The sequence below is a fragment of the Dufourea novaeangliae genome, unplaced genomic scaffold (assembly GCF_001272555.1).
Source record: "Dufourea novaeangliae isolate 0120121106 unplaced genomic scaffold, ASM127255v1 scaffold23, whole genome shotgun sequence".
NCBI lineage: Eukaryota > Metazoa > Arthropoda > Insecta > Hymenoptera > Halictidae > Dufourea > Dufourea novaeangliae.
In genome coordinates this window covers 1-120,208 of record NW_015373894.1, presented here as the reverse complement: position 1 = coordinate 120,208, position 120,208 = coordinate 1, and the positions used below count along the sequence as shown (strand labels likewise).

Below are 120,208 nucleotides of genomic sequence, written 5' to 3'. Positions count from 1 at the left end.
CTTATACTTTTATATTCTTATATTTTTATAATTTATATTATTATATGTTTGCGGAGTTATTGACTTTGGGAAATGACAGATTCAGTTGATCCTTCAACTCCTAGTGGACCCGATTTGAAAACCCCGCCAATTTCTTCACTGACGCTTACTCTGTGAAACTACCCGTATTTATTAGACGCGTAGCTATTGTTATTTAACACGTTCACCGCAAATTCTTTTCTAGCGGACTTTTCGTTCACACCGATTGTATTAATTTGATATTTGAATTTATATATAAGATCAATAATTTCAATACTCATTTCGTTGTTTGAGTAAATAGTGTTTCGTAGATAACAGAATGGACGTTTTAATTTCGATATCCAATTCAGTGACTCTTACTGATAATTTACCATTTCTGATAGAATAGTCAAATACACGAATCAGTGGAATCCTCCGTTGTGTATACGGTGTCTGAAAAGATTCCGAATTGAAATTCAGATAATAACTTTGTTATAAAAGATTATTGGTGACATTTAAATAGTGACCCTGGGTGATAATTTTGATTCGTGAAAAAATAGTCCAGTACAACAATCAATGGAATCTGCCATTTTTTAAACGATTTCCTTAATTGAAACAATAATTCTGTTATAAAATATATATTGACGCTTTTTATTATCGATTGTTTAGAATAGTTTCTGTCTAAATAAACGTATTGCTTACGATACATTATTTAATTATATAAATTGCACAAATTCAGGAACAACCGTGATATTCTGTTTCCAAGATGGCGGCGAGACCAGCCACCAAAAATCCTTTTAAATACAATATCTTTCCGTATCTTCGTTTTGATATTCACGAAAAATAAATAGTAAATTTAGTAATATTTGCCACTTGTATTTATAAATAATTAACCAATGTCGATTTCACTTATTTTTCACGTTTTTAGAAAGTGAACATTATATGTATTTCTTCCATTTTATTCAATTGACAAAAAAAAGATCCGATAATTGCTTCTTTTCTCATCTTCTGTTTGTGATTATTTTTTCTATTAAACCAAGTTGTGAATTGTAAGTTCAAAAACTGTATTCAAATCAAGTTCGGTTACAGTTTATATAAAATGGACACGGTCACAATGCCTCCCCGATAAGATTGGATCTTATGCTCTTCGGCAAGTCATCGATAATAATATTTATGTAATGGTTAGATCACGATTCTCGATTAATACTTCAATTTTCACATCGTTTATCGTGTTCGTCTTTGTTTTTTTTTCATTACGCAATTATTTAAATTCGAGAGATCCAATTTCGTTCCGTTTCGCGTGTAAAGGAGCTCGGTTACACCTGATTCGAAACAGTTTTTTGGCGTGCATTGTACAGATTTTTCGTCGACTATGGGATGAAGAAAAGAGGATGCACGCGGAGCCGCCTCGAGGACACTTGAAGCCATTTAAATGGCTTTGAGGTTGGGAACCAAAATGGCTTCCCATTTGTCACGTCGACGTCTAAGAGGTGTCTTCATCGGGCTGTTGCTTCCGGTTGTTTTCCATAGAAACTAAATACTCTTTTTCATTTAGAAATATGAATATTCTCTTGAGAATTTATGGTAAATCGTATTCTTGTTCGAGGTAAACGTTTCCACCAGCCGCCATCTTGAATCTACGGATTACTTTTTATTGTATTGTATATTCTCCTGTTGGTGAGAAATAAATAAATTTGATTGATTTTAGTTTAATACAAACTATGTAATATTTATTGTAAAGGCAAATTCATATTCAAGTGTAATATAATAATTTTTGTTTATACCAAATTGTATTTTTGTATAAGGTGAATGCCTCCTTTAATAATCATTGCCATCTTGCTTATTTATTTAGTTGGCGGGTGTTATTGCAATATTGCAAAAGAGTAGAGTTTTAAAATAAATAGAGTAACGTGTAGTAAAATAAACAAGAAAAAAGAACGATTAATAAACAGAAATATAAAAGGAAAGCAAAGTAATAAACGCAGAAGAATGTTGTTTTTTTTTAAACAAGGCGATAAGAAACAGTTGAAACAAAAGGCTTGAAGTATTTTTTGCTAATATATTAATTAAGTATATTGCAGATTATGTACTATTTCTTTGTCATTCACTTTACGACCAGTATCTGTAACGATTACTATTGGATTAAGTCGTAAGTCGTAAATAACTGGTTGCACAACAGTGATAAAAAACTACTTTTAGTTGAAGAAACAATTATAGAATCTAATAACGATGCAAGATGTTTAATACATGATGTGTCTTATTGTTAGAATCAGACAGAGGCACATTTGAAAAGAAAAATGTCGAAGTTGTCGATAACATAACATAAAATATTTTTAAGTTTAAAATTTTATAAGAATCTAATAATCTAATACATTTTATATTTTTTTAGACTGTTGAAATAATTGCAAATGAAACAATTGAAATGCTTTATTACGGAAATATGTATCAAGGAACACGAATTTTCGTTTCAGATAAAGAAAAAGATTACGAAGATGGTGGATGCTTTTGCTTGAAATTGATTAGGAGTTTATCGACACTAATCCTTCTTATCGAGCCTTATCAGCGACTTCGAAACTGAAGCCTTGCAAGTGACATTGTTAATTTCATGAATTGATCGGAATTCGTATAAAAGCTGTACATATGTGGTAATAGATGATGCAACAATATCGATTGATAATTTTTTTATCACTCAAATTAATATTCGAAAATTCAAAACTAATAGTCTGGAATCTTAAAATTTTTTAAATCTAAAACCAATATATAATTCGGAATCTTGAAATTCAGAAAACTTAAAGTTTCGAAATGTATTTCACAAGTGACTATCACTTAAACCAATATTTAAAAATTCAAAAATGTTAAAGTTGCAAAGTTAAAAAATTCCAAAATTTTAATCTTCAAGTCTTCAAATATTCAAATATTCAACAATTTAGATCTTCAAATCATCAAATATTCAAAATTTCACAAATTAAAAAATTCAAATATTTAAAAGTTCAAGAATAAAAACCCTAAAATCCAAAACCAATGATTCGGAGACTTAAGCGACTGAAAACCGTTACACACGTAATCCATGATTCTCAGTTAACAGAATTGTAATAATCGCGACTAGAGCACGTTTACAAGTTAATTAACAGTGACAGATGCTCGCTTTCCATGTTACGTTATCCAAGCAGGGCTTCACCCTGAATTCTTATGAGCGCCTATTGAGCAGGCATTGGAAGACGAATACTAAATAATACCGACTTCTCCACACCGATTTGTCATCTTATTCCGCAACTGGACAGCTTCTTTCATGCTTCCGCAGATTCTACGTTTACGAATAAATTCACTAGACCTTTTCAGGCGTCGAACATTGAATAACGTTTAGGGGTTTCGTAACTTTCGCGTGGCTCTTAGTACAAGCCTGATTTTATGTTAATATTTTTCAAGTTAAAACAGATATTTTACAGTTACGATTGTGAAAAAAAATTCAATTGTTAGACAGTTAGTTAGACTCAGATACACTACACAAGTGTTAGGACATCTGGTCTGCATGAAGAGAATATATTTCGTAAAAATGATATATTTCAAACCATTTTTTTTATTTCATAATAGTATGCATGTATCCATCAAGCTTTAATATCTCCTTATTGGACAATATTTATGACAGACTTCCAGCCTTGTAACATTTATTGCATGTTCGATAAGTCTCCTAACTCTTACGAGCCGTAGTGTACTTTCGAAACGACGGTTAAGTACGAATTTTTATGCAATTCTTATTTATCTAGCATCGTTATCGTCACTTCGACCATCCTGTGATAAATTCTTCTCAAACTTGAAATACAAGTCACAGTTATTTAGATACGTAATTTGTTACAATTCTTGTATAATAATAATTTTCATAATTTTGCACTGTGTACTCGAAAGAGCACCGTTTGGAACGTGAATTTACTCTGAAAATTCGTACTTCCTTCGTAACTGCAGTGTTTTCAACACTTACAATAGACGAATGAAAATATATTACAACAAATAGATAAAATATTACACAAATAGATAACATATTGCATTACAAAATTAACGTGATGCAAAAAAATCGACAAGCATTCCAGTACGTTTGGTCCAATGTCGGCCATATTGGATTCTCACTACGAAATTACACTGCTTTAACCAAAAACTATCCCTGAACAAAAAACACTATTTCTACTCCAATATTAGAATCTCTGTCGTTAGTTTTGAGATAAAATTTGTATCTACGAACTCCTTAACATTATTATCGAATTAGAAATACACAAATGTTATGTTTGTTTGATGCAACCATGAATGTTTTCCGTGTATGAATACAAAACTCGATTTTTGGCGTTAAAATATAGAACGAATGGCAATAAATGGTATGTATGACTAATCTTTAAGTGTCTGCTCGTCGATGATGCCTTGATAGCTCGGAAACACTGACGAATTTTAGAAATCGCTGTCGAGATTAGCGTTGCATCGCCAAAGTAGGGGAGGGTTGTATGGGACAACAGCACGGTAAACAATGGTTTTATTGCTTGTTTACCGGGTCTGGCGTCGGTTTCCGGTAGAAAAGCAACGTATTTTCGGTGAAGACCGATTGTGAGTCAAGGTTGACTCTATTTCTAAATGCTGCTTATCTCGAAAATTGATGACACATACCGGCTGCGATAACGAGATTATGTAAATGATAATCCACGGAGAAAAACACTGCATTACGAATATATGTATATATCTTTTCCGGTCGTGGCAATTTCATTTGCTTTCGAAATGTTGTTTGCTGAACGCGATTTGTCGTTGCTTAGGAAAGCATTTCTGTCCTTGTTACGCTTTTCGATGATTCGACGACAGTTATCTGTTATTGGTGTTTTACGGATTATTATGGCACTTACATCGTCCTGTAATTATTCTTGTTATTGGCTGTGATGCGTATATTCTATAGAAATTAGAATATTTATTGTATGACACTGTCGTCGAAATATTGATTGAAGATGATTTTTCGATTGGTGTTTATTAATGTTTCTTTAGTAGTTTTGGAACTGTTATTGTTATTGTGAATAGTTTATGAATTATTTTGTATAAAAATATAATCGTAGGTTTACTTTATTAATTGTGTAAATTACAATATAGTAAGGTAGTCTAAAAAAAATATTATAAATGTTATGAATAATTTATTGCGGATATTATAAATGCATATCTGTATGGTATACGCATTACAAACATTAAAATATTTATAGTTCAAATTGTATCGTAATTAAATATAATTGTTTGTGTAGTTATTTAAATTTTAATCGTGTTAAAATTATATTTAGTGTTATTTTCAGCATTTTTTATAATGGATATAAGAATGTTTGTATGAACAGCATCTTTGTCTAATGAAAAATACAATAGTTTTTCAAACTATAAATTATGAAGAATTTCTGAGATGGGAATATGCTATTTACGGCAGTATCATGATAGAAATTTGAAAAAATACAATTCCCAAAAGCACTCGATGCCGTAACGTTAATCAGTTTCTCGCCTCGATACGAATTCCGTTTCGATTGTTTTAATTTGTGTAGGTACAGACTGACGATACTGATCGAACGGAAGAATTATTGATTACCTCAGCAACTGATAAAAAAAAGACGGAAATTATTAATAGAACAAACATCGATATAATAAATAATGTTTTCCTCTTTTTAAAATTTATCTCCATGAATTAACATTTTTAATAAATTACAATCCACAAGACGACGAAGAATGAAAAAAGTGATAAATATTTGAATATGTATTAGATGTACCAATAGGCAATCTATTATATTTTGTCAAATTCAACATTTTTTTTCCGAAAAATGCGAAACCTATGCAGTTTCATCAATAATTCGTCCTCGAGATTGGCCGCCATTTTGAAAAAAAGGGCGGGAAGATGCGTTGAATTTAAAAGAATATCAGAAATTCAAAGAAATATAAGAAATTAAAATAAATTAAAAAGAATATAAGAAATCCTAAAGAAATAGTGGAGCACTCGTTAATGCACCTAATAATTGATATAATTGTTGAACAGATATTACGACAAGCAAATTAATCATACAATTTGAAGAGGAAAACGTGACTCGTCTGGTCCGCATTTATGTTTCCGAAGGACGGTACAATGATTTTTTTTTCTGTTTAGACGTTAACAATGATTACGCGTTTGGAACACGATTAATTATTTGTAATCTAGACAGATATGTATCGGCTAATTATCGATAAAACGTTATCGGCACGTGTTATCGTCCTGCCTCGAGAAATTGAAGAACAAATAATGATACAGCCCCACGGTAGGTATATTAATTAAGCCTTCCGTGAGAAGGAGTTAATCACTGACGGATACTTTTCAAACGTTCTGTGTTTGTGATAAAGATTTGCGAACAAATACGATTGTTTAAAATATGTCAAAAACATTAACGCTGGTGTTTAACGTAACATGCAAATATGAGCCGTCCGTTTGTCAAAGTGATTGATTCCGCAAAAAATACAAAAATATAAAATATAAAAATGGCATGTACGAATATAAGAATATAAAAATACCAAAATAGGAAGATAAAAAAATTGAAAAATACGAAAATACGAAAATAGAAATATATTAATATGTTAAGATGTTAAAATATGAAATATAAACTATAAAAATGTAAAATTTATTGAATTTCGAGTTTCATTTATGGGTATTTATCTACTATAACGTAAAATAATATAATATCTTGTCATGGACCTACAACACAAAATATAATAGTTTATATTAGGAAATAAGAGTTGAAAAAATAGTCTGAGAATATCTAATTTGGCAGAAATATTTGCAATTTACATAGATACCACCACAATGGCAAAATGGTAATCTGATAATTTAATAATGGCCACATTATAATACTGCCATATTATTTATAAGAGTTTAATGTAACGCGGCATAATCTAATAATTTCTATCGAGATTTAACACAGAAATAAACTGTAAATATTTAAATTTTCATAAACATTTACCATCTCAATATCACGATAAATTAGGATTAAATCCAGCAGAAATGAAACTTTCCGTGCCATTGAGATCGCCATTTTGCATGCTAAAATCAAATTACAGTGTGATGTAATATAATAATTTCCATTAAGCAGCGGAAGATGGTAAAAATGTCCACGTATATGTGTTATATAGATTAAGAAAAAATGTGCAAAGCGAGTCTAATTGGGCGTGATGTTGAAAAACGTTCGGACAATCGATAGGATGGGCATTCTTCGGGGTTATCAAACTGACCTCTTCGTTTATAAACTTTATTACAAGGAACCTTCCGTTCGCCATGCGCTTGAAACGTGTCACGATTTGTCAATTCGAAGCTTTCCTTGATCTTTTTCTGAGTTTATTTTATTCCTTTCCTTCGCTTTCAAGTATTCTACAGTCTAATGAACGACGCTGAAAATATCGTGAGTTAAAGCTTCATATTTTTATTCACTGTAAATTGTACGATGTGCAAATTTGAAACTAAAGAAGCCATTTTGATAGAAAAGTTTGCTAGAACCTTAGCCAATTGGGTATTGAATAAATTATGTACAGTAAATATTTACACTGATTCAAATTTTTGTATCAGTGATTCAAATAAATTGTATTAGCGAGAAGAAACATTATTACAGAGGATAAACAATTGCTCTAAATATTAAATGAATTAATTATAGCTAGTTATTAACATTACAATGTTTATAACATTTTTTAAAACTTTGAGTTAATTTTATGATTTTTTATAATAGTAATAATTGTTATCATAAAGAACTACAGGTTATATATTTCTTATAATTTACATGCTTAAAATTTGTTTAATTGATCCCATAAGTTGGACCACTTTTAACAGTGATCTTTATTTCAAAATTCGTTCTGTAAACAATCATTTTCTACACAAATATTTTAAGCACAATTACACAAAAAAAAAGAACGGAAGAGAAAAAACCCGTTAAAGAATATAGAAAATTTCACTGAAATCGAATTTCACGGCATTTATCCTTCACCAAATTAAAATGTTATACATATACATGCGTAACATTACAATAATGCGAAATATTCATTACGACTATCAAATGAACAATTCTTCCCATACGTTAAAATGCTATATAATTTCTTAACCACAATAACGGTCCCCATTTCTTGAACCACAAATCTCCCGCCATTTGGTCCTAAACATTCTCCCTTGATTCCTCCCAACCACTGCATCTCAAAAAGCACAAATTTCAATATTAAAACTGAATTCACAATTTTCCAATCCATTGACTTGTTACTACACACATACACATGTCCTGTAGTGATCGATCGACACATAAGCAAATGCAAACCACCGTCCTGACCCTCGTCTGTTCTCCATTATTCATGCGTGCTACAATTTTCCCGGCTGATTACATCTGGAATTCCACGATGGAAAATGTCGTGTTTGTAACAAACCACCGCGGCACATTTCTACGGAATAATGTATTCTTTGTATAAATTTGTTGCAGTGAAAAATGCCTGTGCAAATCGCGCTTTTTTCCCCGTTCGACCTCCGCGCCGAGCCGAAGGGTGGTGATTAGTCGCTCGCGAGTTCAGTCGTTCAGCGACCTCCGTGCGCGATGGTCCTCGCGATCAGTCGGTTTTATCGTCTCGAACACGGACGGCCGTACAGTGTGACAGAAGCATGACAGCCACGTGAAGGGTATACTTGCTTGTGTACGTGTTGCTCCTGTGCAAGATCGAGCGTGTTGTGACGAGAGAGAGAGAGATAGATACATACATACACCGTACGGGTATCGAGCGTACGAGCTGCACGACGACGAGATGCGGTTCGACGATCAGCTTTTCGAGGTTCTTGGTGAGCAAAATTATTTATATATATATGTAGTTTTTTAATTTGTTTATTTATCGTCGAATCGACTGAGGGTTTATTGCGACTAGAATTGGTAATTATTTAAATGAGTTGTTCAGTAATTACGAGTATGTAATGGGATACATAATGTGTCTTATCTATCTGTATATTTATATTTTAGTGATGATTGTTTTGGCTGGTATTGTACAATTGTATTTACATTTAGTGATTGTGTGGGGGTTGATTGTGTTTATTTGATATTGTTCTGGGTGGATTTGGAAAATTTTGTATTGTAGCTTGAAGGTTTATTTCTTTGGATGTTTAATGATTTGGATGTAGAAATATGGATGTTGAATTTTTTAGATTGACGAGGCTTTAGATGTGATGGTTTTTTTATAGTTTAGTGTTTTTTGTGTGGGTAATGTTTGTGTATTGAAGTTGTTGGAGGGTCAATTGTTTGAATGTTCAATTCTTTGGGTGGTCGGTCAGTTGGATATTCAGTTCATAGAATGATCAATTATTTGTATATTCAATTGTTTGAATGGTGAATTATTCAAATTTTCAGTTCATTGAACAATCAATTATTTGGATATTTAATTTTGTGGAAGGCCAATAATTTGTATATTCAATTATTTGAATAATCGTTTCTTTGGATGGTCATTCATTTGGATATTCAATTCTTTCAACGATCAATCATTTTGATAGTCAATTCAATGAATTTTCTGTTATCTGAATGTTCAAGTCTGAATACTCAATTAAAAAAACTACTTGTTTGGTTATTCAATTTTTTGGACAATTTTGGACAACACCAGAACACTCTATCATCTAAATGTTTAATTCTTTGTTTGTTCATTCATCTGAATACTCAATTTTGTGAATGCTTGATGGTTTTAATGTAAAATTCATTAGAAAATCAATTATACATGTAGATACAAAGTATTTGGGTATTCATGAATCTGGAATATTTGCTCTCGTTATATTTTTCAGTAAATACAATTATTAATAGAGAACAACAACCCTGCATTTGATCCTCGTCTCCGTGAATCATTCTATTAAAATTTTGAATCACTGCAAACATATACAGTCCAGTTATTCGCAACTTTTATGTATATTTATAAATGTCAGGGCGTATATATTGCGAACGAGTAATATATTATGTCTGTGTCCTATGAAAGAAAAAAAAATGACTCTAAAAGCAACAAGTTTATCGTTATGCTGAAAAAGAGGCCATACTCTCGATAACGAGAATATTAATACACCTAAATGTTAAGCGCAAGCATGATGCAAATTTCGCTGACACAAATTGTAATCTTTAAAACCGCTTAATGGCAAATGTTAATCGCAGGGAACAATTTTTATTATAATAATTGTATACTGTTTTCGATACTGTTTTCGATTTTGACGTTACTTTTCCAATACATTGCCTATGTAAAAACTCCAGAATCAGTACTTTATCAATTAAATAAAAAATAAAACGGTTCGATCGAATGATCTGAATATTTACCATCGAAAGTGTCGTTGTAATAAACGGCATTAATGGTCTTTCGGAAGTAATTGATTGTCTACGATTTGACGTGAACACCGTTACGACGATACAATGAAAAATTTGATAATTTATTAATAATTTCCAGTTTTTCAATCTGTCTATCTAAAATTATAATCGTATTACTCAATACCATGACGAGTTTCGCTTTAATTAATTTCTTTCTAAGTAATTTTAACATTTAATTACATAGCTAATTCCCAGCCGCTATCGTCGCGTATTTTGTAAGAGTTGTGATTAAGCACGTTCGTTCTGTGATGAATAAAATATCGTTTTTCCTAGAAACTCATCGTGAAATTGTTTAGTCTGAAAATTAATGTTTCATGGAAACTTCGTCAGAGGGGGAAGAATTTCTGATTATTTTTGCATTTTAATCGGTGTCGCGTGTCTCCGCGTAATATTTTCCTTTTTCACGAATTTCTTCGTAATACATCGAAGAAAATACTCCAAATTTTTTATGAAGATTAAAAATAAATATTGACAATATTTAGATTTGTCTTTTAGGTGGGATCCTTTAATTTTCTTGTTATGAGAACAATCAGACGATCGTGGTCTTTTAAAAATAATAATAACAGTAATAATATTATATTTATTTCAGTCTCATGGCTATGAAATGGGCTTGGTTTACAAGCTTTTGTCTACTGCATTAATATCTTAACCATTCATACTTCACTTTTGCTCGTCACAGTGTTCTTGTAAAAATTTATTTGGATTCATTAGATTCGAGTATATTATCCGATGTTAAATAAAATACAAATGTGTTGAATATGGTTCGAGTCGACGAGTGACCGAGTTTAAACTCGAGAAGAGGAATCATGGGAACGTTGTGTGTGATCTGCGTAGTGATTCAGAGAAAATATGTATTTAACAAGTTGCAACATCTTTCTACATGTGGGGCGCAGAAAGTCCATAACAAAAGAATATAAAGATGACATCGAATTTTACATGAATTTTTAGCTGTAGTAATAATTGTTACACTATTTTCTTTTAGTTTCACTATTTATTTTTAAGAAAGTAAAGAAATATGCATCGTCACTGTTCCCGAATACTTTGTGCTATTTTCGAAAAGAAAAGACGCGAAAATGTGTTGAATTTAAAGAAGATTACGATATTCTTAAGGAAAGAATGGATTACTTATTACTAGATTACTATTTATTGTTTAATTTACAGAAATCAGAATCGACTATGAATTTATTTACCCTATTAAGGCTTCTATTAGACTGCAAATACAATAAATATCTCATTAATAGACTATGGATCGTAATGCAAATATCAAGCTTCAAAGATTCATTCTTGCAAATTAGAAACAAAAATTTCTTTACTCCATCAAAGATTCTGTCAGCACCTACATAAAATAAAATCGTGTTTAAACGTATTAAACTTTTTAATATACTGAATCTCAGACAACTGACAATGAATACACTATAAATGCATAAAATCTGCACTCTACTCATTAAAATTTGTTAAATTATGTAATTTCCCGTACTCTGTAGGTAACTACTGTTGTTTTCTTTTTTCTACATTTTGTAATTTTATAATTTTATAATTTTTACAATTTCTACAACTTTTATAATTTTTACCATTTTTATCACTTTTACCATTTTTACCGTTTTTACAATTTTTCTAATTTTATGATTTTCTATCTAATTTCAAGTTCTGTACACGTATACCAAAGATCTTATTACCCGTCAAATAAATTGACAATATTAAATTCACTGACAGTTACGTGGTGCCGTTCTCTCCCTTTGCTAAAAATAAACATATACCATATCTGCAATAGTAAAAATAACATCGTTTCGATTGTGAAATATCCCCGCAATACTTGTAATCTGTTTTCATAAAATCGATCGAAATCGAGGAAAACCGATCTCTCGTTCGGTTACACAGGGAAATTCTGATTCGAGGTTATAATTATCGTCCTGCCAGTAAGTAGCAGATAGTCCACCGGCAACACAAAGTGATTCATTTACGGCTGCCTCATTGTCTCTCCCGCTCGTTAAAAATCGCCTCGCTCCTTTCCGTTTATCGCCGCGAACTGACTCATTTGCCATCCACTGGCTTTGTTACATATTTCCCCTCCCTTCTACCGCCTCACTCACCCTTACATGGAAATATACCTTGTCCCGCGTGTCTTGCGACGCGAAATTAATCGAAATCCTTTGTCGCTGCCTGACCAATCCGGATGGAATGCATGCGAGGACGGATTTTTATCCCCCTTTTCCGACGAATCTCGCGTCTAATTACCGCAGAAAACTCGAATCGAGCTTTTCCGATTCGAACGGAAAGTTTCTGGCTTAGGTTCGGCTAGACCGACGGCGGCCATATTGGATTTCGACTGTCAGACCAAGGGAACCTAGATGTTATTTTTATGGAAAAAGTAGAGATCTAATGTACTGTTTTTTTGGACAATCTTGTATTTTACGGTGAAATGTGTAGGTGTAAGTTTGTGCTACTGACGTAGGGATGGTGGACTGTTAAGGTCGGCGATGGCCATCTTGGATTTTTATTTGGGATGAAGTGAATGTTGATGTCATTTATAAGGGAAGAGTGGATCTAATGTAGGTGTTTCTGGGAGAATCCTGTATTTTGTAATGAAATGTCTCGTTATTTTTGTTATTGATCTGGGGAGGGACCATCAAGGCCGACGGCGGCCATATTGGATTTTACTTTGACCCCAAGTGAACCTAAATGTCATTTACATGGAAAAGATGGACCCAATATATACTTTTTTAGGGGGACAAACCTCTGTTTGGTGATGAAATGTTTCGTTATTTTTGTTATTCATCTGGGGAGGGACCATCAAGGCCGACGGCGGCCATATTGGATTTTACTTTGACCCCAAGTGAACCTAAATGTCATTTACATGGAAAAGATGGACCCAATATATACTTTTTTAGGGGGACAAACCTCTGTTTGGTGATGAAATGTTTCGTTATTTTTGTTATTCATCTGGGGAGGGACCATCAAGGCCGACGGCGGCCATATTGGATTTTACTTTGACCCCAAGTGAACCTGAGTATCATTTAATATGGAAAAAGTGGATTTAATGTACTGTTTCCTGAGACAATCCTCTATTTTCTGATGAAATGTATCTGTATGAGTTCCTACTATTGGTCCAGGGAGAGTGAACCAACAAGACATACGGCTGGGTCAGTCGTGACCCGTGGTCATATACATAGTCATGTATAATAAGTCATATATCATCATAAGAGGTAGTGGTTTCGTCATTATATAAATAGTCATGGTGATTGTGTTTGTTGACGGATCATCGGTGACCCGGTCATAGGAGCCCGAGGGTTAATAACGATTATTAAAACACAAAATGTGCAATTCCAAGAAAACTGTTCATTTTTAAAAAACTTAAAGTCTGAAATGGGAATCAATGTTATTAATTATGTCTCACGGTTTCGCGATCACAGAACCGTGTAGCGTTAGCAATTTCTAGCATCGTTCCCGATTTTCTCGTTCACGACGGGTGTAGGTACACGTGAATCACGGTACGGTGTTTCACGTTCGATATCGAGTTCCGTTGCTCCTGACGCAAATCGTTCGTGGCGAAGATGCGATCGTACGGCTCGAAATGTCGTCCGACAAGCCTTGTGACGTAAGATCCTACTGATTTCCGTTTCACGTAATCCAGTTGTAACGAGGTTTTGGTTGACATTACGATCGCGAATTAGCAAATTGTGTATCAAATTCTTGACGTGTTGATAACGTTTCAACCGTGTAGGAACGGTTATATACGCGGATGTACAGTAGAATTTCTGGTATCCGAACTTATAGGAGACATAAGTGTTCGGATAATAGAACAATCACGTTTTCTGATACTAAACTATATTTATTGAAATAGAGTTCAGTCGAATTCGACAGTTTGTTTAAATATTTATCTGATTGGATAAGAGAACGTTCGGATAGTAGAACGTTCGAATAATAGAACAATCACATTTTCTGATACTAAACTTCATTTATTTAAATACAGATCAATTGGATTGCCTCTTTGCTTAAATATGTATTTGTTCGGGTACTAGAACGTTCAATATTAAGGTATTCGATTAATGGGTGTTCGGATACGGGAGGTTCCACTGTAATGTGGAATGTTCCTTTTTACACATTCCTGGTTTTTTTATCTTCTCAACACGGAAGACCTTAATTAGGCCGAGCTAGATTCACTATCGTAAAATAACCTATTTATCATAACTAACCTTCATTTATTTAAGTAGAAATCAATCGAGCTCAATAGTCTGTTTAAATATTTATCTCGATAATAGAACGAATAGAAATAACTTTCTTAAGTTCCAAGGTTCCAACGTTTCGAGGAAACTCGTCCCTAGAAACAATACATACAACTAATATTCTCCCGCGAGGACTCGACTCATCCCCCCCCCCCTCCTTCACTCACGAGCCGAGCGCAAAACGCGTCAGCTGCTCCGCCAGTCGTCTCCGCGACGTCGTCGAGGAGATATTAATTCTCATTGTGTCTTCGTTCCCCTCCTTCCCCAATTTTTCTTTTTTTACTTTTTTATTGTCCCCTCTTGTATTCGGTGTTTACAACCGCAATTCCAGTGTGTCTTTTTCCCCAAGACTTTTATTTATTTTCACGATTTTAACAAAAAAAAAACGGACACACAGACAGTGGAGTTTTTTTCGTGTGGATTGTGTGCGCGCGCGAACGGGAACGAGTAATTACGCAATTAACAATATCACGACGCGGCGCAACGTAATTCGTTCGGGTGATAAGAACGACGATGGAGGCGACCTGCGTGGACCAGTTCGGGAGAGCGAATCGGAGGAACGGCGAACGGAAGACGGAGGATGCGGAGGCCTGATCCCCGAGTGGCTTCCGGTTCCGCTTCCGAAATGGGTCTGGCAGGTAAAGAACGCAGTGGAGGTAACCTGTAAATTGAACACGCACCAGTGAACGTTATATATCAGACACGAGTAAATTAACCCCTTCAGACCTGAATTTTCTTTTAAGAATAAAAAGAAAGAATATTTGATTATACATTTTAACTGACAAGGAAACACGTTGATTTTTGCGATTTGGAATGACACTTTGTGGGTTTATAGAGTGGTTTGAAAGAAATTTAGGAGTAAGAGATCTTTAAGGATATTGAAAACTAACCTAAAAATTAAATTCTTTCACTGTTTCGCGTATAACTCTTAAAGTACAAGCGATACACAAAAATGTTTCAGATAAAAGTTTAATGGTACAATAAGCACTATAATCTTGAGTTAACGAAATTTTAAAAGCAATGTTTTAAAATTTTCTTTTTAAGAAAAAATGGTTTTTTCAACATTTTGTTTACGCTGGTTTGTAGAGTTTATTGTACCATTCGACATTTGTTTGAGGCATTTTTTAATATCTCTTGTACTTTTAGAATTATACGCGAAAATGTGGGAAGGCCTATTTGACTTTGAGGTTAGTTTTCACACCCTTAAAATGAAACATATAGATAATGTTTGTTGAATAAATATTGAGGGCACAGGAAAAATGAAAATTAACTTACATAGATTTCTTAAAATATGAGATAAATGAAAATATTTATAGAGGTAATTGAAAATATCATAAAATTCATAAATATCATAAAAAGTTTATTGAGTGAGTATTGAGGGTACAGAGAAAATGAAGGTTAATTTACATCAATTTCTTGAGATATTGTTTACATAGGTAAATGTCTAAATGTAATTAAAAATAATCTGGTGTTTGTAGAATTTTCGTTTCCGAAACGGTATCTGGCGTATAAAAAGAAAGTAGACAAAGTTTATTCGATTTAAACCCTTGCCTTGCGATCTATCTGACGACTAGAAGTCTCCAGGACGATTGCATTGTCGATAAGTTTAAGCAGGTTTACATTTACTCTTAAAGTATATACAAATATAAATATTTCTAAATATTTATGAACCGTAAATTAATGCCTGCGAAACAGTATTTAACTTCGTCATAAAAAAAAAAAAACGAATAATATATTCATATTTATTAAATCCCATTTTGAAATCGTCATCACGAGTCTGAATGAACAAACATATTCGTAAAGGTGATCTAATTTCGACAGAATTAAAATACAAACAAAAATCATGTAAAACGTAATGTGATTTTGTAATATTAATTTCGGGGAATAAATAAGTTTTAGGATGTCTGATGAATCGATTCGACTCGTGCTCCATTGGACGAAACGTAGGCTCGGTTTTTTTCTCGACCCGTGTTTGTTTCCGTTTGGAGATTTTATTGTTATGAAAGTTTTGTTATTCCCCTTGGCGCGGTTGGAGCAGATTTTGCGTCGGTTTCGAGAACGCGACAGACGTATTATAGTTTGTTTATCCGAACAGATGGGAGTTTTTAGATTCTTTCGCGGCGTTCCCCGAGTGGATTCTCTTATTATCTTCCCCCACTGGCTCAGCACCGCCACAGGTGTCCTCTGTGCGTTAATCACGTTGTCGAGGTCCGTTTTACATATATGGAATTTTAAGCAGGCACCGATTTAGAAAATTAATTTTCAGCAACAGTTATGGAGCTGACTTTTGAGATATAATTGTTTTATACTGAATTATGAATAATTATTTTGGAGTTGGATCTTGAGAAATAATTTTTTTTGTAGTGAATTATGAACAATAAGTTTGGAGCTGAATTTTGAGAATTTGATTTTTGTGTAATTATTTTATTTGAGTAATTTTGAGACTGCATCAGAAATTATATTTTAAGTAATAGTTTTGGAGCTAGATATTGAGATATGATTTTTGGAACTGAATTTTTGTGTAACAATTTTGGAGCGAAATTTTGAGTTTCTGAATTACGTAGCAATTTTGAGACTGCATTTTAAATTACTTATTAGATTTTGAGTAACAATTTTGAGACAGACCATTAGTAGAAATCGTTTCAAGTAGATCATTATTTTGTAATTAGGTTTGAGATTTGAAGTTCGAATTTTAAGCAATTATTTGAAAATAGAGTTTTATGAATTTCAAATTATGAAAATTTTCCGAGGATAGAATTAGGTACAGAGAAAATATAAAATACACATAAACACGCAGAATGAAATGAATTAATGAAATTTTGTCATGTAATCCAAAAATAAAATACATATCTTCTTATAGATAATAAAACACTTTACAGTACCGTTTATTAACAACAATTGTTATAAAGTAATCAAGGTAAAAATTGAGAACAAGGTACTTTTTTAAATCAGCGAAGTTTTTTCAAATAATATTTACTCGATAAGTAACAAATTTTCGGAAACATTCATACTTTTATGTCACCTTGTGCATGGTCACATAAATTATCATTCAGATTTTTTTTTAAACAGCTAGTTATTGTCACGTAATACTGATTGCTTCTAAAAATGAAAGGTTCTTTCGGTGTTAATTGCTACGTTCAACGCGATATCATTTACCAACGAACTAACAATTATTCCCCGCAGAAATATTTTCGCACATAAAAATTTTTAAAAAAAGAAATAGAAGAATGGTTTCTTTCAAACTCTTCTCTTACGTAGCACGTTCAATTGGAGAAAGAAAAAACAAAATGACGGCTGACAACGAGTAAAATGACAATTATTGAAGAATCGATGACAAATTTTATGGAAATCACTTTGTCATCAAATTACAGCTTCAGTTGATTCCTATTTTTATTATTCTTTTTATACTCAACAAGCAAAACCATAAAAAAGCTCGAAATTTTATTTCTGTAGATCTTGATCTTCATTTATCATTCTTCTTGTAATAAATCTTTTTTCTAATTTTAGATTAGACCTGTTCAAATGACCTTAACTTCGTCGTTTATTGTAAAATATTTGTCAGAAAATATGTATACAGTGTGTTTATAGATTCTTCTTGATTATTGTCAAAGTCACTATGAGTCGGAAACTGACGGCTGCTTTATTTCACAAAACTTTTTCAACGACAATTTATACACACACGCCCAGTGTTTATAAACATGGTCTGTCTTGCATAATGTATCGGGCAAAGAAAAACATGGTGAATTTTTATCGTTATCTCAAATAATTTTTCACAGATTGAGAATTGTAAATTTGTCGCGTTGACCGCCATTTTGCATTTGTCAGTTCTGCCTAAATACATATGTATTTTTTTTTATCATTATTATCTTTTTATTCGCAAATACATTTAAGTTGCATAAAATAAGACGATAATTATTAGGTTGAGTTATCAATAAATTGCGTTTTCCTACTTTAAATTTACGTTAGTTGAAGATATTTTATAATTACTATCAATCGAGATGATACATTGTTCGTTGCTGTTGTAGTTAATAATCGATTTCTAGTTTACCCATTAGTAGTCACTATTTGTTATTTTATAATTTCTCTAGTGACCACGACATAAGTTGTTTATGACTGTAGGCAATAATGTCGCAAATTGCGTGCATTTATGATGCACGTGAACGAGCAAAACATACTAAAAAATGAATGCTCGGACAATATTTAATGAAGTCGTAAGTTTCTTTTTGAGTTAATGGGACTTTTATGAATCAGCGTATACTGATTCGAGTTCGCATAAACCTCTACCGTTTCATAATTATGGATAACTTGGAACAGAAACGAAACGTGAGCAAAAAGTAAAATGGCGGCTGACGTAGTGATTTTAAAGTACCCGATGCCTTAAGACTGATTCGCAATTAATCAACTATCATTAAGTCTACGGGAAAATAACGACTGTCTTGTTGTCAAATATTTTTACTAATATTAATAATTACTTTTACAATTTTTCGCCATTATGTTTGCAAAAGTTGAATTCTTATCAACTATTTTATATGATTCTAAATAACATGAAAACCCCATTTTAATTCCAGAGTTAAGGTACTATCAGATTCCAGTGTAAAATGAAAACCTAATTTTCACAAAATTATTAATTTCGGTTATTCTTTACTGAGATCCTTTAAGGCTGTTCTCCACTCGGTCCTGATAAAAGTTAATGTTCCCTTAAATCGCATCAGATTTATATTAAATAAAAATCTCAAATTTATCAAACATTTTACTATACCTACTGAATTTTAGACAATCATAAATGACAACAAACCACAAAAACGTTCCAAATTCCACAGTCTATATTGACCACTAATGGACCTTTGACAATAATAGAAAAATACCTGAACGAAATTCCGTTCGCCAACGGAACAGTAATGGATCTTTGACAATAATAGAAAAATACCTGAACGAAATTCCTTTAGCCAACGGATAGTGCACTCGATGCGTGAGTCCGCGATCGAAATAATTTTTCCAAACCGACGGAATCACCGTGTTACGTGGCGAATCGAGATTACGTTTCGTGACTATTTTCGAGCGCTGTGTTTGCTTATGTTAATGCTCAGGTTTCCATAGAACAAACGGAACGTCGGCGGGGTGGGAGAGCCACGAATTAACAAGTAAAAGAAGCTTTTAGCTAGAAACGGCTCGCATTAATTATTAATACTGTTAGTCCGGCGTGTAAACGTAGCCTCTGAAAAACACGAGCCCGTCTTCGGGCTCATTACGGCAGAATTTCAATGAATTCAGCGTCAGAGACGCTTCAGGGTCGCGTATCAAGTAGCGATTTCGAGTGGCATATTTGCAAATTTTAGGATAATTGCACTTCTTTCAATAATTGATAATTGAAGGTTTAGCGAAGACGATTGAAACTTGGCAGATATTTTCACCTATCCGTATACTAAAAAAAAATTTGAAAACATTAGTACTTTTTCTTCAACATTTTTCAGCTATTTTATCTGTCAAGATAGTTTCTTCCTATAAGAGTAGGTTCGTGTAAAATCAGTGAACATTAAAATCGTTACAACTCAGCACCGTGTTTAGTGGATTCGTGTAAAAATGTTTGCAAGACAATGTAAAATATTTGAATTAACCATTAATTGATTATTAAGTTCAACAAAATTGGTATAATTTCGTAAGTTTGTATAAAAATTCACATAACATTTTAAACAGTGCACGTGGTTTGAAAGGGACAGTTTCGCAGATTATACGGTTGTTCTACTTCGCCCGCGAAACAAGTGGTCAGTTCAGTTCTCTTCCACCGAATCAATAGGGGATTCAAGAAACGGGTCAACAGAATATTGGTCCACCATTCCGTGACGATTATTTGACTACAAATAACTTGGACCAAAATGATCACCATGAGCTGAGAACCAAAGAAAAATTTCGGATGATTTGTATCTAGATGTACCCAGACAACACTGACCAGTTTTAATCAACCCATCATAGAGGATTCTGAAAAAAAGGGTTAATAGGTTAAGAGGATCCACGATTTTCCGCATTGGCTACAAATATCTTGAACTAAATTAATCACTATGACACCTAAGAAACAAGATGAAGCTTTCGAATATTTAGGTCGAGATAGACTCAGCCACCACTGACCATTTCTAATCAACCCAACACTGAAGACTCCACAAACAGGTTAACAGGTGATTGGTGTCCACGATTTCCTAGATTGGATAAAATCGATGGCTTTAACTACAAATATCTTTGACTAAATTGATTACCTAAGAAACAAGATGAAGCTTTGGAACATTTGGGTCGAGATAGACCCGGGCATCTCTGACCAGTTCTAATCAGTCTACCAAAGAAGATTCTACAATAGGGGAATTCGGAAGATTTGGGTCCAGAATAAATAGCCTAATCAGCCGAGAATAAAAATCCTAATCAGCCCACCAAACAAGATTCTAGAATATGGATAAGGGGATCCACGGTTTTCCTGATTAATTGCAAATATCTTTGACTAAATTAATCACCATGACACCTAAGAAACAAGATGAAGCTTTCGAATATTTAGGTCGAGATAGACTCAGCCACCACTGACCACTTCTAATCAACCCAACACTGAAGACTCCACAAACAGGTTAACAGTTGATTGGTGTCCACGGTTTCCCAGATTGGATCGAATCGCAGTGGCTTTCGATAATTGACCCAGGAACGCCTCGGTTGCAAAATCCTCCACGATTAATTGCCCCCCCCCCCCTCCCTCGATCCGTTTCTCAACCGTCGTTTCCTATTTGGCAATTTCTACACACTTTCCACTTCTCGATTCTCCATCTTGCCCGGTCCCCCGTCTCGCGGCGCTGTCTCTACCCGGCGCTAGGGCTCAGGTGACCAATTGATTCATCTACGAAGTTAATATGAATTACGAAAGGCCCGGCCGCCTCTGCGAGAGAGAAAGACACACACACAGACGGGAAGGCCGCGGTGAATGATAGAAAAGGAGGGGAACTCTTTCAGGAGAAACCGAGAAAGACGGAGACAGATGTCGTGTGCGTGTCCCATTATGTTACGTAACCGAACCTGATGGATTCCAGCCCACTACGACTGGACACTGTTTCCGATCGAATTCGCTTTGAATTTTTATCTATAGTCGAATTTACAAGTTTATCTTGTTCCTTTCGATTGTAATCGAGATAACAGATGACCCCTTGAAGACGGCTTAAAGACGCCTTGGACCTTAAGTAGCCGTAAAATGGGCGTCTTCAAGACGTCATCGTCCTATTTGGGAAGGTAAACGTCCCAGTTTCTACTCATTTAACAATAGAACTACCGACGATAAACGCATGTCTATTTCGATCGGTCGATAAACAATGATAAACTTTTGAAAATTTATAAATTTATGAATTCATTAATTTCTTCACTTTCGTATCGTAATAAAAGTTGCAAAAGTTCTAAGAAAATGTAATGTTATAACATTTTAATCATCGTTGTAAGAGTGTACTGACAAGTCATTTTGACTTGTTTGGTAGTTCTAGTGTTAAGGGGAGATTTTTGTGTTACAGCACTAAAAGCAAGTGATTCTGCGAAGTGTTTTTTTTTTTTAGAAAAATTGATCAGATGAGAGAAAACGATTTTGACATGTAAGAAGCCATGTTTGAATTATGAAAAAAATTTTGATAATTCAATTCTTATTGTTTATTGGATTTTGTGCAATTCTTGTCATCCTCTTCGACGATGTAACCATTTCCGGCGTGCAGTGTAACTTTGTTATAGTTATCAGTATATAAAAGTTAAAAAACTTTCTGAAAGTTCGATAGTTTACGCTATGTTTGCGCTTATTTTGCAAAAAAATATGAGGAATTAGAAAAGTTAGAGTGTTTTGAAGAAGAATTTTCTCAAAATGGCGTCTGTTATCAGGAAATATAGTCCTATTTAATTACTGAATTTACAGTATTATTCGAATTCGTAGCTGTGCTGTTTAACAAATTTATTAGAATATATATTGCGTGACATAACCATAAAACCACCCTTAAATTTTCAATCCTTATATATTGTTCTTAAAATAAAAGCAAACCAGTTTTTGTTTCTATGGAATATAATCCATCCTTTTCTGGGGAAAGATCATTTCTCAGCACGATTTTAGTCATGGCATAGTTTGTTCGTTTTTGTTTTAACAACAATACATGAGAATTGAAAATTTTAATATATTATTGATTAACAGCCTTTTAGTACAAGTTTTTTAAAATTATTTTAATTTATTTTTTTATTAATTATTTTATGTTATTTTAAAAAAGTTTTTACCATTGATTGTCCAATGTTTCCCACTTAATGGATTCCAAGATCTTCCTAGCGGTTTCGAGACCCGTGAATTCCGACGGGTCGTTTAGAACTCCGATAGAAAGAAAGCGCGAGGAATATGTGTATTTCGTGGCTCGAAAATGAAAGTGAAGAAACCTCATTTAACTTGGAAATATTAAGCGTGTTATGATCTCGGGAGTGGAAAGTTGTATACAGCGCGGGACAAAATCATAGCACGCGTTCTATTATCCTGTGTCCCGCGAGATCGTGGGAAATTTTGCTCGTATCAGGCGTTGGGTCGTCAGAAAACTCGGTTATAGTAATGCAAACATTCTAGATTACAGAAGTGAATTTGCTTCACAAAAATTTTAAGTTACTTTGGAGATTTTATTCCATAAAAATCTCAAGTTAGTGAAGTTTTTGTTTAACAAAATTGTTAAGTTATTGAAGTTTGTGCTTCACAAAAGACTTATCTTCTTCTTTTAAAAAAAAATAATGTTATTAATTATGTTCCCCCCCCCCCCTCCCTCGATCCGTTTCTCAACCGTCGTTTCCTATTTGGCAATTTCTACACACTTTCCACTTCTCGATTCTCCATCTTGCCCGGTCCCCCGTCTCGCGGCGCTGTCTCTACCCGGCGCTAGGGCTCAGGTGACCAATTGATTCATCTACGAAGTTAATATGAATTACGAAAGGCCCGGCCGCCTCTGCGAGAGAGAAAGACACACACACAGACGGGAAGGCCGCGGTGAATGATAGAAAAGGAGGGGAACTCTTTCAGGAGAAACCGAGAAAGACGGAGACAGATGTCGTGTGCGTGTCCCATTATGTTACGTAACCGAACCTGATGGATTCCAGCCCACTACGACTGGACACTGTTTCCGATCGAATTCGCTTTGAATTTTTATCTATAGTCGAATTTACAAGTTTATCTTGTTCCTTTCGATTGTAATCGAGATAACAGATGACCCCTTGAAGACGGCTTAAAGACGCCTTGGACCTTAAGTAGCCGTAAAATGGGCGTCTTCAAGACGTCATCGTCCTATTTGGGAAGGTAAACGTCCCAGTTTCTACTCATTTAACAATAGAACTACCGACGATAAACGCATGTCTATTTCGATCGGTCGATAAACAATGATAAACTTTTGAAAATTTATAAATTTATGAATTCATTAATTTCTTCACTTTCGTATCGTAATAAAAGTTGCAAAAGTTCTAAGAAAATGTAATGTTATAACATTTTAATCATCGTTGTAAGAGTGTACTGACAAGTCATTTTGACTTGTTTGGTAGTTCTAGTGTTAAGGGGAGATTTTTGTGTTACAGCACTAAAAGCAAGTGATTCTGCGAAGTGTTTTTTTTTTTTAGAAAAATTGATCAGATGAGAGAAAACGATTTTGACATGTAAGAAGCCATGTTTGAATTATGAAAAAAATTTTGATAATTCAATTCTTATTGTTTATTGGATTTTGTGCAATTCTTGTCATCCTCTTCGACGATGTAACCATTTCCGGCGTGCAGTGTAACTTTGTTATAGTTATCAGTATATAAAAGTTAAAAAACTTTCTGAAAGTTCGATAGTTTACGCTATGTTTGCGCTTATTTTGCAAAAAAATATGAGGAATTAGAAAAGTTAGAGTGTTTTGAAGAAGAATTTTCTCAAAATGGCGTCTGTTATCAGGAAATATAGTCCTATTTAATTACTGAATTTACAGTATTATTCGAATTCGTAGCTGTGCTGTTTAACAAATTTATTAGAATATATATTGCGTGACATAACCATAAAACCACCCTTAAATTTTCAATCCTTATATATTGTTCTTAAAATAAAAGCAAACCAGTTTTTGTTTCTATGGAATATAATCCATCCTTTTCTGGGGAAAGATCATTTCTCAGCACGATTTTAGTCATGGCATAGTTTGTTCGTTTTTGTTTTAACAACAATACATGAGAATTGAAAATTTTAATATATTATTGATTAACAGCCTTTTAGTACAAGTTTTTTAAAATTATTTTAATTTATTTTTTTATTAATTATTTTATGTTATTTTAAAAAAGTTTTTACCATTGATTGTCCAATGTTTCCCACTTAATGGATTCCAAGATCTTCCTAGCGGTTTCGAGACCCGTGAATTCCGACGGGTCGTTTAGAACTCCGATAGAAAGAAAGCGCGAGGAATATGTGTATTTCGTGGCTCGAAAATGAAAGTGAAGAAACCTCATTTAACTTGGAAATATTAAGCGTGTTATGATCTCGGGAGTGGAAAGTTGTATACAGCGCGGGACAAAATCATAGCACGCGTTCTATTATCCTGTGTCCCGCGAGATCGTGGGAAATTTTGCTCGTATCAGGCGTTGGGTCGTCAGAAAACTCGGTTATAGTAATGCAAACATTCTAGATTACAGAAGTGAATTTGCTTCACAAAAATTTTAAGTTACTTTGGAGATTTTATTCCATAAAAATCTCAAGTTAGTGAAGTTTTTGTTTAACAAAATTGTTAAGTTATTGAAGTTTGTGCTTCACAAAAGACTTATCTTCTTCTTTTAAAAAAAAATAATGTTATTAATTATGTTTTCCAGTCATTAACTGTGTAACACTATAGTGTAAACAATAAATAATTTGTTATATACACAATTGTTAAAAGTAATTACTAATAAAATAAATAATTGTTATGTAAACATAAATAATTAATAATAATAATAATCGAAGGAATATTTGCACAGATTCATTACTTACAATCGAACCGATACGAGCATTAAATCTGTATTAACATACTTCCGCTGGAGATCAGAAGTGGATCAAGGTTAGGGAATTAATATTCACAAACATCTGTGTTGAGTCTAATTAATCTACCATCACCAACATATTTTTCTCTTACATAAGACGCGTCTTAATTTAACACACTAAAATAATGTAATATTTACACGCTCTCGTGGTTCTTGTAATGGATCGATTAAACGAAACGAAAAACGATACAATAGCGAGGAATACATTTTCCGTAAAATTTACTGCAATTGACATCACAGTAATCTAATAGACATGTCGAATTGCTTCAAGAAGACAGAATTAGATAGACAACAAAATTAATGTAACATGGAGTCGATAATGAATATTCTAATGTATTACTCGATCCCATTTTCATACTTCTACCAATGACAGTATTTGATCCGACAGTCTAAACGTCCTTAGTAAAAAACCTCGCATATTCGACCAGAAAAAGTATTTTCGCTAAAAATGAAACAGTAATAATAATAATTAATACTCATGACAAGTTGCACCTTTTTCATACCCAATCTACAAAAATATGAAAAATTCGAAGCATAAATATTGAAGGAATAAGTGGAACGGGTAGGTCGCCATCTTTGACTCTTTAAATTACCATTAATTTCTACGGTAGAACATGTTTGGTGTACTATTTTTACTAATAATGAAATATATAGTAATAATAATAATAGTAATCACTATTTTCGTCTATAAAGTACAAAAATCTGACAAATTCCAGTTGTAAGCATCAAGAACGAATGGGTTGGCCGCCATCTTGAATTCTTTAATTTCCCATTAATTTTTTTAAAACAAGATGTATGATTCATTATTTTTACTAAAAAATTAAATATGTAGTAATAATAAAGATTATGTTCATAGTAGCTGGACGATTTTCGTACACAAAGTAAAAAATAGGAAAAATTTCGATTATAAGTATCGAAGAAGAAGGGGGGAGCGGGTTAGCCGCCATCTTGGATTCTTTAATTTCCTATTTATGTAATTCCTCAGGTAGAAGATGTATGATTTATTATTCCTGCGAGAAATTGTTTTCTTGCGGTATGAAAACTTCATTTGTATCCGAATTTCTCTGCTCGGAGCTATTTCCTTGCGTCATCCTTTGCCAAGCGATTCGTTTCACTCATCATTTCAGCCGAATATCTAGAAATATCGCCGCCATTGCGGTACCTTTCGTAACCAAAATATCCGTGAGTCTTATAAACGGAAACCAGAACGAACAGTGTAAAACGCATCATACAAAATACCGTATTGTCACAAAGTGTACAAAAAAATAATTCAACCGCATAGTATGTAAAAAGGGCACCTGTCCAAAAAATAACCAAACCCCAATCTGTAATTACATAGTATCAAAATACCTAACCCAAAACAACGTAATCCAAACTGTTGACATGTAGGGTCAAAATAGATTCTCTTTTTCTTACTAACAAATTCTAAAGTTTATGTAAATTCATAATTTCAAATACTAATGTTTAAAAATTAATATGAAGTAAAATTTTGAATTTTGTATTACAGACTTTACTACGCTAATAATAACACAAGAATAGTGTTGAACTTTATTAAAATTTTTAGTTTATTGAATTTTCCAAGTTGAAAGATGTTATAAGTGCATAAACATCAACAGATCACTGATCCCAGACTTTTGAGCAGTGATGCTAAAATAGATTGTGTTGCTTCAAATAGCGTCAAAGTAGACTATGTTATCTTTTCCGTAATTGTTGTTAATATTAAATTGAACGTTCGGTTGCGCTGTACCATGCCAGCCTATCGCGACGAAGCAAATGACGACGGTCGTTTAATAAACAATTAATCAGAAACGGATAGAAAAACATGCTCTCGACTTCATCCTTCAAGCGTGGAAAACTTTCCACGTTTCTTTACTCGCCGAGCAGCGATGTCTATGCCTTTTATCGCCCCACTAAAGATTTCTTTCGTCGCGAACAAAAAAAAAAAAGAGAAAAAAAGAACGCGTGTTCCTTTTTCCTTTTTTCTTTTTCTTTTTGCTTTCTTTCTTTCGTCTTTATTCCCAACGACGACAGAACTGATTTTCATAATTACCCTCCCGGGAGTGGTTGCGTTTGAAGCGTTTGCGTAATTTCACTTCTCTGTCTCCCGTTCGGTTTTTCGTCGTTTGTTCTTTTTTTTCTCTCGGTCAAATTGGTGTCTTTAACGAGTGCTATTTATAGCACGGGGCACGTTCATTATAATTTATAAATTCCCAGATGATAGAAACTGTTAGAGGCACCTCGTTATGGAAAGTTGCACGAGCTGAAGGCTGTTTCTAGTGTTTCTACTAGGATTCCGTTTGAAATTCCCGCCACTTTTACGGATATACATTCCTAGACACTGATTCGATAGTGAATAATTTGGAAATTTGAAAATTCGCATCAATTTTAAGGGCTTCGGATTCGTAGACTTTGATTCGGTAGCAGTCAAATTCGAAATTTTTAAATTCCCGCCAATTTTACTGATTAACGTTTCTAGACCCTGATTCGGTAGTAATGAATTTTGAAATTTTGAAATTCGTGCCAATTGTAAGGGCTTCGCCTTCCCACCAATGTTATTGATCTACGTTTACAGTTTCTAATTCAGTAGTGGTGAATTTAAAAAATGTGATATTCCCGCCAATTTTAAAGGGACTTCAGATTCGTGGGTTTTAAAATTTAAAAGAATTCCGTTAATTACCAATTCATTTGAACAGTACGTGAATGTTAAAGGAGTGACATTGTAATGCAAATTTGACGTCATTGCATGGAGTGATTTATGAACACTTAAAACCGACATTTGCAGACTTCCACATAAAATAAATCGGATAACATTGAATTTATTATTGCATGGATAATGTTTTATTGAAATATTAAGAAAGCTACAATAAATATTAAATTAAGAAAGCCAATGTTATTCCAGTTTCCCGCCGTCGCGGAGAAATCTTCGAGCACACACATTGTCGTCGTCGAAGGATCATTATTTAGCCGATTCCCTTCCCCGTCGGTGAAATCCAACGTAATCCCACTCGAGGAATATTTACATATCCAGAAACACTAGACAAATTTTACGTAATTCCGCCGCGAGGCGATGCGCAGCGGTTCGACAATGTTTCCGTAGCGCCATATTTATATTTCTTCTGTATCTTGCACAGCCTCGTAGATAATATTAATGACGAAATATCCTCGCGATGTCTTCAGCTGAGCATACGTGACAGTAATCTTGTATTCAGATTCTCCTCTTATTGTTCTTAAATGTAAGCTTTTTTTTTCTTCTACGCAGCGCGCACATCGAACATATTAAATTAATGACTATAGACTGGCGGATGTTTATGCAGGCTCTTATAGGTTAGGTCACGGAAACTGTGATCAAACAGATATCTACTCGGCTGAAGGTTCCATAAAGCTTGAAATTAAAATAAAATCGTGACAAACTGTATTATAAATACATCAAATTTTCGCAGTCTATTAATCACTGACTGAGAATTCTTCGTGGTGTTTTCGTTAAATTGGACGCCATTATGTTGAGATTTCCCAAAATCTGAATGTTCTCGAAATAAACTTTTCAATTTAAGAATATCCAATAAATCTATTCTTAACCTAACCTAAATTTAATTAATCTTTAATTCAGAGTTTGTCAAGTTTCTTTCGTTGAATTAGGCGCTATATTGTTCAAAATATTTTTCATTTCAATACTGGTCATTTTCATTGAATTGGAAACCATTTTTTGTTCGGATTCCTGGTGAAAATCATTTTCTCACGAACTTACGGACATTTTTACGAAGAAATCCTAAATCTTTTTCCTGTACTTACTTGTTTGTTAAAAATTAATTATTGGTACGTAAAATGTTAGAATGAACATTGTTGATTTATTCATGATTTGCAAAAGATTCTATACAAAGTTACTGATTTTAGTGTTTTTGTAAGAGCCAAACAGAAGATTCTTTCGTTTTTCGTGGATTTCCGTGTACGTTCCGAAGCGCACCTGCATCAAACGCAATTTCTCGGCGCGAACTGTCTAACACTAAACTCAAACATGAGTCCTCAAACATGAATGTCAATGCGAATCCTCTTTAATAGGCCCCAGCTGAAGATTTACCTTGTATCACGCAAAGATTCCCCCAAGGTCGAATCCATAGAGCCTAATATAGACTGTCGAGCGGTTAGTCATTAGAACATTGTACCAATATCGCGTTAATTTTAATTATGATAAGTATAAACATTAAAAATAATTCTTATTATTTTTCTAATTAAGAAATAATAATAAAGAATAATAATATATGAAAATAAAAAGAATAACGTGAAAATTGTCTATCGAAGTATCTATCGAAGTAACTGTCGACATATCTATCGAAGTACCTATCGAAGTATCTATCGAAGTATCTATCTAAGTAACTATCGAAATATCTATGGAAGTACCTATCCAAATATCTATCGAAGTATCTGTCGAAGTATCTATCGAAATATCTATCGAAGTATCGATCGAAGTATCTATCAAAATATGTATTGAAATATTTATTCAATTTATCCGCTGAAGTTTTTATCGAAGTATATATCTGAATCCACTAACCTAACCATCAGCCATCCAGCATCCGCCGTGTCCGCGAAGAATGTCATCCTCAACAAAGACGTCTGAAAGCAAATACACGTTTCTAGTGTGTAAATAGTTACTTAGGGCCACGGCCACGATCTTCGCGGAAAAATTGCACCTAGAAAATCTTCATCTTCGCCGTCATCCCGAGAAGCCAACTCGCCATTACATAGTGTCCATCAGGAAGATTGATTTACATCTCTAGGTCGCAAGAAGGTCTAAACATGTAGTTTCTTCAGAAATTAATCTTTCATAAAACAAAGTACAATTTTTTTCTTCTTTGACTTAACTCCATTTTGTAGGTTAGGAATCCTATTAAGACCTAACCTAGGTCTTCAGTATGATCCCTACATGTTTGGTCAAACCTTGATCATATTTTAGACTCGTCCTGGTCAAATTTTGGTCACATTTTGGACTGGTCTTGGTCAAATCATGGTCACATTTTGGACTGGCGTTGGTCACATCTTACAATTCGTCACATTTTCAAAATTTGCACAGCTCTTAATTAGGTCTTAATTAGGTCTTAATCATGCCTTGGACTGATTTCAGTCAACTTTTGGTAATGTTTTAGTTTTGTCTTGGTAAAATCTTGGTTATGCTTTGGATTGGTCCATGTTTAAATCTCGATTAAGGTTCATAAATGACTTCTAACTTAGATAAACTAAGCAATTTTTTCGTCATTTAGCCCTTTAATAAAAATGGGTTCTTGAGCACCCTCATCATCACAAGTTTTCCTCTCTCCCTATTCTTTTTTTTTTAAATAATCACTATAGACATTATTACGACTCTAAGTTCGTTCCACTACTTTCGACTCGTTCAGGCTCATTAGAAACAGGCAACCATTACAGGTAGTTAGAACCGAAAAACGTTTTAAGATGCGTGCGACAAGCATCTCAAGCCTCGGAGATCAAGGCCCGGTCAGCGCTCAGTCACTACTTCTTTTTTTCCTTCGCTACCGTCAACACGGCGTTACAAAATCGTCGGTTTGCCAGCACGGTGTCAAGGTGTTGCTCAATAGTCCCCATCGGTGGAAGGATAGATTAAAAAAAACGAGACTGTACTAGTCGATCGGTTGTTTTTGTTGCGCTGGTGCCACCATTCTCCGATTAAACAGCATTTCATTGATTAATAATAAGTCAAAGACTTATCGCAAGAATAGACAATGTCGTTTTCTATTTACAATCACTTTCTACTTTTGAGTCTGTTAATTTGTCTTCTTTTGCTGGAAAAATATAGCTTGTTTTTCTAAACCTAATAATAAAGGTTAACTCTAAATCTGGACACTAAGGTTAGGTTGGAAAATAGTTTTAAACATGAACATAATTAGGTTTAAAAATATGTACAAACCTAAATCTTAAAATTAGGTTTAAAAACAGTTCCAAACCCAGACACTAAAATTAAGTTTAAAAGCACTTTAAGCCTAACACCCAAGGTTAGGTTGGAAACGGTTTTAAACCTAAACTAGGTAACTTAAATTCACAGGGTTGATAACACTTATCATCATGTAAAATCGAAACTTTAGATACCGTGACGGGTCACAATTGACCCCCCAACGAATATAATAATCCTAAATTCTATTTAAAATTGAAATCTGAAAAATTGTCTTTAAGAAATTGTTTATATCCACAGTGTCCACACAAATATCGTATAAGTGTACATTTCTGAAATATTTTTACGGGTCCCTACTGACCCACCCATCGGCGTTCATGATCCATACACACAGATGATCGATGGAAATTCGAGGCGAACGTGACACTTCACACGAGATGCACCGATTCTATTTTGCGGCGCATACCGAAGTGGACAAGACCTGCCTTAACAGAAGCCAAAGTCTAGTTCCTGACCCTATTCGCTCTTGTATCTTTTGACGATTATACGCGGCTCTGATTATTCCTCCCGATAACAGAAACACGTCACGAGAGTGCAGAAATTCTCGGGGGAACAGAGAAAATCGTCCGTTTAGTAATTCTCGATTATTCCCGTTGACCGTCCTATTTCTTATTCGGGTCGCTAATTATAGGTTAGGTCTGAAATTACGTCTTGAGTACCGTTCCTTGACTTTCATCGAATAATCGAAATTTGTGGCAATTACTTTGAGCAGTAAATAATTGCGATATTATTAGATAATAAACGCTTTATTTATAATAATAGTAATTGGTTGAAGACTGGTGCAGGATGGACAGCAGTGGATCATTTAATTGTTTATTCGTATTTAATGTACCTCTGAAATTAATTCAGACTTTTAAACAATTATTTATTGAATACTTCCATTTTTTTAAACTAAAAATTGATAGAGACAATTTAATTTTAATAAAGTCACGGTCAACTATGTACCGTGTGATCTAAAAATAGATGGACAATTTCTGGTCTGTTTCCACTTTCAGACATTAAGTCCTCCGTCTTATCTTAATAGTTAATGTCGTTTGTACAAACGTCGAAGACTCAATGAACGTTAAAAAAAATTTCAAACAGTCTTTTAATCTAGCAAAATCAGGCCAAATGTGACGTAATAATATTACAACGATTATATGAATATAAGATTGTACTATGCATGAATTGCAGAATTATCGTTAATTTTACAATATGTGATTTCTGTGAATAGTATACCGTGATTTTCAAGATTTTCATAAAGTAGACTTTTCTTGGATCATTTTGTGTAAATATAGAAACATAATTTATTTTATATAATATTGTTACTCGACAAGTTTATTGCACTGATACGTTTCCGAGAGAATCCTCTGGCTCCGCTCGATTCCGCTGACGCGCGATGACATGCAGAACTGACCCTCGTGACGTAATCGTCGCAATTCACTACCAGCTCGTTTCTATCTCCTCTCCCAGTGTGTTTTCTACAATGCACGCATACGACTGTTATATCACGCTGAATTTACGACCGTACGAATAGTTTTTGGGACAGTTTCAATTCCTCATTATCGCTGTTTCGCTCAATACACGCCAACGCAGTTTGAATTTATCACGTTTTCCCGCCCGTTTGCTGTAACGAAAATGGCGCACGATTTTTGAGAAAACTTGCAATTATTGAAACTGCATCTATTTCTGATTTCTCTGGAAGTAAACCTTGAATTTCGTAAACAATTATAAATTTGTCGGTGCTGCACTTGATATTATAATTAATAATATTTCACAGGATTGTTTGTTTTTAGAAATTTAAATAATAGTAGACCTTGGGGATATTGGTTTGAGAATATATTAATATAATGACATTAAATAAAGAATTTATTTAATAAAATGGCAATATTAAGTAAATTTTTTTTTGAACGTGATATTTTTATGCATTAATGAGCCAGAATGTGACCGAAAATATGGCGTCAGTCCAACATAATTTGAAGAAACTCTCGCTTTCCCCTCTTCCTCTTTTTTTACGCATTTGCATCAGTAAATACCACGTTCCCGCGGAAATGTCACTCTTTGACGTGATAAAAAGAAAGCTTCTTCGGAGAAATATTGATGGGAATTAATCGCGAGACGTTTAATGTGTATATGATGGCCTAGAAAAGCAAACAAAGTGTGACTTGTAAAAACGGTTTATGATTCCAAGTCGAGGCAAATAATTATTTTTAATATTTTTAATATAGTTATCTCATGGATAGAACAAATTCCTATGAGACATCAGTATTAACATTAAACAAATAAAGACTGATAGTTACAATATTCTAAATTTTGCACTTTATTTTGAGAGACCCTGTATAATTGGAGCTTCCACCGAAACATGTATAAGACCCAGAAAAGTGGAAACTATTGAAATTTTAGTAATTGAAAGTAAGCCCCCTTAATGTCTGTAATTCTGGAACACCCTATACACATGAAGCCTTTTTTCTCTTCGACATATATTTAAATAATTTAATTTAATTTCTCGTATTCACGGTTTAATTAATTCCAGTTTTCTTATTTATAGATGAAACTTTCGTCACACCCGGTATACGTTAGATCTGCTCGACTTCAAGTCACTGCTTAAACCAGACGAAAAAACAAGTATAACATGTTTTCTACTCGATAAATCTCGCAATTTACTCTTTTTTGTTAACAATCTCCTCATAATAATAATTATTTCTTTTGCAACACAAAATTAGGTTATTTTTACAAGAAAGTAAACAAATTTCGAAAGTTTCGGTCCTTCGACTTTCGGGCCTCAGATTCGTGTCTGTTACACGATTTCTCCTGTAAATAAATAATATTCACGTTTGCAAATAATAATTATACGATACCGATCACCTCATAGAAATTAACATTTATTGTCCGCACGTTATCTCCGTGTTTCCCAATTGATTTTCCCGCTTGAATTTATGACACATAGTACGAGACGTATTTTTACGAGTATTTAATGAAAAAAAACGAAATCCCGGCGAATCAATGCTTGTCACCGGCCAATATTTATCAGCAGCACGTGTACATCGTGTGTGAGACGAATTTATAGAATCACCTCGCAGCCATTTTGGTCCACAAATTTCCATCTAAACTCTACAATTACTATCAATAATTTCTTAAATTCGCCGACATTATTTGTTACAGTAGTTATAATATTGGGAAAAAAATAATCTAGACGCTTAAAAAAAATTGCAAATCACCTCTTTTAAAAGAAGTAAAGACGACAAGATAATAATATAACAAGAACGGATAAAACCTCGTCTAAAGATGGCGACTGAAGGCAGTGTCCTTCCAGGCCATTATTCGCAGATTTTAATCATTCAAAATGAAGTATACCGAGATAGCACATGACTTAAGACGCCCATTAAAGACGCCCATTTTACGGCTATTTTCGGTCGAAGGCGTCTTTAAGCCGTCTTGAAGGCGTCATGTGCTATCTGGGTAGTTATATTTGTTTTTAAACTACAATCATCTTTATTCAAAGAATCTTCTATTTGTCCATTTGGAAAATTACCTTCCATTTGTCATTCGGAACTTTTTTAAAGGACAATGTAAACTCCCTAAGAAAATGGCGGGAAAATGGTCTGAAAAATGGGGAATTCCCTGTATTTAAAATTCAAATCCATATTATACGGTATATGTCTGAGTTGACGGGATTAAAAATAAACCGTTTGATAAAATATCAATTCTTCTAATTTTTTCAATGAAAAAGATTAATTTACTTTTAAAATCCTGGTCTTCGTGAATCCATAGAAAGGTGTGATTCCCAGTCTGTTAATTTCGAGTCGTTGAAATCCCCCCCTCCCCCCAATTAATCGGTCACGTGGTACAGTAATCGTCACCGAATATCATATCCGCTGGAGAAAGAAACATGAATGGACAGCGGTTTCCTTTTTATCACCAAGGCCGAGCATTATTCCATCAGTTTATTTTCAGGCACAACCACCGACACTCATCGCTGCTGTTTTTTTTTCTTTCTCCATTTTCTCTCTCACTACGAAGATTAGGTCCACTGCGCTTCGAAACTCTCTGGCTGTAGCGGTTCGACAGAAAGTTTTATTCGGTTTTCGACACTCTTCAAAGATTTTTCAATTTAATCTCTTCAAAGATTTTTCAATTTAATGAACGAAAATCACTTGATTATCGAAGTATCGGTGAGTATTTTACTCGTGACACTTTCACAAAATAGTGGAATCAACGATTTTAAAAATTTTCAAAAATCCTTTGATATACGTTTATACAGGGTGTCCCACTTAACGTGAGCACCTTTGGTATATCACTTGATTTTGATTTGCAGAAAATTAACTTTAATAAATGTTCAAAGTGATTTCCATTAACTTCGATACATTTTTCGTACTGAGCCCTCTATCGTAGTAATTTTATTATTTTAAATGTACTCGCATATATTTGTGGATTTTTCGTACTCAAGGTCACACCAAGGTCACACTATTATAGGTCATTGGATTGGTTTTGATCTCAACTATTAAGTCACAATGATAAAAGTTTGTAGTCTCATTTAAAAAAAACACCAATGACCTAGAAAATTTTAAAAACATAACTTTCAGAAAAATTTGTTGTTTATTACAATATTTATCCCTTCCAATCAAATAAGAATATCCCCTCAACTGGTTAATGTTCATTTACTGGTTAACCCTTTCATTCCAAAATTATTTAAAAATTACCAAAGAAATATTTTGTTGTATTTGTATGTATATTACATGACATGTAATATACATACAAATACATTTTAACATTTTGGAACTGTTTAATACAATTTTTCAATCGTTGCCTATTGACAACTGTTTTAGTTTTATCATAGTCATATGTAACAATTCCCATTATAATGTTATAATACACCCAATTTTTCATAGCTTTAATCAATAAACACACTTGAAATATTTGAAAACAATTGGAGCTCTTAAGTATCTATACTGATTATAACTGGATTGTATACTAAAGGGTTATAAACCCGTATATCAATAAATAAAAAAAAAAAGAATAATATATCTACGTCATCTATATCGTCTGCAGTCACGTGCAACCTAACCTGTTTTAGTGTAGGTTATATACGTTTGCATATTTATGCCGCCCATGAACGTCCAGTGTGATTTCTTAAAGTGTTAATAATTGGGTCTTTTACCCCAGTTACAAAAATCTCTTAAGTGTTCATTCCTTGGTGCGTTTGCCCCGCATACATTTCGAAGAATTCCTATATCGATCCCGTAACGGGGTAACAGGACAAGTAGGGGGGGGGGCGAAAAAAAGTTGAGATGATTGTAAAACCGTTTCGTAACGCGGTGCAAGATAGGAAAAAGGATGAATATTGAACGACGAAGGAAAATAGTATGGCAATAAAGCGCGATGAATTGCTCGTTATAAATTATTCCAAGGCCCGGTGTGCATGTGCATGTGTGTGTGTATGTGTGTGTGTGTGTGTGTGCGCTTTTTTTTTTATCCTTTTTGCGTTGCCCGGCGATATCTGTCGTTGCATGCATGATATTATCTTCCGCCGGCACATTGTCGGCTAGAAAAAGAAATATTTGACTTTTTTGCACCGCGACCGACTGACCTCTTCCATCCATGTTTTATCTCAGGGATTTTGCATAGTTTCTGGCAAACCGTGACTTGATAAAAGGAGTCCTTTGAATAGCGAATCGCGGTTTCTCTGAATGACAGCAACTGTGAATAGACGATGGAAATGGTCTTCTTGCGCTGATACTAATCTTGTTATTACCTAATTTCTGGAAGAATATAGTTAATTAACCAATTCAGGGACGAATTCATGAGGAGAAGAAAGCAATGTTTTATCATTTTTCAGCTGTACAGCAAATCTTTTTTACGACCACACGATCAATGGAATTATTTTGGTGGGAATAAACACAGATAGCACATGACGCCTTGAAGACGGCTTAAAGGCGCCTTAGACCTAAAATAGCCGTAAAATAGACGTCTTTAAGGCGCCTTAGACCTAAAATAGGCGTCTTTAACGCGTCATTGGGCTATGACCTTTTGATAATAATAGGTGCCAACTCTCATTGGTTTTTTTTAAATAATCGATATTAAAGTTTTATTAAGTTTCATCTCAAAATTACTTCGATACCGCGTAACCAGTGACTTCAATGAAAAATGATTCAGATAAAAGTTATATGGTTTCGAGGGGGGCATAATTTGACGTGATCAGTTTCTTTATAAGAGGATCAGTAGAGGATACACGAAGGTCATGTTTATTTTCTTAATCGAAATCGTATATTTTTTATTACACTAGTCGATCCAGTTTGTAAGTCTGTGTAAAAAAGTATTAACTTGTTCATATGAAAAAAACATTAGTTTAGGAGATATTTTAACTCCAAGTGTACGAAGTGACACATATGGAACCACTGTCCACCAAGGTGAACCTTGTTTATTTTTATTTTTCTATGCACTAATTCACCATAAGTGAGCCATCAATAACATCAAGTAGTGCATTAACAAATATACGATTCCATTTAAAAAAAAACAATGCTAACCTTCATATGACCTCTACGCGTCCACCTAGAAAAAAGTTACACCAGAATGAGCCCCTGATACTATTTAACCTTTGTCTGAAACGTTTTTTAATATCGTCATCAATTTCGGATATATTTGAGTGGGTCGATTTAACGGGACACCCTGTATAGGTTGCTAGACGAATTCTGACCCTTTGACAATTGAATGTTTGATACTTCCTAAATGACATTTAGTAGGGTCAGTTTCTCAGGACTTTATGCGAAGGCTTCTAGTTTTTATTAATGTTTTTACCAAGGTATTAAGCTTTCGAAGTGAATTTGTATATTAAAAATTTTTTATTGAAAGCATCTTTTCTTGTACAGTATTCATATTTATTTTTCTACTCAATGGAATTACACGAAAATAACAAGTTCGCTTCTTCAAGATCAACGATGACGAACTCAGCATTTTTCAATTCGTTCGATGTTTCCTCGGTGTACACAAAATTTCGAGTACACGTAACGGGAATTGAATGTGAGCGATTCTTTTCGAGAAAACGGATCGAAAACATAGAACGGAATTTTTTCATAGGAGGCAGCGTTCCGTAAATAATCGACTTGAAAAATTCCGCGGGGCTACACACGGCCGCCATTTTGTCCGGCCACGCGCGCGTTTGGCGCGCTTTTTGAATTCGAACAAACCGAAAACCTTAACCTCTCAAAGAAAAAAAGGCCTGTAATGTTAATTTTTCATTTATTTATCCGCGGAAACTTGGTCGATCACGATTACGATCGGATAATTACCATTTTACATTTAACAGGAGTCAGTTCTAGAGCTGTGAATAGTGGTTTTTACGGTCCTTTCTTGCGTCCACGGTCTTCTTGTGCAACCGACAAGGAATAAATTAGCGCGTGTGCGCACACGGGCTAATAAAGTAATCACAAAATTACGTTCAAACCGTGCACAGTTGTCTAATAAATATTGAAAATTCAAAGATTTAATTTTATCGGGGCTTCGTCGCGAGCACGTGGCCTTTTTGCAATAGTTTATCAGGAATATTCAAATATTATCTCAAGGACCTCGAGTATAGTACTTTGCATACTTAACCCCGACGGCGACCCAACTCGATATTTTCACCTCGTCGAAAACGAAACGGCGAGCCGAGCGTTTCGAAGCTTCCATGATCGAACGATAAAGTCACGAACTGCAATATATTTTAGGTTAGAAATTAATTTAGGTTATTTTCGTTTATTTTTTTTAGGTTAACAATTGATGTAACATCATTGTATATTTAAATTTTTCGTTTGTCCTCTAGACTTCATTATATTTGTATATTGTACCAAAGAGTTCATAACCCGTTTATAAATAAATATTGTCATTATTATTAACATTTGAAATTCATTAAATATTGGGGTGTGATCGGTGAATTCGGGCTAGAACATACCTATTTGTAACTGCAGGCATAAATATGCGGATATTTATGTGAGTGGGGAATCTTTAGAATTAATTTTCAAAACCTGGAATTCAATGAACTTTTTACACTAACCAACAAATTTAAATCTGGGTATTAAAAATTGACTTTTCCAAGGAGATCTGACTGAAAACAATTACTTTTTGTACATGTTATAATTATGCATTGCGTATTAATATTTTTGAGATTTCATGCAGGAGACTTGCAGGTACAGTAGAGCCTCTCATATCCGAACTAATAGGAAGACATACGTGTTCGGATAACAGAACGTTCGAATATTAGGGTATTCGACCTGTTCGAATGACATTTAAGAGAATATATTAGACTAAGTCATACATAACCTCAATTTTCATTTTTTAAATTTAAGTTATATTATATTTAGATTATTCACAATTACTATCTATGACGCGTTCCCCATTCCCATTGAACCTACCAATTGGCATTCAGTTTAAATATTCTTATTATCATCGTCGTTCAATTATTATTTAGTAATTTTTTCGTATCCATAACGAATGTTATTTACGACTCGATCTTCCTTTACATATTTAACGTTTACTTCCTCGGGACAATTCGTGCCAGGGCTCGTAAAAATGAGCATGAAAACAAGCTAATGTTATTTTTTTCACAATTAAATAACTATTCGAGGCAATGATAGAGGATCACCGAGAATTCAAAGTTATTCGAAGTGGTCGAGTTTGATTGTAAATATATCGACGGAGTAGAACAAAAAAATCGGCCAGATTCCGAAGTGGAGAGCCAAACGTTGTTGTTTCAAGTGCTATAATACCATCTCGACGATCACTCGAAAACTGGACCGGCCGTGCAAACATTTGTTCGCAATATTTATGCGTTATTTTGTTAGTGATATAACGGTTGAGAACTTGCGTATACAACTATCGTGAGAAAATAGAACAAATAATACAATTGGCGTTTAAACCACACACCGTGTAGAACGTAAATATTAGGTTACGTCATAAACAAATCTGATTTTCCTCTTTTTAGGTTTATATAAAAAATGTTATGAATTATTCAGAAGAGTCACTACTTGCAATAATTATTCACTTGAGAATAATTAACTTTTAGAATATTAAGCGATTAAGGTTGAATTTTCTACTAATACTCCAATTCCAAGATGGCGGCACAAATGGCAGTAGAAACGTTTAAAATACCCAAAGTGATATCAAACTGCCCTTTTTCACCTATGTTTTCAAGTTGGCGAACAGTAAACAGACAATTTATTTATTTGTATGATCACTGTTATTATTATTTAATTATCTTTATATTACATTTGTTTGTGGTTGTAACAAAGACGTTACTATTATTAAATTGATGAGAATATTAAAAACTTATGTGTTTCCTTCTAAAATTTTACAAAAGTCATCATTTTGAAACTAAATCACTGATATTTAAACACAATGATTATGAAATATGAATTAAAATAATAAATTAAAAATATATAAATATTAAATAAATAGCAAACAATTTGGAATATTAAAGAATCGAGTCTTTGTTTTGAAAATTTTCCAAAATAAACAATTAATGACACGAATGATTTAAATTATTTGGACAAAATCTGAATCAGTTTTTCGACGGTCCGACATACCATTCGGACGGACAAGCGACCAATGTTAATCTTGGTCGTACTGAAACTGCGTGTACACGGGACTTCTTGTCTAAAAATAAACTAATAGATTAGTTTTATCAGGTCCGCGGGGAGATTTTTGATGTAACTATACGATAACCCAAATTTGACGAGAATGTACCTCAAAAACGACGACAGATAATGGGTCTGTCGATTCGTACCCAATAACGGAAATAACATGGTATTATCCCGGCGTACGAGCAGACATCCGAAATCACATGTTACGAGCGCGGCGACTCCCTTATCGGGCCGAGACGAATAAATAATGACACTTGAACGATAAAGAACGCATGTCAGTCTATTTTCTAACACTTACAGTGTACAAGTATACATTGCGCTCTGTACATGCATGTATTTAGTATATTTTATACACTTTATAGAAGATCTCAGTATTCGCAATAGAATACTTTTAATTCTTCAGGTGAAAACACGCCTTAAAGGCTAATGACTGTCTTCCTATTTCCCTGTATATCTTGAAAACTATAGTACATATAACGAAATCATTGGAATAAAAATTTAACCACTTTCTATACTCTATAAAACTGTCTAATAAAATTGTTAACAATTTATAGTTTAAATAAATAAATCAATAAATAAACAAAATTTTAACAATTTCATTGCACAGTCCTACAAAGTATATAAATCCATTAAGCTTTCGTTTTAACCATTTTTTTTATCTCTGCTATAATTTTCAAGATATCTAGCTTTTCCATTCATTTACTTTTAGGGCTGTTTCCATGAACACATACATGCCTAATATTTTCAGCTTCTCCATTCGTCGGCAAATTTTGGTGAAAATCTGTATGTTAGTCGATTATTCGATGGAGATTTGTCTAATCGAGTGAAATTGCTTTTCGTTACAGACGCCGATCTGAGCATGGGCGCAGGTGCAGCGGGCGGCTCGGTCCTCGGGCTTCCGGGATCGGGCGTGGGCGGTGTGCTGTCGCAGCACTGCGCGATCTGCGGCGACCGAGCCACCGGAAAACACTACGGGGCCGCTTCCTGCGACGGTTGCAAAGGATTCTTCCGGCGATCGGTCAGAAAAAATCACCTTTACACCTGCAGGTTCGTGTACGACCGCCATTTTTCTTTCAAACCCTTAACAATCCTTAACCTTCGAACTGCCAATCAATAACAGGCTGATCTGGGTCACTTTTGACCCATATTCAAAGTTTAGATACTAAATATTATCAAAAGTGACCCAACCGGGCTGAACAAGGATTAATATTATTCAGAACTACAGGACCCGTTAAAATGACGGATTGCAGATTTTTTATTTCACGATCACTGGAAATTTTAATAATGCTTTCGGTGGAATTTATGTCGACTTTCAATTTATTATACATTTTATATTATACTATATAAATTTTTTGTTTATAACTTTGGAAATATTAACTTTTTGACCCATGTTTATTAGGGGTTTTTGTCATCATTTGGCCAGTACTAGTTACCCTAAAAGTTGTGAACCATTTTTTTAATCACCTTATATATTTTATTATACAAGGTGTTAAAAAAAAGGTGTAAGACTGAAGGTGCTTATAGTATCTACTCTTAACTTCCCCCTAAACGTCTTAATTTTTTTTTTAATGATAATATATTTAATTATAAAGTAATAATTGTACATAATTGTTTTTTGCAGATTTAGTAGGAACTGTATAGTAGACAAGGACAAGAGAAACCAGTGCAGGTATTGCAGGCTCCGAAAATGTTTCAAGGCCGGTATGAAGAAAGAAGGTGAGCACAGGAATTTTCTTTTCTTAAAAAACAAAATAGATCGTTGGGAATTTAAAGCATAAATAAAGTGATTCAATCGTGCTGTAGATATTTTATTTTCATCTGAAATACAAATGAATAGTAATACATTTATCCTGAAATTAACAATATTAATATTAAAATTTGAATTTTGCTTTCAACCATCATTTTTTGATCTGAAATCGATACTCGCTAAAACTGTTGGAGGTGAAAAGGCTTTTGAATAATTAATTAGTATCGAAGGATATTACATAGATACATTCAATGATTACCGATTTGTTTAACGATATTTCATCTTTCTGGCAATTTCTTCATGTCTTCTGGCTGCTGCAGCTGTTAAATTTTCATTCCAATAATTCTGTTATATCTACTATAGTTTTCGAAATACACAGAGATGTCCGTGTTCATGGAAACAGTCCTGAAACTGGAAGATGGAAAAGTCATTTTGTTTGATATCTTGAAAACTATAGCAGACATGATGAAACTGTTAAAATAAAAGTTCCTAGATTTTTATACTCTATAAAATTGTGTAATAACATTGTGAAAAATTTGTTTATTTATCGACTTATTTGTTTAAACAATAAACTTTTAACAATTTCATTGGACAGTTTTGTAGAGTGTAGAAAGCTATAAAATTTTAATTTCAATAATTTTGTTATATCTGCTATTGTTTTCCTCCATTTTATCGTCAGAGCACAAGCAGAAAGGCGACGAAAGATTTCAAAAAACTTAATATTAAGGACGACCATAATTACAATTATCGTAGTGGGATTTTTGTCTAACGATGTTTTCTATCTGATTTCGTTTCGAATGAAGCCGTGCAGAACGAGAGAGACCGGATAAGCTGCAGAAGGCCTAGTTACGAGGAGCAGAGCAGCAACGGAAGCGGGCTTTCCGTGGTTTCTCTACTTCAGGCCGAGATGCTCAGCAGACAGGTCGGCGCTGCCCTCGAGGTCAGTGACTGTGATAACGATCAAGAAATCTTAAACTTTTCGAAACACGATAGAAATCGCTTAATTTCACCCAAACAAAAATTAATTGACAATCCTCGTGAGCCATAAATTAGAAACATTTCATTCGTCAAGGTCAACGTTGGACACCAACAGTTTTCACTCGCCCTGTACAGTCCCGTTTATGAATATTCATCGAATACGAAGTAAACGTAATGAGGCGTTATGAAATTATTAATGGTCTGGGTTCAGTGAAGATTTTAGTGAAGATAAAGTTAGACGACACACTTTTACCTAGTGACCAGTTTACTGGTCATAGTTTCGCGAAACCAAGATGGCCGACTTGACCCTCTATCACTTACAGGGGGTCGTCTTCTTCGCTTATTCGCTTGTAGCTCGAAAACTACAGAGAATATCGAACAAAAATTTAGATAAATTTTATATCATTTTTAGTTGTCCATACATCGGTACGAAGAAATATAAAAACAAGATTATTTTTTAAAAAACGTTTCTATTGAAAATTTGTCCGTATACTTTTCCACTCTCTGTGTTGTTCACATATCAGTAGGAAGAAATTTAAAAAAAATTATTTTGTTGAAAATAATTATTCGAAACTTTTTTCCTACATCGTTTCAACGATAATTTTCAAACATCTTTCATTTACTTTTCCACTCTCTGTGTTGTCCATATATCGGTAGAAAAAAATTAAAAAAAAAATCTTTTATTGACAATTTTTCTTAAATCGTTTCAAAGTTTGTTTTCAAATATTTTGTACTATAGTGTTCCACCCTTTGGTAAACTGATAGTACAATCAAACAGTGACAACTGGTGGTAATCGGTCGATTGAGCGAAGTCACGTATCCGTGACACCGATCGTCCACGTAATGACGAATTTCTAAAAATCACGAATATGCTGTGAAATAGGAAATCAACGTTTGACAGGTGTCCTAACGGTTCGTTGGACGGAAAATACGTGCGTGTGATCGACGCACGACATGCAAATCCTCCCTCCGTGGTCTTGTGTCGGTTCGCTAGCACGTTTAATGAAACGAATTTAATGACTGGCTTCTTTGTTTACCGGGACTTAACCAGACGAATTTAATGGACGGTCTTAATAATTATGAGAAGGCTGAGAGACTTAATGAGGCCCCGTGTGAATATCGGGGCTCACCAATGTATGGTAATGTCGTGACGGACGGGACATCCGGCTGTTTTCACGACGGTTCGGTTTTTAAAGTATAAATATAATCGAACGATGCCGTTGTATTGATCGAAATACACAAACTGTACTGTATTTTTCTTATTTTCGATACTATCAGGGCCCGATCTAGAGGGGCCCAGACAGGGCAACTCCCCAGAGCAGGAAATTTGGAGACATTCTAAAATTTATCAATAATTAAATTTTTTGGACCAAACATAAATATTGTTCTCAGAATCCTGTTGAATCTGCTTGTGACAGTTGATAGTGGCGAAAAACGTTTTTACAAATTAAAAATAAGTAAAAATTACCTAAGATCCACCGTGATACAAAATAGATTGCGGTAAATTCTCGATGAGTGTTCGAAAGGTCCTCGGAGAAGTACCTAGATGAAACGCTGATTTTTTAATGAGATTCAGCACAGTGATAGAGTTTAGAATTCTGAAGCCAATTATATTTGTTTCAATCGCATATGGCCATTAGTTTATAAAATATTTAATGTTCAGTGTCTAGGAGCCTTCAAACACTCATCGTGGATTTACTGTATGTTGATTGGCTGTGATTGGTATAGAAGATGAGTTATATAGTAAAATATGTTTTAAGGAAATTATGAAATAGTTTACCGAGAAAAAAGTTGGAAAATTTTTTTAAAATTGAAAATGTTTTTTAAACTTTTTCAATGTCTTTCATGTTTACGTCGTCTTTTTATTGATTTTTTAAAACATTTTGTGAGAGTTGTTTTTTTGAAATTTTTTGTTTTGTTACTGATTTTGATGAATATTAATTTCTTGTATAAAACAAAAGGCTTCTGTTATAAAAAAAACATTTCCCTCACTGTGAAAAATTATATTTTAAAATACTCATTTATAATTAAATATAAAGGGCAGCAAACGTCATTTTTACCCAGAACGGCGGAAAAACTAGATCAGGCCCTGGATACTATTCGAATAAATAATAGCTATCGTAAGTGTAAAGTATAGCAAGTGTACGATAACAGTCGTTTATGGTGAAATATGTCTATAGGGCAGTAAACTCTCACCTAAATCCAGAAATCGCAGTAGTTTGAACTGTCCAAAACGTGGAATACCGTAACTCACCAATGAGTGTTCGAATTATTCACAAACTAATGGCCATATACTGCTGAAACAAACATCATTGGCTTCAGAATTCCAAGCTCTATCGATGTGCTAAGCCTCATTAAAAAGCCAACGTTACGCCTAAGGACCTCTCCGAGGAGCCTCCAAGCACTTATCGATGATTTACTGTATAAAGTGTATTTTCGATCTAGCTTATCGTACAAAATGGCGGCGGTCATCGCAAAGATTTGTGGGAATACCTGTTGGTTAACGACGACGATTTAAACGAAATTATTACCAAAGAATCATGGTTAATCTGGTCAAAATTTTCATTAGGTAATTTATAATAATTCCGTATAATTTTAATGTAATTTCATCTTAGGTATTTGTTACTTTAGTTTCCTTAAAATCAAAGGGAATTACCATTTTACCAGTGTTAGTCTTTCAATTTCTGGAGTAAACGTACAGTTTATTCACCATAAAACAACTCCAATGATGATGTGGTCGTAAAAAAGATCGTGAGGTCAATGCCACAGCAGCTCGATAGTCAATCTTGGATGCTAATGTTTAGGACACTTCCAGTTTCGATGGAGACCCTTCTGGAAACATTTCGAATGGTTCTTTCTTCTTCCCGCTTAATTAATTCGAACCTTATTACCAGTAGAGGAAATCTATGCTAATACTCCAGACGGAAGATTACCGATGCACATAGATACGACGTATTGGAGCCATGGCCCCTAAATATTCATGAACTACCTGAAAATGCAGAAACCTAACGATTCCGTCTAAGACTCGAACATCTAGAACACATCGATAACAAATGTGTTATATTGGGTCAATCGTATATATATAGTGATCAAATTTAGAGGTTATTTTAAAGTCAGTTCGATTTTTTAAAAATAGGAACCCCTATTTTTAGCTCCAGAAATGGAAGAAACGATCATTTCGATTCAAGGATGTGACAACTATTAGTTGTGGATCTCCCAGATTAACTACCCAAAAAACCATCTGTCAGAATGGATTTGTCTCCCTATTAGTTATGGATCTCCTAAACCCACTACCCAAAAATTATCTATTAGAATGGATTTGTCTCCCTGATAGTTGTGGATGTCCCAGATTAACTACCCAAAAAACTATCTATTAGAATGAATTTGTCTCCCTATTAGTTGTGGATCTCCCAGACCAACTACCCAAAAAACTATCAGAATGGAACTGTGTCCCTAATTAGTTCAGCCAATTGAGGATCTACTGTACCCTATATTAGGTTCGAATAGCCCTACAGTCATCTGTACCCCTAAACATATTATAGATTCTAGATTTCCAGTGATTCATAAAGGGTAACTAGAGCGTTCTTTCAACAGCTAGGTAGTCCGAGTAACGACATCGACCTAAGCACGAAGCAAATCGCCAACATAAACGACGTCTGCGACAGTATGAAGCAGCAGCTGTTGATCCTGGTCGAATGGGCGAAGTATATACCGGCATTTAGCGAGCTGACCCTAGACGACCAGGTTGCTCTATTGAGGGCACACGCGGGCGAGCATCTTCTCTTGGGCGTTGCCAGGCGCAGCATGCAACTGAAGGATGTTCTCCTGTTGGGCAACAACTGCATCATCACGAAAAACTGTCCTGGTACGTGTCCTTCCTTTGGATTGCTTGTTACGGGTCGGGGTTTCGATGTATGTTGATCACGGGCAAATGGTACACTTATCGAGGTGTAAATTACAAAACAGGCCAATTAATTAGGAACTTTCTGATATTTCGCACTTTCTATTATTATTTTTTTGTACGTAATTGTTCGAGTAGAGTGAAAGGGCCGTATACAGAGTGTCCCACCTGAATATAAACACGTTTAATATCTCACCTGTTTTTGGAGATAGAAACAAATGTGAGAGGAAAATATTATTTGGCTAGGAGGGGCAAGTACTGTAGTAAGTAAACAATTTTTTCTGATGGTCATATTTTTCGATTCTTCAAGGTCATCGATGGTTTTTTAAACGGGACTACGTATGTTTATTACCGTGGGGTAATAGCTGAGGTCTAGACCGATACAATGACCTATAATAGGATGACCTTCATGTGACCTTGATTTTTCATACTCAAGGTCATATATGAAGGTCATACTTTTATAGGTCATTGGATTGGTCTTGACCTCAACTACTACAATACGATGATAGAAATACATAGTCCGATTTAAAAAAACATCGATTACCTTGAAATTTCGAAAAGTTTGACCTTCAGAAAAATGTTTTATTTACCACAGTATTTGTCTCTTCCAATCAAATAATTTTTTCCTCTCACATCTGTTTTTATTGTAAAAAAACAAGTGAAATATTTATTTTTTGCTCACGTTAAGTGGGACACTCTGGACTGTTCACTCTACAGAAACGTAAAAAAAATAGCATAAGTTTGAGTACCTTTGACTCAGTTAGGGGTAACTTTGTCCCAAAATCAGAAAATTATCATTTTCGATTTTGCAGGTATTTTTACGTGAAATACCCTCTTAATTTGACAATATACAAAACTGCAAAATCGAGAATGATCATTTTCTGACTTGGAAGAAAGTTACCCTGACTCAGTCAAAGTTAGCCCAACTTGAAATCAACGTTTTATAAATAGATGTGACGGTCGTAAGACGTATTTTGTTTTCAAATTTATATCGATAAGTGTATTCAATGGTATTTTGTTAAGGACTTTAGTGAATGATGTGGATACTAAACCTGCATCAGGGATGAGACTAACTTTACTGCTTGGACGTAGAGATCGTGCTGCATTGGAATGAATTAGTTGCTCAAGATCACTGGTGGATTATGTTATTTTGTAAATAAAATCATCTTGTAAATGGTATCGATTACTTTTGTGTAAAAATGAAAGAAGGAAACCATATATTTCAGAGAACTTGGAGGATTAACTATTAAAGTCTTCGAAAGATTGCATAGATCTTATATTCAATAAAAATATTATTGTATAAATTACAGTGTATTCTTTTGTTCTTAATTTTTTAAAGTTTTAAAAGATATTCAATAGAATATATTATATTCTTAAGTTACATGTATATTTTTGATCATCTTTTTACAACACTATCATTTTAATTTTAAATTTTCCTGCGTAAAACGCGCGTTATTTACGAGAATGCCCAACACAACCCATCAACATAATGTGCCGCCATATTTGTAACATAATCAGAGTGCATTTAAAAAAAAAGTAACTCTAATTGACAATTCACTAATTTGAAAATAGTTTACATTATTTTTTACTGTTCATTAGTAGTTAATATTTTATTTTAATACAGTTTGAATTAAGGAAGATTGTCTCTCAGGGATCTTAAGTGACAAATTGATTTTTATCCTACTTAGGAATTATTTAATTAAATATAAGAATAATTCTTTATTATAGAAAGGTGGATATGTCGAACTTTTTTTCGAAAACAAAATTAATTATTTCTGTGAAAAGATATTTTAATAATGACTATATCTCACTTAATTATTTAATAATATTAGGAACACATATACTAATAAATAATATCCCAGATAGCACACAGACGGCTTAAGACAGAAAATAGCCATAAAATGGATGTCTTTAAGGTGTCATGTACTATCTGGGATTAATGTTAATACTTTAACAATACTAATGATATTACTTGAATATATTTATTATGAATACTTTGTTTTGAAATTGCAATTGGTTGTTCATTGAATTTTTTAGAATTTCATTACTGACCTGTGTTATCAGCCACGATTATCGCAACAAAATATTTGTCTCAGAAATTTTCGATAGGAACGGCTGAAAATACCCGTAACACGTAATAAAAATTACCAATTGGTATTATTTCATCTTTTGATAACATCGATAGATAAGATGTCCAATGATTACAGATCTTCAAAAAAATGAAATCTAGATAAAGCACGTAATTACGAACAATCTTCAAGTTCTCAAAGATATTCAAGTACCTTGAAAAACAGAAAAAGCTTTTGTAATTTCAAACTTGTCTAAAAACTGCCCACTTACCTGAACAGGTATCGCGTAATTATTAGGAAGAACATGGGTGAGTAATTAACATCATGCATGATACAGATATCTTCTAAAATTTGACTAACATCTTTTTTAACATGACACCACAGAAATTCAATCATATTATTCTGATCGAATTTTCGTGGAAAACAATTGGACCAAGTTGTGCAGAAACTTACCAACCCTCAAAACAACAAAAAATTAATTAAACACGGTACAGATCTCATAATTTTGTGATCTTTATTTTTCAAAAAATTACCAACCCATAGATCAACTTTTACATTATACAATTATTAAAAATACCAAGCCATAAATAATTAAAAACAAAATTAAAATTAACTATGGAAAATTTAAAATAATATTAATTACGCTACTCGTTATTAAATAAGCCACTAAAAAACATTGCAAAACAACAACAACAAAAAATACCCGATCAAAATAGAACTACTTTTTTTTAATTAAAATCTTCAAACTAAACTTACTTAATTTCAGGTCACCGAGGGTTGGTAGCTTTCTGCATAATTTCGCCCAATTATATGTGTGTGTATGTGTGTAATAATTGCACCTGAGTAAAATTGAATGACGCAAAGCGAGACAGTCGATTAAAAGATCGTTAATTTAAATTACTTTTCAATGTTAAGTAAATATTTCATTAATTTAAATCACTCTCCAATACTGATCTATAAAATTCGGTATAAATTAACTAATTTTCAGTATTGTCTAAAAATTTCATTAACATGGGCATAACCAGGGGACAGGGAAGGACACTTGCTTCCCCCTTCAAAGGGAAAAAAGTGGCCATTGTCTTCTAGAGGAAAATAAATTGGATTCTACCCCCCCCCTCCCAGAAGAGAAAAATATTACATTAACTAAATTATAAATATTACATTATTACTCTAAAATCCATTTAGAGTAATATTATGAAATTTACCTTGAGATAAATTTTGCCCCCCACCCCCGACTGATAACCTGGCTACGCCCATGGTCATTAACATATTTCATTCACAATCGAATTTTTTAAATTAAAAAAAATTATTTTTCAAGTCGACAGTCCCGACCAGCGAGTTGCACGAACATGTCACTTGGGGTAGTAGCTAGTAGACTGAGTCCGGCCTTCACGTTTGCGGTTGCAGTAGCATGCGTGCAGTTCTCTGGGTAGTCTCTGTATTCCAAAAAAAAAAAAAAAAATGGTTGTCGGGCATTCCGCCAGCTTACTCTTGTACACACACACGTATCTCATCCGGACTCAGTCGAGTGGTAGCCGAGCACAGATAGGGACGGCTTAACCGTCGTTATCAGTCATATCTTTGTCCGCAGAGGGTCGCAATCAGGATCTGGATATCAGCAAGGTCGGTGTCCGAGTGATGGACGAGCTGGTGAAACCGCTGAACGAGGTGCAGATCGATGACACCGAATTCGCTTGTCTGAAGGCCATCGTCTTTTTTGATCCCAGTAAGTCCCAGCCGTCATATTATTCAGTCATGATGATACAGTGAAAAACAATTCAAACTCACTTCCGATCCTCCCAAGTGATGTCGAACATAACCTTCTTTGCAAGCATGGTTGCCAAGGAGTAGGGCCTTTGAGGCCCATATGACGTATAGGGTCTAGTGGAGGGGGAACACAATATTTATTAAGGTACGTTGTCACGTGACGGTAAAAGTCATGGGTTTTTTTGTGGTGACACTGTATAACAATGTAAACCAATGTCACGATAACGCAACATCTAATTTTCACAACGACAAAACTCATGACTTTTACTGTCACGTGTAAACGTACATATCTTCAGTATCACAACCGTAAAAGTCACGATTTATTGTCACATGAAAACATACCTTTAGTACATGTATTAGTATATATGTATAGCTCTAAAAGCGCACTGTGACGTCACATGGCCCTTACTTTGATGCTTTCATCTGTTAACCTTTTTTATAAGACACCATGTAGTTTTGTCATTTGACAGAGGCCAAGGATACTTGTGCCTGCAATTTAAATAAAATTAGAAATGATTCAAGTTATTGAACAATAAATCAGATTAGGTATAAACTGTCAAAATTTTTGTGAATTGCAATTTTTAAACGGCCTAACTAGCTTGACAAGCAATCAAATTGAACGTAATGAACGTATTAATTTCCTTGGTGTCTTCTCACCACTTATTGCCAAAGGCCAAGAGTCCTTCGTGACCCCCGGGGGTTTATCAGCGAAGGGACAATTAAACGATCGGATCTGTAATTAAATCAAGCCCCCATTAGCGAATGTATCCGTATTCGGGTGATCTTCTAGTGGTCCTTTCTCGCGATCTGCAGCCGAAGCGGGACCGAAGAATTTGCGTGTCATTCGTCGAAGATTTGCCGGGCACGCGAGAACGATTGTCTCAATGAGATTTAATTGATCATCGGCGTTGTCACCGCCGCCGCCATTCCGCGATAAATTACAGAAGATCGTAGACTCCCTGTCGGGAGCCTAACAGCGTGATCCTCTTTAAGCTGAAGATCATGTGGGGGCTGCTGGCAACCTACCACAGTTACTTTTCAGCCTGGTTTAAAAGACTTAGAACCTCTAAAGGGAACATTAACCATGAGTAGAATCACCCTCATTTAGATTCCAATTTCCTAGTTCAGACATACTCAAGTGGCTGCTAAATACATTTCTTTGGCTTTCGTTCTCTTAAAGTAGCCTAGTTTTACTACGGGTATCATAGACATTGGTTACAGTTCCCCAGTTTGGTTTTCTAAGAAGAAGACTAGTTGTGGTAAAGATGAACCTATTTGTCCCTTTTGCCTTCATATGTTGTACAAATGTATTGTCTACAAGTATAGTCCCTATACACCTCTACATTCATCATTTGATGGGATTGATAGAACTAAAGCATAGCAATGGAATAAGAAGGAGTTATGCAAATACCAGATATAGAATAGAACTTACAGAACTATAATGGAGTAACTGACACAGGTATACACTTGATGGAGCTGATGAGTAAAACTCTTAGATTTATCCCATTTATAACCTTACATTTGGGTATACCTAGTTAACAGGCAGTAAAGAAACATTATTGAAGTATTTCACTCCAAGGTCAATAGGCATTGAATCAGTTTTCAATAGCAGAAACCACTTTTGGCGACTAGTACCTTATAAAGGTATTACAACATGCCACTTGAATGAGTCTGACGAAAGTATTTGTTGTACCCATTATAGTGTTATTGGCTCAATAGAGGTAGTGACAAATTCTACAAGTATGGACAACATTGCTACAGGCTATAGCTTGTCTTCTAATGATAATTCTCTTCCTATATGGATTAGTTCTTGTTTAGGTAAACATAGGAGACAGTTGAAAGTAAGGTGTTTATGCCATTTCTAAATATAGATGTAATATTACCTTTCACTAGTAGCTTAACCATTCAAAGTTGTCTCCTATTCCGATTTCCCAAGTTCAAAACCAGCATTCCTGTGTCTTTATAAGCCTTACACATTGAATCCAGACCTGTCCACATTAAGAATAACAACATAAACCAAAAATTATTTGTATTACTTCTGCCAACAGATGCAAAAGGCCTAAGTGAACCGCAGCGAATCAAGCAATTGCGTTACCAGATCCAGATCAACCTAGAGGACTACATCAGTGATAGACAGTACGACAGCCGTGGTCGATTCGGCGATATCCTCCTGACGCTGCCAGCTCTGCAGTCGATTTCCTGGCAAATGATCGAGCAGATCCAGTTTGTTCGACTCTTCGGGGTCGCGCACATCGACAACCTGCTGCAGGAGATGCTTCTAGGCGGTGCCACGGCTGAAGGGAACGGTGCTCTGACGCCGATCGCGATCTCAAATGCTCCTGGCAGTTACGTGAGCAGCAACGAAAGTCCCAGCAGTCCCCTGACACCTGCCAATGCGCCTCCATTAAGTCCTCAGGATCATATGCTGGCTGGAGGAAGTCCTGTCATGATTCTGAGGGACCTAACACCCATTCAGACCCAAGAGGACGTGACCAGTGTGTCTGGATTCAGGATGTTCAAACAGGAGCCCAGTCTCGAGAGTGAATCAACCTTTTAAGGATTCCTGGCGAACCAAAAAAAGGCAATCGGAAGATCCTGATGGGATGAAAGTGTCCTGTTCTCGACTGTTACTGGTCTGACTTGACTGTGTTGTACCGATTCAGAGTACTTACGACAGAGATTTAGGATTGTTCAAGGAATAGTTGGCATGGGACGAAGAGTCTGCAATGTTGGTGCCTGCATTTGTTAAAAGTGCTTAGTTTTTCTTCGCAGTTTTAAAGTTTTGTAAATGAGGAACTCTGTGATGTCTGGAGAAATATCTGGTCTACTTTAAAAGACTTATGTTTCTACTTTGATGGAAATACCTGTATTGTTGTAAAACTTGTGATCTTAGACAATTGTTGAAGAGACTTTTTTGGACGAAATTGTTTTCTAAGGATGGATACAATCTTACAACAACACTCTACATGTCATCATCGAGGATCTCTTCATAGCCCTGGCCTTTGTAACTTGTTTGTATATTTAATGTTCAAGTGTTCAACTAAATATTGTGATACATAGAATCACATTTGTACATGCACAGGGAACTGTTGGAAAAGATTGGATTGTTGTGGAAAGTGAGAAATGTTTGAAAATACTTGGTACAATATTGAAACAATATAAAATTCACGGACATTAAAAATATTTTACAATGCCTCAAAGATACTAAAAATGTCAGGATAACATTGTACATAATGTTGAAAAACTGACAAGGAGGTTGACATGAAAGTTATGTTTTTTTTTACAAATTAAAAAAAATCTTGCAGATATATCAAGAAGATATAAAATTTTAAGACTTCTTTTGAATATTTTTGGGCGCATAGTTGGATCTAATATGATTTCCAAAGCTCAAATTAAGTTTTCTGAAGATCCCAAATTAAGCATCAATACGTTGAACTCTTTTTTATAATATAGCAAAAGAAAGAATGTGGTGATCTTTAGTGAACTTTTCGTACACTTCATCAACGTCAAGAAAAATCACATTTGATTATACGTTAATCGAACTTTTCTAAATGTTGTGATTTTTTTTTAAAACCATTTCCACACAAGTGACAATTTTGAAATGCAGGTTTTCCCGCACCTTGCACTCATGTTCCACAGGGTTGAGAATACAGATTCAAATTTTTTATAAATTATATTAAAATAATTTTTATACTTTACAACAAAATTTTAAAGAATCAAAAGCAAGCTAATTGGCCGTTCAAGGACAGTCTCCTCAGTGTAAAAAACAGAGAAAACATCGATTATTTTTTTTATAAAAAGCACAGTAGTGAGGATAACTGAATCAATGACCTAGAACAGCCAATTCATCACGGTGCAATTATAAAAACAGAATCGGCAAGCGATCAAAAGTACTGTATAAATTCTGGTTTTTTAATATCAGTCGTGCTCAATGGATTGCTCAATTAATCCTTAATTACTTTAATCATAGGTTCGAATCAAAATCGGTCGATCAAGTGAGAAAACAAAATTTTGCCAGCCTAATTAAAGAAAGTCATTATAATTGTCTATATATTTTTTTGTACAACGTTCATATAAGTAACATTGTTAGAGAAATTAGTGATTAGTACAATTGAAATCGAAGAATAATCTTCGACTTTTATTAAAAACGAATTATGATTGTTCAAGCTTCTTCGATTTCCACGATTTTATGATCATTAATGATTTTTTTTCTCTAAAGATAGGTTAATTCTATAACATTCGTCACGATTGTTTTTTCATTTACTTCAATCATAAACGACCGACCTCTAAACGCAAAAATCATATAATTAACAATAATTGTTACGTACGTAGTTAGTAAGTGTACTGTTATTTATAGAAAAGGGTTAATTAATTATATTATTTATAATATATTCCTACAGAGGATATTTTTGTTATCGCGGTAAGCAACTTGTTACCCTGTTATACCAATTGTACATTGTATTATACAGCATAGTGATCATCGATTCTAATAATAACAATCGACTATTTTTGTAACTGACGAATTCTATTTTTCAAATAATATCGGACAACACTACGAATGTTTTTATCATTTCAACGAATATACATCTGACAAGTATTAAATGGAACAGGTTTTTTAATAGGTCCTATCTCAAATTTTTGATCGATGATTAAAATTTGAACACTTTAGCATCCCCAAGAACAAACAACATGAAGTTTAAAGTCAACAGTATTTTCAACAGCAACGTCAAACCGGAAGTCCTGGAGTATTCAAGTGATGCAGTGACGTCACGCATACAGCAAGTAAACGTTCGAATGTTTATCCATAAACATACATCTCAGACGAAAGAATTACAAGACATTTTCATTATTATATCATTAGAGCATATATATTCATTTATTCGTTTTTTCTTATGTTATGAGTCTAAAATTTAACCTTAAACCTAATCTATCTATTTAACATGAAGTATATTAAGCTCAAGTTTTAACACTTTTAGAACTTCAAAGTTTAGAAGAAAGGTAATACTTAGGAATTTGAAATTTTTTTCATGATATATCTATTTTCCGTTGTTTGGGGAAACATCACAAACTTTTTAGAACACATTTGTAAAATGTTACTTCTGATGCTGTCTCCGAGTGACAGTAAAATGAAATCCCACAAAAAAAAGTACAGAATACAGGAATAGTATATTCTGCAGTATGAGACAGGACTTATTAAGGGAGCACTTTCAGTTACATTTTCTCCTTGTAAGAAAGAAAACCTGATCGATCAAGCATTAATACAATTATGAAAGTGTTTGACAGCATAAGTGTAATATTCGTTTAAATTATAATATAACAGAAAAATTAACAGAACTACTATACAGGACACCCAAAAAGTGTTAACAGATCCTGTACCCTGTCCATAACTTAACATTCCACAACAATAAATTAAAAACAATTAGGAAGTAGTCTTAGCACCTCTCTCACAGAAGAAAGGAGTATACGCCATTGCAATGCAATTTTTATTTTAACAAAGGAATACGCGTGCTTTCTGTTGATGCCCTAAACATTTGGAATGGGACATTTTTAAAAAATATTTACATATTTTATTCATATAACGGATAACTAATAGAAACAATATAAAATAATTTAAAAATATTGTCACAAAAATTTACAGCATATTCTATACTTTAAAGAAAATAAAAAACATTTAATATAAGTATGTATTCCAAAAAAATGATTTGTCCAATTTGTAAATTTTGGGACATTAGTCTAGAATCACTTTGTATATTGAAGTTTAATTAAGACATTCAGTCATTAAATCATTTTTACAAAATATTTTGTTTATTTGAAATAAGGTATTGTCTCATCTTACAATTAGAATTTTAAGGATACATAAGAATCATGTTTTTTTAATTTTTTGTTACTAAAAGATCAATTATGTACATAAAGAAATAAGATACAGAAAAAAAATGAGTAATTTAGCAGGGTTAATCATTATTTAGCATTTGACGAAACAAATTTTAATTGAAAATAATAATTAAAGCGAACGAATCGCTGATTTCAAATGTAAATTGCGACTTCTCGTAGATTTCGTATTTATGGCCGGATAGGAAGCAATAATACATTTAATTTAGTAATATTTTACTAAAAATAGCGATACTATAAACTACAAATACGTGATGCGAGATATAATATATATACATAGTTTTTTATGTAATATGTACGCAGACAGGCGCACAAATTGTAAATTAGTGGAAGTGATAAATATTATCATTAATAAACAAGGAAACTGGTTAAACAAAAGAGCAACTTTTACAGAGTTTCTGCATAATTTTTCTTCTGTATTTATTTTTTACTCTAACATGGTTTTGTCGAGTACAATATGCAAGTTTTGTTTTTTTATTATTTTTTTAAAAAATTAATCCACCAAATACATTAAAATAGTGAATGAAAAGGAACAATGTTTTATTTTACGATACATGTCATCATTAAGAAAAAGTACCCATACTTCTCAACGCTATCAATTTTTTAGCATGTTTCTTTATTATTTTTCTGTTTATCATTATTTATTTCATATAAAATCTTCAGTCATTAACAATACTATCATCAAATTTTGTAATGCGTACCATTCCAACTTATTAATTGCACTAATAAACTTATAGAATTATAGAGATTTTCAGAAACAGATATACATTTATCTTGAACGTTTGCGAATATTTCGGTCCTCCTGTAATTGACAAGTATTGTTAAAAATAATTCACAGAATTTTTAGATTTTTATATTGAAGTCTATAAGAATATTTGTTACAACAAAATCATTTTAACATGGATTGTGATCTAAATGTTACTATTACGATCTATTAACAAACAAGCTCTTCCGCGACTGTTTGGTGAATAAGCCTGAACGAAATTCAAAGTGTAAATAAACTTTTCTCTTATACAATTGTTATTTAAGTGCTGTAAAATAATTTGTACCCTGCAATAAAAGGAGTAAGCGTCTAATTGGTTTTCTTAATCAAGGAAACATTTTTTTTCTATTAAATAACCACTTTATTTTTCCACTGAACATAATGTTTTATAAATAAACTGTTTGATTATATTATTTTATACGTTTATACATATATTCGTGCAGGTGTAAAACATAAAAATGTAATTGTTAGTTAAGATCGTAGTCAGCGCGTTTCCGCTTCTTCAAATTCGCCGTAATTTCGGAAGGAAGAATACTATTAGTACCCACTTTTAACCATTCGATCAGCCGGACTTTAGCTTTTCTTCCATTTACAAATAGATCTCTTTCGAGTCGAGGAAGCTGATTCATTAAAGTTGGATCAGATATTGGATTCTGCGCCCAGTCCATAACTAATCGAAAACGAGATTTAAACGTCTGAAAGCAATGGAAGGTAATGTCACCAGTCTTTAGATTTATTACTATAGCTACAATAAGATTAAGAATTAAATTTTACGTTTAAATGTAAATAATTCAGAGTTATCAGAAGAATTGGAATGAACCGATGAAACCTTTAATATTATTACTGACTTTCATATTTATCGCTTCCATTTATCCATTTACCATTTAAACAAAATTGAACAATTAAAGTCTGTGCATTTACAGACATTACGATTTCTTCTTGGAATTTATAGTTCTTTAACTTGTTTACCTGTAACAAACTTTCTGTTATTTGTTCAGATTCTCTGGCACCAAATTTTTGCACATACATGCCTAACTCGTAAAAGTAAGGGTTCCATTTGCATAAAACAACAGCATCAGCATCAGCTTCCAAAATTTCTCTGGTAAAATATTAAAAAATAAATGACCAACAATAATAGAACCAGCATAGTAGGTAAAAAGAAATAAAACAAAATTTTCAAACTTATTTAAATCTCAGAAACATCTGAAGTTTAATTCTAAAAGAGCTGTGCTAACATTTAAATACTTCAAAGTTTTTACTACTACAACCAACAAAATATATAATTAAAGAAGAAGTTATAATAAATAATTAAAAAATGATAATACCATACAGCAATAAAGATTATAAATATTTTATACAATTATAACATGTATTAAATAACAAACCTATATCCTTCCTTATATATTTTTGGTACATCAAGACTCACTATAGGATTTTGTAAATTTTTAAGTGACTGTGCCAGCCATAATGGGAAGTCTACTTTTGACCCAGCTACCAAATTGTTAGATGCGGAAGACGAATCCAGAAAACCTAAATTTACATAATTCTGTACTATTTACAGAACTATTTTTGTTATACTATTTACATTTTTGTTGAACTATTTTACTATTTTTTGTTTTCTATGAAGCAGATCTAGCAAAATTTATAAGTAAAGTTGGTCTTACTCTACTAAGTAATATTTATACCAGTAATGTAAATAATTATATGAATTGTTATTCTTGAAATACATAATTATGATATAAATAAATTTTAGATAAAAATTTAATCGACTGTCAAGAATAGGTTAAGTATCATAGTCTATAAAATTAAATTATGATTAAAAAATGTAATAGGGTTAATGAAATAACTGTTAATGAAAATAATTTCGAACACAAAATTCAAAAGTTAAGGAATCAACAAATGAGAGTTAACATCGGAAATAAGTTCAATATTTTATATAAAGTAAATGTTACCCAATCCAGGCAATTCAATTTCAATTTTACAAGTTATACGTTCTTCGGTACATAAAATATCATTCAGCGCAAAATAATCGGGTAAATAACTTTGACAACATGCCATTTTAAGAAAATAAACGCGGGAACTACTGTCAAACTATTCAAGTCTCCTCATCCTGCAGTAACATCAACAATACCAACAACATTAGCAGAAAAACATTGCAAATCGCGATTGATTATCTTTCCCAATCATGTCAGATTGTTAATTAGATTTCCCTGAATCGATATAGTGCATTACAAATTGAGATCGTGACATTTTTAAGTTACATTTAATATTTTATACTGAATGATAAAAAAAATGATCAAAGAAACCAATGGCGCCAGCTACGGCAAAATTCCCAAGCTACTAGCCAATTAGTACGACATTTTTTTAAATAGATGACACCACGATATTCAGGAGCTTCTCAGAGATTTGATCAGTCATTAATTACTACTTTATATTAACGTTGAATTCGGAAGTTACAAACTTTTACATTATTGCCAAGTCTCCATTTTCTTTATTTTCTCCATAAAAGAGAGTTTTTATTCATCATTAAATTGATTATTATAAAACAGATCAGGAGCAATTTTTTGGTGCCATAATATTTGTGTAAAAAGGCCATTTACTACCTATTTTGTAAACAACAAATTTTTGCTTTTTTTTGTGGATATCTTATTAACTATAAACGGTGCTGTGAGAGCAATTTCAGATTTGGAAGGAGCAAATTGGGAGCAATTTTTTGAAATATAAATCGTTAAGATACGTTAACATTCGGCGCCAACTATTTTCCGGTATAGATGGCTCTGCTGTTTCTTTAGTAGCTTTCCCTATTCGCCGTTAGATGACATTTTATTGAACGCTTAGGTGTCGTTGGTGTCGTCCAGGAATCTGCCGCTTGGCGAAAGCTTTCTAACCCTGGCAGAAAGTGGATAGGTGCTTTGAAAGCGTAGGTTGTTTTTCCATTAATCGTCGGGGCTTGTTTTTCCCTTTCTTCGCTCTCTTTTTCACTCTTCTATTATCACCGAAGGAGAAAATAATTTCATGACTGAAACTGTGAAAATGTGGCGTGACGAAAAGTGCTATTCGAATTCGACAGACAAACCGTTGACGGTCTAACTACCGCGATTTACCAGTATCTATCCTCGTATTACCTTTTCGTTTATTGTCCCGTAAATCTTCTCTTTTGTGATCTCTATGAAACGCTTGTTAAGCCAGTGAAACGTAACCTGACTTTACCGCGATCACCATTGAACGCGTTCTCGTAGGTTATGTTTCTGTTATTCTGTTATCAATACCTGTCTGTGTGATAATGTTCCAAATATCACGTGTCGCGATTAAATGTAAACGAAATCACTCGTTTGTGAAGTGACTGTATTACCTGCGAAGTGGTTTTTACAATTTTATTGCATTATAGTGGGGGCAACATTTTTGTTTGTACTGGTTTGTTTGGTTTCCGTTTGCAAGAATGCAAGTATTGATGATAATATATAAATTGGTTGTTTTGATCGTTAGGGGAGTCATCAGACATGGCACAAAGGTTTCCTGTACCGAATACAGGGAATAATGGTCCGCCACAGCAGAGATATGCTGCGTCATCTGTGCCTCCAAACCTACGACAGTATTCAGGGCCAAATTTTTCTGTGAGTACGAAATCTATTGTTTCTCAGTCGGATACAGTAAACTTCTAAAGTTTCATTGGGTGACTGCAAATGAAAATTGAGACTTAACAGTTTAGGAGCTTATCCAGACATATAAAAGATGTCTAAGGATGCTCTAAAGATCCATGTGCCTGAAATGAATTGCCTTAATGCTATAATCTATGGAGCGCTTTGTTAATTTGTATGGTTGTAAAGCTTTTATAAGTTATGTTATATATACGTAACAGAGATCTGGATTCACTCCGCCACCCCAAATGGCTAATGCAGGGCCTGGCCCAGCGAGCATAATAAGGGCGAACCAACCCTACACAAATATGCGCCAAGGTCCAATGCCTACCCCACCGGTAGGGAAAAGAAGTGCAGATCAACGTATACCTATGTCACAACAGAAACCGTGAGTGATTCGATATACGTTTTCTGTTAATTTTACATTCATGTTATTCTCAGTACTCATTGATTCATCGAATACTTGTTTCATTCAGTTGCATTTGTTTTCAATTTGGAAAAGTAATTCTCTTTTTTTTTTTGTATACAAAAAGAACTTTAAAGTATGAAAAGTAGAGATACAGTAAAAAGTTTGTTGAAATGCTTGAAATACATGTATTAGTTAATTTAATGGTATTGCGTCGACATTAAAAATCATTTACCAATTTGCCAGGAACTTCACTGCACTTCATAAGCTTCAAAATTGGTTTATTGATTTTTGAATCTATGATTTTTACACAAACTCATTTAGGTATTTTAATTGGAACAGTGATTTTTCACATTCCACATCCAAGAAGAAAAAAAAGCTGGCAGACAAAATACTGCCGCAGAAAGTCCGTGATTTAGTGCCAGAGTCGCAGGCTTACATGGATTTGCTTGCATTTGAAAGGAAGTTGGATGCGACTATAATGCGGAAACGACTAGATATACAGGAGGCACTGAAACGTCCCATGAAACAAAAAAGAAAGTTACGAATATTTATTTCAAATACCTTCTATCCAGCGAAAGAAGCTGGAGAAGGAGAGGAGGGTTCTGTGGCATCCTGGGAACTGAGAGTCGAAGGACGGCTCTTGGATGATACAAAGAATGATCCCAATAAGGTAAAGATATTTCTGAAGAAGTCAACACCACGACGATGGGAGAAGACATATCCATTAACGTACAAAAAATTTTAGGTAAAAAGAAAGTTCTCCTCGTTCTTTAAGAGCTTAGTTATAGAATTGGATAAAGATCTGTATGGACCTGATAATCATTTGGTCGAATGGCATCGTACATTGACAACACAAGAGACTGACGGTTTCCAAGTGAAGAGACCAGGAGACAAAAATGTTCGGTGCACTATACTCTTGCTCCTCGATTATCAGCCTTTACAAGTAATATTTCCTGGCATCTTCTTCCGTTCTTTCAGTCTGAGAAATATATCAACCGAAAGACACCAGTACGTAAATACATTTTCGTTTCGTAGTTCAAACTGGATCCCAGATTAGCCAGATTGTTGGGTGTACATACACAGACAAGACCAGTAATCATTTCCGCGCTCTGGCAGTACATAAAAACGCACAAGCTTCAAGACAGCCACGAAAGGGAGTTCATAAACTGTGATAAATATTTGGAGCAAATATTTGCCTGTTCGAGGATGAAGTTCGCCGAGATACCGCAACGTTTGAATCCTCTGCTTCATCCGCCGGATCCGATAGTGATTAATCACGTGATCAGTGTGGAAGGTATGGTAAAGTTATCGAATCATAGAAATCGCGACGGAAAAACTATGCACACACAATCTTTACTCTTTACGTTAGGTACAGAAACGAAACAGACCGCGTGTTACGACATAGATGTCGAGGTCGACGACACATTGAAAACGCAAATGAACAACTTCTTGCTCTCGACCGCGAGTCAGCAAGAGATACAGAGCCTCGACAACAAGATCCACGAGACCGTCGAGACTATCAATCAGCTAAAGACAAACCGAGAGTTTTTCCTTAGTTTCGCCAAAGATCCGCAGCAGTTCATCAACAAATGGATTATCTCGCAGACCAGGGATTTGAAGACAATGATAGATGTTGTCGGGAATCCCGAGGAGGAACGGAGAGCCGAATTTTATTACCAACCGTGGGCGCAGGAAGCCGTTTGCCGATACTTCTACACGAAGGTTCAACAGAAACGGGCGGAATTGGAGCAGGCGCTCGGCATCAGGAATTCATAAAACGTTAACAAAAGAAGAAACCAGTAACGGTTCTGAAGCATTATTATGTAAAGTATTTATATGAATCTTTTTTTTTTCTTCCTGTTTGAATTGCAGCCGCCCCGTCGATTAATATGCCTCACACGCTTTACTCGACGCTCCGTGAGGTTATGTTAAAAGTCTGGATGGACAGTAGGGCGACGTATTTTTTATGAATGTCGGGAAACACGAGAAACAAAGTCCTGAGTAATAACGACTCCTCCGAAGCAGCTTTATTTAGATATAAAAGTATATATGTCATGTGTCTTTATCGAAGTGAAATCTGTTTGTTTTCATAAATCTTTTCTATGAACGACTTTGAACCGCTGCGATGAAATTCTGTACATTATAATGAATAAATCTTTGATATAACTCGCTGAAATCATCCTCGAGCTGGACCCCACGCAGGCGAACGAAAAGGACATTAATAGAACTGCAAATTAACTAGTAATAACCGAGCAATTTCATTCGTATTATGATTAGACTGCGGATTTTATGCATTTATAGCCAATAGGGCTTTGTGCAATACCACAGAGAAAGAACTTTCATCAAATTTAAAGGGTTTTCTACTTTATTCTGAACCCAATAAGATATTTCAGGGAAAAAATAGATTCCTACTTTTGCTGTTTTCTTCGAAAATTATTTTTAAAAATGTCATTTTGCATAAAAATCCGCAGTCTAGACTTATGATAATGATCGATTAGGTTTGAGTAGGGCAACAGAAGTAAATAGTACCGATCGTTCAGTTATCCAATTCTTATTTTGTTTGTGCAAGTAAATACAATTTCTTACATAATCAGTACATGTTTGATGCAAAATATTATTTCGGCAATACCGCCAATTTAAAACGCAGGGAACAGGAGAACCTTAAATTGTCTACGATTTTCACATTTATCTTTATTTTTTTTTTTCTTCATTTTCTCGAGTCGCGGTCGTAAGTTCCGTTTTTAATCAGTGTAAAAGTGCCTTTTTCTCCCATACTTAAAAGAGTATCATGGATTAATTTGATTCAGTATTACAACATTAACATTCCAAGCATTCATACGGGATGGGAAATTCCAGTGCGATTGGATTACATTCTCATCCTTTCTCTCTGTGAGACATTGAGTATTTTTCCCATTTCTTGCGAACGATTTTGAAACGTATCGTGTTTCGATTGGATAAATCTTCCTACGCTCCTCTTTTCTTTTTCTCTTCCAGATATGAAGCCGCCAATGACATTACGAAACATTCTTTTCACATGCCAACGAGCATTACACGTAAAGCATTGATCACGCTTTTTTATTTTTAGAGTTCGGTGTATGTGAACTGCCACTTTCTTGTAGGTAAAATTTCACTAAAAAATTGAAAATACGTTCATACAAATAGAAATTGTTAAGGACACTAATTTGTAGAAACTGGGAATGAGACAATTGACTTGTTGAGTAGAGGAAATTGTTGCTTGTGGTTTCACTCAAATGATTTTTTTCTTTCTTTTTTTTTTTCACTTAATAACAGTATGAGCAATTATTTTATGTTCGTTGTGAAGAGTGACATTTCATATACACCAATAAAAACGATGCGACACTTACGTTCCAGCGATAAAATTTAAAAACCTCATAATGTCGCGAACGTAACTCTTATAAACGGGGTCGCGGTGTCCCTTTCACTGAATCACAAGTGCACAAATTGATTGTATCGTTTCTAATACAATAAACTCTGATTAAGTTCTCTCTCTGGCGTATCCGTTCGACGGTCATTCTGTAATGCATTTACTATTTCATTATTATTGACCTGTACTGATTGGAGCAGAGTACGCCAAGGAATTGCATGCATGAGATCAAGGTTTATTGTATACGTTTTACTCCCTAATCTTAATTACACATTCACATATATTTCATCGTATAAAGTTTTAAATATACATACGGGTGACGAGACGTGTTGAACACTTTTTTTTTTGTTTAATTAGACATTATTCACCTAAATCATATGGAAGGTTGACGGGTAGAAAGGGGGTGGTTATTCTAGACACATTTCTCTATGCTCACGACAAGTCCACAAAGATCACGTGTTGCCAAACAGTATGAATGGCAGGTGAATCTCTGTACACCCGAATATCTCGTGAATAATCATAGTTCGTACAATTCACTAGTAGTCCTTGCTTGGATAAAACCGTTGTTTCCATCTTTCTTCCATCGTTTTAACACGCTGACTGCCAGATCATTGTTCATAGAGCTTTCATTCGACTGAGTCAAACATCTTTTGACAGAAAACTGCTGGTTCGTGTGTAACCCAGGATTTGTTGTGGTTCGTTGAATGTCATTAATCGACAAGTTTGTATTAGTTTGTTCGATAGAATTGTGATTTCAGTCAGAACCTTTCAATAGGCTAGACAGCATACGATAAAATATTACTTTCTTTGTCACCCACAATGTGGCAACACGCTTCTCATATGAAAATATGGCTATTATCCAAATATTCGATACGACTATCCAGCAAGAGGTTGTATCATTCGTACACTAGTGATGTAGCTGTCAACGTGTTAACTGGGGATTAATAACACTACAGAGATCGTACACTTTTTTTTTGTTTTTGCAAGACGAGGTAGCACACAGAGCCTTGAACAGTTTCCCTTGTTTTGTTCTGTGAAGACATATCGTTGAGGTGATCACATTTTGGGTATTGCTTTACATTCTAACCAACGTAAACACAGAAACTTGCTTTTGCATATAATGTTTTGTTCGCTAACTTCTTGCTTTCGTTCCAACATCTGATTCTTATATATTGGATCGTATATGATGTACATAAATCTTTATCTTGTTTGTTGTGTGATTTCTGTACGCATCTAGGTTCAAGAGGAAGGTAAATTCCGTTTGTGCAGTCTTTTTGGTACAATGTTAAGTAACAATGCGAGATACATTGGTGCAAGAGATCCATGGTTCTGGAAGTTGTGTTTAATTCCACTTCCTTCCTCTTTTACATGACTATGGATACGTTTCGAAACAATAGCTGGTATGTTAAATGACTGTCGATAAAGCGTATAAATGTCACCTATGATTGCGCTTTGTCGCGACAAATCTGCATAACACAAATGTTTCTTTTGTACTATATATACGTCACTTGAATACAATGATACGTCATTTGCCTTTATATTTCTATGAATATTCTAGAACGGAAGATTCGCAAATTTCTCGTCGAGACATCATGCGAATTGATTGTTAAAATGATAAATTTTTTATAATTTAAAAAAGAATATATAACACGCATATAAATAGAAGTTTAAAATCTTGAAATTAATAACATGATTATATAAGTAACAAAGTAATCACAAAATTTCCGTACGCTAGAATCTAAAACTTCTAAAGGCCCGACTTTTTTTTTTAAATTTAGGAATGTTTTTATCTCCCTTTTTTTTTCTAACGACTTAACAAGCGCTCTAAAATTGAAACAGTTTTAAAGAATATGAAATTTCAACTAACCATTAGTAAAAGAACTTACTGCAGTGTAAATTTTCTAGCTTGCAATAATGTTCAATACTGATTCGGTACCGGAGCAACAATAGGTGTCATTTCCACGTTTTAATTACTACTACGCCGGTGATAAAAATCATCTGAAACGTATACGCTTTTGTTATGCTATCGAAAACAGACTTCTTTGTTAATTCGTACAAGCGTTCAATGCGAAATTTTGCATTCTTTTTTTTTTGTTTTTTGACTTTCTTAAAGTATTTTCTAAAATAAATAAAAATGCATTACTTCATTATACTACAACATAAAAATATCAACTGTGTTTTTTAACCCAATTGTTGGGATAAGTTGATAAACATAGGATATGCATAGAAATTATTTGGTATAGTTACAACGTTTGGAAGTATTGTTAGTTAATAACCTCTAATAACATAAATATCACTACGAATGATAGAGTACTGGAGGCGTACAAAACTAGAGTGTAGAAGAACAAACTTTTCCACTATACATCACATTGGATGGATCGTAGAGCAAGGCAGTTTGTGTACTGTGAGGTTCATTACTTGATATGCGATGCGCACACAAATAACTAACAAGGTTAGCCGTTGTACTGAGATAAGTCAGACACTAATGCTTACGATTTCAATATGAAATAATACACGCTAGAATAAAAATGTGCAGAGTCATTTGATGTTTTCCCCATTGTGTTCTATCCAAGTAATGATAAATTGGCATTTGAGTTGCATGCTCGTGCAACTCGTTAAGGCTTGAATATGTCTTTGACTCGTTCCAAATCTGAGCAAATTTGTTAATGCTTCAAAAATGTCCTTGGAAACACGCGAGTGTTAAGAAGAACGTGAAAGTTCTTCAAAGTGTTTTAGCTTTTTCGAGTAAATCATTAATGAATTTCTGAAACATATAAACGACTTGTGTTAGTAACTGTTACACTGATCTCTGTACAAACATTACTTCCGAAGAGGTATGGGTCCGAATGAAGCTACTTCAATGTACTCGGAGTATCTTATGTTGCTTTTCAGATGAAACATTTTACACGAATAAATTAGTCACGTATTATTAAATTCTAGAGAGTGAAATATTGTTATGAACAAATATTATAGATCTAAAAGGAGAAAGACAGTTGCACGATACTTACATTTACATCATGTGGTGGTTTTTTCGTGTCAACCAGTAATTCCTATAAAATCGAATAAATATAAATTGAGATTATAGTTAATATTCGTGTCGAGTGTTAATTTCCGAGAAATTGTATAATGTACATTTACGTACTTGTAAAAATCTCCGTCTGTGATCATCGCTATCCATGTCGAGAAGTTCATCGATATCGATTTCAACTTCTCGATTTTTACCGCTATCATTCTGTAAATTAAAGACAGCAAGTTACAGCAAATATTTTAACATCCTCGCGAAATCTATGAATTAAATCAGATTGCAAACTGTGTATCAGAATGGAGTTTAAATTCGAACTTACTACTGACTCGTATAATTTCTCTAGTTCATCAAACAACCACATTTCCACCGCAAGTCTTTTGCGAATGAGGGACATCTGATGAGAACCATATTTAGCTGTCAAGAATTTCTCACGACGTTCCTTCACTTCTCCCTTTTCACTGAATGCCACATGCAGATTCGCACGCGCAGGACTACGTTCAGCAGTAAGCACTCCACCTCCTTCCATTATAAAACTATCAAACAATTTAAATGCATTAATTCATACAAAGCATACAAGAAAATATTTACAAAACATTCTACAATGTGTTGGAAGGCTATGTTGAAAGTCCTCGTCTAACTAAACAACTTGTGAAACAATATACATTGTGCTATGAGAAATTATAAAGAAAAAATGTTATTAGGCGGACAATTAATATGAAGTAATTGAAAAATTATGGGATCAGGACAAAGGGGGGAAGGAAAACATAAGAGAAACACATAGTATTATGGAAAAACTACATGTGTATCTACACATCTTTATTATACCACAGAATAACATACGTTACAAACAAAATAATTGCATAAACTGAAACTATATTTAGAGAACAAAAATTACATTCGTTAAACAAGCCAAACAGATTCCCTTTTATCTTATTGTAAACAATATAGTGGTGCAACAGAATTGATACTGGAATGATCGGGTGCAAATAAAGAATTATGTATAAGGCAATCTTCTCTTAGTCAGTGTATGATTACACACGTTACAAAAGAGTTAATTATCGTCCAAGCAATTTGAGTGAAAGAAACCAAGTTCCGTGAACTATAATCAAGGCAACTGTAAGATCCGGATTAACGCAATCGCGCGCGGCGTTTTCCTCCCCGGTTTAACGATTTCGTTTCACTAATCTGTCGTTAAATCTAACTAATGAAAATTATAAACAAATTTTCTTTATTCATAAATGTTTCATTGTTATGAAAAATGATTTTTAGAATTGAATTAGAAATGAAGATGAAAGTGGTTCTCAACTACAACAACAGTTGAGGTAGTTTGAATTTAAATTACCATCTTCTATTTATAATTTTTTAGATAATTTGGAAAATAATTTATATAACTTTTCATTTTTTCGATATTCTATAATTTTAATAATAGAATGAAATTACTGTAAAATCTCGATTATTGGAGAACCATTTTCCCGAATAATTCAGTGTTCTCAAGACAATGTCGTCAAAGGACGTAAGGAACACATGTTCAATAGTATAATGTAAATGAAAACTAATCTAAAATTATTGTATTAAAAAAATGTTGATAAAACAAAATAAAAAGAGAATATAATAATTCAATTTTTGGTGATGAACCAATTTGTATAATCGATTTTCCACTATATTAAATGTATCAATGATTACTTCACTATTCTTTTAATTATGTGGCAATAACACTTTACATTAAAAATATCTTGTCAACCTTTTCTTGGGTAAATATAGTGCAGACTGTTAAAAAAGAATCATTATAAATATAAACAAAAGTGTACAGACCCTTAGCTTCTTCTTATTTATAATAATACCTTTTTTATAATTATATTTACAAGTGTATATATATATATATATATTAATTGCATTACAAAAATAAAAAAAAGGAAAATATTTCGATCGGGATCTCCCGGTCAGTTCAACTACCTCGATTATTATTGTTACACTTAAGAATCACTTTTATTCCCAATGGTGCTGAGACAATATCACCCAAAAACACTTGCACTAAATTTTATTTGCAAAAAATAACTCTTATTCCAATCTTATTTTTTCCCTATTAGTACAATTGTTACACCTCGAGAAATGGTACTTTCGGTACAAATTACTTCAGCACAAGAGTCAGTACGCTCCCACAACGGGTCGAGCAATTAAAGCACGTGTGAACCACTTTTTTTCGCATGCTACGATAAACAATGGGCCCCGGATATCTTTCTCCCCTTCATTAATACTATTGAATGCAAATGTAACCTCGGCGAAGCGATGCGACGCGACGCGCTTTGGTCTATACAAACACTCTTAAGCAATAACCGAAATAAAAATATCGCAAACGATCCAATAAAACGCGACAGTATGTAATAAAATGGAATTAAAAAAATGTATACGAACAGACAGTCCTGTACAAGAAGAAGAAATAAATTCACGCTTGGCCGTTTAATAAAAGATTAGCGACTCTCCTCGTCGTTATTGCTGTCGCGGATATAAACAAAGGACAATTTTACGGACTTCGATTCTGTGCCCGGACTTATATCGAGAAGAATATTATTAGCGCGCGTTCACGCGATCGCTTATAGTTACTTACTCTTACTGCTTCTATTTCGGAATTTCTACTATTCGAGCCGTAACACACTATCGTAATGCCAAGATCCATACGAATAATAAACTTTCTTGAAGGTAGGCGAGATCAGACGAGATTGATAGCATCTTTCACTAGCCATTGCTGCCATAAGACCCGTGCGATCTAGTTATTTCTTGAGCAATGACTGCGTTCAGAAGACACAACCGTTAAGTGATTTTACTAGATTGACTCTGATCGCTACACCTAGGGATGAATCGATACAAGTAAATACGAGTAGTACCCGATACTTTTGTTTCGATACCGAGTAAGTATCGACTTAACCCTAGCTACACCACTCAACGGTGTGTCTTCTGAACGTAGCCAATGACAGCGCGGATCCACTAGGGATATTTTGACGTGAGAAGTTTTATGTTGCTTGCGATATGGACATGCGTTCGATAGGCGACACAAATCAAGTGAAACAAACTTTTATATTGAAATCGTTAAAACATTCGTTTATTAGAAAATTTACGCTAAGAAACTGAACCTTTAATGTAACATATGTTCGTAACATTTTTTAATAATTGCATAACAGTTTTGTAACATTATTAATGTTAATTAGATATTGAGAATGTGCGAAGAATTTTAGTAATAAATAGACAGGAATTGGTGAAAACTATTTATTATACAGATATAATTCAATCTTGACTTGCATCAACATTCTCTGTTTGTAGTCCTTTGAAAGTAGCAACTGGTATGTACGTAACTAAGGTGTACAATTTGTTAGGTGAATCCTCATCGTCGTTTCTCCTTCTACTCAATCGTACGCGAACTCTGAAGGGTACATTCCTAAGGAGTACAACATTTAATTAGACCAAATAGGAAACATAGGATAATATTGCGATACTGATGACTATGACTGCGGATTTTATGCATTTATCGCAACACGATTATCTAAAATTCAGTAATTAATGCTTTTATCAAATTTTCCAAGATTTTTATTTTTTGCAAACTCCTCTAAAAGCTTTAATAGGGCTGTCAAATTTCTATTGCAACCCAATCTTTATAAATTAGCCCACAAAAATAGATATTTGCATAAATATCCGCAGTCTACTGATGACTATCAAAAGATTGAGTCCCAGCTTAGAACAATACGTAAAGTAGAACATTTGCAGGTTATACGTTAAATTATAATACTTGCCTGATTCCTTTAGACCAAAGTTGTTTGTTGAGACGGGTGTCAATCCTCACATCTGGGGTACCCATTTGTTGCTCAGCAAACTTACGAATCTCCTTGATTGCTCTAGGAGCACGCTTTTTAAAACCAACACCATGAAGACGTTTGTGAAGGTTCACTGTATATTCACGAGTCACTACCTCGTTGATAGCGCTCATTCCCTTGTTTTCTTTGGACTTCGTCATTTTGCTCTGAAAACAAGATTGTAGTGGTTCTTAGCTGTTCTCACAATGTTTTAGGTGACCGATTAATTCGGTTTATACTAGCAGGTAGAGCAGTAAACAAAACAATGATCAACTCGTGGGTACTCGGTACCAAAAATATGATACTGCCGAGTGATAATATTGAAACAATATTATTATAGAATAATTAGACGACATAATTGTACCAAAAATTTTTTATTTAGAATAATTCACAGTCGGATGCTTCACGATTCTATTTTCCCCGAATTTGACATTACCTGTCTCACGAATGGTCCGACGTAAAAGAACCAGAGTTTCCGGTGTTCCTAAACTTATCATTTTTACACTATGCAACATTGACGATTGTTTATTGCATAAAAAATGCGAATACAATATATTTGCGACACAATATATCGTAACAAGACATTATTATTTAATTATATAACCGTTTCACATACATTTTTACAATCTAAATAATACTTTTTTAAATGATAAAGACAAATCGACAAAAAAGTTTTAGTGATCATCACATAAAGTTTTTCATCAAAATGCTTCATGCTCAACGATAAAATTGTATATCTTTAACATTTCTTTCGTTAATAATTACAATAATATTTTACTAATATTTTGCCAGGAAATAATTTAAGGTCATATGAATGGAATTGTTACTAGGATAATATCCCTAGTAGTTTCCAATTTCTCCGCTAGCACTTTTATCAGGTCTTCGCTTCTGTATCACATTCCTTAGACTTCCTTATGTTACTTACTCTATCGTTATTAAATAAATTCGTTGGTAAACAATAGCAAATTTTCTGTTTGAAACTTTCATTGAAATTCGTCTAGTGGTAACGCAAATAGTTGGGAACCACTGTATACGGCATATTGTCATTGATATTGTCGTACTAGATGTGTTGCATGACACAAGGAAGATCGCGCCACGATAGCTTCGAGGACGCTCGCGATGGTGGAAAATGGAGTCTATTAACCTGTGATGTTGATACGATTGTTTTTAATCATTAAAAAGCTTTTCATGGAATTAAAATGGCTGGTAAAGTGTGGAATACAGAAATATGGAAAGCATGGGATAAACATGGGAAAAATGATTTGTAAGTGGTTAACGCGTTAACGTCCGAAGTGCGTTCGATTAATATTGAATTGATACTCTGCATACTATGTGCAATTGATGGTTGCAACTTATCTCTCCTGTTTCTCGCTCTTCTGAAGAGTTAATTGTCAATTAACGACTGTTTGCAGCCTCAAGTTAATCAAGCACAAATTTAAGGAAGGCAACACTACAGGTGAATATTTATTCTACCGCTTTACCCTATAGCCAGCTTGGCAACATGCTTCGAAATCTCGTATCTGTTTATACACATTAAAGTATGTCGGTCTCGTTTTAAGTCATTGGTACTCTATTATTCACGAAATCTACGATATTTTCTTTTTTTTGCCTTTATTCGGTATAAAAAATACAAATTTTATTCACTCAAAGTATACCTACTATATATCATTATACGTAAATTCTTTATGTTATATTTAAACTTGATTATATGTTGTTTTTTTTTTTTAAATATATAACATTATACGTATGTTGGGAATCTTAGACTCGAATTTATGAATTTTGGCCAGTCAGTGAAACGGAAGGGTCATTCTTATTTTATCCTTTCTTTGAATCACAGCATTAGAACTATTTGGTAGGCACTAACAATATTGGATGTCTTAGAGGCATAGTTAGGATGCAGTTTGCTTTAATTCGTGGTATTCCATAGATGCCTTCTAATTGAATATGATAAGCGAAAAGGATGATGCAGCAGCGTATTTCTCCTGCTGCAGAAATGACCAGCCAAAACTTGTGAACTCGAAGTGAACACTGTTTATTCAGTTTGTGAACAGTGAATAGGCATACAATGAATATAGAGCATACAACATGTTTTATACGTTCGTGTAATGTTCATTTTAATTCCAGAATGGAGAAGAGGATTGTACGAATTAATATCAAATGGAACCCATGGGAACATAAAAAGGGACGGTGTAGTTCAGACGTTAGGTGAACTCATGGTAAGATGGACGACGCATGATCTAGAAACATTATTGTCGCGAACAAGGTACATATTGTACTATGTTTTTACTCTATAAATCTATCAATTTTCAGAATATTGATGGAGCAATACCATCTGCGATAGTAGATATATTTACACTAATAGATGCGGAAGCACATAATGAAGAAAGAAATAATTTTTATTATATTGTGAAAGAATCTGAAAAGGTATCATTTTATAGGATAACAATAAACGCGATTGAAGTATTTACAATCGATTAAACAAAAAAAAACACAAATACAATGTCCTAATGACATAATTTATGTCATTTGCTTTTTGCACAGTTTCTAACAGATAGGATATTAAAGGAACGTTTAGAAATTGATACGTTGCAAGATGTAGGAACATTAAAGAATAAGAATTTCCAAACCAAATTCATTAAAGTGAAGACAAAGTTGTAGTACGTATATTTTTATATCCTTTTCGTCGGTTAATATATAACATTCCATGCAAACTAAGAGGACATATGTCTATAATATTTCTTCATTTCTTGCAGCTATAAGCAACGGAAATTTAATTTATTTAGAGAAGAAAGCGAAGGGTATTCTAAACTTATAGTGGAATTGAATCAGGAACGTCCAGAAAGTGAGGTACCAACGATATTAGAAATTGTTAAATCTTTAATCGGTACGTGTATGAAACTTTAATTTCTTTACACATACAGTTTATTGGTGAACTTTTTTATGCGAGCGGCACACATGTAACGATATGTATGTCATTTTTATAGGCTATTTCAATTTAGACCCTAACAGGGTACTTGACATTTTACTAGAAACCTTTGAGAATCGACCTCAGGACGATGCACTTTTTATTCCTCTAATTCGTTCATATATGAGTGATCAGCAGGTACTCTGCGAAGTTTTGGGATTTAAATATTGTTCAACCGTGAATGCTACTCCGTTTTCGTTGCAAAAAGTCACAGCGCTGATGTTGCAACACGGTGTCATTAAACTAGACGATATATTGCCATGGTTAGTGCCAGATGATAGGACCATCATTAAAGAACATGAACAGGCAATGAAACAAGCGAAAGAGTACGTTCGTAAGCTAAGTGTGATTTCCACTAAGGATAAAGAAGAGGTGCCGGAAGAGAAAGAGAACCCACAGGTAGAAATTCTCCTAACTATTCATAGAAATGTTTTTGTCGCCTGAAGTTTTCAGTTGTACGTTCATTTCTGTAATAGGATAAGTACGCGAGCAATCAAAAGTTCGGATTATGCGAAGCATTGTTAGAAATAGGAGCCTGGGAAGTAGCACAAAACCTATTCAATCGATTACCAGAACACAGTCTTACCGATCAACGTCCAATCGCGTTGTCACTGTGCAAAATGATTCAGTCTCTTATCGAACCTATTTATCGCAAGTGAGTCCCTTTTCGATTATTATCCGTCGTATAAACGAATTCAAAATTAAATTATCGTACTGTGCTGTCGCATTCCGTTCACAGAAATTGTATCATATCACCGAAAATACAAGGCAGAAGGGTTCCCCCTCTGAACAGCACGCTCGCCCCGAAATCGATAGAAGATCTCGAAGCGATTCACGATCAATTGTTGCCGATGCTCATCGTTCTTGGTCCGAATCTGCACCACGATCCCGTTTTAATGTACAAAATAATGAGGTTATGTCATGCGGCCATAAAGCAGTGCCCGTTGGATTCGAACAAGCAGCCGGTCGACAAAAATAATAACCTGTACTACGACGTGCTGACCATACTTGACGTGGCATTGCTGCCCTCGTTGTCGTTTATGGACTGCAACTGTTGCGTCGCGGAGGAGCTTTGGAACATTCTAAAGTATTATCCATATCAGAACCGTTACTGTTTGTACGCCCGTTGGAAGAACGATACGCCTCTGCAGCATGCAGCTCTGTTACGAAAGCGAGCAGATGCACAGAAAAAGATCAAATCCATCATGAAGAGAGTGAGCAAGGAAACTATCAAACCTGTGGGAAGATCGATAGGCAAATTGACTCACTCGTCACCTGGTGTTTTATTCGATTATGTTCTTATACAGATCCAGTTGTACGACAACCTCATAGGTACGCAGACAATTGTGTATGTCTCAAGAAACATTTAATTCTCTGACTGTTCTACGTGTTACAGGACCTGTTGTTGATTCCCTAAAATACCTGACGAACATTTCGTACGATGTACTTGGTTACTGTCTCGTGGAAGCACTGGCTGGTGCCGACAGAGACAGATTTAAGCACGATGGCACTAGCATATCCCTTTGGCTCCAGTCTCTCGCTTCATTCTGTGGAGCTATATTCAAGAAATATAACATCGAACTTACTGGTTTGCTGCAGTATGTGGCTAATCAACTCAAGGCACAAAAAAGGTACATTGTATAGGTTAACCTTATAATATACACTGTAATTTTTTTATTTTACATCACATCGTTGTACAGTTTTTCGAATAGACGTGAGGTGATAACATTGGTATTTGTTGGAATAAGTATTCTCCATACCTTTTTGCTTAGTTTTCATCAACCTTAAATAGCCATAAGAACGATGGTTTTGTACATCCTACTGTTCGCCTTTATTTTCAGCTTAGATTTATTAATATTGAAAGAGATAGTACAAAAGATGGCAGGTATCGAAGCTGCTGAAGAGATGACTTCGGATCAGTTGGACGCTATGGCAGGTGGTGACTTACTAAAAAACGAGGTAATCCCAGTTACCGGATATAATCAACTGCATTATTACAAACCTATTCATGCCTCCTTCGAAAAATGTTTTCTCTTAAGGCCGGTTACTTCAGCCAAGTACGAAATACAAAAAAATCGTCTCAACGATTAAAGGAAGCTCTTGCCGAGCACGATCTTGCTGTTGCTTTGTGTCTCTTGATGGCGCAACAAAAACACTGTGTTGTGTACAGGGAAACGGATAAATCTCACCTTAAACTTGTTGGTAAGTATCTTGCCCGATAGAATGTTTTGCTGTCAGTGAAATTTATGGATATATTATATCACCAAAAAATTACAGGAAAATTGTACGATCAGTGTCAAGATACGTTGGTACAATTTGGAACGTTCTTGGGCTCGACGATGACTGTGGACGAATATGTGGAGAGACTTCCCTCCATACATTCTATGCTGCAGGACAATCACATACATTCTGACGTTGCATTTTTCCTCGCGAGACCGATGTTCGCGCACGCTATTAACGTATGTAATCTATAGTCTGTTCTCTAAACCGAATTTCACGATAATTCGAGAATCCGAATACATAGAACGTTTTCAGATTAAATACGATGCCCTGCGTAAAGCTGACCCGAATTACAAGAAAATGTCCACCGCCATGAAGCAAGCAAAGTACGCGGAAGCTGCGCAAGCTGTGATGGCACCTGTTGCTCAATCCGTTCGGCCGTTGCATCCTCTGAAAGTGTGGGAGGACATATCACCTCAATTTCTGGTGACCTTTTGGTCCCTGTCCATGTACGATTTGTATGTTCCTGTTGAAAGTTATCAACGAGAGATTAATAAATTGAAGCAACTCGCGGCGCAAAGTGCCGATTCCAAAGATGTGGTACGCCAATCATGTCTTTAACGTTAGCAAAACAGTGTCTTTGTTTTAAGTTTTCACTAACGCCATCCTTACAGAATGTTGGCAAAGGGAAGAAGGAGCAAGAAAGATACACTACTCTAATCGAGAAGTTACAGGATGAAAGGAGAAAGCAAGAAGAGCACGTTGAGAAAGTGTTTGCATACCTCAGGTAAGTTTCCATCGACGAAGATGATTCTATGAATTGTATATTATTCTGACGTTCTAATGTTTGTACGCCAGACAAGAGAAGGATACATGGTTCTTGTCACGAAGCGCGAAATCAGCGAAAAACGAAACGATAACACAATTCCTTCAGTTGTGCCTGTTTCCCAGATGTACATTCACCACTGTGGATGCCATGTATTGTGCGAAGTTCGTTCACACTATACATTCTTTAAAGACTGCAAATTTTTCGACACTACTTTGCTACGACAGAGTAAGTAAGATCGATGGAATTGTGCGAGGACCCGAGAATCTGTTTAGTCAGAATCAGGAATTTTTCTCGGTGATCAGGTTCGGATCAGGCTTTGAAACGATTCCGAACATAATTGTTTCAAACTCTTATATAAAAGTTCTAATTGAAAGAGTTATGAAGAACCTTTATTCTGAATAACTGTTACGAAGAACCTAAATTTCAGGCTATATAAGTTTCAGTTACGGTTCCTATATCAGCTCCCATATCAGTATTGTTTAGGTTCTATATTAGTTGTATAACAGTTATTTTTTAGGTTCTATATCAGTTCTGAATAGAACCTAAAAAATAACTGTTATAGAACTGATATAGAACCTAAATAATACTGATATGGGAGCTGATATAGGAACTGTAACTGGAACTTAAATAACCTGAAATTTAGGTTCTTCTTAACAGTTATTCAGAATAAAAGTTCTTCATAACTGTTTCGAGAACTTAAACTAAAACCATAACAGTTTTCAAGCCCTGGTTAGGATCCACAAAAGCATCTCGTGGTGTGTAAGAATTTTGAGATTAGCCGTGATTTTGGGTTCTCGCACACCCTTACCGATGGAAATAAAGCAGAATATTCATTTAAATATAACCAAAATCTTTGCAGCTTTTCTGTGATATAACATATTCAGTTACCTCGTGCACCGAAAACGAAGCAAATCGTTACGGGAGATTTTTGTGCGCCATGCTAGAAACCGTGATGAGATGGCATTCTGAGAAAGCCATATTCGACAAGGTACGTGCTTCGGTATTTTCAAATTGTCGAACGTAATGTGTCAGTGGTTTATTCGATTTTTAGGAATGTAGCAATTATCCAGGATTTGTAACGAAATTTCGCGTCAGCAACCAATTCTCCGAAGCGAATGACATGGTAGGATTTGAAAATTACAGGCACGTGTGCCACAAATGGCATTACAAGATTACGAAGGTACTTGTCTTACGAATTCTTCCTCTTGATAGTTGTGCAAATTACAATGTGTTAAGACGATTTCGTGTTACAGGCTATCGTAGTTTGTCTGGATTCCAAGGATTATGTACAAATAAGAAATTCCTTAATAATATTAATAAAAATATTGCCGCATTTCCCTGTGCTGGCCAAGTTGTCTCAAATCCTCGAACGAAAAGTGGAGAAGGTGAGGGAAGAGGAGCGTGGACAACGCCAGGATCTGCATGTTTTGGCCACTTCGTATAGTGGCCAATTAAAAGCAAAAACTCCAAATATGATTCGAGAGGCAGACTTTCATCATGTGGGAGACAAGGTAGTTTGACTTGTTTTTATTTAAACGAGTGAATTTATCAGGGAGTGAAATGATACATTATTTGTAGGCTGGAAAGACGCAAGATACTGCAAACAGTGATACGTCGGAAAAAGCAACCGATGGGATGTCCAGTAAAGAGATTACAAATGGCGACACCCGGATAGAGAAGGAGAATAAGGAGCAACGAGAGAAACGAAGCGCATCGAATCAACTGTACCAGTAGGTTATTCCTTAAAAAGTAGTTCTCTAATAGTATTCCTTAAAAAATTATCATTTTGTTTTTCTTTGTAATGTAATATAGCGAAAGCTCGGAGAAAGTTAGAAAGAAAGAGGAGAGCAAGGAAAGTTCAGAGGGAAAGGACAAGCATGTAAAAAAGGAGGAGGTTAAGGAAGATGATTCGCTGGATAAGAAGGATCGTAAATACTACAAAGTAATTATACATTCCACAGAAATTTCTTTTCAATGTTTCGATGGATGTATTATTGTCTAATGTTAATTGCAGGAGGAACATTACTATAATACTGGTGTAGACAATTTAGATCGAGATCTTTCTAGTGTATCGAATAGTAGCGCTAGTTCCGGACCAACGCAAGATGGATCTGACAGAGGTTTGCATTAAAATGTTGTACAAATTATCGGGACGGTCGTGCTTTCTAGCGGTATTTATTGTGATTATTATTTGTCGTGATACTAACAATATTTGATTTTAGATGCCAAAAGAAGAAAAATTGAAACTATTCAAAAGGTGAGAAAACTAATGGTTGGCGTAGATTTATCTCCTCTGTATATCGTTCTATTTCTTTTTTTTTTTTTCTTTTTTTTTCGTTAATAGGAGGGAAGACGCGCGGAAGGCACTTTGGATAAGAAAGAACGCTCAAGCAAAAGCAAAATAAGGGAAGAACAGAAAGAACTACGCAGAGAAAAGAAAGTGGGACGGAAAAGGGTACATTTTATACTTGTAGTCTGTATTAAAGATTAAGTTGATACGTTTTACAATTAATTTATTGTTTTCCATTAAAACAGGACAGAGCAGAGGAATCAGCAGTTACAACCGAACAAAAACGAAGAAAAGATGACGAACGAGGTAACTACAGTTTTTATTTCAACAGTGGGAATATTTATTGTTACGTTTCCTTTTACGTGATAACCAACGGGATTGTTTTCAGCGAAAGGAACCCATCAAAATGGCGATATCCCCGAACACAGAGAAAAACATCATTACAACAAGGTCGGTAACTTCAGCTAAAAATTTTCCTATATTTCGAAACAATGAAAATAGGACGAATTGAGACTTGAGAAAAATCGATATCCATTCGAATACATTGAGAAAATCATTCTCTTAATGTTTTTGTATGTATTGCAATATTCGAACTATTTTTTTCTATAGTTAGAGAGCTGTTTTTCATCAGTTAATTACGAAATCTATTGTAAGTAGGTCTATTAGTTGTACTCCCCGTAAGTTTCATGTATGACACAGAGTGTAGCGTAGGATTAGAATAAGAAAAATTGTCCCTGTTCGATGAAAAATACTCAGCACACATTCGAGTCACATAATCACACTGTTTTATATAAATCTTGTTCGCATCACAGTTTTTTTTCTTTTTTTTTTTTATTCATTTATTCTGACATTCTGCCATCAATTAACTGAATCGTTTTTCTAACACTATTCCTTGACCCCTTAGTTGATAAAGACGTCCGCTTCGAGTACATTGAAAAGACGAAATGGGAGACAATAGCAAAGACCAGAAAAAATAGGTGATACTATCAAGTACCCAAACGTCGATATATTTGCAAAGAATGCATGGCATTCAGAAGAGTCATATGAAAATGTATTTTCAGGAAAAGTCACCCTACGCAAAGGAACGTACTCATGAACGGGAAGGTCGCGAAGGCAGAGACAAACAATATCCTTTTCTGAATGCCTGTGTTAAATATTGATATAACCTGATTAATAGAAAGATAAATATATTCCTTAACTCCCAGCACTAGAAGGAGTTCGGATCCCAAACGAAGATGATGTACAACAATGGAAAAAAATTTGACTTAACATTTTATATACTACGTTTGGTGTTGCATGTAATTAAGGTAGAATTCAAATAATAAAGCAAAATAGTGAATAATTTGTATATTATATTGACGTCCAATTTTATAAAATAAACTAGGTAACAAAAGCTTTCTTTGGTACACATTCAATTCAGGTCTGAGATTTGTACATACTACAGAAATGTTTTATATAATTTATAATAAATAGCAGTTGATGATTTCAATAAAGACATTGTCGGACGATCCGTGGTTTGTTGTTCAATGATTATTTATGATCACTATTTCAAATTTCCTCTAAAACACAGAGAACTATCACAGTGACATACATATCCATCAAACTCTTACCTACTTTGTAGATAAAATAATTAATATAAATTTCATTGCAGCGTGAATACTGTATTTTGTACATGTTGTTTCAATGATACTCATTTTATTGCTACTAAAGCACTGTGTATTAATGTTACGGTGAATTATTGATAAAATTGTAGTAATATTGATCTGCTTTCAGACTCTCCTCCTCTAGCCGTTTAAGCCTCAGTTTCGCATCTTGAAGAATATCTTCTGTCGAACTGCTTTCGCTAACAATTGTATTTGTATTTACAGTTTGAGTTGGAACTTCGATGGTAGCAGGCCTTAAAACTCGTATTCCTTCTATTTGCCGAGACAACTGAAGAGCACGTTGGGTGATCTGTTCTATTCTTAATTGTTGCTCTTGTATAAGAGCATTCAATTCCTCCTTCTCTTTAGTTAGTACTTTGATTTTGTCTTCTTGCAACATATCGATAACAAAGTCCGTTTGAACCTCCATATTTTGTAAATTTTGACTAGTAGATACACCTTCCAATTTCTTCTGTTCTTGCAATTGTTTCAAGTCTTCCTCCAGTTTCATACAGAAATTCTGTTCCCTCTGCAGTCTGTAAGCATGTGAGTACATAGAAATTATTAAAATAATGTGTAATATATGCTGTCTGAAGAAAGTGTTTGGCGATTTTTATAATATAAAACTAAAAATTCGTTTATCAGGAAATGTGTGTGTGTACAAATACTTTTTTTTATTTATTATGCGGACAGAGTCATACCTATTTTCTTCTTGTAATAACAATCTTTCCTTTGATGCCAATTCCATTTCTTTCTGTAGAATCTTCTGTTCGTTACACTGCTTCGTCTCCTTCAATTCTTTTTCTTTCAAGCTCATCGAATGCATGACATTCTAGAAGAATTATACTTTTCTATTGCAACTTTCCCAAAAGATTCTTTAACCATGAAACTAAAGTGCTAGCTACCTGAACCTGTCGCAATTTTGTGTTCAACATTTCAACTTGCTGTTCAACAAGCACTGCTTGTTCTTTCAGCATCGTCTCTCTCTCTTGCAATTTGTTATTGACTACTTGTTTATGCATCGATACCTTTCTCTTCAATGCAAGTAACTTTTCCACATGTGAGTTATAAGACACCCACGAAAATTTTGTTTGAGTAGATTCGTTGCAGAGAGCTACATTCTCTTTTATTGGTACGCTATTGTGCGTATTATAAGAAAACATAGTTATGCACTTCAATATACACAAGAGCAGCGGCATATCATTCTCAACGTATTGCGATACAACATATTGTCCTTTTACGTCATGGGGATTAATACCTAGTGTCTCTAGTACATGGAACACATAATCATTTTGTAACTTCTCTTTTACACCACTCTCGCTCCCATCGGAACTCTGAACCGTCTTGTTCGAGAAATTGATTAAAAGTGGTGCTTCACTGGCAAATACCGACAGGGTATAAGCATAATTAAGATTAAATAAATACTCTGCTATCAATAGATCGTAAACATACTGTTTTGCGGATTTGGGATGATCGGTTTTCAAACCAAGATCCTTATTCTTCAATGCGTTAATTAGATTCTGACGAAGGTGCGTTCTTATGTTCGATAACACACCAGATTTCTCAAACCTACGAACAGCACGAATACATAAATTACTCGAAATATAAAACTTAACCTGTCTTCTTTCTTTGAACATGTTGCGTGGAAGTTTACTCACCATTTATACATGGACGAGTAACATTCTTGATCCATATCACAACGAATAATTTTGAACGGTTGTCGAATAAAAATATAAATGGTCAGACAATTCTCGACAACAAACAGATCTGTTGGATCTGTTGTGTTACACGAAAAATTTAAATCTCGCGTTTAATGTCGATACGCCATTGTATCGATGTTGTTTATCGATCCGTTGGCACTCGAAAAAAAACACCATGAACGTAACGTACATATTTACAAGTACGTGAATTTATTTATATAACTGTACAAAAACCGTTGTTTATGTACATTATTCGGGTAGCTTCGTATAATTTAAATAAGTACAAGTACGAGCAAAATACCACACTTCCTCGAGCGTGATACTGATCTAATATCAATCATTTAACACAAAAACACTAGTGAGAACAAAGTATGAACAATGTAAAAAATACTACTACATAGACTGCGGATTTTATGTATCTGAGACGAAAAAGCATATAAAATAAAAATTAATATTTATCAAACTCCGATATTTAGAGAATAATTTATAAAAGTACAGAGTTGCATAAATGTCCGCAGTCTGCCGACAATAAATTAGGGAAAATATAATATAAAAAGTTACGAACAAAAAAAAAAATAGAAAACTTTCACGCAATCATACATTTCTCTCGTATCGCAAAGAAATCGAATGGCATCATCATATTGTAGAATTTGTAATGTTCACGAGTTACCGCATCCCAGATAGCACATGACGTCTAATGATGCCTTGAAGACGTCTTAAAGGCGCCTTAGACCTAAAATAGCCGTAAAATGGACGTCTTTAAGGCGTCATGTGCTATCTGGGACAGTACGAGTGTTACTGTATTCTCTGTTATTTTGAAATGAGTATCAGTTGTCCTGCAACCATGAGGAAACACGTTTCAAAAGGAGAATTGTCTGCGTTACTGATAACTCTTTTAAGAGACTTTGGCTTTCTTCGCATCTGTTTTCTTGTATTTCGTTCGTTTGCTCGTGGCCGTCGATTCCACTTCCTGCGAAAAATCGTACTTCGCTGCGAGTCGTTCCCTTATAAGTAAACCACGGATCAATTTTCTCCAATTCCCATAAACTCTCTTCTCTAGTTTCTCCCTAGCCCGTTTAGCTGCTTCAACTTGTTCCGTCTCCCAGGCTTCTCTCAAGATATCTTCGTATTCGGAACAAACAACATACCCTTCGATAGCGGGCACCGCACCCATACACCCAAAGTTGAAGCCCACCACAGCTGGCGCACAATCGATGTTCAGCTTTCTAGCGATACGGTTTAACGCTGGAACTGATATAATATCATTAGATAATGCTGCTTAGTACCTATTCTATAGTCTTTGTATACTTACGATTTATATGGACAGTGCCCTTTGGAAGCATACACTGCTTGAACAGATCTACATTTCCATATTCATTTCGTGGTACAATACCATCCTTTGCTTCTGGTGGCTCGTAATCTGTGGTCTGCCATTCACCAAACACTTCCAGCGCTGAATTCTTGATTATCGCTCCAGACAGCTGTTATAATCACGTAATTTTTTATATTCAATGCCACTTTTTCATATATTTAACAGAATTATCTAACGAACGGTTTATGGTTACCTTGTCATATTTCGGACGAGCTTTCACTATTTTGTAAGGTTCCTGATTTGGTTTCACGACTTTAGCTTTTTTCAGCCATGTTTCCCTCGAGCAAAGGCTGTGCACACAGTGACGAGAGTAAATGGCCTCACCCGAGGAAGTGTGCCCCAATGGTACGCAATCTGGAGGGTACAATGCTTCGAATTTCAGTAAATGCCTCGCAATGACGTACAATGGATGTCCTTTACATTCGCCAATGGTTTTAGGCAACGGCTGCTCCAGTTCTCTGGAATGTAAAAATAGTTTTAACATTGGGAAGTGTAAGTTTCTTGTGAACAAACGAATCTGACTGAATATGTACTTGTCTAAAAGCATCTGATCTTCGGCTCTAGATATAGCAGTATTTTTTTCCTTCCAATAGGACAGCGTTTCCGTCCACCATTTCTCGTCGATGCGTTCCTTACGCGTAACTGTGAGCCAATGTGAGCAATAACGTCTAGTCACATCCTTTATCAAGTTCTCAGAGTTCCAAGCTACTACGTATAATACAGGCTTCTTTGCTTTTTTCTGTAACAGAGAACATGCATTATCGCTGTACAAATTAAGTTCTGAAGTATAATATAAATGATTCTTCGGGCTACTCACATATATTTCGGTAACACAATGAACCTTCTCTTCCATTACACTCACACAGATCCAACTTTCTTCTGATTCTAGGTATACTTCAGCCCATAGATCTTGGGACTTCCTTCCTTTGTTTGTTTCCTCATTTTCACTGTCAGAAGATAATAACTTGTTACTAGTTTTCTTGCTAGTCTTGGAACTTTGTGCCTTTTCTTCTTTCTCGTTGATCCATTTTTTGTTCATTACGCGTTTCAACTTAGGTTGAAATTCTGCCTCAGAATCTGTAGATTCTTCTTCTATGAAATACTTTGACTTTGTACTATTGTTCTTTGAACTTGAATCTGTAGACTTCTTAGACTGATCATCTTCAGACGAAATATTAAGTTTTCTAGATCTCAACTGCCTTACACTGGACACATTTTTGTTACCTTCTACTGTACTGGACTCACTTTTCTTTCCAGTATGTTTGACACTTGAATCTTTGGCTGCGTTGATTGTTGTCTTAGAATCTTGGGTAGCGTCAGATTTAATTTTTTTCACCTTGGTTTGTGACTTTAAACGTAAAATTTCTGCTGCCCTCTTCTTAGCTTCTATGCTGGCGTTCTTCTTTGCTTCTGGGCTATTTTGAATAATGATTTCTTTTTCAGGTGGTTCCTTTTTCTTGGATTTTGCACTGGTTTTCTCTTTAGCTGATTTACTTTTTGACTTATCCTGTTGCCCCTTCGAATCAAGTTTAAATATTGGATTATCGCTCAGTGCTTTGTGAGGTGGACCAAGTGATACAACTAAACGGCAATGCAAACCCAAAGCTCTCATCATGGCAACATATAGCACAACCAGCTCCCTATAATCAGTAATCTTCTTTTCCCGCAATAACTTTAACAAATTTTCATTATTTATACATGCGTTACCGTTGCTTTCAACAGCTTCAATTTCAAATATACGTTTGAACCATTTTGTAAATTTCTCCAAATACGTGAGATCGATCCTGTTCTTTGGGTATTTGTCAGACGACATTAAGGACAACACAGTTGACATTACTTCAGGCTGATTTGCTTGGCGGTTCAAGTGAAATCCGTAAGCCAGCCAACAAAGTAAACCTACTTTCTCTATGTATACTTGATTTGCTCTCAATTTCCTTTTCAAAATAGTCATCAAATCTTGGCTGCTCTTTTTCTTTCTATTTGACGTAAAGCTAGTACCAGGCAAAATGATCTTAACACCATCCTTTGGGATAGTATACTCTGGAGTATCCTCTGTGTCATCCTCTTCCTTTATAGTTACCTGTTTGAGGCTCTTTTTATTGGAAGAATTTCCACTGGTCTCTCCTTGCAGCAGAAGTTCATTGATTTCATTTGATGATACATTGTCAACCTCCTTCTTTGGTACTTGCACCTTTTCCTCTTTCTTTTGTGGCGCAGTGTGTTCAGGAGATGATTCCTCCTGCTTGATACAATCATCATTGGCTTCGAGTTTCTGTGATCTTTCTAAATTTTTTAAAACCTGAGTGAACAATTCGATGTTACTAGTTTGACTGACATTCTCGAGATCCTCCTCCTCGGAGCTTTCATTCTCAGTGTCACTGCGTAGCGCGGGTACATTAACTTTACGATGTTTCTCCACGAAGAAACTGGAATTTAAATTGATCTTCTCTGGATCTACCAGAAACTCATCGCTACTATCGGAACTGTTGCCTTCCGATAAACCGCTCATCTCAGAAACCTCGTCGAGTCACAATATTCTTTACAATTCTTCTTCAGTTGTCACCCTCCCGCCTTACATCATGTCGCATCACATGTTTCTACGTCTCATAAGTATAAGCGCAATGTTATTATTTATCATGCAGTACATACACCCATTGCATAAAGACAAATTTACAAAAAGGTAAAACGCTCGATGACAGGAATGTTTGATACTGCACAAAATATTTCTTTTATTTGTTGTTTCATTCGGAACAATTCGGAAATTATTTATTTCGGGATAGAGGGTGCTTTGGTAGGCACTCAATATTTTCCTTACATGTAATGATATGTAATGGAAATTCTTATAATCGTGAAGGGAAGAAGGCAGAAATCTTGTCTTTTCATATTATTAAAAAGAAATAATTGAATTTTCAAATATCTGATATTTATCCCATAAACAGTACTTAAAATTGTGACATCATTCTAAACTAATAAGAGTATATAGAGTTTCGCCTGGTTTCGTCGTTATATTTGACTACAATCGAAATTAATTATAAATTTGGAAATGAAGAGTCTAATAAAAAAACACGATCTTTTTAATTGTAATTTCTGAAAACATTATTGTTTGTAAAATACTACTCAGCATAGAAATATTTATCAAAGTCTTCAGCAGAGGGCGCTTTCAATGGACAATTCTATATACTAGTATATACCATGGCGGCCATGACGGTTCTTCCCAGTTCTTCCGTTACATTTGAACTGATTGGTAACGCCGTTACCGTAACGGTTGTTCATCATTGTTCACTCTAGTCACTCTCGTTGAAGCTTTCGTCGAAAAACGTTGTCAGGTAAGCACATTTCACCTTTTCGTAATCTATCCCCATCCACGTATATTATTGCATAAAACACACAGAAAGCAATAGTTTTTCGATCAGTTATCTCACAGCATATCGTCTATTGTTATATTTATTCTTAATTTTCAACAGAAAACCTGTAATTCTTTTTTAAAATGATGATCTACATAGTCTCGTTCGTATGATACATTTTGTGATTACGATCGTAAAATAGTTCTGAATTCATTTAAAAAAATTAGAATATTTCTCGTGATTAGATTGTCGGGATTTTGAATTGTAATTTCTCATTTTTCTTTTAGATTTTTGAGATACACGTGTGTTGAAGCGTGCCTTTGCACCATTTCGGTTTTGGCTTGTTAGCAATCTCTTTAGTGAGTATCTTTATTGTTTCTAACTTTATATAAGTGCACTATCGTTACGTTAAACGTTAATTTTATACCAAATTTTTGAGTCGCCCGTTAACACGTGCTTTCGTACCTAATGAATAGTTTCCTCAAATATTTATACAAGCTTGTATTTTCTAATGATGTTTTGTTACTGCCCCAGTCTGAGCATTATGTGAATGATTCAGTTTTTTCTGATATAGATGTAGCAACTTTATAATTAATGTGTGTAAACCACATATATGCAAGTGTGATATTTTCTTGCAGATAAGATGTGCAACATAATGCGGTATTGTTCACTGGATCCATTTACAGCTGATATTGGTAATTAATTCTAAATTTATTTATATGAATATGAAGGAATATAGTTTATTGGTTCCCCGTGGGGTTACAATTACACTTCCGCTCCTTAACCTAACTTTACATCTTCTCTTATTACTTAATCATAATCTTAAACTAACTTAATCTAATTCACCGTTACATTTTCTTTATCTTCCTTCCCCCCCCCTCTCTCTCTCTGTCCTCCTTTCCGACCTGTTTTTTTTTCGTCTTTTCCTTTTCGCAAATATTATCCTGCTTATCGTTTTCTCTCCTTATCTTACTTTTCTATTTTCCGCTTTTTCGCTTTTCCGCATTACTTATTCCTATTCGCTCGCTCTAGTTTCTCTCTCTCGTTTTGTGCCCTATCTGTACTTCCGTTCCACCTTTCACACCTTCTCCCTCTCTTCCTCTTTTTCTTCCTCTTACCCCCTGGATTTCTCAACCTCTCTCATCCCTAAATTCATTTATATATATAATATTTATAAAACCTTGTATTTACTATGATGTTAAGTTACTGCCCCAGTCTGAGTATTATGTGAATGATTCAGTTTTTCCTGAGATAGACCTTGTAATTTTATAATTAACGTGTATAAACCACATGTATGCAGGTATGATACTTTCTTGCAGGTAAAATGGAGCAACATTACAATGCGGTATCGTTCACTGGGTCCATTTGCAGCTGATATTGGTAATTAATTCTACATTCATTTATATACATAATATTTATAGAAGCTTATATTTACTACGATGTTAAGTTACTGCCCCAGTCTGAGTGTTATGTGAATGATTCAGTTTTTCCTGAGATAGATTTTGTAATTTTGAATTAACGCGTGTAAACCACATGTATGCAAGTGTGATACTTTCTTGCAGATAAGATGAGCAATATTATAATGCGATATTGTTCACCGGATTCATTCGCACTCGATATTGGTAATCAATTTTACATTCTTTATAGAGATATTATGTAGCAATTGAATATATGATGCATTTTAATATGACAACCCCAGTCAATCAGAAATATTATGTAGAGTGTGTATTCTGATCATTTTAAAATGCAACATTTCCGCCGTATATCTTGTACTTTTTCTATTAGCAAAGGTATTCGTAATTGCAGGAGAGATTGAGAATGGATAAATATTGTAACGCTTGAAAGTAATTTCAAGATATTTGAATTATAATACCGAACAGTATGGATAGATACTCTCGGGAAAAGAAACACTTGAAACTGAGAAGGTAACATTAACATCTTCATTATGCTTTAAATAGCATTGTAAAAATTGTTTATGATGAATTTTAGTTATCCCTGTCATACATGCACATATGGTGATAGTACTACACTGATATTGATTTCTGTCTGTAAAAATATATAACAAGTAATATTCCTTGTTATAATTAGAGGAAATTTTTATGTTACAGAAACTAGGACCGAGTAAAATAGTCATTTCTTTGATTGGTCTACAAGTGGCAAAGGTAAGCAATGCCTTTTTCTTTGATTACACCCATACCTCGCTTTACGGCCTAAGTACGTTCCGGAAAAGTTGGCCATAAAGTGAAAAGCCGTATAACGAATCAATTATTTTGATACAAACCCATACAAATTCAATTGGATCTGTTCCAATTTTTTTTATAAAATAATATAGTTTTTAGTTCATAAAGCATTTTATAAACAGAAGGTCGCTAACAGTACAGCATTTTTTTGGCCATATAACGAAACATTGTTGGCCGTAAATTGAAAAAGTACCATAATTAAAATAGGCCGTTATAGCCAAATGTATAAAGAGCGGTAGTATAGCAAGGTATGGGTGTAGTTGATTTTCCTTTGCAACTACAATAATGAATTTTATGATGATTTTATTATTGACAAGCATATGTCTGAGTAATTTGATGCAACTTTTTGTCTGATTACATTTCGAAACAGTATAAACTGTAGCATTCCTGTAGCACTAAGAGTTAATTCAGTGTTATGTTGTTACAGATGTTTTAAACACTTCCTCTATGATGTACGAGGTGCAGTAATTCTATGGCGAAATCAGGTGAGCAATTACACAATTGTAATAGGTTTAATATCTTGTTTATAAACTGTGATGTTAGACCAATATATGCTAAGATGATTTACCAGTGTGATATTCACTTGCCCTCGTTAAGTTGAAAGTTAAATATTTTGCATAGTCACGGAAATTACGGTAGTCTAATAGTATTTTATTTTTCTGTTTTCGCAGATTGTTTTTTTTTTAACAGTTTATTTTACCTTGCATCTACAATAATCAATTTTATGATGATTTATTTATTGACAAGCATATGTCTGAGTAATTTGATGCAACTTTTTGTCTGATGACATTTCGAAACAGTATAAACTGTAGCATTCCTGTAGCACTAAGAGTTAATTCAGTGTTATATTGTTACAGATGTTTTAAACAGTTCCTGTATGATGTACGAGTTACAGTAATTCTATGGCGAAGTCAGGTGAGCAATTACATAATTTTAATAGGTTTAATATCTTTAGAAACTATGATGTTACAACAATATACGCTAAGATGATTTACCATCGTGATATTCACTTGCCCTCACTGAGTTAAAAATCAGTAAAATATTTTGCATAGACACAGAAATTATGGTAGTCTAAAAGTATTTTATTTTTCTGTTTTTGCAGATATCGTGCAAGTTACACTGTACAGTAGTACAAATGGGAATATATGGAATGAAAAGGTAGAGAATGTATTTAAAATATACTTTATACTTTTTACAGAACGGCGAGTAACCAAAGAGCAGAAAATAATAAGCTTTTTATCTTTAATGATGTTTCACAATATACGCTATGAAGTTTTTAATGATAATCAACGTTGTATCTGAAATGATAACGTTATTTTAATATAATGCTGTTGTATATTTATGAAGTATAAGGTTTGCTAATTTTGGTTTCAGATATGCGTAAAAACTATACGGAATGAGTGATTGTTTAGGAAAAGTTAAATTTATTCGATAAAAGATTTATGGTACATTTCAAATGGTACTATAAAATGTAATAAACGTTACTAGACTAGACGTGTCATGTTCAGTGGGAAAAGTAATAATGCACAAAATGACGCTGATACAATAAATTGAAACTAATATTACGAGAAAATAAATATGAACAAAAGTTAACCATTGAAGATTTATTGCCACCTATAAAATAGTGTTACCCGTGAATAGTTGGAATAAACCTAAATACGATAGAGTATTAGGAACTAAACTCTCGATACGAGCGCGTGATTTGAAAAGTGTAGATGGCAGATAGTTTCGGTGTTTTAATTTGAAATATAAAGTTCATCGTGTGCCTGCAATTAAGATAATGACTGTGTTACCAACGTAATTGAGCATTAATACTTAATATACTTTCTTGCTTCTACACATTTTTTTCGCCCGTGAGTCGAGCTATTAATTAATTAATTACGCAAAGTAAATACACATAGAAGTCGAAGTATGCTACAAATATAACATATAAAATTTATTAAAAATTCAGCAAATACATCTACCTTCAACGAAATAATCCAAATATAGAATTCGCCCAAAGATTGTTTGACCATCTTCAATGATTTGATCATTTTTACCGTTTTCCATAGAGTGTTGAGGTTGCGTGAGTATTTTATTAAATTTGTTTAAATGTACAATTACTGAATTAAATAACATCAGTTTCTTTCGTTTATGTACATTGAACAAAATCTGTACAATCTTAGAGTAATCTTCTGATTTTTGGCATGAAGGCCGGTTACATGGAAACTATCCACTAACGAGATTCTGTAATTGTGCCAATGTTTTAAAAACAATGCTTCTCCTTATACACCACGTGTAAGTAAAACTATCTGTGTAAAGTGCATACGTGTACAGGTTTGTAAAGAGCGAAAATATCCCTGTATGCATTCCTCCAAACTTAACCCCTTGCCCTATGATTTTTTTGACGCTTGCAGCCTCCCGGATTACATTGTTATCGATAGTTTCCTAGAAACTAAAGGAACTCTGTACTCATCGTAACCGTACTTTTACTGTTAAAGATAAATATTAACCCTGTACACTCGACTGTCGTCTCTGAGGCGACAAAATGAATGGAAAATTAGAAATTCCGAGTGCAAAGGGTTAATATCAACAACGTGGTACAGTGAATTCGCAATGAGTGTTCCAAGGCTCGTCGGCACTGAATATTAAATATTTCGTAAACTAATAGTCACATGCGACTGAAACAAATATTATTGACTTCAGAATTCCAACATCTATCGCTAGGCTAACTGTCATTAAAAACTAAACGTCACATCTGCGGACCTCTCCTTGTCACTGCCGAAGACCCTTTGGAACACTAATCGAGGATTTACTGTACTTGACTTCGACTCTAAGGAAACCGAATAATATTCTTCTTTGTTGAATCGATTGTCAAATCCTCGACACGAGTCAGACTCGATGATACAGGGCAAGAGGTTAGACAATAAAAAAAAAAAGGTACTCTGTTACGTAGTAAAATAATTCTACATGTCATGCTGTTTTGCTTAGTAAGTTTCCTGGTGAAAAATAATGTTCTATTCAAACGTTCGCGAGATCTAACGCCACTGCTCGGTGAGAAATCCTATTTTGCGTGTCAGAATTACAATGTATACTGGGAATCACCGTCGAGCTTCGTAATCTAAAAAAAAAAAAAAAACCCAGTCCCGTGTGTTTAGATTCGTGTGTAATGCTTGCGCTGATATGGATGGTTCCTTGTTGCACGCCAGGGTCTTAGGAACTTTCCTCTGTGCCTAACACTCTGGTCTAAAAAATCCTAGATCGTATATCTTTCGTCGTTATGCAACAAGCTTGAAGAGCACTTGCGCGTCCTTTTAAATTCTTTTAAGGAACAGATTCACCATTGGTCTTACGAGGTCGAGTGTTTATTATCTCGACGATCTTGGGGGGATCGCCGATGAGATTAACCGGTTCGAGTTCATAAGTGCTTGTCACGACGGCACAAGCTATCTCAGCACTTTCTTTTTCGTCTCGTTTTTCAATGTGAATTACGGCACTTGTGATAAATTCCCGGCATCTGTGCAAAGACAAGCTAACACCGTCTCTACACAGTGCAATATTTATGATGCGACTACTTGTAAATCCCGCGTCACGGCGTATGGTCACAATTGCAGATGGTATTCGGTGAGGGGATCGAATTCCTTTTGGTGGGTGGAATTCAACGCCATAACGTATCCCCATAGTCGCATTGCAGCAGCGCATACCCTTTGTATCTCGTCCACTTCCTCGAAGTCGAGATCGGCCCGCCAGTGAAACGGCGCGACTTTTGAATTACGGAAGGTGCTCGACACACCGCCGACGTCATTCTTTGTATGAGTATCCAAAAATCTTTTTACATTTATATGAAAGTCCAAACCGTAAAAATTGTATAGGTTCTTCACGTGTCTGTACGGATCTACGGATAAGTCTTCGTAACGTACTACCCTGTTGAGCATAGAAATACATATTATTTGTATACGGTTGAAAGTAGGTTATGTTACATCACAGATGGCGTATCATTACTTTAACATTTTAAAAAGAAGAATCCTGATGAAATTTTCTTAAAATTATAAGAACAGCGAAGACCTTATTATTTTCACCGCATTAGTCTGAAACATAATCGAAATTGAACGAGTTCCGAACGTCAAAACTTTTACAATGATCTATGAATTTGTTAATAAATAAGACAAACACAGGCCATTTATCTAACAAGTAGAATTCACGCGGGCCGCACAATATATATTTATATTATTTAGTTATTTCAATTTTTGAAATTCCCGTTATATATTATATACAAAAAAATATTAAAATTGCGTACATTTTGACAATGTTTTCAATTCGTACAAAATATAAGTCGTTGCGGTTGACCAGTTTGACACCCCTTATCTAACCTACACCTTTGCTGTCACTGAAAAGAGAATGGGCGCACATGTCTATATATAGCGTTGCAACGAGAAACGTGTCAATCGATTTTATATGTATAAACTCTCTCTAGCACAGTATCAATTATAAAAGAATACTTTACCTGAAAGTACGTGGATACTTTTTTATTAATCGTACTGCTGCGCTGAAATCCGACACCATGTCAGCGCATACTAATGCCGGATCCGAGCAATCTGGATTAGTGGGACACCATTCCCGGTGCTTTCTAGATTGCAAGATTCCACGGGGATCTCGAATCAATAAAACTAATCGTATTCCTAAACTGTAACACGAGGTTTATTATATATTTCTCTGCCGAAAAACAAAAACTAAAACCGAAAAAATTTGTTTACAAAAATATTCTTACTCTTCTTGGTCTAAAAGTTTCTCCGCTGCACGCAGCCTCAAACGAACGATTTTCATGGATTGAAATGGAAATAATTTACAAAATCTGGAAACGAAGCGTGGATCCCAACAAATTTTCTTGTGTGCCTGACATTGCCTCCATAAATGTGTATTATGATTGAAAACCCACGGATGCGTTTTACCATATTCTAAATATCGATCTGAGAGAATTAATAATGGGAAATTAATTAACTTTCATGACGCGTTTGATAATTGTACGAAACAAAATTTACCAAGATTATTAAAATCACATCTTAATAAAGATTCGAGGTTTCCAAGAGCTTCGTCCGCGAGTGGGGGTCCCCGAATTTGCACAATCCCAAAGTCTAACAGGGGCTCGTAGTGGTAAAAATTTGCTGGATGTGCGTTTATGACGTCGCCAAGAAACGTGCTTCCACTTCGCCAGCTTGTCAAAATCACGCTCCTCATTGGTCTTCCACCTTTCTCCATTACTAAATCCTCCAACTTGCTATATTATATATAATTATTACAAATATATCAAACAGAAATGTTTCAACAAGTGACATTGGTAAAACATACCTAACATTGACGCTATATTTTCCATTCGGGTACCTGTAGTCCTCCATTTCTCTCTGGATCGCTTTTCTTTGTTGGTCCACAACCTCTTGGATTTCAGAGAGCGTGACATTTTCTGTGGATGCCCTAAAATACGCCTGTGAACGATGCACAGAATTTGTGTTAAGAAATTCTATTATCTTTGAGAGCGAAAATTTCGATGAGAAAAGCAGAAGCAGAGCAGTATAGTATGAACTTTTTACAGTGCTTATTTCTATAGCCGTATTAAATGCATTATGAGTTAATTGCTTTGTTACAGACGAAGGGTTTCAACACACGACAGATATTCACTTACCCACTTTATATATGTATTTTTTTGAGATTAGAATTTAATGGGATAGATATGCTACGTGCAGTACCAAGTCGTCTACTTTTTTCTATGCTAAATTATTTACTGATGCTGTTCATTCATGGTATTGGTTTAGAATGATAAAACACACATGGATCTATGTGTATATATACACGTATTGCTTACCGTTACTGGTTCTTGAATTTTGACAAGGCGGGGTCTTATCTCAACATCCTATATTGAAGAAAATATCGGTAATTTAGTGATTGAAATGTGCGATTTGCATTGTGAACACAATAATGTTGTCGACTTAACCAGGACAATATCTTTCTCCCTCTTTCTCTGTGCAGGTAGTGAATTAGTGTCTGAAAACGTGCGATGGTGCAAATAAAAGTATGTACGTACTACTCTTGGGTGTTTTATAGAAAATGAAACATGAAAAGATTTTGACTTAAGCTAACATGCAACTCTTAATAGTGAAATAAAACCTGTTTCAAAGCTTTGTTATTTATACATGTCTTGGATATTGCCACTTTTGGCACAAATGAAGGTAGTTAAATTTGCACAATTCGTAGTCATGATGTTTACAGACTAGTTAATTTTTTTGCATGTTAGGCAAGCTTCCTCGACTTAATAATCATTTACCCATGTGACTTTAAGCGGATTACTTCCAAGGATCTCTGACAACAGTTGTCCTTAGGCGCTGCATGAAACATAAAATGGCAAAGGAGAAGATGTGGAAACAGGGAGAAAGAGAACTGGCGACTCTTTGTGTGGCTCAAAATATTCATTGTTAGCGTACAAGTGGAAAAAAGTTAGGTGCAAAAGTTAGACTTTACCATCAGAAAGAGCGTGTTTGGCGTGACTCAATTTAGAGCAATCCCCACCTCCGATTTATTACTGACCGATATTACCGGCTGCAGTCGATGCTCGAGATAGCTGCTGTAGCGTTGATTAAATGCTAAGAAGAAGATGCAGAGGGACGCCAGGCCTATAAGAGCATAGAAGCTGACTCGTTTTGACATCCTTGGTCCTGCGGTAGACATACAAAGGATGCATTCAGAGATCATCTTGTGTGTACAGTCTCTAAGACGACTGACCCCTATAACATCAGGATTTCTCTTCACATTCTCTAATCACTCCAAAAAATTTGTGACAACGGGTGGAAATTCCCCATTCTCTCACAATACCATTGGTACATAATTTTTGGTGAAATATTGTACACCGTGTCACAGAATAAAACAACGATCGTTTCAATGATTTCTCGGACAGCAAAACGTATGCATGTGTGGACACTGAACGAAGATCGACTCGAAGTACGGATGGACTTTAGCTTACCTCAAGATCGAGCAGTCGCATTTGGAGGTTTCGAGTGAATGATACAACGGTTCGTTTCCGTAGACGAAGAAACCCTCACGTTTTCCTCGACATTTTGATGTGGCGACAGGGAACACAGAAGCTACGTTCACCGTTCATCGTGATCCACTGACGCAGGGATACCCGTACTGCGGCGGCTAACCACACGACGATGACCACTCGTGTGCCGTCTCTTCATGTGTGTGAGTGCATTGGTTCCATCGCGTGTATAGCAGGCATGGGCACGACCGATATGCAACGCTGAAATATACACACTCGAGGAATAGCCGCACGCCAGCCTACGCTGGTAGCCGTTGCGATTGCGCCACGGAGAATGTCGGAGGCGGCCAGTATCGAAAACTGTCCGAACGACGACCTCGTATTTCGTCGGCAAACGATTTTGTCCCACGAAGATTCATGATTATTTTATCGTATTCGCAACGCTTATTCGGTCCGTTGTCCGATTTTTCGAACGCAACGTGTGCGAAACGATGGTGGGCAACACCAAGCTTGTTAAATCACAAGTCACGTTGTTACATCGAGCTCGCCTCGAACAGAGTCCAAGCCCAAACGGATTTTAATTATCAGCGTAATAGGAAGCAGAAGTTCCTCGCTGAATATGATATCACGCAGAGCCACGCACTAACTTGTTTCCGGTGTAACTATTTACGCGTCTACATCAGCAATGTCACTTCGTCATTTTGACGGCTGCGGAATTATCACGTGTTTCTCACGGCATCGTGGGTTGAATGGTTGATACCGCGATAACGCAATTGATATGAAAATTAATTATGAAAAAGTAGTATCCAATTATTATTCAATGCATCCTCACAGAAACGTGATTGGTTAAAATCTACAGGATACTAGAAAGAAGATGATACATTGTACTCAGTCTTTTTATTTGCAATTATAACAACACAATTAATAAGAACAATGTGTTGGAATCAGAAAAATATTTGGTCCCGCGAAAAAATACCAAAACGTCGATTACCGACCGATGGTAAAACAGGTTCAATAATCTTCCACGGCGTTATGAAACTCCGCCACCAGGTGTCGCCACGGTTCGCTCAACGGCCGAAATATTCAAAACCGACAGCTGCACCGGAAAAAGAACCTTCCCTCTCGCGAAGATTGCTAATTGTCCTGATTAGCGGGGACACGTGGACCATGGAAGGGTTTTCGCTATTCTAAACGGCGAAAGTCACGTCATCGTGGGAACATGTGTCGAAGCGGGCAACATTATTCGGTAGCCCCCTCGTGGTGGGGTTACAGAGGGGTCGGCGGCGCCGCAGCATGCGTTGCCCATGGCGTTTGATGGGCCGCCCAGCAAGAGCAGACTCAGTCGGATGCTGTTGCTCGAGCGGCACGGTTGTCGGTGCGCGTCGTGAGCCTCCGGGGGGATATACATATTTCATCGCTAAACTCTCTCGTCCCTTTCTCTTCGGGCACGATGTCACGCACTTAGCTGCACAGAACATTTATTTTTTTCTCTTCAAAATCGCATCGCCCAGCAACGAACCACCGTGGACAGTCTTGCGCGTATGACCACCTGACTACCCACTTCTACATGCTTTCCGTGTCTCTCTCCCTCACACGGGGTGAGCTGAAAACTCGTCAGCTTTGCGGGGTATATTCTCGAAGAGGCGGAGAGACCTCGTGATCAGCGAGCCCTACGCGGATACAGTAAAACTCGTGCAACGAGGAACAACGTTGTCCGTTGCTGCCCTCCCGGCGTGTGGGACTCTCGAGTGCGTGCGTGTGTGTGTGTGTACGTTGGTCACGACGATGCACGTATTCCTCGGTAATTGTGACTGGATGTGACAATTCCATGGGTGCGACGAGTGTCTAGTGTACGGGGGCTGTGCGGTGCAAAGGAAGAGCTCGATTGTTTTGGGGTAGAAAGGAAAAAAGGATAGTGTGCGACACATTTTCGCCGGATCACTGAACCGTCGGGATGTCACGCTGAAGGGACACACACACGGTGAGTACATATAGTCTATTATTTTTATTTGTTTTTTTTGTACACCCCTCTTTCTTTCTCTGGCGTTGTTTCTGTTGTCCCGTTCCTTTTCTGGAATTTTAACGGCGCACTAGACTCTGAACTGGTCCGACCGCTTTTTTTTTCCACGTCAAGAGACACACGGAACGTGTTTTGATGTGATCGTCCGAGAGAGAGAGAGAGGCAGGCCTTTGTTTATGCCGGTCGAAATAAGGGTACCTATTCGAGGTGGACGCGACGGACCGAACTGCCGGCCTACATACCGGGGTGGAGTGTGTATGTGTTTACCAATTTCTGCCCCCTGCATGGGACGTTTTTTTTTCTTTTATGCTGGAATGTCGCTGCTGTGAAGTCCGGCGTGCACTCGCTGCGTTTGCGGAAAGTTTCGGGGGTAACTTCTTTATTGTGTTAAATGTGATAGAAGCTGTTGATTTAAAAAATTGGTATTTAATTTGTATTATTGTGCTGGTATATCTGAGTGCTGACAGGGAAAGGCATAATCGAAGAACACTTGTGGAGAACCAGTCCCACTTGCCTTTCCCTTTTCGTTAGATATTTCGATTTTCTCAACTCTAAACAGAATGTTATTAATATGATTAGAAATTGATTGGTATTTAGTAACAGTGGAGACTATCTTTTGAATCGTCGGTGAGATCCGTCAAGTTGATTGAAATGGCACGTCGCGAAATCGATCCCGGCGACATCTCCTGTAATTCGAACCTACTCTGTTTCTGTAAATGTATACACCACGATTACGTTTAACCTCTACTATGTCACTCAGGGCTGTTCATGGGTACACAGGGTTGTGGGTCACGCAATAGTGACAGGTGAAATCGTACTCTGTGGTTGGAATTAGGTGAAAATTTGTATAGAAAATAGTTGAATTTTCGTTAAACCTGCAATTTCATTCGGTCCGTTTTAAATGTACGAAAACGTCCAGTATCCGCACTCGTCCAGTATGCGAAAGAGTCGTTGGTCGATTCTAAAAATAAATCCTCGGGCGAAAGAGTCGGCTGTGCGGAGACCCCACGTCGAAAACCGGCGAGAGGTTCAGTTACATCACATCATATGCCTCTTTTGCTTTTCCCCGTTTTGTCCTCCACTAGCGAGCATTCGTGCACAATTAACCCTTGCGTAGGCAATCAAAATATTCACAATCATTGAGCAAGCGGAATACTATTATTCCGACAGATTAGATAAACAATAGATAATTTTACTTTCATACTTTTCCGAAATTCTTAGTTTTCCCTTTCTGTAATATACCAAGTGCTGTTTTAGAGGAGAACATAAAAAATTGTGAAAGGAAATTTAGAAATGAGTACGTGGGTATCTGGTTGCTTACACAAGGGTTAATTTTTTTCTAACGGTCAGAATTATGGCCAACTCGAACGCACGTGATTCACGGGGGGGGGGGGACAGAGTTTGGCACAATTTTATTCGTGAAAAACGGCAGTATCTGGGTCGTCATCCTGACCTTTAAACAGTTAATGAAATTAAATAATTGTTTGCCAAGTATCTATTCATTCGAGAAGAAAGTATTATGTTATTGTAAAAATTGAAATTTTCACGGTTATGCTATTAAAAATGGCGATTTTGATCATTTATTCGTTATTCGACATTTTTTATTTAGATAACGAATTTGCCCATCTCTGACGGGGGGTAATCGTCCCCAAGCAGACACGGCGCCATAAGTCCAGGCCCTCGAAAAAAGGGGGGTGGGGGACATTAGTGAATGAACCCACGGAAAAATTGCTCTCGGCGCGTGGCTCGCGTGTCGTGCGTTGTGTGTCCACTTTGTCGAATACGATGCCTCCCGAGGAGAAGAGGGGGAAAACTAGGAGGGGGGGGGGAGGAGAGAATTAGAATCAATAGAGGGCACACGCTCTCGCCCCCGTCGATCTATTTGCGTTTTTTCGCGATCGTCCCCTCACGCAATTACATTTTGTACCTTCGATAACGGGCCAGTAACCTTCAGTTTCGAAAAGTTATAAAAATTCACACGAATAACAAACTTTTTATCGATAAAAAACTTTATGACTATAGGTTCATGAAGAATTTTTGAATATGTTATGAAGGAAAATATGCTTTTTGACGAGAAAGTTTTCCTGTAAGCAGCTCGATGCATGGGTCACTTTTGACCCGTAACGGAATTTTTGTTAGGTGCACTTCGGAATGAGTTTTTTTTTAAAAAAAAGATGCTTGTAATATAAACTACAACCAGTCGACTGGAAACTAGGTCGTAGCCCGGGTCACTTTTGACCCGTAATGAAATTTTCATCACGTGTACCTTGGAACGAATTTGTTAAAATTCTTGTGATATCACTACGAACAATCGATTGCAAACAAGAATTGGAAACTGGACCGATGTCCGGGTCACTTTTGACCCGTAACGGAATTTTTGTTACATGTACGTTCGAATGAGTTTTTGTAGATACTTGTGATATCACTTATGAATAGTCGGCTATAAACAGCGATTGGAAACTAGACCGATGTCCGGGTCATTTTTGACCCGTAACACAATTTTCGTTGCGTGTACTTTGGAACAAAGTTTTCTTAGACGCTTATGATATATCAAAAAGGACAATGCATTGACACATATTTGAGTTCTTTAAATGCACGCTATCCTTCTGTTTATACAAACTGCAGAGATAAAACACTATTTTCGTTTTGCCGCGTGCCGTTACATACACTCGGGCGTACGAGTAAGATTATCTAATTTGCGGTAAATGTTGGGAGACGTTAAGAAATTCCTGCAATGTCTGAAGTAAATATCATTTGGGGAATATTGAAGCACGATTACATAACGCTTACGCTACAATGAAGTGATAAAAGTGACCTGAAATATACATGGTGATACAGAAAGAAGGGTTTATAAAAGTCGAAAAATTAATATTTTACAAAGTTGTAAACAATTTTTTCGTTCTACAAAATTCTAATAAAACTAATAAATATTGTAGAAAACCTGTAACGAGGAAAAGAAAAAATGATAAGGTAATCCATTGTTTCCATACGGTTTTGAAAATATTAATTTTTCGACCCATGTTTGTCAAGACTTTTTTTCATCGTTCGGCGAGTATTATCTACCCCAGAAGTTATGAACCATTTTTTTTAAATCATCCTGTATATATAACACATGTTCTGAGCTGAATTTCGAGTGTTATCAGTATCCCAAAAGGGGTACAGTAGTAAAATATAAAAAATTTTCAATCTTTTATTTCGGGTATTTCTAGAGGTTTTTGATGAAGTCAGATTTACTATTTTTCTAGATTAATTAAAAAATCTTCATTTAATTAATAAATATATAATATATAATTAAAATTTGTTTGGCTATACTTCAAGTGTAAAATTGAGTTAGAAATGACCCGGAATAGGCCTGCCACCTTGATAGAGGTTTTCTATTGGAAGGAACCATTGCCTCGTTGAAAATGAGTGAAAATCATGAAGACATTTACCAAGCAGAGGGCAAGGGGAAGCAGCTTCCTGGAGGAGCAAAAAGAACACTTTGTCGAACAAGAGGAATATTGATCAAATAGGAATCACTATCGAGATGCAAGGGATGTCTCTGTAGAGAGAGGCGAAAGGACACTTCATCAAGAAACAAGAGAAGTCTTCATCAAGAAGCAAGGGGGATCACTCATCAAGAAACAAGAGGAACCTTTATCAAAGCGTCGAAGGGGATCTTTATGAACAAAAAAACAGGGGGCGAAATAGGGATTCAGAGAAATTAGTCTGCCTTCCAAAGACCCATTGTGAAATTTAAACAAATTATATTTTTCTGTAAGGTACGCAACATGGACACACAATTCGTCACACTAGTTCTCAATTGTTCTATTTCGATTAGTTTCTAAACTGAGAAAACTGAGTTTAAAGTTTAGGAAGTTTAATATTGCAGAAACAGGAAAGTAGTGAAATAATCAAACACATTATAATATCATCTACTGAGTAGCTATCTATTACAATATTTAACAAAATAAATTTTTAATTGTTAGAATTTGGAGATACAACCGTTAAGAAAAAGAACTTTCAAAGTTTCGGAGATAGGAGTTAAAAGAATATTTGTTGTTTTCTAGGTTGAGTTTTCTTTACATTATAGTGAATTTGTATTCCTTGGAGCAATGAGATGCAAGTAGATTGGTTAACTAAATTTTTGTTGAAAAATGGAGTTAGAGCAGTTCAGGTTATTAACTTTGCATCAGCCTGATCGCCATCGAAGCTCATCGAAGTCCCTGAACTTCTAGCCTGATGCAACAAGAAATAAATTTAATTGGAGGAAATGAAGGAACTTGACTTTAATGAGGTTTAGCGCAGTAATAGAGGTTGGAATTCTGAAGCCAATGATACTTGTTTCAGCAGCATATGGCCATTAGTCTATGAAATATTTACCGGTCAGTCCGAGTAGCCTTCGAGTACTCATCGAGGATTTACTGTCTTTCGCTTCTCTAACGAAAACAAGACAGATTTTCGAACTTTCCTTGACACCTTCCCTCGCAGAAAAATCTGTTCTATCTCGTGCAATGGTTAGATTTTAACTCCGTGACCCTTAGTTTGTGAAACAACTTAATATCAGGAAAAAAACTGGTGCGTTTTCGGTGTCTTTTTTTGGTCTTCAATCGTGGCACTTGTAAAACACAAGACCACCGAACATAGTTTACACAAACGAGACAGTCTGGCCGTATGGGCGGATGGTTTTTCGGTCAGCCGGGGTTACGAGACACGTGTGCGCCATACGGGGCTCGAAATTCGACGCCACACTTGGCCTGTGATTGGTGAAATTGGGGTCGGTGCGGTTCCCTGCAGTGGACTGTTGCTCAGAACACTTCGACCGATCGAAACCGTGTTCCCCCCACTCCCGAATAATATCGTCTGTCGCAGCATTGTTGCTAAAACTAATTATCGATTGCTAATTACCTGCCAATCAGGACCCCAGTTTCTTGACGGCGATACTGGAATCAATAAGAAGAAAGCGAAGACGAAACTTGGCTACCGAGCTGCCACCTGAGCGAGGTTATAAATAGGGATCCCCACTAGCGACTCGAAGTTCCGAACACCTATACCCCAGAGCAGTTAAGGATCAACGAGAGAGAACAAGAAATACCGTGATCTAACCGAAACGGTTAAACTTCCGGCCTAAAGAAACAAGAAATAGTTTAATTGGAGGAAAGCCCCGGAGAACACCATCCAATCGGGGGATTTAGCGACCTGGCTAGCAAGAAGGAACACTTTTTACCGTACTTTGCATTCTGATTCCCCGATACGAATAGCTTTTAATTACTCCAGGCACTAGGAAGAAGATCAGCTTTTGGGAAGATTCAATAGAGGATACAGTGAATCCTCGATGAGTGTTCGAAGGCTCCTTGGCACTGAACATTAAATACTTCGTAAACCAATGGCCGTATGAGGTTGAAATGAATATCACACACAGTTTGTTGCTGTATGAACCGGTTCGCTAATTGCATTCATCTATGGGTCGCTGATGACCCAGCTATAGGAACCGTCAAAGAAGAACTGATGAAATTTCGAAGATCATTGGCGTCAGAATTCCATGGTCGATCAATGTGCTAAAACTCATTAAAAAGTCAGGTTTACATCTGGGGACCTTTCCTTGTCAGTGTTGAGGAGCCTTCGAACACTCATCGAGGATTTAATGTATTAACTTAATCACCCTTGTTTTGCCCAATGTCCGAACTTCTACTTATTCGTCCTGTACTAAGGCCAACAAGCATCTTCTCCCTGCTACAGAACGATAATATACAGGGTGTCCCACATAACGTAAGCAACTTAATATCCCACCTGCTTTCGACGATAGAAACAAATCTGAGAGGAAAATATTATTTGATTGGAAGGGGCAAATACTGTGATAAACATACAATTTTTCTCGAGGTCATATTTTTCGAAATTTCAAGGTCATCTATGTTTTTTTAAATGGAACCATGTATTTTTATCATAGTGGCGTAGTAGTTGAGGTCAAGACGAATCTAATGACCTACGAAAGTGTGACCTTCGTATGACCTTGAGTATGGAAAATTCACAAATGTATCGGAATAGATTTGAATAATAAAATAATTGCGTTGGAGGAATATTAGTGCAGAAAATTTATTTTAACAAATGTTCAATGGCGATGTCCATCAACTTCGATACAGTTTTATACTGTTATACTTAATGTAGAGATAATAATAGATGATAATGGAAGTTTTTGAGAAAAAACTATAAGACCTTTTTCAAAAAACGTGTTTGTGTTTCAAAGATTGCAGTTTCTAGATTATAAAGTAATTTTTTTATTTAAAAATATTTATTAGTAAATAAATGGTGAGTGACCTCCCGGATGTTTCTTCATCTGATTTTAAAAGTTCAGTAAGATTTATATAATAGAAGAATCAATCTTGTCCTTGAACGTGGAGTTTTTCGAAATATTGATTAGGAACAAAATGTCGGACATTTTCCTGAAAAAGTGCGATTTTCACCTAAAAAGCACTAATTTTCGGTCAATTAAAAAAGAAGTATGGAAGGAAAAAAAAATCCTTCGTTCAAGGACAAGTTTTTCGGATTTGAAATAAGGCGCAAAAGGTTTCATGTAAATCGAGACAGTAGTTTTCGAGAAATATTGATCACCGATTTTGAAAAATGTAGTTTCGAGAAAAACCCGTTTAAAGTTTCAAGCCAAGCTTACACTTATATAAAATCTTCATTTTTTAACGCCTGTAACTCTGTCATTTTTAATTGGATTACCTTGAAACTTGCACGGAATATTCTCGAGACGTTGTACTTCAAAGAAAATGTAGAAAGTGAAAAATCGATTTTTTGCAATATTTCTGACTGAGCAAACCCCTTAAACCTCTTCCAACATTCTTGTAAAAAGCCCTCCTGAAGTCCAACAATCGTTCCACACAGATCCCGGGGCGAGGAAGTAAAAAACCTAGGCTCGAAGTCTCCGTCGAGAAGCCTCTGAGGAAAGTCTCACAGTCTACGGTCTTCCCCGGCGCCGTCAATCATGATTACATACCCCATTATGCTTTATTTTCTGCGTCATCCAACGTCGTCCCTTATCCGAACGCGAGAGGCCAGTTCCAACGAACTCTCCTAGGAGGATCATTAAGTATTTATAGTCAGTCCAGCGACGGGTCAGCATGCATATTCCATCCGTGGATGACGCGCGCTAGCTGAGGTCGGGCAACATCCTCGAAACGACCTTGACGGTCTGAAGGGGGAGGGACAGAGCGGCTAGAAACGGGGACGGACGGATCCGTAAGGTGAAAGCTCCTACGGCCTTCTATCTGTCTCTTAAACGTCGACTCGAAGTTGAGCGAACGATAATGACGATGACGCTCAGGGACACGACGGTTTTTATCTCTCCACATCGCGAACACCCCCTCCCCCCCCCTCCCCAAGGGGGTTACAGAAAGAGATCGTTAAACCCCTCGATCAGTGGTACCCAAAGGAAACACGGAACGAGCTAACGATGACTTTGGAAAAACGCAGCGCGCAGCAAACCGATCCCCCTTTCTGGGGACTAATGAGGCTATCGAGAAAAAGAAGGTCGGTGGTACAGCGGTTTTTCTTTAATGAATCACACTTCAGCTTGTCGATTTCAGTGGGTTATCCCTCCACACCTGGGGTTTTTGATACGGTCACTGGAGAGGAACGAGGTTAAGGGTCACCATTTTTAGGCTGTTATATCGTCGAGAGAGATTAGTGTCAGTAGATAGAGCCCGAAGAAGTGGAAATCGTGGAGATATCTGAGTGTACCCTTGGAGGGAAATCTTGTATGTTGCGAGGGACAATTGGAGGATCGTGTGTGTTGGAAAGCTGCGGGTGAAGGATGAATATGCTGTTGAAGTTTCGATGATAAGGTGTATTTCTAAATGGGTACAAGGATGTAGGACTGTGTTTCATTGACTGGATGTACTATTGCCACGTTTGATGACCAACGTGAAAAGGACACCGAAAATATCTTAGTTTTTACCGATAGTCTTCAAGTTGTTTAAAACATTAAGGGTCACAGAGAAAATCTAACCATATCTAGCATACGATAGAGCAGACCCTTCTGCTATGGAAGGTGTCAAGGAAAGTTAGAAAAGCTGTCTTGTTTTCAGTAGAGAAGGGAAAAATGTGACCTTGAGAAAAATTGTATGCTTATCACAGTATTTGCCCCTTCCAATCGAATAATATTTTCCTCTCACATTTGTTTCTGTCATCGAAAACAAGTGAGATATTAAGGGGCTCATGTCCTCTTGTTTACCTCAGTACCGGATGAGTAAGTGGGAGTTCGAATGTTGGGCAAAATAAGGGTGACTAATTTGTTTGGGATAGTTTTTCACAGAGTGAATCAAAATGGTCATCCAACACCACGATTAAGGACACTAGTCCAGGATTGAGTTACTATTGCTTTCGATTTCGTCTTGTTGTAGACTATTTCTTAATTCTTTTCGCTAAATTTTCCTCCCAATCTTCACTCACGTCCTGTTCCATATATCTCCATCTTCCAGTTCTGCTGTTTGTAATTATGATTAGCTCTGGTAGATCTCCTTAGGTGTCCCTATTACCTAATCCTTTTTGGCCCACTCTCCACGATCTTGCCATTTTGCCCCTATTGTTTTAATCTTATTATAGTACTGCTTTCAATTTTATCTACTCCCCTTCTTCAGTTCTAAATAGGTTGGCCATCCAACAGTACGATTGGGACACTATGTTGGATGACCAACACGATTAGTCATGGTACAACAAACACCATAGACTCATCCTCAACCAAAACACCCTAATCTCGATTCCTGAATCACCCTGTACTTCGTACCCTTCCTTAAGGGGACTTTCTCATTGAAAATTGAAAAAAGAAGACATACCCTAATCTCGATTCCTGAATCACCCTGTACTTCGTACCCTTCCTTAAGGGGACTTTCTCATTCAAAATTGAAAAAAGAAGACACTTTAATATTTCTTTATAAAAAAAACTATTATATTTAGAAACATAATTCCTTTTGGACGCTATTATATATATTATTAAGAACATAAAGAAATTTTTTCTAGCACTTTTAGTTCACCACGACCGCTGTAGAGGGCGTCTTCCAAAAGGCACGTTTTAATCGGTGAGACACTTTGCAGACGTCCTGTAAAAAATTAAGTAAAAATTCAAACGGGATTCTATTCGTGAGACTTAAAACTAGACAAGAAACTAATCAAATATTTTATTTTTTGTATGTTTTATCGTTTTATACATATTTTTCCGAAAAATTCGAAAAATCACTCTTTTTTTGGGGGCAATTCACCCCTGTATAAAAAGGGGGGGGGGAATTTTATGAACTTTTAGAGGTTTATTGTCTAGTTTTAAGGCTCACGAATAGAATCCCGTTTGAATTTTTACTGAATTTTTTACAGGACGTCTGCAAAGTGTCTCACCGATTAAAACGTGTTTTAAATTTTAGTGATTAAAATTTCTTTATGTTCTTAATAATATATATAATAGCGTCCAAAAGGAATTATGTTTCTAAATATAATAGTTTTTTTTATAAAGAAATATTAAAGAAGTGTCTTTTTTTTTCAATTTTGAATGAGAAAGTCCCCTTAATAACACTCTTCCTTGACCATTTCCCTACCATTACTCATTCTCACAAATAGAATATAAAAACCCGCGAAACCACAGAGCCGTAAAACTCAGTATTCACTAATCGAGTGCAGAACCTAGCCGTATTAATAAAGCCTCTAAAAGTTATTTTAAAAACATGTTCTCAATTTCCTCGGAATCCAACAACTATACTCCAAGATTAAGTGTGTTAGAATGAAAAATGTGGAACACCCAAGAAACATTCAATGATTCTGCAGGAATAGGAGCATTTGCAGAGGCACAATTTCTCCTAGAAAAGTAGAAACGTTCATTTCATTGGACATTCACGTCGTAGCGCGGCGTTGCAAGAAAGTGTACTAGAGAATCCCACAGAGCCGTGAAAATGGGGGGGAAAGTCCCGGTGTATGTACTTTCTTCGGCTCGAAGCGACCACACACAGAGACACGTCCTACGCCCCCAGGCAGTCGAAAGTAAAATCGGACCGTCGCGTCGGGTGTCAGTGGGTCGCAAGGAGGTTACGTAAGGCTTTACATCAGCGAGGGAACGCCGTGGATGTATGCGTATTATCGCGGAATCGGGATCAGAGGCATTATCTCACTGGACGAAGAGGTGAACTAGAGTGGAGACGGGCGTAAAAGACGACACGTGAAAGTGGTTACGCACTTGGCAAGCTTGTTGATGCCGCTTCCCCGAGCTAGTGATTACAGTAAATCCTCGATGAGTGTTCGAAGCGCCAAATATTAAATATTTTATAAACTAATAGTCGTACGCGACTGAGACAAATATCATTGGCTTCAGAATGCCAAGCTTTGTTACTATGCTAAACCTCGTTAAAGTCAAGTTCCTTCCTTTCCTCCAATTAAACGTATTTCTTGTTTCATGAAGTTCAGGGACTTCGATGAGCTTCGATGGCGATCAGGCTGATGTAAAGTTAATAACCTTAACTGCTCTAACTCCATTTTGCAACAAAAATTTAGTTAACCAATCTACTTGCATTTCATTGCTCCAAGGAATACAAATTCACTATAATGTAAAGAAAACTTAACCTAGAAAACAACAAAGATTCTTTTAATTCCTATCTCCGAAACTTTGAAAGTTTTCTTTTCTTAATGGTTGTATCTCCAAATTCTAACAATTAAAAATTCATGCTAATAATAAGGTAATATTTTGTTAAATATTGTAATAGATAGCTACTCAGTAGATGATATTATAATGTGTTTGATTATTTCACTACTTTCCTGTTTCTACAATATTAAACTTCGTAAACTTTAGGTTTTTGCGAAAGTTGTAGGTCTGATTGTTGAATATCAACAATAATGTCTTTGGTGTAAGTAAGAGACTTTCCTTACTGGCGGGCAATAAAAGCATGTTTTTGATGCAACATGCTATCTGCTGGAACCTGTAAGATGTTTTCCGTTGGTATTTGCGGTTTGTTGATAGGAGACAGTTAAAGACAGGGTATACTATAACTTTAATACTGCGCTGTGTGTAGATGGATTAGTATGGTCAAATAGGAAATCCAGCTTAACTTTAATTTCTGAGCACACATAGTCGTAACGTGAGTAATTCCCACTGCGAATCCCCAGCATGACTCTGGGTTCTCAGAATCTATATCCAGAAGAATTAGTGAGCATTTAGTGACTCAGAGGGTGGAAACTTTTAGACTGAAACCGTCATGACTGAACAACCGTTTATTCTACAGAATGATCAACAGCTAGGCCTAGTGACAGCAAGTGACACAAGGTAGTGATCCAAGTGACAACCTTGTCAGGATTAATCGTCCAAACCCTTGGACTCTGCTGTATATGGCCTACAGCAATATTTGGACCAGTGTGACAAAATAGGAACCATTGAAGAGGACTCCACAAGGCTTCTGGAGAGCGACTACAATCCTAGCGATAGCAAGTGACACAAGGTAGTGATCCAAGTGACAACCTTGTCAGGATTAATCGTCAAAACCCTTGGACTCTGCTGTATATGGCCTACAGCAATATTTGGACCAGTGTGACAAAATAGGAACCATTGAAGAGGACTCCACAAGGCTTCTGGAGGGCGACTACAATCCTAGCGATAGCAAGTGACACAAGGTAGTGATCCAAGTGACAACCTTGTCAGAATGAATCGTCAAAACCCTTGGACTCTGCTGTATATGGCCTACAGCAATCTTTGGACCAGTGTAACAAAATAGGAACCATTGAAGAGGACTCCACAGGGCTTCTGGAGGGCGACTACAGTCCTAGCGACAGCAAGTGACACAAGGTAGTGATCCAAGTGACAACCTTGTCAGGATTAATCGTCCAAACCCTTGGACTCTGCTGTATATGGCCTACAGCAATATTTGTACCAGTGTAACAAAATAGGAACCATTGAAGAGGACTCCACAAGGCTTCTGGAGAGCGACTACAGGCCCAGCGACAGCGAGTGACACAAACTAGTGACGGTGAGATGACTTTGTCAGTACTAACAGTCAGAATGACTCCCCTATTGAGAGCCAGACGAACCGGGGTGGGCCTTTGACGAGAAGTAGAACCAAGTGACGAAGGCCTGGCAGTCATCCCACCCGGGTATTTCATCTCTGCAAGCCTAACCCAGACCCATCTCCCCCGTCTATTCTCTCTGTTCGTCCGGTTCCCTCTCAGCTGTATCGTCAATTTATCGCAGGAGACAAAGCCCGTTCAGAGGGTAAGAGGTAGGAGGTGAGCGACCGGTCAAAGAGCCACTCCAACGTTGGGGGTACCTAGGCGAAATGAGAGTGGGAGAGAGCTGGGGCGTAATCAATAAGCCCCCAAGGGGGAAGGAAAATAAAATGCAGTCGAAACGGACTATAGTAATATTCGACCCGTGACACGGAACATTAAATTCCGGATGACGCGGATCGATTCGTTCATTATCCGCGTCCCCGCTTATCGCGACTGGACGTTTTTAAACCGGATGACGTATGCTCCCACTGTGGCCCGAGCAAGGCAACCATAAATCTAGCTTAGCCTCCCTCGATGCGGTTGTACTCTCAGCGGGTCTCTATCGGTGTTGTTCCTCCGTTGCTCCTAGCAGGTTCCGTCTGTTTCTATTACATAAACATCCGAGGCATTTGTCAATTTTCGTTCTTTGGCCTTCGATTTCTCTCCGGAAAGTCTCTACGTATCTTACATGGGAACTTTTGGTACTCTGAAAATTCTTTTTAAACTCTGCAGATTTTTAGGGTACCTACGAGCTGGAATTTAGAATATTTACCTACAATCTACCTCAACAGAAGCGTGGGGGAATTTTTCGGTTCTTCAGGGTGAAACCATCCCTTAAAGGTTGATGATAAGAAACCGTATCATAATCTTGCGTGGAACTTGAGGTGCCATTAAATTTTCATTCCAACAGTTTTTTTTCTCGGTCTACTATAGTTTCCGAGATATACAGGAAAATAGGAAACTAGGTGTGGTTTTCTATGTATCTTGAAAATTATAGCCGATAGAGAAAAGAAAATGTTGGAATGAATATTTAATACAATGTTCACGCAAGGGAGAGACTACCCCAGTGACAGTCGATTAACGACATGCAAGTCGGTGCAAAAAGATCGAAAGGCTTCTGGTCGAAGCTCCTCACAACCTAGACCAGCCTGAACAAAAACGAATTGCTTTTGCACGGTCCACTTGGTCACCAGGCACTTAACAATTACAGATTTAACACGCTCCTTAGTAAGCGTATCAGCGTGTCTAACAGCGGAGTGGACACCTCGTAATTAAAGTGTCCCCCCTCCTTTTTTTCAAGGGCTTTCTTCTTCGTTTGTTCCTCGAATACTCTTCCACCCAACAGTCTTCGTTTCAGTTAGCTTTGTTTGTGTACTCGTTACTCTCATTTTAGTAATTACGACACCTAATAGACACTGGATATTTCGTATCTATACTGTCTTGATCATTAATAGGTAGATCTCTTTATCTGTCCTTGTTATCTTGGTCGTTTTGGCCACTCCCCATGATCCCGTCATTTTGCCATTGATCTAATCTTTCTTTAGTGGATACTGTCTTCGAGTTAGTCTTGTTACAGTACTCTGTGTACTCGTTAGTTTGGTCATTTTAACAGGTAGGATACCTAATAGACACCAAGCAATTCATAATTGTGATGTCTGGGCTATTAATGGGTAGGTCTTTATGGGTAGCTATTTGATTTAATCTTTCTGTACCATTGCTCTAGATTTCCTCTCGTTGTAGACTCTGCTTTTTCATCCTTTTGGATACATTTTCCTCCCAATGTCCACTCAAGTCTTGTCCCATCTACCCCTATCTTTCAGTTCTGCTGTTTGTCATTATGGGTAGCTTTGTTAGATCTCCTTAAATGTCCTTATTATCTTGATCTTTATGGGTATTTCCTACGACCTTGCAATTTTGCCCCTATTGTTTTGATTATCTTTTTGTAGTACTGCTGTAGATTTCGCCTACACTTGTTCCACTTATCCCCATCTTTGAGTTCTGCTGTTTGCTATTATGGGTACCTTTTGTCAGGTCACCTTAAGTGTCCTTATTATATCTTGATCTTTTTGGGTACTTCCCATGATCTTGCAATTTTGCCCCTATTGTTTTGATTATCTTTTTGTAGTACTCCTGTCGATTTCGCCTACACTTGTTCCACTTATCCCCATCTTTGAGTTCTGCTGTTTGCTATTATGGGTACCTTTTGTCAGGTCACCTTAAGTGTCCTTATTATATCTTGATCTTTTTGGGTACTTCCCATGATCTTGCAATTTTGCCCCTATTGTTTTGATTATCTTTTTGTAGTACTCCTGTCGATTTCGCCTACACTTGTTCCATCTATCCCCATCTTTGAGTTCTGCTGTTTGCTATTATGGGTAGTTTTTGTTAAGGTAGATCTCCCCAAGTGTCTTTATTATTTTATTTTTCTTGTGCATTTCCCACGATCTCGCCATTTGTCCCTATTAAATCTAATCCTTCTGCAGTACTGTTCTGGATTTCCTCTTATTGCAGTCCCTCTATTTCCATCCTTTTGGATACACTTGTCCTCTCAATCTTATTCTATCTACCCTTATCTCTCGGTTCTGCTGTTTCACTCGAGACCTACATTTCGTTCCTTTTCCTTTTCCCACAAGTCCGCCGCTCCTCTTTTTTGGGCACCTCCGCTTTTAGCCGCAATTCCCTCCCCCACCTCCATTTCTCCCAATTCCCGCAGTGTATGAGCTACGCCCGCTATATAGGAAATTCAGTGACTTCGTGACTAATGGCGGTCTCGTAACTCACGGCGATTCCATTCATGAGGACGGAAAAACGGGAGAACTCTGATATGCCCTGGCCGAGCTGGAATCGAAATTCAAATTTCGCGAATCGCCGTCGGAGTGTTTCTTATCGAGCTGGTGCGGCGAATAAAATTGCGACACGTTCTCGCGATTTCAGGGCCAACGGGGAAATAACCGGGAAAATTTCGCCCGTTGAAACCCACTTTGGACGTTGAACAAACTGTTCAATGCATAAAATTTCGTATTCAAACGCCGGATGCATTGAATCTCCGGTGAAAAAATGAGCCGAGAATGTGCGATCACGTTTCTTCCCCCTGGTGGGAGGGCTTCTGTTTCGGGGAAAAATTGTGCGTCAGCGCGTATTGGTTCACGCTGCGTACGCCACGCCCATTATTGGCGCTGGTGATACAAACTGAATTATTTTCGAAACGAAGCCTTGCATAAAAAAACGTTATTCCACATTTTCGACGTATTTTTTCCTCTACTTGCAGAAAAATTGTGCGTCAGCGCGTATTGGTTCGCGGTGCGTAAGCCACGCCCATTATTGGCGCTGGTGATACAAACTGAATTATTTTCGAAACGATGCCTTGCATAAAAAAACGTCATTCCACATTTTCGACGTATTTTTTCCCTCGGTTTTAGATTTTACTATTTTTCCGAAATTTAAAAAAAAAAAACCGACACTTGACGTTCTCTTTTTGACTGACACAGTTTCGCTACTGACTTTCACCAATAAGCGATGACGCGTGACCGTCATCACACGTACCCATGAATTCACGACTTTTTGCATTATGTACACGTGCGACGTCGAACAGGCTCTAAATCATGCCGCGCGATAACCACCCTCGTTAAGCAATCATCAAACTGTCACGTGTGACACATGGCGAAGATTATTATCCCGTTAAGGACCAAGTCGTGTAATAATACAACCTGGAAAGAAATTATTTGTAAATAAAAAAATTTTTTTAAATCGCGTACAGTTGGTCACAAAACTATTCGGCTGCATTAGACATTAAGTGGATATTGTGTGGGAAAATAAAACGACTTAAAAATAGATTTTTTTTTAATTAAAAAATTTTGTTTATCTTAAAAAAAATGTTATTTGAATATTTTTGATAAATAAACTAATAAATGTTCACTAAAAACAATTTTTGATATCATTTTTTATTTGTAAACCTACAATCCCACGCAAAATTCGCTTAATCCCAAGGTGTCCGAATAGTTTTGTGACCACTGTATGTAATTTAAAAAAAATTGTAGTTCATGTTCCATCATTTCAGGAAAATTAAGCAAATCCAAGTAACGTAGGTACATTTACGTTAATATTTGCCTCCTTAACGGCTTGGTAACGAACATATATGACGAATTTCGTTTATAATGTATTGCCAGTGGATTTAAAATTATCAATGGTTTACAATGTATCATCAAAAGACTAAGATTGATGTTGACCGTATGTGGATTTATCGTATCAGAATCAATGAATCTGAACTAATTGTAAGATGTGAGTGTGTGTGTTCATGTGACGGAATAAGATCTAAGAATTCCTTTCACTTGATCTTACCAAAAACTCGAACAGATAAATCCTGCAGTAAATAATGATAGCGATGAGGCTTAAATTAATTGCATCACATTATTTGTGCTGCAAATCCAAATCATCAAAGGTGAGATTCACTGATGTTGTTAATGTTCTGCCTTTTGCTCAGATCACTTACAAAAAAATATTTTCGGTATAATTGACCCTGAACCAGGCATTGTATACTTAGTCTTGGAGTATACAAGGTGTGTCCCCGCCAAAGGAAGCCACCTTAATGTTTCCATTTTCTTTTTAATGATATGAGGGATCCTTCAAGCACAATCTTAACGCACAAAGACTTATGAGTGGGGGTATATCTGTCCCCAGTTACCGACATCTATTCGATGATCAAAAACATTCCAAAACTCATCCAAAGACAGATGAGTAGGGATACATTTAGCCCCATTTTTACTGCTATCTATTCGATCATCATAAACGTTACAAAAATCTATTCAAAGACAGATGAGTGGGTGTCTATTTGGAGCCACTTAGGCTATTTATTTGATCATCAAAACCGTTCCAATATCCATCCAAAAACAGATAAGTGGAGGTCTCCTAGGCTAAGTTATCGCCATTTATTTGATCATCAGAAACGTCTGCCTTCCAAGGGTTAAGTGACCAGGTCATTTTTGACCCAAATAGACTTTTAATGGGGTTCACTCAAGTCTACTTAAATGAAGTTTTAATAACAATGCCACTGTATTTTGGTTTTCAGTGGTAATCGAATAATAATGAAAATTAATTGTTTTATAATATTTCCTTACTGCTTGCGCGTACAGTCACATAGAGATTAATTACAAGATTACAAACGGTTCGTACGTTTCGTAACATAGAAAGTTGAAACGGTTCTCGTTCTATTATTACCTCGAGTTGATTTTTCGAAACGATAACCTACCATGGAGACAAGGTCTCCTCGCGAAACAGCTTCGACGCTTATCGATCGTGGCTCTCCGAATCCTCTGTCGGTGGAAAAAAAAAAGTAAAGAAGAAAAACGGTCGAGCTGCGCGTGAAAGTCCTCGAGTGCACGTGCACCTTGGGACGATCTCCCCAGTGCACGCACGATTGCACCGAACCCGATGGCCCAATATATTTACCCCCCACCTTTCGCCCCTTCGCCAGCCGAGTCAATTTTCATCTGGTCCGACGCACAGACGACGGGTGTCCTCGGTGCTCGGGCGGAAGCCACTTCGCCGAGTTATTAAATTATTCCAGATTATATAAATCAGCCTAATGCCTGGAACCACGGCTGCTGACGGTTGTGCAATATGCGTTCGACTCTAGGTCCGGATAGATTGCATCTCGATTCGGGCGGAATTTTACTGTGGCGTGAAACTAGATAATGTGGACTGAAATTGTTCGAATCTCGAAGTTCTAGAATTAGCGCTAGTACGTTATATTTGGAATGCTGAAGGAAGAACGTTAATTCTGAATTAGAATTATTGCATACGTTGCAATTCCTTTAGCTGAGTTATTCTTGAACCCAAATGGTTGCTTTTGGGGTTATTTTTGATCTGAATTAGAGGTATTGCATACCTTGTAATTCCTATGGCTGGGTTATTCTTGACCCCAAATGGTTGTTTTTGGGGTTACTCTGCATCCAAATTAAAACTGTTGCACATCTTGTAATTCCTATGGGTGGGATATTCTTGACCCCAAATGGTTGCTTTTGGGGTTAGTCTTGATCCGAATTAAAACTGTTGCACATCTTGTAATTCGTATGGATGGGATATTCTTGACCCCAAATGGTTGCTTTTGGGGTTAGTCTTGATCCGAATTAAAACTGTTGCACATCTTGTAATTCGTATGGGTGGGATATTCTTGACCCCAAATGGTTGCTTTTGGGGTTAGTCTTGATCCGAATTAAAACTGTTGCACATCTTGTAATTCGTATGGGTGGGATATTCTTGACCCCAAATGGTTGCTTTTGGGGTTAGTCTGCATCCGAATTAAAACTGTTGTATACCTTGTAATTCCTATGGGTGGGTTATTCTTGGCCCATATGGTAGTTCTTGACCCGATTCAGAACGCTTTCATACCTTGTTATTTCTATGGCTGGGTTATACTTGACCCAAATTGAGCTTTAATCCTCTGAGTACGTATCTTCAAAGGCCAGTGACTGGGTCGGTTTTGACCCAAATTTAACTTTAATCCTCGGAGTCCATATCTCCGGAGATCAATGCTACTTTTGACCTAAATTGAACTTTAACCCACGAGATACGGATTTTCAATGACCGATGACCGGGATCACTCTAGACCCAAATGGACTTTCAACGAACAGACATTCATTCTAACTAAATCTTTGCAGGATAACTACGCACACAGACCTTTTGCACCGAACGAATAGGTGGGTCGTTAGTGTTTGTTTTATACAGGAAAAAGAAAGTTAGACAAGGGAACGCCAAAGAAACGAATTTGCGGTCTAATGAAACACGTCTCGCGGGGCGTTAATTAAGCGAAACGAAAAAGATGAACGGCGAACAGGTCCGACAGGGGAACGAGCGTGGAAAAATGGCGGGAAAGATTTATCGCTGAAAAAGCGACGCGCGTTGGATTAATAAAGCTCGCCTCGGCTTGTCTCTCTCTCTCTCTCTCTCTCTCTCTCTCTCTCTCTCTCCCGGCTTGAATAATTTATGATAGCCGTCGAGGTGAAAAGAAGAGAGAGAAAAAAAGACTCAGCTTCGAAACAAGACAGGATGCACGAACTGGTCCCCGGATCCGGTGTGTCTACTTTCGCGAGTGTTTTTTTCAGCCTGTTGGGAAAGGACAAAATCGAAATCGTCGGTCTGGAAAAATGGGGATCGCTCTCTCGTCGGGACGTGATATGACACCGCCAAACCCAAGACTATATATGACATTTTGTTTTAGGGTTCGTACCTTTGAATACTGGGTTGACTTAGTTTGTACAGCTACTTGGTTCCCACAGATACTTGATTCCCACAACTACTTGGTTCCTATAGCTACTTGGTTCCTATAGCTACTTGGTTCCTATAGCTACTTGGTTCCTATAGCTACTTGGTTCCTATAGCTACTTGGTTCCTATAGCTACTTGGTTTCTATAGCTAGTTGGTTCCTATAGATACTTGGTTCCTATAGCTAGTTGGTTCCTATAGTTACTTGGTTCCTATAGCTACTTGGTTTCTATAGCTACTTGGTTTCTATAGCTACTTGGTTTCTATAGCTACTTGGTTTCTATAGCTACTTGGTTTCTATAGCTACTTGGTTTCTATAGCTACTTGGTTTCTATAGCTACTTGGTTTCTATAGCTACTTGGTTTCTATAGCTACTTGGTTCGCACAGCTGCTTGGTTCCTACTTGGTTCCTACTTGGTTCCAACTTGGTTCCAACACCACTTGGTTCCTATATCTATTTTGTTCCCACATCTTGGTGTGGTAATCTACTTGGTTGCGTTCGCTACTTGGTCCTTTCAGCTACTTGGTTCCTTTAGCTGTTTGCTTCCTTTAGCTATTTAGTGTCTACAATTACTCGGTTTCCACAGCTATTTGTTTCCTACAGACCCTACAGCAATTTGGTTTCTACAGTTCCTATAGATCCTACAGCTACTTGATTCCTATAGATCCTACAGCTACTTGGTTCCTATAGATCCTACAGCTACTTGGTTCCTATAGCTACTTG

At 35.7% G+C, this 120,208-nt stretch overlaps 10 protein-coding genes and 1 long non-coding RNA gene across 14 annotated transcripts; 5 read left to right on the top strand and 6 right to left on the bottom strand.

Annotated features, from left to right (window-relative positions):
• The first annotated feature begins 8,766 nt into the window (after nt 1-8,766).
• On the top strand, nt 8,767-54,207 carry LOC107189339 (hepatocyte nuclear factor 4-gamma). 2 transcript variants are annotated; one of them, XM_015577860.1, is made up of 7 exons: nt 8,767-8,821; nt 42,034-42,235; nt 42,810-42,904; nt 43,739-43,875; nt 47,508-47,778; nt 51,475-51,609; nt 53,699-54,207. In XM_015577860.1, the coding sequence occupies exons 1-7, from the start codon at nt 8,788-8,790 to the stop codon at nt 54,205-54,207; spliced, it is 1,383 nt and encodes a 460-aa protein (XP_015433346.1). In that variant the 5' UTR covers nt 8,767-8,787. The 2 variants fall into 2 exon arrangements, with proteins under 2 accessions (XP_015433346.1, XP_015433338.1); XM_015577852.1 differs by lacking the exon at nt 8,767-8,821 and adding an exon at nt 14,901-15,228.
• A 4,537-nt stretch (nt 54,208-58,744) lies between these two features.
• On the bottom strand, nt 58,745-60,360 carry LOC107189762 (DNA replication complex GINS protein PSF3). Its single transcript, XM_015578380.1, has 4 exons — nt 60,255-60,360; nt 59,688-59,832; nt 59,272-59,401; nt 58,745-58,997 (listed from the first exon to the last, which is right to left on the bottom strand). Exons 1-4 carry the CDS (start codon nt 60,358-60,360, stop codon nt 58,770-58,772), a joined length of 609 nt encoding a protein of 202 aa, XP_015433866.1. The 3' UTR covers nt 58,745-58,769.
• A 787-nt stretch (nt 60,361-61,147) lies between these two features.
• LOC107189475 (brahma-associated protein of 60 kDa) lies at nt 61,148-64,541 on the top strand. 2 transcript variants are annotated; one of them, XM_015578023.1, is made up of 7 exons: nt 61,148-61,222; nt 61,789-61,916; nt 62,162-62,328; nt 62,689-63,019; nt 63,095-63,292; nt 63,385-63,643; nt 63,719-64,541. In XM_015578023.1, exons 2-7 carry the CDS (start codon nt 61,803-61,805, stop codon nt 64,123-64,125), a joined length of 1,476 nt encoding a protein of 491 aa, XP_015433509.1. In that variant the 5' UTR covers nt 61,148-61,222; nt 61,789-61,802; the 3' UTR covers nt 64,126-64,541. The 2 variants fall into 2 exon arrangements, with proteins under 2 accessions (XP_015433509.1, XP_015433500.1); XM_015578014.1 differs by having other exon boundaries at nt 62,671-63,019.
• Nucleotides 64,542-68,052: 3,511 nt separating this feature from the next.
• LOC107189695 (protein phosphatase 1 regulatory subunit 14B) lies at nt 68,053-71,434 on the bottom strand. The gene is made up of 5 exons (XM_015578287.1): nt 71,365-71,434; nt 69,079-69,292; nt 68,877-68,966; nt 68,743-68,784; nt 68,053-68,498 (listed from the first exon to the last, which is right to left on the bottom strand). The coding sequence occupies exons 2-5, from the start codon at nt 69,283-69,285 to the stop codon at nt 68,457-68,459; spliced, it is 381 nt and encodes a 126-aa protein (XP_015433773.1). The 5' UTR covers nt 69,286-69,292; nt 71,365-71,434; the 3' UTR covers nt 68,053-68,456.
• Nucleotides 71,435-72,006: 572 nt separating this feature from the next.
• On the bottom strand, nt 72,007-73,072 carry LOC107189512 (60S ribosomal protein L31). 2 transcript variants are annotated; one of them, XM_015578068.1, is made up of 3 exons: nt 73,038-73,072; nt 72,542-72,768; nt 72,007-72,189 (listed from the first exon to the last, which is right to left on the bottom strand). In XM_015578068.1, the coding sequence occupies exons 2-3, from the start codon at nt 72,760-72,762 to the stop codon at nt 72,039-72,041; spliced, it is 372 nt and encodes a 123-aa protein (XP_015433554.1). In that variant the 5' UTR covers nt 72,763-72,768; nt 73,038-73,072; the 3' UTR covers nt 72,007-72,038. The 2 variants fall into 2 exon arrangements, with proteins under 2 accessions (XP_015433554.1, XP_015433558.1); XM_015578072.1 differs by lacking the exon at nt 73,038-73,072 and adding an exon at nt 72,966-73,024.
• Nucleotides 73,073-73,715: 643 nt separating this feature from the next.
• LOC107189409 lies at nt 73,716-75,259 on the top strand. Its single transcript, XM_015577938.1, has 5 exons — nt 73,716-73,865; nt 74,014-74,057; nt 74,726-74,817; nt 74,912-75,025; nt 75,143-75,259. The coding sequence occupies exons 1-5, from the start codon at nt 73,801-73,803 to the stop codon at nt 75,257-75,259; spliced, it is 432 nt and encodes a 143-aa protein (XP_015433424.1). The 5' UTR covers nt 73,716-73,800.
• Nucleotides 75,260-75,729: 470 nt separating this feature from the next.
• On the top strand, nt 75,730-82,030 carry LOC107189398 (THO complex subunit 2). The gene is made up of 22 exons (XM_015577926.1): nt 75,730-75,965; nt 76,043-76,221; nt 76,306-76,898; nt 76,963-77,197; nt 77,408-77,525; nt 77,606-77,768; nt 77,844-78,025; nt 78,102-78,386; nt 78,461-78,573; nt 78,645-78,840; nt 79,475-79,603; nt 79,667-79,795; nt 79,869-80,126; nt 80,194-80,345; nt 80,428-80,557; nt 80,630-80,735; nt 80,838-80,872; nt 80,960-81,070; nt 81,151-81,211; nt 81,294-81,355; nt 81,810-81,882; nt 81,967-82,030. The coding sequence occupies exons 1-21, from the start codon at nt 75,786-75,788 to the stop codon at nt 81,861-81,863; spliced, it is 3,471 nt and encodes a 1,156-aa protein (XP_015433412.1). The 5' UTR covers nt 75,730-75,785; the 3' UTR covers nt 81,864-81,882; nt 81,967-82,030.
• Nucleotides 82,031-82,331: 301 nt separating this feature from the next.
• LOC107189676 (filament-like plant protein 1) lies at nt 82,332-84,363 on the bottom strand. The gene is made up of 4 exons (XM_015578263.1): nt 84,207-84,363; nt 83,454-84,117; nt 83,250-83,380; nt 82,332-83,084 (listed from the first exon to the last, which is right to left on the bottom strand). Exons 1-4 carry the CDS (start codon nt 84,239-84,241, stop codon nt 82,631-82,633), a joined length of 1,284 nt encoding a protein of 427 aa, XP_015433749.1. The 5' UTR covers nt 84,242-84,363; the 3' UTR covers nt 82,332-82,630.
• A 696-nt stretch (nt 84,364-85,059) lies between these two features.
• On the bottom strand, nt 85,060-88,367 carry LOC107189549 (DNA repair protein complementing XP-C cells homolog). Its single transcript, XM_015578112.1, has 5 exons — nt 86,438-88,367; nt 86,154-86,359; nt 85,814-86,078; nt 85,561-85,729; nt 85,060-85,499 (listed from the first exon to the last, which is right to left on the bottom strand). The coding sequence occupies exons 1-5, from the start codon at nt 88,127-88,129 to the stop codon at nt 85,144-85,146; spliced, it is 2,688 nt and encodes an 895-aa protein (XP_015433598.1). The 5' UTR covers nt 88,130-88,367; the 3' UTR covers nt 85,060-85,143.
• Nucleotides 88,368-91,072: 2,705 nt separating this feature from the next.
• On the top strand, nt 91,073-92,647 carry LOC107189757. The gene is made up of 5 exons (XR_001516236.1): nt 91,073-91,126; nt 91,632-91,689; nt 92,062-92,119; nt 92,307-92,362; nt 92,579-92,647. It is a non-coding gene; the product is annotated as an uncharacterized LOC107189757 (long non-coding RNA).
• Nucleotides 92,648-94,716: 2,069 nt separating this feature from the next.
• LOC107189654 (carbohydrate sulfotransferase 4-like) lies at nt 94,717-97,890 on the bottom strand. The gene is made up of 7 exons (XM_015578241.1): nt 97,760-97,890; nt 97,041-97,088; nt 96,530-96,663; nt 96,223-96,458; nt 95,952-96,150; nt 95,688-95,867; nt 94,717-95,107 (listed from the first exon to the last, which is right to left on the bottom strand). Exons 1-7 carry the CDS (start codon nt 97,877-97,879, stop codon nt 94,786-94,788), a joined length of 1,239 nt encoding a protein of 412 aa, XP_015433727.1. The 5' UTR covers nt 97,880-97,890; the 3' UTR covers nt 94,717-94,785.
• Between the last annotated feature and the right edge of the window lie 22,318 nt (nt 97,891-120,208).

What these genes read in the sequence shown, in the direction of transcription:
- LOC107189339 (XM_015577852.1), top strand. Translation starts at nt 15,171, where the DNA reads ATGCGGAGGCCTGATCCCCGAGTGGCTTCCGGTTCCGCTTCCGAAATG. An exon ending in TTCCGAAATGGGTCTGGCAG is followed by an intron (nt 15,229 to 42,033) that starts GTAAAGAACGCA and finishes TTTTCGTTACAG; the next exon opens with ACGCCGATCTGAGCATGGGC. An exon ending in AGGTCGGCGCTGCCCTCGAG is followed by an intron (nt 43,876 to 47,507) that starts GTCAGTGACTGT and finishes TTCTTTCAACAG; the next exon opens with CTAGGTAGTCCGAGTAACGA.
- LOC107189512 (XM_015578068.1), bottom strand. Translation starts at nt 72,762, where the DNA reads ATGACGAAGTCCAAAGAAAACAAGGGAATGAGCGCTATCAACGAGGTA. An exon ending in CTTTGGTCTAAAGGAATCAG is followed by an intron (nt 72,190 to 72,541) that starts GCAAGTATTATA and finishes TGTACTCCTTAG; the next exon opens with GAATGTACCCTTCAGAGTTC.
- LOC107189549 (XM_015578112.1), bottom strand. Translation starts at nt 88,129, where the DNA reads ATGAGCGGTTTATCGGAAGGCAACAGTTCCGATAGTAGCGATGAGTTT. An exon ending in GATCAGATGCTTTTAGACAA is followed by an intron (nt 86,079 to 86,153) that starts GTACATATTCAG and finishes TTTACATTCCAG; the next exon opens with AGAACTGGAGCAGCCGTTGC. An exon ending in CTCGTCCGAAATATGACAAG is followed by an intron (nt 85,730 to 85,813) that starts GTAACCATAAAC and finishes TGATTATAACAG; the next exon opens with CTGTCTGGAGCGATAATCAA.
- LOC107189762 (XM_015578380.1), bottom strand. Translation starts at nt 60,360, where the DNA reads ATGGCATGTTGTCAAAGTTATTTACCCGATTATTTTGCGCTGAATGAT. An exon ending in AATTGAATTGCCTGGATTGG is followed by an intron (nt 59,833 to 60,254) that starts GTAACATTTACT and finishes ATGTAAATTTAG; the next exon opens with GTTTTCTGGATTCGTCTTCC. An exon ending in ATATATAAGGAAGGATATAG is followed by an intron (nt 59,402 to 59,687) that starts GTTTGTTATTTA and finishes ATATTTTACCAG; the next exon opens with AGAAATTTTGGAAGCTGATG.
- LOC107189654 (XM_015578241.1), bottom strand. Translation starts at nt 97,879, where the DNA reads ATGTCAAAACGAGTCAGCTTCTATGCTCTTATAGGCCTGGCGTCCCTC. An exon ending in AAATTCAAGAACCAGTAACG is followed by an intron (nt 96,664 to 97,040) that starts GTAAGCAATACG and finishes CATCGTTCACAG; the next exon opens with GCGTATTTTAGGGCATCCAC. An exon ending in ATGTGATTTTAATAATCTTG is followed by an intron (nt 96,151 to 96,222) that starts GTAAATTTTGTT and finishes TAATTCTCTCAG; the next exon opens with ATCGATATTTAGAATATGGT.
- LOC107189475 (XM_015578014.1), top strand. Translation starts at nt 61,803, where the DNA reads ATGGCACAAAGGTTTCCTGTACCGAATACAGGGAATAATGGTCCGCCA. An exon ending in ATTCAGGGCCAAATTTTTCT is followed by an intron (nt 61,917 to 62,161) that starts GTGAGTACGAAA and finishes TATACGTAACAG; the next exon opens with AGATCTGGATTCACTCCGCC. An exon ending in CCTATGTCACAACAGAAACC is followed by an intron (nt 62,329 to 62,670) that starts GTGAGTGATTCG and finishes AAACTCATTTAG; the next exon opens with GTATTTTAATTGGAACAGTG.
- LOC107189398 (XM_015577926.1), top strand. Translation starts at nt 75,786, where the DNA reads ATGTTGCAACACGGTGTCATTAAACTAGACGATATATTGCCATGGTTA. An exon ending in ATCGAACCTATTTATCGCAA is followed by an intron (nt 76,222 to 76,305) that starts GTGAGTCCCTTT and finishes TTCCGTTCACAG; the next exon opens with AAATTGTATCATATCACCGA. An exon ending in GTTGTACGACAACCTCATAG is followed by an intron (nt 76,899 to 76,962) that starts GTACGCAGACAA and finishes TACGTGTTACAG; the next exon opens with GACCTGTTGTTGATTCCCTA.
- LOC107189695 (XM_015578287.1), bottom strand. Translation starts at nt 69,285, where the DNA reads ATGGAAGGAGGTGGAGTGCTTACTGCTGAACGTAGTCCTGCGCGTGCG. An exon ending in AGAAATTATACGAGTCAGTA is followed by an intron (nt 68,967 to 69,078) that starts GTAAGTTCGAAT and finishes TTTAATTTACAG; the next exon opens with AATGATAGCGGTAAAAATCG. An exon ending in AACCACCACATGATGTAAAT is followed by an intron (nt 68,499 to 68,742) that starts GTAAGTATCGTG and finishes TATATGTTTCAG; the next exon opens with AAATTCATTAATGATTTACT.
- LOC107189409 (XM_015577938.1), top strand. Translation starts at nt 73,801, where the DNA reads ATGGCTGGTAAAGTGTGGAATACAGAAATATGGAAAGCATGGGATAAA. An exon ending in AGACGTTAGGTGAACTCATG is followed by an intron (nt 74,818 to 74,911) that starts GTAAGATGGACG and finishes ATCAATTTTCAG; the next exon opens with AATATTGATGGAGCAATACC. An exon ending in TTGTGAAAGAATCTGAAAAG is followed by an intron (nt 75,026 to 75,142) that starts GTATCATTTTAT and finishes CTTTTTGCACAG; the next exon opens with TTTCTAACAGATAGGATATT.
- LOC107189676 (XM_015578263.1), bottom strand. Translation starts at nt 84,241, where the DNA reads ATGGATCAAGAATGTTACTCGTCCATGTATAAATG. An exon ending in CAAAATTGCGACAGGTTCAG is followed by an intron (nt 83,381 to 83,453) that starts GTAGCTAGCACT and finishes TAATTCTTCTAG; the next exon opens with AATGTCATGCATTCGATGAG. An exon ending in TTATTACAAGAAGAAAATAG is followed by an intron (nt 83,085 to 83,249) that starts GTATGACTCTGT and finishes ACATGCTTACAG; the next exon opens with ACTGCAGAGGGAACAGAATT.